Below are 102,504 nucleotides of genomic sequence, written 5' to 3'. Positions count from 1 at the left end.
TGGAGAGAAGGTGGAGTACCTCAAGACATGAGGGATGCAAACATCATCACGCTGTACAAGAACAAAGGCGACAGGGGTGACTGCAACAACTACCGTGGCATCTCTCTCCTTAGCGTTGTAGGAAAGTTGTTTGCCCGAGTTGCACTAAAGAGGCTCCAGGTACTTGCAGAGAGCGTTTATCCAGAATCACAGTGCGGATTCCGAGCCAACAGGTCCACCACTGATATGGTATTCTCCCTTAGACAACTGCAGGAGAAATGCAGGGAACGACGACAGCCACTCTTTATAGCCTTCATAGATCTCACGAAGGCTTTCGACCTGGTCAGCAGGGATGGCCTCTTTAAGATTCTCCCCAAGATTGGATGTCCACCCAGGCTCCTCAGCATCATCAGATCCTTCCACAAGGACATGAAGGGCACTGTTGTCTTTGATCGCTCCACATCAGACCCCTTTGACATCCGAAGCGGCGTGAAGCAGGGCTGTGTTCTTGCACCAACCTTGTTTGGGATCTTCTTCGCTGTCCTGCTGAAGCAGGCCTTTGGAACTACAACAGAAGTCATCTATCTCCGGACCAGATCAGATGGAAAGCTCTTCAACCTCTCCAGACTGAGAGCAAAGTCCAAAGTCCAGCTGAAATGTCTGTGTGACTTCCTCTTTGCCGACGATGCAGCTATCACTACCCACTCTGCCAAAGATCTCCAGCAGCTCATGGATCGTTTTAGCAAGGCCTGCCAAGATTTTGGACTGACAATCAGCCTGAAGAAAACACAGGTCATGGTTCAGGATGTGGACTCACCTCCCTGCATTACAATCTCTGCACATGAACTGGAGGTTGTCCATGACTTTGTGTACCTTGGCTCAACGATCTCCGACACTCTTTCTCTCGATACCGAGCTAAACAAATGCATCGGTAAAGCAGCTACCACATTTTCCAGACTCACAAAGAGAGTCTGGTCCAACAAGAAGCTGACGGAACATACCAAGATCCAGGTCTACAGAGCTTGCGTCCTGAGTACACTTCTGTACTGCAGCGAGTCATGGACTCTTCACTCACAACAGGAGAGGAAACTGAATGCTTTCCACATGCGCTGCCTCCGACGTATTCTCAGCATCACCTGGCAGGACAAAGTTCCAAACAACACAGTCCTGGAACGTGCTGGAATCCCTAGCATGTATGCACTACTGAAACAGAGACGCCTGCGTTGGCTCGGTCATGTCGTGAGAATGGATGATGGCCGGATCCCAAAGGATCTCCTCTATGGAGAACTCGTGCAAGGAAAGCGCCCTACAGGTAGACCACAGCTGCGATACAAGGACATCTGCAAGAGGGATCTGAAGGCCTTAGGAGTGGACCTCAACAAGTGGGAAACCCTGGCCTCTGAGCGGCCCGCTTGGAGGCAGGTTGTGCAACATGGCCTTTCCCAGTTTGAAGAGGCACTTGGCCAACAGTCTGAGGCTAAGAGGCAAAGAAGGAAGGCCCATAGCCAGGGAGACAGGCCAGGGACAGACTGCACTTGCTCCCAGTGTGGAAGGGATTGTCACTCCCGAATCGGCCTTTTCAGCCACACTAGACGCTGTGCCAGAACCACCTTTCAAAGCGTGATACCATAGTCTTTCGAGACTGAAGGTTGCCAACTAGATGTCATCCCCCCTCCCACCTTCTTAGACTAGGGGGTTGCACTCCTGATCGACTGCCTTAGCTCACCCTTTAGCTCCCAGGCTCTGCCTCCACTGCTCTGCCCTATTCAATGGCACACTGGTTCTATAAAGGATAAAACTGGCAGGACAAAGATGTCAGTGTTTGGGATCTGTTTTTTCTTTGTACAGTACCATCATCCCCAAGGGACATTTGTCCTGTTTTGAAAGCCAGCCTGGCTTCTCTCCTCTCCCAATCAGGGAACTGCACTTTGCAGCTACTATTTTAACCCTCAGCACATATAAATGTGAGCTCAAAAGCTCCATGTATCAATCAGAGATCCAGTTGGTTTAAACCGGGGCCTGCCCCAATCACATATAGTGCAGGGGCAATCATTAGAGCAAAAGAAGCAGGCAGAGGTGGGTAAAGGGAGCTAAATCCTTCATGCACCATCTGCTTCCCTCCCTGTAGCCTCTCCCCCAAAGTACTTTTCTCCCAGACAAGCTGCATTTTGGTATTGTGGCTCCAGCAAGATGCTGCAATGATATTAAAGAGCGCATTTTTACATGCCAATCCTGGTCACGCTTACACAGGGCCAAATCCTATCCAACTTTCCAGCACCAGTGCAGCTGCAGTGCAGCCTGGAGGTAAGGGAACAAATGTTCCCTTACTTTGAAGGGGCCTCCAAAACTACTCTCCAAGGATGCAGGATGCAGCACACACCCCATTGGCATGGCTACACTGGGGCTGGAAAGTTGGATAGGATTGGTTCCTTAGTCCCCAGAGTTCAATGGAACTGACTGACTGACTGACTGACTGACGGACACTTTGTCCCTTACATCTCAGTTCAAAATGCAACGTACTCTACCATAGAAAGCAGAAGAATGCCATATTAAAGCAACTTTACATTTTGGTCAACAAGGTTCTGTCTGTTTACAGATATGGGGCATTTGGATACTGGCTTTTAGCATCATTCACAAAAACTCCCTTTGAGTCAGTTTAGTGGAAAAGTTTCAGGCTGAAAAAAATTGCTCCCTCCCTCAATTAAGATAAGAAGAACTATTCTTTAATGTCTGAAGTGTGCAGGAAGCAGGGTACAAGGATGTGCTGAAATTAGATAGATGAAAGCAGAGAACCTTAGAGGGGAAGGCAATGTGAGGGAGAACTGCTGAATTTGTAGAAGAGAAGGAAGGGAGGTGCATGCCAGAAGCATGGAGTGACACACTTTTGTCATTACTTGTAAGACAGTCTCATGTCTTGAGACACAAAGACACACCACCAGCAACAGTCACTAGAAAAGACACCATACTGGGGTGAAGAGGGACAGTTGCTCTCTCTGTGTGAAATATGACACCACTTTAAAAACATATATCTATATATACATCTCTCTCTCTCTCTCTCTCTCTCTCTCTCTCTCTCTCTCTCTCTCTCTCTCTCTCAATGTTATTTCATTTGATATTTTTGAATAAGCCAATCTGGAATATTAGCATGGATTCATATTACTATTTTTCTTTTCTCATTTGGTGATGTTTTTAAAACTGATCCTGTGGTGAAAACTGTATATGGTACTGCTTGGCCCTGAAGCTCAATGGGCAGCCTTGGGCCAGTCACCATTTCTCAGCCTAATCTACCTCACAGGGTTGTTGTGAGGATAAAAGGGGAGCAGGAAGAATAATCTATACATTGCCCTAAGTTCCCTGAAGTGCAGGATATAAATGTGAATAATAATATATGAAGGATTAAATGGCACAGTGATGATGAGTCCTAGGCAGTGATTTCCACTCACATTGAATGTTTCACACATTGCTGTGAGGTACCTGAAGAAAAATTACCTCACAGTGAGAAAAACAATCAGTTGGTCACAACTCCATTTGATCTTTGACTCGGAACCACAATTCCCTTCTGAAGTGTAGAGGTGATTCTCAGTAGAAGAACTAACACAGTCTGCAATCCTACACACTTACCTGGGAGTAAGCCCCATTGACTACAATGGGATTTACTTCTGATAAGAATAGGATTGGGCTCACAGTTGTATTAATTTTTTCTCCCATTTGAAGCAGCACAGGTTCAAGAAAGTTGGGGGCAGCCATAAAACAGTGTGCAAGAAGTACACGGTGATGTGGACTCCATAAATAAATAGGCAAGATTTTATAACAGACAGGAGTTAAAACATGTCTTTCATCTTTTCTGTTTAATGTTGCCCACTGTCATTATGGAGGAGTGAGGTGGTGAAGTTACCTCAGGAAAATATTTTACCTTTTCCTAAAGATATTTTGAACATTTCTCCCCTACGCTATCATCTGTCATTTCAGTAGCATCTCATTGAATTGAAACTTGAGTGTTAGGGTGGCAGGTGTCATTCTTTTCCTTCAGTTGCAAGCATTTCACATATTTTTTTTCTTCGCTTATAGCAAAGAAAAAAATGGGGGGAAATATCATGATACATTGGTGTGCCGTGAACGATTCACAGGTGTGCCACAGGAGTTTGGAGGAGGGTCATATATTAGTAGGGCTACTGGGGGATGTACCCCCCCTTTCAGGCAGCAAAGTGTGCCTTGTCAGTTGTCAAAAAGCAGACGATGCACCTTTTTTAAGGTGTGTGCACTTTTTCATGTTGCTAGATATATTTTATTTATAATTTTAAAAAGAAAAACAATAAACAAACATCAATACAAAAATACATAAAAATACACAAAAAACAAAAATAGAAAAGAAAAAAGCTATATAGATGATCTCTAACAGTGTAGCAAGAGCAAAGCCAAAAATTCTAATTCCTTACTGCATTTATATTTATAATCTAAATTTCCACCCTTAAGAACATAAGAACAGCCCCGCTGGGTCAGGCCATAGGCCCATCTAGTCCAGCTTCCTGTATTTCACAGTGGCCTACCAAATGCCCCAGGGAGCACACAAGACAGCAAGAGACCTGCATCCTGGTGCCTTCCCTTGCATCTGGCATTCTGACATAACCCATTTCTAAAATGTAAGAACCCTTACAAAAGCTATATCTCCAACACTACCTCTTGTGACCAAATCCAAGGTGAGCCTCGACAATTTTAGCACCTTATCAGTGTGCTGTGAGGTGAAAAATTTTGAAAATTACTGGGATAATTCATACATTTATTTCTGAGGTGGTAAAGTTCACACATGGTGACTTTATGACCGTGTCATGTGGAGAAGTGTTTGACACAGATCCGTGTGAAAATGTCCAAAGTTGGCCACCCCCCATTTCAGTATTAAGAGTCTTCTTTGCCATAGTAGAACTAGTGGCATAGTGAGTAGCAACATTTGAACAATTTTGTGTTTGAATATTTTGATGTTTGCTAATTTTGGCACGAGGATTTCAAATAGGGGTAGTGATGGGGTGAGGATGAGGGCAGATCAGGCCCTCACATGTCGAATCCCAAGTTCTTTCCCAGGCCTGATCTGCCTGCACAAATCAAAGCAGACATTGAGCTGGTGCAGGTCTGAGTTGCCCCATAGCAGTTGCTGAGATCCTGGGCCAAGGGGACATTTGTGCCCTTACCCCAGGGAGACCTCCAGCAGCCAAAAATCCCCTGTGGGATGCAGCCAAAACCACACCAGTGCCTCTACATCACCATGCAGGAGTGTAGGTAGTATTGGGCTGTAAGAGTTTGCTTTCCTATATCACAAATATCTACAAAGACCATGAACCAAAAGGATATCACTGCAGCACTGAGGCACCAAGAATAAACCCTTAAGTTTAATTCCACCTTTCCTCTTCTAACCCTTCTTTTGAAAAGGACTTTCTGAACTATACCTTTCTTTCCACTTAGAAAGGACCCATATCAATATCAATCCTGAACTCCAACTACTCAATCAACAGGTGCAGTCTCTCTATGGATGACATGACTTTCAGCTCTGATAATTTACTTCAGCAGTGTACCTGGCCTATTCAGGCCGAGCTAGAGAGAATTAAAATTGCAATCTTATGATAGCATAATGAGATGTATACTTCAGGTCTACACCAAACAGCATTATGTTCCTGATTGCTTGGGGTGCTCTAACACTCTCTAATTGCTTTCTGCAGTTCTGATTGAAATCTTATTTCATCTTCTGTCATAATGAAGTGTATGGAGGATCAAGTTGTACAGGAAGAACCTGGGTACCAAGATGATGAGGTATGAATGAAAAATGTGTTTTTGAAGGAACACATCCAGCCATGTTGGATATATTCCTCAGAAAGATTACCAAAACTGGAATGAAGAAGCCATAAGATGGTTTGTCCTTGAGTAAACCTAGATTTGTAGATATACATGTATAAGTAATGATTATATACCTATTACACGTAAACTTAAAAATCAGTCTCTGTTCTGGGATAATATACTGTTAGATGGTTGATAGAAGTGAGATATGGATGGGTGCCTATCAAAATAACTAATATTCTGTTGTTGGTGTTTTTACATCCTTTTAGGAATCATTTTTCCAGGACATCGATCTGTTACAGAAGCATGGAATTGTAAGCATACATTGGTAGCAGGTGTTTTCAATATGGGATACCTTTCTCTTTTTCCTTTGGTAGCAAAAGCAGCTTGGGAAACCAATTTAAATTGGAGAAATGGTGCAGTAGAAAAGAGTTAACTCTGCTCCTTCCAAAGCCATGACCTTTTATTCAAACTGAAGGCTTGCATGGTCACTTTTTAGGAAAGAAAAAGACATCAAGAGCTTCTCTTTTATAGCTGTATGTCCCATATAGTTTGGTTCTTACAAATGTTGTGAATATCTTATGTTCTTGGCTAATTCCAGTCATATTGTCTGGTGGTGGACAGAAGCACCTTGGGACAAAAAAGAGTGAGCCCTGCTTCTGTATAGTTAATGCAAACCAGCAGAGCAAGTTTACGTTAATTCAGAGTTGAGACATGTATGAGGCCAACTGAGGCAGGCACCTCAGGCAGCAGATTGGTGGGAGGTACCCACTTCCAACCCCTCACTCATCACCACTGTACTATCTCCTTTTCCCATTTGCTGGATTGTAAAAGGAATGTGGGACAGAGGTGAAAAGACAAAGTAGAGGACTGGGGGTGGGGTGGGTAGAGCATCTCTAGCCCACCACTCTGCAACTGTTACCCCGCACATGTTACCCCGCACATCAGTCTCGTCTGATCTTGGAAGCTAAGCAGAGTCAGGCCTGGTTAGTACTTGGATGGGAGACTGCCTGGGAACACTGGGTGCCATAGGCTTATACCATAGTCTTTCGAGACTGAAGGTTGCCAACCATTACTCCCTTCTCTTCCACACTTCCACTCTGTCTCTGTCTGTTCCTTTCTTCCTTTTTCAATCCAGGGAGTATGAAGAGTAGAGGCTGGCACATCACCCAGGAAGGGAGGACAGCATTTGGCACACCAGCTGAGGTGCCAGGAGGTTTTGAACCAGCTCCTCCTCTGTTATATTACTCCTCTTTGAAAAGAAATCTGTATTCCTAATGTTAATTTCTTACTCAGAATAAATAATACTCAGAATAAATAAGGAATTGGAGAGCAATAGGGACATAAAGCGCATTTGTTGAAGCATTCATTAGTATTAGGCCGCAATCCTAACCTTTCCAGCGCTGGCATAGCTGTGCCAATGGGACATGTGCTGCATCCTGCAGTTGGGTGTCACTCATGAAGTCCTCCTCAAAGTAAGAGAATGTTTGTTCCCTTACCTCAGAGCTGCATTGCCCTTATGTCGGTGCTGGAAAGCACCAACATAAGGGGTTAGGATGGTGCCCTTATTCACATCAGTCTGTGTTAAAAACATTCTTGATCCTTCAAATTTTCCACTGACTGTTATCTGAAAACAATCCACTATCTTGGCACTGCATTTATTAACTTCATTGAGAAATAATGAAATGCCCATTCTCTTCAGGAAAACAAATAATGCCATCCTTGGGTAACTACAGCATTCTGAGACTATCGCTGTTTCAGTTTGGATATAATTAGAACATTCTTATTATGAGCCATGCTGCCCTGTTGTGTAAAGGCTTACCTGAACTTACTGTCCTATATTGATACGAATTACAGTGTGTGTTTCAGAAAAGAGTGTCAGAGAAGCTAAAAAAAATCTATAAAATAGAATTAACATACCAGAACACAATTAACATACCAGAATCAAAAATCCTTCAGAAACCTTCCTCATTATGAGGCACAAGGCTTTAGGGTTGATTACCCTTCCAGATACAGAATTTAATGAGCATCAAGTTCAGATTACATTCACTTCCTTCACAGAATGTGGCTGATATTAAAAAGTTGAAATCGGTGGGAATTTGTACAATTAAAGGAATTCAGATGACAACAAGGCGGGCACTATGCAATGTGAAGGGACTTTCAGAAGCCAAAGTGGAGAAGATTAAAGAAGCAGCCAACAAGCTTATAGTAAGCTAACACTACTGCTATACATTCAGCGATTCTTTGATCATTTCCCACTGCAGCATTAGTATATACTACAGCAATTTTGTAATATTATCAGCCATTGCTCCTTCAAAACACTCTTCTTAAATATTTTGTGACAGTGGATGTGCCTAGCATGCCTTCATTGTCACCCTGTTGACTGTCCTTTTAATTTTTTTGATGTCATGCTAGTGTCTTCATATGCTAAACCAAGGATGTCCAAACTTTTTGGCAGGAGGGCCACATCATCTCTCTGACACTGTGATGGGGGCTGGGAAAAAATAATTAATTTACTTTTAAAATTTGAATAAATTTACATAAATGAATATATTAGAGATGGAATTTATATGAATAAATGAAGCTTTTGTGAGCTATCTCACAATAGCTCAAGGCTTATAAAAGACCTTGTACAAAGCAAGGCTGGCCTTTCCTTTGTTGCTGCTGCTGCTTCAGCAAGCAGTGGAGGGCTCCCTTGGCCCGCAACTTGTGCGAGAGGTCAAAGAGTCGGCCCTCGCACTGACAGTAGTTGCATTGGGCCAGCATGGGCTCCAGCAAGTCTCTGGAGGGCCAGAGGCTCATTGGAGACTAGGGGTTCCCTGCAGGTCAGATTGGGGGTCCCCGAGGGCCACAAATGGCCCCCAGGCCAGAGTTTGGGCATCCTTGTGCTAAACCAGGGGTGCCCAAACCCTGGCCCTGGGGCCACATGCAGCCCTTGAGGCCTCTCAATGCGGCCCTCAGAGAGCCCCCAGTCTCCAATGAGCCTCTGGCCCTCAAGAGATTTGTTGCAGCCTGAACTGGCCCAATGCAACCGCTCGCAGCATGAAGGCGACTGTTTGACCTCTCGCATGAGCTGTGGGATGAGGCCCGGACACAGTGTCAGAGAGCTGATGTGGCCCTCCTGCCAAAAACTTTGGACACCCCTGTGCTAAACCAAGTGATTCTTTGCTGAAAGCAGAAACCTTTGGTCCAATTCCCTTATTATGGTTTGTGGAGCCCACCCACTATGTTTTCTCTGTGGTGAATTCCATACTGTGCCAGGCAGCTGCATGCATTTATTTCACTGCAGGTTAACTGTGAAAGCACACGCCAGGGAAACTGGCTCCCTGCGGTATATTCTTGTGGTAAACACAGGAAAGAAAATGTGTAGCTGCCCCACGTTATAGAGAGCGTTGTGACAACATGTGGCGAATGCATCATGAGTTCCCTATGTCAGTAATCTGAAGTGGACCTATGAATCAGGCAACAGTTATAAAGGTCTCGTACATGACTTCTTAAAAATAAGTAGCAGCCAAATTGTCAGGCTGTCATGATTTTTAGCAAATTCAAGCACAAAAGTGCGTGGCATGAAGGATATCAGAAGTTTTCGCAAAGGACGCTATATTGTCTCTGTTAACTTTCCATTGCACTTTTCAGTGTATCAAGAACTTTAACATACTTAAATCAAAATGTTCTTCACTTTGTACTTTCTCCAGGAACCAGGTTTTCTGACTGCTTTTGAGTACAGTGAGAAGCGGAAGATGGTATTTCATATCAGCACTGGGAGCCAGGAATTTGAGTTAGTAAACAGAAAACTTTATCTTTTGGTTGACTCTTTCTGTGTACGAAGTGTTTGGGTTTGGGCAGGGAGTTGATGAGGTAGGGGGAGTCACTTTGGACCAAATCCTATCCAACTTTCTAGCACTAAAGTACCCATGCCAATGGGGCATCCACTGTATTCTGTGGAGTGAGGCAGTCACAGAGACCTCCTCAAGGAAAGGGAACAAATGTTTGTTTGCTTACCTTGTGGCTGCATTGTTGCTGCATTGGCACTGGATGGTTGGATAGGATTGGGCCCTTAACCACTTTATTTCCAAACCAAATAGTAGTTAAGGATTCTGTTAGATTGGTTACATCTACAAGAATCACAGCATATTTGGAGATTATATTGTTTATTAGGCAAAAAGGAAAAAGAGAAACTCTAGATCAGGGATATCAAACTAGTTTCGTACTGAGGGCCGAAGTTAGCATTCATGGTGCCTCACTGAGGGCTGGAAGTGATATTAAGAAGAAAGTTACATCATAAAGCAGATGATGGCCAGAAATAAGCACTTTTGTTCCAACATAGAAACTGATTAGCTGCAAATGACAGGATATGTGCAGATCATATTTTCAAGATATGAGAGTGCCCAGCATATAACAGGGGGTGAATAAATTGCTTAAGGGGGCCACATTCAGCCTCTGGGCCTTATGTTTGGCACCCTTGCTCTATATACTGGACGTCTGAGCCTCAGAGAGGCCACAAGGTTCCAGTCACGTTTGGAGCAAAGGTGGGCTTCGAAAACCGCAGATTTTGTTATCCGTCATTTTCGGTATATGCAGGGGGTCCAAAACAGAACCCCCACAGATAAAGAGGCTCTACCTGTGTTTCTGAACTAGAAGTTGCTTGTGTCTGAGTGTGTAATTGCTCTAGATCAAAACCCCAGTGGGGGTTTCTGATTCCCCAACATATTTAACCATGAAATGCAATTTCCTGTATGCCAGGAGCCTGCTAATACCACCGACATGCTTTAAAAAAAAAAATCAGAGTCTTTCAACAGAGACATAATTAGAGCACAAATAACTCCTTCACATTATTTTCTTCCTGAGCCTGTTTTGTCTACCTCTTTCTCCCTCCCATCTATTCCTTTAGCAAACTCTTAGGTGGTGGAATTGAAAGCATGGCAATCACTGAAGCCTTTGGAGGTCAGTAACAAAGTGCACGGCAAGTTATGTTCATTTACAGATACAACATTGCATGGTGTGCATGTGGGAAAATGATATTTGCTGGAGTTTTTTATGGGTGGCTATTTGGGATATATGCCCATATTTGTGGGGGGTGTGTTAGGGGGAGGCTATGCCATATTTGTGTGTGGGGGGAGGGGGGTTGGGAACCATTCCTACATATTTAAATGAGTAAAAAGGGTTAAGGAATAATTTGAAGGTACTTTTTTTCCTGAGCACATTTTTTCCCCTTTTAAGTTCCCCATATACTCAAGTGAAAGTAGCTAATAGGTGGATATTTTTAAGATCACTCAAGCATCAGATCACAACCACTCTGCAGAGATGTGGTTCAGTGTGTATGAACGAACAAAGAGGAACTACAGTGAAGTAGCTATGCTGATTATAAATAAAAAATAATGTAATCCTACAGCACAGATGAGAAGTTGCCAAGTGGTAGCCTGCAGACCTGATCAGATTCAAGGACACTTTTATCTGGTCCCTGGCATCCCTCCAAATTTTAATCAATGTATAATTAAAAATACTTGCCCAGTGTAACATATAAGGAATTGGGGAAAAAAAAAGTTTTTGAGTTGTAAGAAATAAATATTTCACACTTAAATGTTAATTTTTAATATTGTGTGCAGCATGAGCATACAAATATTTACCTACATATGTAGGTGATCCATCAACAGGCAGCCCAATCCTGAGCTGCCCAGAGCGCCCAGGCTTGGCGGCACTGAAAAGGGCTCCTGCCAAATCCTGCGCCTCCCATGCTAAAGCACGAGGCTCCTCGGGAGAAGGGGACATTCATCCCCTTCCCCCGAGTAAGGTAAGCAGCCCTGCAATGCTAGAGTAAAGGCACTCGTGTAGGGCACGCAGCCCTGCACAAGCGCCCTGGATCCTGCGGAGCTCAGCTCCTCGGAGGATCCGAGGATCCCGCCCGCCCTTCAGCATGCATCCTCCCCGCCCCTGCCAGCCTCCCCCCTCCCCAGAATGCCTCCCCCATGCCCCCGTTCACACCCCTACCTCCCGTTCCGCAGCTCGGCAGTCCAGGAGACTGCCGAGCCACGGAACCTGGGTCACTGTCCAGCGCTAGCCCAGCACCGGCCGGTGCCGTGCCACCAACCACAGGATTGGGCTCTCAAACTCTTCAGGGTGCCAATACTGTTATAAGGCCCAACCATTTCTGAATCAGTTTGCAATGGAGCATACACTTAAAGTTAATCATCCCATGGAACATGGTCTGCAGAAAAGAGTGGTCCATGAGAATATAGAAATTTGCCATCCCTGATATTGAAGCAACACTGGGATATACAGTGGTTTTAAAGAGTCCTGTGAATGATGTTACAGCTTTCTTTATTCCTGAAAGATAAAATCACACACACAAACACACTTGGAAAAATGTCCTGAGCTGGAATCCTAGCTACATGTACTTGAAAGCTTCATACAAAATTATTGGGACCTTCTTCAAGAAAATTGATGCGGTCTGGCTCCTCTTCCTTTGTGTTCCAACATGCACCTGAATTTCCTGCAAGTGTGGCTTCCATGTTAATCTCAAAGGAGGAGACAGCTAAGACATGAATACATACATGGGGTTGATTATTTATGTAATTTAACAATTTCAATTTTTTTTTAATTAGAATTTCGAACAGGCAAAACTCAACTTGCCCATACTCTTTGTGGTATGTATATAACAGTCATACTGAGAACTGCATCTGTTTTCAAAGTCTTTTTTCAAACATTTGTATTTTCGTTTAAATACAAGTATTTGAAAAATACATGTATTAAATTAATATTTTAAAATTATTACAAGCTTTGAGCAGCTAATAATAAAAATTATCTCACTCATTCATCAAAACCTATTTTCTGAAAATTATTTAAACAAAATATTTAATTTTTAAGTGTTAAAATTTAATAATTTTAAATATTGTTTATTTAATATGTTAAATAAACAAAATTAAATATTTTGTTTAAATAATCTGTAATAAAATATTTCTGCATTAAGATTAGTCTGTATATAGAGTTGAAAATATTCTTATTTTAGCAATAAAAATGAACCAAACAAACTAATGCCATCAGGTATGTTGTTGTATGGTTTGAACATACACCTATATGTTTACATTTGCATTTGAACATATTTGTTTTGAATTTGTTTCTATTTGAACATATTTATTTGAATTTGTTTCTATTTGAACACCTATAGAAACTAGGTGCGATACAGAAAACAAAATCAAAGTTACAAATACTAGGATAGCAGCCAGAAGAGCTTTGCTTCTAATTTCCATTGTCTTTCATCACAGTGGGTTTTTGAGCTCTTTCTTTCAGAGCAGAGACTTTAAAATTAGAAAACTTCCATGTGACATAGTGGAGAATGATCTTTTTGTAACAGCAGGGTGTTATCCAACATCTGTGTTGATAATACTCATTTGGATTTTTATATTATATATATATATATATTTCAAAAGCAAATGGCAGCCCAATCCTAACAAGTGCAGGTGCAGCAGGACTGCAGGGCCTCCGCTGTATTCAGTGCTCTTCAGGAGTAGGCTGGAAGTCTCCTTGAGGTAAGGGGATATTTTCCCCTTACCAGAGTAACATCCCAACGTGCCCTATGTTTGGATCGTCAAACAACCCAGTGTAACACAGGCAGGCCCAGGAGCAGGTTAGGATCGGCAGAGGCCTGCTCCACTAATCCTGTTGCAAGGTCAAAAGCAAAGTTCAAAAGCAAACTCAGTAGGCAAGAGTGGTGATCGTCTGCAAGCTTTATTTCGTTGCCTTCTTTATTTCGTCCCTTCTCAGGGACTCCTTGTCCAAAGCGAAGAGAGCAATTTTCCAGTGTGAGTCTCTCACTTATATTCTATTTTGGCTCCTTTGTTTGAGGAGTCTCACACTTTTCATTGGCTGGGATTTTACATCAGAGATGGGGCTTTCTCAGGATTGGCTAGAGATAACTTTACAAGCATTTAATTGGTTGGTTTCAAGTTACAGGTTTCAAATAAGGCAAAAATGTACATTGAGACATATATAACTTAAAGATTTCAACAACCACTAGGTGGCATTCTTTACTCATTTATTACAGAACTGGCTTTTTGGTATGTCTTGTGCTTATCTGTGACCTTGGCAAGAGCCACCAGTGTTATCTCTAACATTCCTTCTTCCACACACCGTGGGACTCTGTGCCAACATTGTTTAAACCAAGTCCTCTCTAGTTGTGATCCCATATGTGTACCTTAAGGGATGTTTAGTGATGCATAGTGGTGTAATTATATTTATTTAATACAGGAAAACCCACTTCTTATTGTAAAAAGGATTTTAAGAGACCTTTCTCATTCATTTTAACTAAATCCAGCCCCTTCTGTCAGCTTTTAGCTCAGACAGAGGCTCTCATGATGTTTTGCTGATCAGGGGACTTTCCCATAGATTTTGTTTCTGTTATCTTCTGTCTAGCTGGTGTTTGCAGGTGTCTGTATCTCTGTTGTTAGAAATTCTATTTCTGTTTGCCAACAGATAAAAGTTGCATATGCTAAGACTTCCCCATTAAATGTTTCAAACTTGTGTATAACTTTTCAATTTTCCTACTTCTTGGTGCCTGCGGATTACATTGCTATCGCTTTTTGCCCGCATATTGTTGCAAGAGTCTATTTTGAGAAGTTACTTTTTCTTGCTTCCCCGTTTCCTGTTGCAAATTTCTCTGGGAGGCTTACTCCCTTGTTCACATTAAAAGTATCAAGTAGGACTTTGAGTCTACAGAGGAGATACAGAGTTAGGAATGCTTTTGCCCAAGATAAGAGTCTTATCTTTGAGGAGTAACTCTATACCACATTCCAGAGTCTCCCTGTCAGACCCTTTTGATTTTTGGCTGGGAACAGCTTTTCTGCTAAGGCTGCATTCTGAATCACTTTTGTGGCTTTTAATTTAATGGCTTCTACTATTCTGTGTATTTATCCTTCACTCAAACCATTATAACAGCTAAAATTCACTTTAAACTACTATATATTGCCACCAACATTAACTTACACTTTTAAGCAATAATTATTAAGTAAACAAGCATTGTGATTTCTTTGACATGTAACTTTGGTATATTAGCCCCTCCCAGTCTTTAATATATGCATTCAAGACTGTATTTTTGTTTAAAAGGGAACTAATAGAATAATAGGTTTAAATCTGGAAAAAAAGCCTTTTTCTTGCCATGGTTTTCATGGTTCTCTGTTTACAAGCAGGGCTGAAGGTGGAATTTCCCTCCCTATTCAGAGACAGTGGCTTATCCGATGCTTTGGCAGTCTGCCCAGCGACATTCCTTGAGACTATTTTTAACAGCCAGCTTGCAATTTGCAGACAGAGACCAGATAAATGCTTTTTGGTTCTAAACATGTAAGCATGCTAAGCATATAAACATTTTTCCCTATTTCTTAAACATATAAACTAATAATTTGTTTTAAACTAATTTAGCTATAAACACCCATAGCATAGCATAAACATTTGGTTCATTAAGCTAGTAAACATTTGGTTTGTTAGCATAAGTGGCTTTCATGGCCTTGTCTCAATCCCACCCCCTCCCAGGCCTGATCTGGCCCTATTCTGCCCCCCCACCCCAAAACACCCCTCCCAGCCTCTGAATCACCCTCCTGCCACCCCTCCGCTGCCCAGCACAACCTTACCTGCACTGTCTGACTGAAGGCCTGGATACAGCACCAGCAGGGCAGCACAGACCTCCCTGCCTGCACTGTTTATTCTCTAGGTCAGTGGTTCTCACACATTTAGCACTGAGACCCACTTTTTAGAATGAGAATCTCTCGGGACCCACCAGAAGTGATGTCATGACTGGAAGTGTTATCATCAAGCAGAATCATTTTTAACAATCCTAGGCTGCAATCCCGCACTTACACAGGAGTAAGTCCCATTTACTAGCATTGTTAAAGGAATATGTGTAGTAGCTTGTTAAAGTACAGGTCTATAACATTTCCCCAAATGAACTCAACATACCGTGGTAGCATCAAATCTAATATATTAAAAATAAAATATTGAAATAAATGGGAATCCACCTGAAATTGGTTCGCAACCCACCTAGTGGATCCTAACCCACAGTTTGAGAAACTCTGCTGTAGGTGTTGCGACATGCTTTATGGCACATTTGCTACACCCTCTGCAGGGACCACTTCGTTGGAAGATTTACAGTTTAGGATTGGGTTCTTAGTGTCATCAGCAGAGACTTCAGATGATCAGCTTTGACTTAACCCTGCAGGTCACATAGTAAAATTTTGATTAGCTAATAATAAAGATTATCTCACTCATTGATCAAAACTGTACCTGGGGCTTGCCAAAAAGAATCAAGAATAGAGTTGGAAGGGACCTAAAAGGTCATCTAGTCCAACTATTATTCTATTATTTGAGCAGATTACTTGAGATTCTTCTCAGTAATCTGGAAAATTTGCAACTCCTTTGACAGAAGCTGACAGAATGAGCAGGGTAATATGCCATTAGGGCAAATGCTTAAATGCTTAAAAGCCACACTATTTTCATGTAGGGGAAAGCTTAAAAATTAAAAACTGCTCTGCTGAATTGGCAGCTCTGCTAAATGTCAAGGTTGCTACTGGCAAGAGATTAATTTTAGAAGAACAACACATATTTTAGACAAGGATATTCCCTTTGAAAGTAAGGAGGAGGAGAAGATAAGAGGAAGAAATAGAAAATACTAGGGAAACTTCTGCCTTTGAAGGCTCTCTGTTTGAATGGCAAACTAAAACAGATAACAACGAGCAGATGGGTGTTATTTGGCAGAAGAACACCCATCTTAGCAAAGACAGTCTACAGTTTTAAAATTGTTATTCTTTCATGCTTTTTAGAGCAGCTAGAAGCCTTACATTAAAACACTGGAAGAATTGTTTTAGAAGCTGTTTGCTGTTTTCACAGAAGTCTCACAGAAGTGCCAAGGATATCACCATGTTTGCCTGCCAGTTATTCTTCCAAGCTTTAAAATAGTCTTTGTCCTTAAAGTGTAACCAACATATATAGAGATATGGTAGCCATTAGAGGTAAGTTTTAACTGCCTGATTTTATTAAAGCACAGAATAAACCACTATTACTAAACCACAGAAACACACAGAATAGTTAAGAGCTATTTGATTTTATTATTAAAGATGCTGGAGCCTCAGAGTCTGAAATGTAACTCAGATAAGCACAGTTTCCGGCAAACAACCTTGGCAGAGGCAGATGTCTTGGCAAAAGCATTCGCTAAGCCTGTATCTCTGTAGCTTGTAACTCAAAGATAGATAAACTCCTCTTGGCAGAAATATACGGCCAGCCAAACTGGGAAAACACACATATATGCAACATTGTAGTAAGAGAAGTTTTAGTATTATCAGTTGGCAGGCTGAAATAGGGTTTAGCTAGCTGGACACAGACACCTGCAGAGACAAGTTTAGAAAAAGAATACATTTAATTAGATAAGCAAGAACATTCTTGAGAAAGCCTTTGTTTGAGTTGCAACTGAAATGGAGAACATGTGATGTGTTTAAAGGTAAATGGGAGAAGGATTTCTTAAGAGAAATCCTATATGCAGTGAAAGTTTGGCTTGTTTTATGTTAAAATATATGAAAAATCACAAGAAGCTGGCTGAAGCCTTAGCCAGCCACTTCTAGCAAGGATATATACCACTATAGACCCCTTAATTGTACTCAAAGTACATAGAGTAACTGTTAAAAGGTAGTTAAAAGGACCTTGCTTAACAGCGGTTGGCAGAGAGCCCCACAGTGTTTTGCTGAGAACAGGAGAAGGAATGCAGGAGAGATAAGACAGGTGGCTCAAGCAAGGCCATCCTAATCAGGAAGGGAGATGTATGCCAAGAAATAGGTCTGAAGTTCTGCCAAATGGTCAATGCCAGGTCAGTCCTGAATAAAATAAGGTTATAGCACACTCTACTGGTTCTTGAAAACTTTGTATTCAATGTGTTTAATTGTATAATTTTACCTTATTTGGAAATCTGTAACTTGAAGCTCACCTATCAAGTGTCTCTAAGGCTATCTACAGCCTATTAAGCGATAGCCCCATCTATTATGTCAAACTTCAATCAATGGGAAGTTCAAATCTTCAAACAAAGGACCCAAAATGTTATAAAGGGTCTGGTTAAGATTGATACTCGCTCTCAATGCTTTGGACAGGAGTCCCATGAGATGCCCGTTGCTAGCAATGAAATAAAAGCTTGCAGATGATCACCCTTTACTACTGAGTCTTGCTTTTGCACCTTGCAACACCCTTACAGTGAAGTTGGTTCTTATTAGTAGTGAAATATTCCAGATGTATATATTCTGAATGTATGTAGGACATTAAAATATGGTAGGTTGATGGGGTTGCCCCTCTCTTAAATTGATTTTTTTCTTATTGCTCATTATAGTGACAGCCCAGCTGCCAGGAATGGATGGCTACACTGGTGGGAAGATTATCTTTATTGACACAGAAAACACCTTGTATCTTTTCAACAGAATGGGCTGGAATGTTTTCCTAATAATCACAATCCAAACATGTATTTTGTGGTATTAAACTTAAGAAAGGTTTGAGGTTAGGTTCATCCCTGACTTTATGGGGTGTGTGTGTGTGTGAATGAATACAGTCCAATTACTTTATTGTACTGCATGACAACTACTGGCAGGGTTGTCTGCTTGCTTTAGCTACCACATCTCTGAAACCAGATTAGCAAAAGAACTCCTTAACCACAAAACACTTCAGTCGTCCAGACCGCCTTCGTGGCATTGCTGATCACTTCCATGCAGATCACGAAGCAGTTCTTGACAATGTACTGTATGCACGGGCATATACTAGTAAGATTACAACCAAAGACAGCATAAAAACCCCTCTCACTTTTTTCCATCATTCTCAGCTTAGTACAAAGATCACCAGGAATTAGTACAAAGAATCACCAGGATATTTGCAGATTATTTTAAAAATTGCTTCCATTTTTTTATGTTGCATTTCCTGTTTTGCTTTCTTCCACTGCTGTGAAGATGCTCAGGGCAAATGGTCCTAATATATTCCATATAATGGTTTTAATATAAACCACTTTGATATTTTTTAGGAAAGTATCTAAAATGTAATGCATAAAATATATTGTTTTTTTATTGAGAACTCCATTAAGCAATGCATATGATAAAAGTAAATTTAGATTGAACCTTTTTTACCTAATAAGTTTAAGATTGAGGTGTTGTAAGGGCTTACTTACAGGTATACCTGAAAATGCTGAATGGTATAACTCTCCAGAGTGGTATGACCAGATGGCACTTTCTGCTGAAAAGCATATCTGAGCCCATAGTGACCTTTCTAGATTGTAGGCTTTGGGCCAAATCCTATCTAATTTTCCAGAGCTGGTGCAGCCGTGCCAACAGGGCATGCTCTGCGTCCTGCAATAGGGGGGCAGTCATGGAGGCATCCCCAAGGTAAGGGAATGTTTGTTCCCATTCCTTGGGGCTGCATTGTGGCTGCACTAGGGTTGGAAAGTTGAACAGAATTGGGCCCTTTGTTTGTACTAGAAAAAGTGGCATTCACTTTAGAGAAAAAGTAGAATTAAGACAAAGCAAGGCGATTTTGCCTTACGCCAACCATAGTTACACAGGTCTGGATGATTTGAGTTGTTTTCTTCAGGACTCAAATGCATAAAAAGCTGATTTTGGATGTAGGGAAGCCACTGAGAATGCCTATCAGCTGTGTGCTTGTCGGTTTGTGAGAAAACATACGCATGTCACTTTATATATTAAAGTTTGCACATAACTTTTACGTCAACTTTATGGGGAAAATGTACATTAGTTATAGGTAATTTTTGTAACAGGTTTTACAATGAAATGAAATGTAGCATAATATCCTTAGCATAATGTGACATTTCAACAAAGTATATGGCATCATTGACGGTATGCTGCAGAATTCTGAAGGGAGAATTTGGTTGTCCAGTGGGGACAGATAGAGATTATTTATCTTTTCTGATAATGATTAATTTTTTTCCCATCTGTCTAGAAGGACATCAGTGAGAATGATCTGAGAAAAAAGTTCATAGGGTCTTAGGAATATAGATACATACTTCCTAAAGGCTTCAACAAACAGTGTAAAGCAAATGGATGCCATTGCTTTATAATGGAACCTAAGGTCCTACATTCTAAGCAAACCATTTCTGCTCTTTCTTTCTCTTCCATGTTGATTTCAAATTGTGTTTCCTGTTTTGATTATTCTTCCATGGCACTCCCCCCTCACCAGGTGAGCATCAGATGGAGTTGCTTGACTACGTTGCTGCCAAATTCCATGAGGAACCTGGCATCTTCAAACTACTGGTAAATGTTTTCGTCATCTGTTCTGCACTTCTTGGTGTGTATCTTGAATGTTGGACCAGTAGTTTTTCTTCCTTTCTCTTTACCATTACCACACAGATAATAGATTCCATTATGGCGCTATTCCGTGTGGACTTCACTGGTCGCGGGGAGTTGGCTGAAAGACAACAGAAACTTGCTCAGATGCTGTCAAGGCTTCAGAAAATATCAGAAGGTAGGAGACACATTTGAGACCATGTAGAAGACAGACTATTTCAAATGACTTGTAACAATGGGAGTTTTGTTCTGGGCTAATGACAGATAGATCAGGACTATGGTGGTAGTGGGTAGGGTTAAAGTCCCCTGCCCTTACACCATGGTTCTGATTCATAGAAGGTGCACTCTGACTGCTATTCGTTAAAAACAAACACCTAAGCACATTTGGGCTAACTAATGCTTTACACATCAGAGTTTGGGAAAATTTAACCTTGTTAGAAGAAAAGGTGACTTTGGGGAAGCTTAATGGGAAATTTCTCTTATAACAATTTGATCCACTATCTACCAACCAATTGAAGGACCCCAGTTTATCAATTCTAAACCAATGACCTCATTATGTCAAATTTCCAATGTGTTGTTATGCAAATGAAGTTCAGAACATCTTACTGTCAAAATCCCAAGGGTTAAAGAGTCACCTCTATAGACCTGTGGGTGATTAGTTCACAAATCGAACTAGTAGAAACTTTAGGAGAGCACACAAACTAGACTTTAAAGGATAGAAAAAAATATTTTATTTCTAAACAGCAGGGTATTCATGTATTCACCAACTGCATTGCAAGCAAGGAATAATTGTTCTTACCACTAAGCAGTCATATTTACAGGTATGCACAACTGCCTGGCCAGGGCAATGGTAGCTTAGGTGATGGAAAGGTGAAAGATCACTTTTCATGATCTGCCACTTTCTAATGTCCTCTGACGATTTTTCAGATGTGATGAAGTTGGTTTATAACTTACATAGTATTTGGTTTTGTTGTCATGACCCCGCACAGTGTTAGCATAGGGAGGGATTGTGGAGTGATGGCAAAGATATTTATGATTCTGAAAAATTCAGTCTGGATCAGGCTGACAATATACTCTGCCTATTCACCCCCACATGGTGTGAAATGACAGTTTAATCAGCCCCACTTCCTGCTTGGGCCAAGCTTTGGTTCAGTTGAAATCCCAACTGCATCATGATACTTTGCTAACCCATTTTTGCCCAGCTCACAGGTGTACACATTTGAACCCTGTTGCATATATGCAATGTTGGGCAGAAACAGTACTGTTCAAACAGTTTTATGACCAGTGGTTTTCAGATAATGCCTGCTAAAATTCTTCATTGTGTAATTAATGTTCATTCCTCTGTGATAACCACCTCTTTTTTCAGCCTTATCCTCTGGTGCTAAATTCAATTACAGTAATACTTTTTTATATGCACCTTCTTTTAGAACTGTTCGGCTACAGAACTCTTTGTCATGGCTGTGATTCACAGCTAATGTAGCGAATGGAAGCAGTGCATTCTGTGTAGTACTTAGTTAATCAGTGCCAGTTTCTTGCTTAATTGTACAACAGGCAGCCCAATCCTAACCTGCCCTGGAGCAGGTAGGCCAGCAGGCCTGCCCCACATCCAGAGCAGGGTTGGGACCAAAAGCTGCTCAACCCGAGGCAAGAAGAATCACGTCCCTTTACCCTAGGTAAAGCTGCAGCAGCCCCAATGGGACTATTTGGATCTGCACCATCTCAAGTGGTGGTGCAGTTCTGAGCAGCCTAGAGCTGCCCTGGGCTACCTCAGGATAGGATTTGGCATCAGTGCTGGATCCTGGCCCCGCCCCCACTCACCCACCCATGGGCCCACACGTTGCTCTCCCTCCCCCACCACCCCAAAACACCTCTTCCCTGCCTTCCCCATGCCCACACAGAGCCCTGTGCTGACCTAACTCAGCTGGCACGAGCTTACCTGATTCACCGACACAACAGGGCTTGGGGTGGTGTCCAGAGGCTGGCTCATGTCTATGCACCAGCCTACCCCCTCCAGAGTTGGTGAAAAAGTGCTTTATGGTACTTTCGCAACAGTCATCAGCCAGCACAAGGGACTTGCGCCAGCCAAAGTGCGCTTTCCAGCACTGACTTAAGGACAATGCAGCTCCGAGGTAAGGGAACAAACATTCCCTTACTTTGGGGGGGCCTCCGTGAGTGATACCCAACTGCAGGATGCAGCACATGTCCCATTGGCACCGCTATGCCAGTGCTGGAAAGCACTGACATAAGGAGTTAGGATTGCGCCCTAAGTTTCCTTTAACACTGTTTCATGCAGTGCTTAACTGTTGGGGGACATATCCTCCATGCTAGCTGAGGTAAGACTATATAAACAAAAAACCCTTATCTATTCACTCAAACAGCACAATGATTATAATGGTCAAGCCTGTGGCATAGAAACATGATAATAATAAATGCTGCCTTTCAAATGGTGTCAACTGCTTATATTAGAAAAAAGGGAGGCAGGAAAAATTATTTCATGGAAAGATGGGATATATTTATTAGTATTGCAAAGAAAATTTCTGTAACAGTATAAATAATATGACTGATTTTTCATAATATGACAACAAGGGTATAATAAAGGTTTTTATTGTGGAAAGACACATCGTGCGTAGTTTGACCTTGAGAAGACAGGTGTTTGTATGACACTTTTGATAGCACCAGTATTTTCATCAAACATAACATGTTGCCAGGATAGCCAATATGTTAAACTGCCTTCAACTTCGGCTGTGGGAAACCTGTACACAGATCCCCAGTTAGTCACAAATCACTACCTCTCAGCCTAACTTATCCCATGGGAATTCTGTGAGCATAAAATGAGATAATACTATGCTGATTGCCCTGCTTGCCTTAGGAGGGGTATGTTGCATTCTTTAATGACTCAGAGAAAATCTAGAAACAAAAATATGGTTGTTAATTAATCATTAGAATTATTGGACACTGACTTTTGGAATTTTTCAGTCTTATGGAGCTTTTCATAAGCATAATTTCCCAGCTTTACTAGAAAAGTTGGAGAGGTTTCTTAGTTGATTTAACAGAGCAGATGTTCCCTCTATTTGTGCACTCCCTTCCTGTGTGGCTTGTTTCTCACTGCAGAATATAATGTGGCTGTGTTTATGACCAATCAGATGACTGCTGACCCAGGAGCAACTATGACGTAAGCTATTTTTTTCTCCTTATGAACTTCATTAATCATAGAAAAAGGAACTAAGCTAGTAAAGAGAAAGGATCAGGGTAGGTGAAAAGCCATAGGATCCACAGTCATTCTTTAGAATTGGCCAGGAACTTCTGCTTGACTTATTCAAGAAAATGGCTTTACAACTCTGATCTCACACATTGTTGAATTTTGCTGTTTCCCCCCCCTCCTGTTTTCCTGCCACGCTTCATTTCAACAGGAACATACTCTAGTTTTCTTTCAAATGTGTGGAGTAACTGGCATTACATAGATTACTGCTTCTCTCCTGTTACAGTTTTTATTTCTAATGTGCAATATGTGCTTACTGTCAATTTCTAAGCCTTCATATGTGTGATGCTGCACAAAACTGAATACTTATCAAAATACTTCTGGAGCAGAGAGGACTAACTATGCATTATGGGAAATGTACAATATGACTTGGAAGTTTTGGTACGTTTTCCCGGAGGAACCATAAACTGACTTTCAATGGAAGCATTTTTCCCAATCAAGAGATTGTGGGCTGTGTTTGTGATCAAGATTGCTATTGTGGCAGAAGTGTAGTAAAGAAGTGCTGTAAACTCCCTGCAACTGTTCCACCTTGTTTTGTAGTACCCTGGCTGCTCTTTTTCTTTTTAATACCAAAATCAAAATGTTATGCATTTCATCTAATATGTTACCTGCTACAGTAAGGAGAAAGGCAACTTATCATGATGACATAATGATGGAAGGAGGTCAGTGAGGAAAAAAAACAGGTAGGATAAATGATCAGTGGCAGGTTCTCAGATACTCCCAGTTGCCCCTTGCAGCAATCCATTACAGGATGGCTCAACTTACACAGTACAAGTTGTAACAGATCTATACTAAGACAAGAAAGGGCAAAAAGCAGTGGCATATGTAGCCACTATCGGCCATGTACACCATCTAATGCTAGGAGTATCTGTAGAGCCAACAGATCGGCGAGTCTGTGTCGGCTGTGTCTTTTCAAAACCAAAGAAAAAGGCAAGTGTGGAACTAACCACAGTTTACAAGGATGCATCAAGATGTGTTAAACAGGTTCTTTTATGAATTTTGTCCATTCTCTGAGAGGGTTCACTGCAGGTTGGGCCATCAGGACTCTTCAATTGGCAGTTAACCACTACATAGCTAACTCCCCCAAGCTCAAGCACCAAAGCAACTGGCATGATCAGCAGGATGTTGGCTCTACCGTACATGAGGGGGACAGGAGGTTGCTCATCTGTTGTTATTCCAATCATTTTGTCTTTTTGGTTCAGCTTTCAGGCAGACCCAAAGAAGCCCATTGGGGGCCACATCCTTGCACATGCTTCTACAACAAGGATTAGTTTGCGGAAAGGAAGGGGAGAGTTGCGTATTGCCAAGATATATGATAGGTAACATAGAAACTGCATGTTATGGTACATGACACAGATTGTATGACTATCACAGTTTAGTTACTGATTAACTCCGTGTCTACATCAATGTATAGGAAGGTAGAGAAAGTGAATAACTCAGGCATTCTTTGGTGACATTAATGGGAAAAGTTTCCCTGTTTCTTTCTATATCTTTGTATGTGTCTCCTCCTTAACTCCTTCTCCACAACAAATAGTTCACAGTACTTGATTAGGTAAGGCCCAACAATTATAGCAGCAGGAAGAATAGTGGGCCAAGTTTATTCTACCTGAGTGTTTGAAACTAAGGCTCTGAGAATACATATTAGCTCCATGATGATAAAGTGAGTCTGAAGTAAAGCAGAAAAAGATGAGAGATGTATGGAAAAAGGCTGCTTCTTAAATGTCAGTTGGTGTTTTTCAAAACATTCATTGAATGAGAATATCTAAACAAAGCCTCTGCAATGTTAGCGTGCCATTTACCTATGGCCCTATTTTGTGAAGTTGGGATGAAATATAAACATAGGACAACATGGCACGAATCCTTACTGGGCAATCCTGACAAATAAAAGATCTAAAGCAAGGGTGTCAAGCTCATTTCATACAGAGGGCCGAATAGCATTCATGATGCCTGCTGAGGGCCGGAGGTGATGTCATTACACAGGAAGTGACGTCATTAAACAGGTCAAAACCAGAAATAAACACTCTGTTCTCATGTAGGAACTCATTGGCTGCTAATGACAGGGGAGAAAATACAGAAATCTTGATCCTATTTCAAGATATGGGAGAGCCCAATTATCATGTTGGCCACCCTTTCAGCAGTGTCACCTCAGCATTGCTCTGGAGCTGAGAGTCCAAGGGCCAGATAAAAAGCTTCTGGGGGCCGCATCTGGCCCCCAGGCTTTATGTTTGACACCCCTGATCTAAGGTCTAAGAAGTTTGAGAATGACAGCTTTGTTGAACTCATGTATTCATAGGGGGAAGTATTAACTAAGAAAACTGAGGCATTTTTTGTATTCTCTTAGTCCTGAAATGCCTGAAAATGAAGCCACATTTGCAATAACTGCTGGAGGAATTGGAGATGCTAAAGAGTAGGCAGATCTTGGAAGAGAACAACCGAGGCACTCCCACAGTTCCAGTTAACTGTACTAATATGACAGAATTCCTAGTTACTTGATTGTACCAACTTCTGAATGTTCAGCATTAGGGTTTGTTAACATGACCATTAGGAATGTGGTGATGTTTTGAAATCACTAAGAGTGTTGGCCCTGAACAGGTGACAAGCCAGTCATGTGCAGTACTGAATGTTTTTGAAATATATTGGACATAAATATATCCAACGTTATTGGAATATATTAATAATTTACCATTTAAAAAATATATCTGTTACAGGATATTCCACATAAAACACAAACTGCTAAGTGGTGATGGAATTTGTTTGTACTGGAGGAATGGTAATAATTTAAAAAGGTTTTAACATTAAATGAGTTTTATTTGATGGAAGTTGAAATTTTGGTTTTTATTCTGTTTAAAACTGTTCCAGTTTGTCTTTGAAAAACATGAACTACAATACCTTTTTCCTCTGTTTATTACTAACAGTAAGTGGAAGCCCCAAAGGTTTATTCTAGTTGACCTCTTATTCTTCCCTTTCTCTCTGAACAGCTTCCCAACCAACACACAGAGGCACACATGTTTGGTTTCATCCTGCTAGTCAAGGCAATGTGAATGCAAAGAAAGTGTGTTTTATCTAACTGGCATCAGGATAAAGCTAGTTGTCTATCAGAGTTCAGAGTCCAGCTCTTGTCTTAGGGCCCAATCCTATCCAATTTTCCAGTGCCAGTGCAAATGTGTCAATGGGGAGTACACTGCATCCTGTGGTGGGGAGGCAGTCACAATGACCTCCTCAAGGTATGGGAACATTTGTTCCCTTACCTCAGGGCTGCATTGCAGCTGCACCAGTGCTGAAAAGTTGGATAGGATTGGGCCCTTACAGCCAAATCCTATCCACACTTTCCTGGGAGTAAGCCCCTATGACTCCAATGGGACTTACTTCTGAGTAGATATGCATAGGAATGGGCTGTTAATCACCTATGAAACTATGCTCCCTCCAACAGGTATTCAGTGGCACACTGCCTAGCTAATATCCACTGATAGAAAAAATTAATGGAGGATATCCGCCATGGGACTTTATGGCAGCGATTGCCAAACCACAGCTTACTAGCCACATGCAGCTCTTTGACAAGAAGAAGCTCAACCAACATATTTCTGAGCTCTTTCAGAAATATGTTGGTTAAGCTTCTTTTTGTATCAAAATTAATATAAAAGGTAAATGAAAAAATGTTCAGGCTTTATAATTATTTACTGGGTGTAAACCGAGAATCCACTGGATTAAAACAGAAGTTTAATGTTTATGGTGAGTAAATATTTAAGAATTTTAATGCTTCTTTAATACAGGTCGTATCTTGTTATCCACCAGGGTTCTGTTCCACAACCCCAATGGATTAAAAAACAACAACTGAGTGGACACCAAATCAGTGGAAAAATAGCTTTAAAGACCCACTTCCGGGTTTCTTGCTCCTCCATTGTTGCCCCAGAATGCCATCGTATATAGACGCTATACCTCATTCAGCCACTAGATGGGGAGAATGCTGTTGGCATCCTTCAGTCTCGAAAGACTATGGTGTCACGCTCTGAATGGTGGTTCTGGAACAGTGTCCTCTCCAGAGCGCGAAGCCTGGGTAAAGTAGGTATGGAGGATAAACTGTTACCCATGCAGCAAATCCACCCTCTCCACGTCGCTGAAATGGTCCAATGGAAAGGCAGAGGCCAATACGGTTGGTTCCAGCGGCGTCGCAGGAGTTGCCAGAACATGACTGTGTTCAGCCATGAACTGCCTCAGGGACTCCGGCTCCGGATTTTGCCTCGAGGTTGACTCCTGAAGCCTTTTCCATAATTGGATGTAGCCACAAGGCAGTGGAGGTTTGGGATCAGAGTTTTCCTTCTCTCAGATGAGCTGCCTTCCCAGGCTAATGAGTCCCATCTACCCGGGGAGAATAATGGACTGAAATTATTCCATTAGATTCTATTAATTTGATTCCATTATTCACCCCAACTAGTGCCTAGATGCTGTAGAGTGTATATACCAATGCATTCTGGGGCGACAATGGAAGAGCAAGAAACCCATAAGCGGGTCTTTACAGCTATCTTTAACAGCCAGTGTAGTTTAACTACGTGAATGTAGGAAATTGAATTTTGGTGCTTTTTTTTCCTTGATAGAAGGCATTTAAAGGTGGACCCCCCCCCCCAGTGGCGAGTCAAATCAGTGAATGCTGAGGTCCCACCTCTATTGCGGCTCTCAGACATCTGAAGTTTATCATATGTGACTCATTGGAGACTGAGGCTCCTCGTGGGCCAGACTGGAGGTCCCTGAGGGCTGCAAGTGGCCCCTGGGCAGGGGTTTGGGCACCCCTGCCCTAGGGTGAGGGAACAAATATTCCCTTGTGGAGGCCTCCATAACTACCCTCCTACCACAGAATGCGGCGCACATCCAATTGGCACGGCTACACCAGGGCTAGAAAGTTGGATAGGGTTTGGCCCTAAGTTCCCAAACCTATTCTATGTACAGTGATAATTTAATTTTATTTTTCACATTTTTATACTGCCCTTCCTCTAAAGAGCTCAGGACGGTGTACACAGCTGCTCTCCTCCTTTTGTCCTCAGAACAACCCTGTGAGGTAGGTGAGGCTGAGATAAAGTGACTGGCCCAAGGTCACCCAAGAAGCTTCATGGCTGGGGAGGGGGGATTCTAAGTCCACCTCCCAAACCACTACACCACCCTGGCTCTTTACCAGGATAACAAAAGGAGAGAGTTCCTCTGAGCATATGCAGAGGGCATTTACTCCATGATCAGATCACAACTACAGTAATGCCTACATCTCTAGACACCTTTAAAAGGGGATTGGACAAGTTTCTGGAGGAAAAATCCATTACGGGGTACAAGCCATGATGTGTATGCACAACCTCCTGATTTTAGAAATGGGTTATGTCAGAATGCCAGATGCAAAGGAGGGCACCAGGATGAGGTCTCTTGTTATCTGGTGTGCTCCCTGGGGCATTTGGTGGGCCGCTGTGAGATACAGGAAGCTGGACTAGATGGGCCTATGGCCTGATCCAGTGGGGCTGTTCTTATGTTCTCTGAGCTTTTGGAAGGGGTGCTTAGAGCCCAATCCTATCCACACTTTCCTGGGAGTAAGTCCCACTGACTATAATGGCACTTATTTCTGAGTAGGCATGTGCTCTCAACCTGGAGCCAGGCTCTAAGGGCTGACTTTTCATTGCAGAAATGGGGCCACCCGTTTCCAGAACTTCCTTATGAAGAGCCACACAAGAAAACAGCCTGCGGCTCATCAGCACTGCAGTGCCAGGAAGTGGAGAGCGAGACCTTCCCAGCACATGGGCAGAGCTTATTGTCTCCCCAGCCGAGTGCCACCTCCTCTGCTACAGCAGGCCCTATTCTTGACACACAGCTACGCTACGGAATTCCCTTATTCTGCTGCTTCCTCGCTGCCTCTATGCAAGATGGAACACCTTGGCTTCCCTACGCAAAAAACAGAACCAGCGACGTAGGGCGGCAGTGCTTTCGTATCTCATAGCGTAACGTCTCCTAAGCTTCGCGGGAGATACGCGTTTTGCGCAGAAGGCGAAAAGTTGGCTTCCCGCGCAAACAGCGAAGACAGGCCTACGCCAGCTGTGTACGGCACGGCATTTCCTTGCCACGGCGCATCCCCTCCGGAGCGGAAATAACGTATATAGCGTTTGAGAATAAGCGCAGGCGCTCTTCTCCCCTCGGCTATTCACAGACGTGACTTACGCAAGCGCGAAGCAGGCGGCTAGCGTAAGAAGCGGCGAGCTGGGGTGAAGGCGGCCATTTTGTGTGGAGACTCCGAAGAAGACGGACGGTTGGGCCGCTGCTGGTGCCGTCGCCGCCCGCCTTCTCCCTCCGCTCAGCCCGCGCGAGCCTCGCGGAACCGGCTCCAGCCGCCCCTCCGCCCAAGGAAGCTAGGCTGCCGAGGCCGCCCCTGCAGGGCTGTAGCAGCGGCAGAACCTGCCGGAGCTGCAGCCGGGCCTGGTCGGCGCGGCCCTCTCGCCTCCCGCTTCCCTTCGCCCGCGTCGCTCTGCGCCAGGGAGGGACTCTTGCGGCCTGCCAGGATGAGAGGCTTCGGGGACCGAGGCCGCGACCGCGATCGTGGCGGGTAAGGAAGGCGGGGGGGGGACGCGTGTCTGCTCGGAAGTAAGCGCCACTATAGTCAATGGGGCTCACTCCCAGGTAAGTGTGGAGAGGATGGCAGGTTCAGAGCCCAACCTATGCGCGTCTACTCAGAAGTAAGCTCCATTATAGTCAACAGGGCTTACTCCCAGGTAAGTGTGGATAGGCTTGGAGCTTTACAGCCGAATCCTAAGCACCTCTACTCAGAAGCAAGCACCACTATAGTCAATGGGGCTTACTTCCATGTAAGTGTGGATAGGATTGCAGCCTTAGAACCCAACCTTATGAATGTCTACTCAGAAGTAAGTCCCATTATGGTCAATGGGGCTTATTCTCAGGGAAGTGTGGATAGGATTGCAACCTTAGAGCCCTATCTTATGCATGTCTACTCAGAAGTAAGTCCCATCATAGTCATTGGGGTTACTCCCAGGAAACTGTGGATAGGAGTGCAGCCTTGGAGCCCAATCCTATGCATGTTTTCTCAGAAGAATAGGATTGCAGCCTGAGTCCTGCCTGGGAGAGGAGGAAGGAACATGGCTATCAACTGACAAGTTGGCCATAACTAGGCTCCTGCGCAGTGGCATCATGATATGGGGTCAAATGTATGGATGGGGAGCTGCCTCATGGGGGACTAGGGCCCCAGACCTATCCCATTTTCCCATGCTGATAGAGCCTTGCCAGTGGGTTTCACACTGCATTCTGTGGTGGTGGTGGGCAGTTCTGGAGGCCTCAAAGTAAGCGAACATTTGTTAACCCAGTGGTTTTCAACCTCTTTTTGTCACTGCACACTGACAAGGTGCTAAAATGGTCAATGCAAACCATCATTTTTTGACAATTGACAAGACACACATTGCTGCCCCTGAGGGGCTCACATCCCCCAGTGGCCCTGCTAATAAATGACCTTCTTCCAAATTCCTGCAGCACACCAACTGCCACGACACCATGGTTGAAAATGGTTGCCTTAATTTGTGAGCTGAATTGCAGCTGCATGATGCTGAAAAATTGGATAGGATTGGGCTCTAGGAGAGGTAGAAATTTGGGGAGGGAATCACAGAGGTAGTAGCGAAGTTTCATTGTGGTTCTTGTCTCTGTCATTAGCTAATTAGAGGACCTTCTGGTGCCTTGTGCTGATGCACCCTCAGTTGTGGACTCCAATCCTGACAGACATTGCAGGCATTTTCACTTTACACAAGAGTACATTTCCCTTCTATGGGTTCTAATGGGATGGCTTTTAGAAGCTTATTGCAGTGCTTCCTCTTGTGGCTGTCGATGTCAGCCATTAAAAGAGCTTCCCAATTGTGTTATGAAGCTGCAGTTTCACTCTTTACTTTAGCGCCTACGTATTTTTGCTCAGTTGTGAGAACAGGAAGAGGGATTGTCATTTATGATGTCTGTTATCTGCTCCTAATTAACATCTCCTGTCATTCCTATTACACATATGCACACACAAGGAGTTGATCCAGGGTGCCTGTAATAGGTCAAAGGTTCAATTAATTCATTTGTCATTTACTAATTTAGTCACTTGAGCTTGTCCTGCAATCCGAAGCATGCTCACTTGGACTTGTCCAGATCAGGGGAAATTGATTTCAGTGTGTGTAACTTGCACATGCTTTGAAACTGCTTTCACATAAAATGGAGATCACCTGGCATCTTAATGTGGTTCATATTGAAAAGAAACACTTTCAAGTGTTGCTTTTCTGCCCATTATAGCACCAAAATAAGAATTGCTGTGAACAGCATCTACCATGGCAGTGGCCCTGTGGTAGCTGCCCATACTGATTCTGCTAGTCTCTTTAAATTAGCAGCATTCAGCATGGAGATCAGCACAGTTCCTGTGGAGCTTATTAATTTAGTATAACTGATTTTCAGTGATGTGAGCGCCTCTTTTTGGATATACACCAAGTCAGCATTCCTATATATTTGGAATTAAATTTAATTAAACTCAGTGGGGTTTACTTCTGAGTAGACATGTTTATGATTGTACTGTAAGGTTAAACTTGGTGGGACTTTATACTAAATCTGTATAAGATTGTGTTATTAAAAGTATAACAAATCATCCAGTGCCGGAGGATGTTTTAGGGGAGTGTGCCAGAATTATTGTTATGCATTTAGCATTTGGGATAAATATCTCAGAAAAAATAGGGGTTTAGAGTGGCTGTAGCAGCATTTTTTTTTTTTTGCTGATGGACAGTAAGAGAAGGGGCACCCTTTTTGTCTTTGGAGTTTTGGAAGTGGTTCATTACAACTTGTGTGGTCACTTTGGAGTTGGGGCTTAACAGCCGATATTCTGTAGTAGGCTTGGGTTTTCTGTCTTGGTCTAATAGTGTTGCAGGGGGCATTCAATTTTTCTTAAAAGAAATCTTCCATATTCCCTATCTTTGCTTTCCAAACCTGGATTTAATTAATTGCTTGAGGTAGTTTTGATTCTCTTTTGCTGCACTAGATAGCTCTACCTTGAATAAACACCTTGTGATATTTCCTGAAAATGGGCTGTTTTGTTCTGTACTTCTGTTCCCCTAATGTTTCCTTTTGTTCATTAATTGTTGGCTGGTATATTGTCTAGTAAAGAATGAAAGAGGAAAAGTTGATCAACACTCCCTTTTGTGTAACTTTAGTCATGTATTTTGAAAGTAGTTGCCACAGTGTCTGATAGTGTTTTCCTAGATAACTGTGACTGGTAGTCCTTGGGCAATTTACAAAAAAACAGATACTTAATTTTTTTAATACTCTTTAAAAAGTTATCCTATAACTCCTCCAGGTTTGGTAGTCCTCTTGCTCCCAAGAAATTTGGGAATCCGGGAGAGCGTCTTCGTAAGAAGAAATGGGACTTGAATGAGTTGCCCAAGTTTGAGAAGAACTTCTATGTTGAGCATCCAGAAGTGGCCAGACTCACTCCAGTAAGTTTTCTTTATTCTTTTGTCCTTGGCAATTTGGCAGCTTTCTTAATTTTAATACTTCCTGTTGGGTGCTTTTAAGATTGCAAATGACTAGAATTTCTGCAGACTCCTTTGTCAACATAGACACTATAATCATATATCTTGTCAGTGTGCTGCATACAGTTTTTGTTGATCTTTTTCATAATTACACAATTCTTGGAAATAAACCTACAGAAATTTATAAACCACAAACATTTACTGAGCCCACCTGCTCAGACATACTTATGTTAGCAGTTTGTAGCATATCAGTGATCTGGACTGTAGAGATAAGACTTAAAAAAAATCATAAATTGCATTTTGTCAAAATAATTTAAAAAATATTTATGTACTGCTTTTCAGCAAAAAGTATTTCATAAAGCTGTTTACATAACTAAAGAAAAAATTGATTTTTGGAATAAATTTAGTTTTGAAAGGATGTTATCAAACTATTATTGCTTAAAGATGGTAGAACTAGGTGAGTAGAAAAAGTTGGTCTAATTGTCATAAAAGTTCTTGCTGTTTTTAAGATGCAACTTCTCAAATCAGTTTTGTCTCTAGAAATACATGCTCAGCTAATTGTCTGGTTCATCTTTTGCTAGAAATTGTTTGAAACTGATGTACAGATAATAGACACAGGAAACTAGAATGCTTTTAGATGTTGTTTTTTTCATAGGGTTATTGACGGCTTACTGTGGGATGATAAAGCCTTTGGCAAATCCATACCTGTCTTTTGAACATAACAAAACGGGTTCATTTTTTATTTTGTAATCAAGGTAGCATTTATTGAAACATTGCCATTATGTAGAAATCTTAGAAAAGAGAAAAGTCAGGACAAAAGCCTTCAGCTTGCCCAGTAGTTGTTGAAATTACTCACAAGTCTTTGGTTGACTTGAGTAGCATGCAGGAAGCCACCAGCTACAGTAGGGAAAACCATTTGCTAGATTTTCAATTGAAATACAGATGGGAATAAGTTCTTGATGTAGGCAGCTTGCTACACAACCCTATGTGTGTCTACTCAGAAGTAGTCTACTCCCATGATGTTCAATGGGGCTTACCCCCAGGGAAGCATGTATAGCATTGCAATCATAGTAGTGTTTCATATTTGTGATTTTTCTGTCTCTCTTCACCCCAGCATGGCTTCTTTTCCCATGGCTGTAGCTGGTGTCTCTAATGCATTTCTTTTTAGACTTTGAGCCCTTTAGAGGCTAGAAATTATTTATTTTTGTATTGTAAACCACTTTGTGCACTACTTTTTGTTGAAAAGCATTATATAAATATTCTTAATAATATTGTGAAGAATGTGTGGAGTACAGTGAGAAAGTGTATCTAGTATGTTGAAAGACTGCTTCTGGAAGCTGGTTTGATTTATACTCTGGATGGTAATTGTAGAGGTTGTAGTTTTTTTACTTCCTATTTGGAGCCAGTGTGGTGGCATTTTGGACATGAATTCCAGTCTTTACTGGAATTAAAGTACTTGTTAGAAAACAGGCCTAATGGGAAGAAGAATAAGTCCTTATTGCATGGTAACAACATTAAGCACTAATAATTAAACATTAAGTGTCTTGCAACATTAAGTGCTATTAATTGGAGAACATATTAAGTGCCATATGTAAGATTACGTGGGACATAAAGGGGTCATCTTAATTACTGCCAATAACTTTTCTCATAATGAAGGAAGGTTATGTAATTGCTCCTTCACAAGGTTTACTTGTATGTTTCGCTTCTCTAAATAGTATGAGATTGAAGAACTGAGAAGAAAGAAAGAGATCACAGTAAGAGGAGCAGATGTTTGTCCCAAGCCTGTATTTGCCTTCCATCAGTGTAACTTTCCACGTAAGTATTCTGGGGCCAGTGAAGTACAGTTTTTGGGAGAGGGGCCATAGTCTTGGTGACGATCTTCTAATCAGATATGCATGACTCCAGAAACCTTTAACACTTAGCTTTGGGGAAAACTGCACTCTGGACCTAACAGTGTGGCAGAAATTTATTTTAGTAGAACCTGATTCACAGAGCAAGTGTTATATAGATACCTTGTTACCCTTCATTTTTTGAGTGTTTTTTTCTGTGTGTTTAACTTTCAGAGTATGTAATGGATGTCTTGATGGACCAGCATTTCACAGAACCAACTCCAATTCAGTGCCAGGGTTTTCCATTGGCCCTTAGTGGCCGTGATATGGTGGGCATTGCACAGACTGGCTCTGGGAAAACATTGGCAGTATGTATCTTTCATTTTCTGTCAGATAACTGTCATCTGTGCATCCTGTTCATTTTAAAATTAACTCTTTTTATCTTATGTTCAGTCACAAAGTAGAGTTGTCCAAGATCCATTTGTACAAATTATAAAACACATATTTCATCTAGTATCCTATCTCCTCCTCCCCATGTCACTTAAGAGATATACTAGAGTTTATCCTGAATTAGTGTCTTGATACTTGTGTTATGAATTGCTTCTGCAGATAGGATAAATATGTATAACAAGCTGAGGGGATGCATTTGGCTAAGTTTTTTTGCATTCTGTATTGTACGATTTGATCCTGTGTATGTTTACTCAAAAATAAGTCATTTCATTCATTGGGACTTGCCTCCACATAACTATAACAATGAAACCTTAAACTGGTATCTTAGAGCCAAGCAATTACTTGGATCCATCTCTTTGCTGATAACAGCAACTGCTGCACACAAATATGTTTAGGTTTTGTGGCATTCAGAAGCACATAATAAGTATGAGGCGCATGGAATTGTGACTGGATTGGATATGATGACTGTAAGGCATTCTTCACAACCTGTAGTTGAGCAACATCAATGTGAGGGGATCTTTTAAGAGGTACTTCTTACATTTTGTAGGAGGGCAACTGTCCCTACTCAACCTAGGGTAGTGTTTCTCACACTGTGGGTCAGGACCCACTAGGTGGGTTGTGAGCCAATTTCAGGTGGGTCCCCATTCATTTCAATATTTTATTTTTAATATATTGATGCTACCACGGTATGTTGAGTTCATTTGGGGAAATGTTATAGACCTGTACTTTAACAAGCTACTACACATATTCCTTTAACAATGCTAGTAAATGGGACTTACTCCTGTGTAAGTGCAGGATTGCAGCCTAGGATTGTTAAAAATGATTCTGCTTGATGATAACACTTCCGGTCATGACATCACTTCTGGTGGGTCCTGACAGAGCTTCTCATTCTAAAAAGTGGGTCCTTGTGCTAAAGGAGTGAGAACCACTGGCCTAGGGTGTCTTGCAGTGGCTGAGTGCTGGTGTCTCTCTTTAGATTGTGATCCTCTTAGGGACAGAGACCCATCTTTTCATTTATTTAACTGTGTAAACAGCTTTATGGACTATTTTCTTGAAAAGCAGTGTACAGTACATCCCCTACTTAAGTACAGGTTAGATTTCAGGGCTTTGTATTTAAGTGAAAACACATGGTTCTTGCTGGCCCAGAGCTTTCACACCTGCACACCAGCACCACTGAAGAGTATCCTGCAATTGCCCATGCAGCCACCCGTAGCTTGGGGAGACTGTAACTTGGGGAGCCAGTGTATAAATATTTTCATTGTGTCAGATCAAATCAAGGAGATTTTTATTTCCTTATACCATAGAATAGCCATTTTCAACCACTGTGCCGTGGCACACTGGTGTGCCGGGAATGGTCCCCAGGTGTGCCGTGGGAGTTTGGTGGAGGGTATTTATTAATAGGACCATTGGGGATATGAGCCCCCCACCAATAGCAAGGTGTGCCTTGTCAATTGTCCAGAAACTGATGGTGTGCTTTGCAATTTTAGTACCTTATCAGTGTGCCATGAGACAAAAAAGTTGAAAATCACTGCCATAGAATACAAAGATGTGACAGCTTACAGCAGCATCCTCTGCTTATCAGATGAGCATGTCTGTCCTCCTTGACTGCTTGTAGGTTGAAGGAGCTGTTGCTTCCTTACTCTTTATACCACCATAAATATTTTGTGTGGTTTAATGGTTGGAATCCTGAAACCTGAAGAGTACAATGTGTCCAAAGATTTAAGGGTCATAAGAACTATGCTGATCTATTGGGGTGTCTCATGCATTGCTTTTCCCTTCAGCTGTTGCCTTGATATACACTGTAGTTCTTGTGTCTTCTGATAGATATATATATATTTTTTTCTTGGTTTCAGTATTTGCTGCCTGCAATTGTTCATATTAACCATCAACCATACTTAGAAAGAGGGGATGGTCCAATTGTGAGTATCATTTCGTTGTTTTCTGTGTACTGCTTTGACTGATTCCACTTGTGGCTCTTGAGTACTTGAGTGATGGCAGTTGTGTAAGCACAGATTAAGTTTGGAGTGGCAGCACTAAAAATGGTTTCTTTTGTAGTGCTTGGTTCTAGCTCCTACCCGAGAGCTGGCGCAGCAAGTCCAACAGGTAGCTGATGATTATGGTAAATGTTCAAGACTGAAGAGCACTTGTATATATGGCGGAGCACCGAAAGGTCCTCAGATCAGAGACTTGGAAAGAGGTAATTGATTGTGGGCTTGTGAAGCACAGGCTGGTTGTAGCAGACTAACTTGTGCAACTCTAATCTGTCCATTGTTCATTAAAATCATCATTTTCCTTACTAGAGAGTGAAGGATGAATAGTAGAAACATGGTTCTTTGGACTGAATCTTGCCTAGACAGCTAGTCATAAAAAGTGTGTAGACGTGTAATGCTGTTTGTGACTACATATGCATAATATAGGTAGCAGTAGTGAGGCTTTTCTTTAGAACTTGAATTCATCTTAAATACCTTCATGAAGGGGAAGATCATTGACAGTTTTCATTAAATAACAGTATTATGAAAAGACTATTGCATATGAAGTTCTATTTTTAAAAAATTCTCCAGTACTAACTCAAGTTGTATTGTACATCTAGTATCTCCACTAAAAGTTTTGGAGTTTTGAAGAGCATGGCTTCACTACAAGCACAGTATGAGTAGTGAGTGTGTGCTGCTTAGTTAACAGTTTGGGGTAGAGCTGTGGCTTGATGGTGGAACAGCACCCATCCCTTGCTCCACCAGGTGGGGCAGAGAAAAATTCCCATCAGAAACTGCCAGTCTGTGCTGTCTATAGTGATCCAGATGGATCTGATTATAGATACTGATCTGATTTGGTCAATATATGTATAAGTATAGGATGAATTATCCGTTATCTTAGATAACTGTAACACCTGTTGGATAACTAATATGGTGAAATCTTAGGAACAGGGTGTGGAAACTTGGGTGATTGAATATTTAAGTGACTTTAATGCTCTCTCCTATTCTTTGCTCCTGGTATTTCCTGAAGGTGTTGAGATTTGCATTGCTACACCTGGGCGTCTGATTGATTTCCTGGAAGCAGGGAAAACCAACCTCCGCCGATGTACATACCTTGTACTTGATGAAGCTGATAGAATGCTGGATATGGGCTTTGAACCACAAATTCGTAAAATTGTTGATCAAATTCGGGTAGGCCTTTACTATATTAGCTTCCTTCAAATTTCTATTTTTATGATTATCACCCAGATAACACATTCTTCCTCTCAGCCTGACAGGCAGACTCTAATGTGGAGTGCCACGTGGCCAAAGGAGGTTCGCCAACTTGCTGAGGACTTCTTGCATGACTATGTCCAGATAAACGTGGGGAACTTGGAACTCAGTGCCAACCATAATATTCTGCAAATAGTGGATGTGTGCATGGAGAGCGAAAAGGACCACAAGTAAAAATGCTTCTATACTGCCCTCAATTTCTTACATGCTGGAAACCTTATATAAGAGTTGTATTGTTTAAGATGAGGCTGGGTCTATTCAGTTGTTCAGTCAGAGCAGTTAACCATGTATTGAGTTTTGTTTATTTTGTTTTCTTCCTTCTCAATGAGTAATTCACAAAAAGAAATTCAGAATCTAGTTTCGTGCACTCTTATATTTCAGCTGTGGTTAAGATGGAAAATCTAAAACTAGTCTCTTTGTCCATAAATAATCACTGAACTAGAAAGCTTAGGATAGGTGTTGTACTATTTAGAATGGATTGAATGGTATCCAAAGAACCCTTTTTGCTCACCTTAAAAAAAAAAAAAATAGAATCAACTTTCTTGTGTATAATTCTCCCTTTATTATTTTATTTTTTGCTTGGTAAATAGATTGATACAACTGATGGAAGAAATCATGGCTGAAAAAGAGAACAAGACTATTATTTTTGTGGAGACAAAAAGGCGGTGTGATGACTTAACTCGAAGGATGCGCAGAGATGGGTAAGTCTTTCAGTTCTTATTTGAAACAGTGTATTGCAAATGAAAAGTGTGCTGAATTAAAGCAATATATTATGCTCTTATATAGAGTCCTTTTGGGAGAAGTTAAATGTGTTCACTGTTACAATATTTATATTGAAGCTGTTTTTTTTTATAAAAAGAAACAGCTTTACAAGAGAAGATCTTGGGGATGCAAACAGTACAGTGGCTGATTGAAACTTATTAAAGACCTTGAGTAGCTGAAGTGAAAGTGGTGCCTGAACAACAGTGCACAAAGTAACTAAAGTGTGGTATTTTAGTCATACTTTAATTTAAAAATAGTCTGTTTTGATTCGGCTGCAAATACAGTGAATGGTGTGAGTTGGAAGTACATTCTCAATAAGTTGATACCAGAGAAAGAGAGAGGGGAAAAATCCCAAGTGATGGCAGCAGGCTGAAGGTTTCAACAAATAGGCATATATCTGGTAGAGGAGATGCACAGAAGTGTTCAGAATCTTTGCAGACCTCTTCTGGTCTCTGTGGGCATTTTCTCTTTTTTCATTTGTAATTATGTCCTGGCTATAAAAGTAATGGCCTGGCTGCCTGCTTGAGAACATAATGAATGAAGAAACCAGGGTCTAATGATGGTAAAATGTAGTTAAATTGGTTCATTAAAACAGTTGTCAGTAGGAGAAAGGAAATTGTACATACCCAAAGTCTTATTCACATTTCCTTATTCCCTGCAGAGCAATATTGTCCCATGGGTATTTTTGTCATGTGTCCAAAAGGCTCTCATGATTTGGCTTCTGTTTCTTGTTCCATCCTAAAATCACTAAAACTTTGCTTTGTGGCCCAACCCTATCCAACTTTCCAGCCCTGAAGCAGCCATGCCAGCAGGGCATGCAGTGCTTCCTGCAGTCATGGAGGCCTTTTCATGGTAAGGGAATGTTTGTTCTTACCTCAGGGCTGCATTGCAGCTGCATCAGCACTGGGAAGTTGGATCAAATTTGGCCCTTGTTCACTTAAATCCATATGAATTTGTAGTTAAGCTGTATTGTAAATGTTTATGTTTCTGCAATTTATACATACACTGTCTAAAACTATTTGTATTTTTATTTTCGGTAGTTGGCCAGCTATGTGTATTCATGGGGACAAGAGTCAACCAGAAAGAGATTGGGTGCTTAATGGTAAGTGTTAGGGGAACTTGTCTGAATTACCAGAACACACTGCACAATCCTTTGCATGTTTACTTGGAAATGAACCCCATTAAATTCAGTGGAATTTACTCCTAAAGAAATGGGTACAGAATTGCAGGCTTGGTTTTACTCATGAGTGGTGTGATTCACAACCAGCACAATACTATAAACCTGTTAGCTTCCTGTATGAGTTGATCATGTTTAACTTTTGTAAATGTTAGTTTCTGAACTGAAACTTACATTTAACTACTTTCTTGAAGAGTGTCCAACAAAGGGGCATTATTCTTAGCTAGCCCCTGAAAATTAATTTCACACAATCCTAACATGGGTCAATGCTAAGATTTCAAGCTTGTTCTGGAACCATCAAACTTATTAACACAAGTTTTTGTAACTCATAATTGTCTGGTCGGTTCTGTTTCAGAATTCCGTTCTGGAAAGGCTCCTATTCTCATTGCTACGGATGTTGCATCTCGTGGGCTAGGTTTGTACACATGGGCTCTGCTGCCTGCTTTTCAGGTTGTTGCTTTAGTTTCAGACACCTTTTTTTTCCAAAGCATTTTAAAGCGTGACTTTCCCCCACATGTGTAATGCCTTTTTTAACATTGATCTTTTTTTTTCTTTCATATTCAAAATCTCTTCCTGATCCTAACGAACAGGCTTTGGTCTGCAGCAAGGCCTAGGCATGACTAATCGCTTGCCAGTGGGGAGAAGAGACATCCAATTACTCGACCCAATCATTCCACCACATCCACCTTCTTTCCTGCTCCAGCTTTGTGGCTGGATGGCTAGGCCTGGACTGCATCCAATAAGTTGTTGGTTGGAATAATTCCAGAGAAAAGCAAATGTCTAAAAATGCCATCTTCTGTCCAGATGCATTACTAATGTAAATACATTATTAATGTAATTGCTCGTTTAACCCTCTTAGGTAGACGTCCCCCTTCTTCCAGTCATAGCACAACTTCACACACATGAACTGTGTGTGAGTTTTCTTTCAACAGTGTAAAAAGAGTTTCTTGTGGATGCTTGAGTTAACAGCCTTATTCAAGAGGATCTATCTGTGTCATGATTGAACTCTGCATCTTGTACAATGTTACATTTTCCCATATCATCAGATCTTAAATATGGAAGAGGCCACTCCTGGGTGCCGTTCAGTAGTGGCTGACCCACTGTGGCAAATTTTATACCGAATCAATAAAAATAATCCCTCAAGTAGTTCAGAGGGAGTATCCTTAACGTGTTAATGTACTGTCACACTCGGTTCTTAAGTACTGAGAAAGTGGCTTGTGCTCAGTAGCTCTTATGCAACAACCATACTAAATTGGTAGCCTTTACTCACATAATCCTCATTCTCCCACCCCCAATCCCTAAATTGTCCAACACTTCTCTCAAGTGATGTTCCCATGGATTTCAGTCTCTGTCCTCTGGGGTCATGTCTGGATCTATGCAGGTAGAACTTGGGCCTGTTAGGAGAAGGGATGAGGCTAAAAACCTTCCCCCCCTTTTTTAAATAAAAGATAATGCTGCTTTCTCTAGCAGTGGTCTTTAAACAGGCTTGCTGTGTGCTGGTAGCTTCTTTGTTGTGCATCTTGCCTAGACACTTAAAAACAGTCCTTACAGATTTCCCCAAAACAACTCATTTGGATACTAGTTAAAGAAAACAGTCTCCCCGTTCTGCCTTCTCCACTTCACTGAGGCTGTGGGGAAAAGGTACCAGAGTCTGTTTCTTGTTACGAAATAACATCTTGGCTTGTTTTGGGGCCCAGAGTTTGCTGCTTTATCAAAGCATTATACCTAACCAGCAAACCTCTGGACGAATTCCTCCAAGTTCCTGGAAAGTGAAGGCTTCTACCTAAAACATAGAACAGGGGCACGCACTTTTTGGCCGAGTCACCAGGGTTTTTCCCTCTTCTCAAAGGAATATTGGTCTCAGAAAGCTTCTTCCAGGTAAGTTGAGTCCCCCGTAATGGCTTCTTTGTGAATTATCCCCAAGAGAGAAGACTTCCCTCTGCACTGTTCTTTCATTAAAAAATTTGGTTACACTTCACTCTGTTAAAGTCAAATCATTAAATTTCTTTTTGTTTGTTTTTCTTTAACAGAAACTTTGATATCAGCTGCAGATCACTTAGTGCAGGTCTGGGGACATATCTACATTGGTGGTCGAAGCAGCTCTAGATGATCGTGTTTGCTAGGTTCTGCCCCTCCCAGTTAATGTTCAGCCATTCAACCCTTTTCCGGGGGCATCTCACTGGGTATGCATCCCCAGATAGCCAGGTTTCATTTTAGAATGATTCAGAATCCCTCTAGTTCTTTGGAAGACAGATTTTAAGGAACATAGTTTACATCAGTGCAAGCTAGATTAGAAAGTTTTTTTCTCTCCTTTTTTACTGCATGTTTCTTCTGCTGCCCCTCCTCCCCTTTAGAGAATGAGGATCTGAAATACACCTTTCTAAGGTGGAAATTGTCCCCTGCCCATCTTTCCTCCTTTATCTTGTTGCTCTCCCCTGGATTTCTATTCATTGATACCTTTACTGTTAACTGACAGAGTCTCTGCTTTCTAACAAGAAAATGCTTCCTGGTATTCATTATGGCTACTTTGCTAATGGATGTACAGAATGGGATTGGCTGAAGCCACATAGCCTGCTGTCTGTCAGACTCGAATTAAACCCTAGCTGTGAAGATGTGAATGCACTCAGTCTACCCTTACCCAACACTTGCCCTTTGAGATCTTTGCACCAAGGACCCTAGCTGGAGACTCGCGCTGCCCCTGTGAAATCAGCCTTCTCACTTTTTGGTGTGATTCAGGACTTTGGAGTCTGGAAAGATTGAGGAGCCCCCCCTTGCTGTAATAAGAAACAGACATATCACCCCTTTGCCACTGCTACAACCCACTTGTATTTTTGCCCCCTCCCCAATCCTTCTATTTGAAATTGATGCAGTCTGGGCAATAGATGCAGCCTGACCCTTTGAATGTCATTTTTAGCACCTTCATTTTTGACAATTGTCCCCTATAAGCCCTGTGAGGGGACAGCAAGCGTTGGAGGACCTGAAACATTTGCGTGAGCCCAGGTTCTCAGGCGCTTGACAACCAAATGGGGCTACAGAGAAGCATCTATGCCAGTTCAGAGCGAGCGTGTGTGGGGACTTCTCGCTGCCATGGAACCTTGATGCATGCTCCCCGCGCTCCAGTGGTCCCGTGTCAGAAGGCGGAGTTTTCGAAAGGAGGCCGCCAAAAATAAAAGGCAAAGAGACGGGATCGGCTGCAGCGATTTCCCACAGGAGGAGGGAGTGTGCATCAGTCTGGTAACAACAGGGAATGTTTCTCATTTTTAAAAGGAAAGTCAATCTGTGTTTTATCTTGGATATATTTTGAATATTCTCCTTAAAATGCAGATTTTTTTAATTTTTGGGGGTAAATGATCTGTTAACTTTAAATGTAAAACTGTTTTTTCTTAATATTGTTTGGCAGGCCTTTATCATAGCATTATACAGTTTAGTTTCTGTCTTCTACACACCTCTGAAATATCAGGTGTGGTCAATGACTGGGAAAGTTTTCATCTGCTTTATTGCCTTTGTTCAGGATGAACTACAAATAGTCTTAAATCTAAAAACCTCAGCAAGGATGGACTTAGTGGTGCAATTAAATGTTGTTATGGTGCTCGTTTAAAGGAGGAGTATTGCAATAATCTAGCCACCTACTAACCCAAACTGACAGGTTTAATCTCTGCCGTCACTGGGATATCTTTGGATACTGGGAGGGGAACAATGTCAGCTTATGACTACAAATCATAAAACATGTTCAAAAAGCTTTGCTTTTGAGTTCATTATTGGCAGGTAAGTGGACTTGGTGTGGCTGGACTTTGTAGACTTCTCCTAACAGAGTTAAAGGCATTTGGCAGTGTGTTCTCTCTCCCTCTCTCATCCAGTTCGGTTTGCGGTGTCTGAAAAGACTGTCCCATTTGTTTCTTCCTTGGTTTACGATTGTGAAATAAAATGACCTGAATTCAACAAGTCAGTGTTCAGAGAGCAACGTTGTGTGAATGTGTGTTCATGACGTGCACACAGCAAAGGGTGGATGAATTTGAGAGGAATAGTGAACCACATTCTGAACAGCCACTAAATTATTCCTGATGGGCCCATCTCCCAATTCAGCCTTCTGTTCTGTTGGGAAGAGTCTGTACTGTCATTATTCCTTATGGTTACTAACTTATTTTTTTTCTCTTGTTACTGTCACTTGCATTTGTGCTCCCCACCTTCTGTCGGCATATCCTTCCTCCACTGCCCTCTCCTCAACCCCTCACTGTGCTTTGGTTGCCTCACAAGATGTGGAAGATGTAAAGTTTGTGATAAACTACGACTATCCAAACAGCTCAGAAGATTATGTGCACAGAATTGGCCGTACTGCCCGTAGCACCAACAAAGGCACTGCCTATACATTCTTCACACCCGGAAATCTGAAACAGGCTAGAGAGCTAATCAAAGTGCTAGAGGAAGCCAACCAGGCCATTAATCCGAAACTGATGCAACTTGTGGACCATAGAGGAGGTGGTGGGGGTGGAGGTAAGATTTTGATGCTCCTTTGTTTGTCTTTGGCAGTAGCTATTCTAAATGGGTAGTTGTCAAGGGCTGGAGTGATGCCAGTATCGGCTGGGTTCCAAGAAGGATTACAGTGGTAATTGGAACACTCCTAAGGCACTTGTGGTCATCTTTCCAGTTGCTGGGATAGGTCCAGTTCATCTGGAACCTTCTGTTCAGATGCTCGTTCCTGTGCAATGAATCTAATTTGGGGGGGGGGTGCTGTGTGTTTGGGTCGGTTCCCTTTCTCTTATTTGCCCTTTTATCTGCTGAGGAATATGTGTCTGTATCAGGCTTGCTTGAGCTGAGAATGTCATTGACAGTTCCAGCTGCAGTCATCTCTCTGTGGCTCATCACGTGTGGGTGGTGCTGTGTGATTTTAAACTTGTATGGATAACCATTGGGGAATTGCCCTGATCACATGTCATTACTCCCCATGAGGGGTAAAGCATGAAAGAGCAGGCAGTTAGGGATCCTTTCGGCAGCCACTTTATCCTAATAAAATTTGAAAGTGGACCTATACTGAACAGAGTTCCAAGGTTTTTAGGCTTTGACTGCCTAGCCACTCCGGTGCTGCTATTTGATACTCTTTGACGATTCTGCCATCTCAGGTATACTTGGCTGTTGGCTATCCATGATGGTTTCTGCTGTATTGTTTGAACTTTAGACAGTCGTATATGTTGGGATAGGAGTTGATAAAATGTATGTGAAAAGTATGGATAAAGACCAAGAATATCCTCATCCCTGTGTCTCGTCATTGAAAGCTTACTAAAGGATATCTTCAGCCTAGGTGACAAATCTTCAGAGGGAGAGGGATTGCCGTGGCAAAGAACAGTCGCCCAGAATGCTGTTGAAAAAATGTGACTTTCAGAGCACAACCTTGGTTGACTGTTGGAATTGAAATAATATGGAAGGCAAAAACTCTTCACTACACATTTGAAATGCATGTTGGTGCTCCCAGTATTTTGGTCCTTATTCACAGTAGTGTGCTTGGCATAGACTAGAAAACTAGGAGCTAGTAGGAGTTCAAAATGTGGCAGAAGGAAAGGTGGATGCTGAAGCACAGTATGTACCTTCAAAACTATCTTAGTTATTAGAATTTATATAGAAAATAACGTTTGTGTGTTCTTTTTTTTTAAGTGCATGTGAATGGTGTGTGGTTAAATCTATAAAGTATAGGCCAAATTCATAGTATTGAGAATAGTTATTTGCTGCTTTTCATTTAAAAAAGAAATTGCCAAGGAGTTCATAGCAAAAAAAGTGAAAACTGTTCCCAAAGCGTTTTTGTCCTTAAGGGTGAAGAAAGACACCAAGTAACTATCAGCAAACAGATCCAAAGACTAAGAAATGCTTCAAACATATAACTGTAAAAATCACATCCAATAAGGTTTTTTTTAGTAAACACCATTTTATATGAAGATTGCATTTTATAGAACTTACTATAGTTGAAATGTGCGTCTTATCTGTAGTAGCTTGCACAGGATTTACAGTCAGTTCTTGTTATCCACTGGGGTTAAGTTCCTGGGAAACCCAGCAGATACTGAATCAACAGATACCAGATTAATCATTTGAGGTCTGTGTAGTTAGGGCAGTGGTTCCCAAACCTGGACTGCTGGAAGTTGGTTCCCCTGGAACCAAGAAGTCAATGACAGTGACACGGAACATGTTGCACAGTGATGTCACCATTTTGCGTTTAGAGGCCTAGCATGAGCTTCCAGACAGTGGTAAGAAAGTCAGAGTAGGCAGGAGGGATTTTTGAAGCCCACGGTTTTTTCCATGCTCCATCTGTGCCCACCATGTTGAGAACACAGAACTTCAGAACCACTTCTATTCATAGCTTTCAATGTTTGAATATCTCCATAAAATCTAAAATCCCCATGAATCCCTTTCTTGATTAATACTTGCTCAGACATCTAGCACTTGCAATTTTCTACTAAGTGTTTATAGTTTTGTTGGTTTTTTTAAAAAAAAGAAAATTAGGTCTTGAAATACAGAGTTCAATCTTGGGGTTATAAGATGTGAAAAGAATTGTCATGTTATGCAAGCATCCTCAAGATGAGTTGGCAAACACTGTTGATTCTAGAGTTGCCTGCATGGACTTGGTAGAAGCCAACTTGATCTAGGAATGTTATATTTGAACTTGACACTGCATTAAACTTTTATCATATATCCCACCAGGTGGTCGTTCTCGTTATCGTACAAGCAATTCATCCAACAATCCTAATCTGATGTACCAGGAGGAGTGTGAACGGAGGCTTCGGGGTGTTAAAGATGGCAGAAGAGACACAAATAGTTTCCGAGACCGTGATCGTGGTGATGGCTTTGCCAATGGAGCCAGCAAAGCCTATGGTAGTGCATATGGGAGTCCAAATTCTGCTTTTGGGGCACAGCAAACCCAATATGGTTATGCCCAGGGAACCTATGGAGCTGCTGCTTATGGTGCAAGTGGCTATGGGGCAGAATATAGTGCTGCTGGCTATGCTGGAGCCAGCACTGCCACTGCTGGGAGAGCCTCACAGAGCACCACCCAACAGCAGTATGCAGGGATGGGCCGTTCGGGCCAGCAGCCACAGCCTCTCATGTCGCAACAATTTCCTCAGCCTCCAGGCACTAGCGTGATGGGCTATATGGGACAGACTGCTGGCTACCAGTATCCACCACCTCCTCCACCCCCGCCCCCTTCACGCAAGTGAGATCACTTTGGTTTACTGGTGACCAGTCCAAACTTACAATTAATAACCTTCTCTTCTTCCTTTTTCCTCGCTTCTCCATTGTGATATTCCCCCCCCCCCCAAATGCAGGTTAGATGTAGAGTTCACCATCCAAATTCTGCCCACAAACAGTGGTCTGCAGTCCACATTATGATTTTATTTTATTTTTTAAATTAGAATTGACTGGAAAGCTGATATCTTTTATGGACATACATATTTTGGCTTTGCATGTTAGGAAATCTGGAATGATTATTGTCTCTTTTTTATGAAAATTAGAGAGACTCTCCAGGGCAGATAGTCCCAGCCCAGTTGTCACTGTGTCTGAGGCTTGTGTATGAAAACTTGCTGCAGAGAGGGCAAGTACTCCATGCTGTAAACATCATGAAAGGTGGTGCTAAAGAGTGCTCCCTTCTTAGCAGAAAGTGATAGGTGGCATAGCTTTTGATTACTTGAGCTGAATTTTTTTCTTCTACAATGAAAATTAAACAAGTCCTTGGATTTTGGCATAGGTGAATTTTGGTAAGAGTCTAGATCGGCTCAGCTTATGGTTGTTCCAAACCCCCAACCTACTTAAACATAAAAATAAGCCTACCATTTTGGTTAATATTTCTGTTGCTCCTGGATGCCATATCAGCCCTTTGGGGAAGGGATGTAAAAACTGAGTGTTGGAGATTAGTGGGGTTTTTTTTGGCTGTAATGTATTTTCACCCCAGTTTATATTACTAGATAGTTAGGGTGTTTTTTTTTAAATAAAAATAAAAGACAATTAGATTCCCTGTGGCTCTTAAATTTCAGTCAACTAGATTTCATGCACTCATGTGATTGTGAATAACTTGCCCCCAATTTCCAAATGCTGAAGTGGAGCAGAAGGTACATAGTAATCAATCTCCATTAACTTGGTGTGCCTCTTTTAATATTGCGAACCTCTTACTGGGCAGGTTAAGAATCTCACTGTACCAACTGAATGATTCAATTTTTCTGTCTCCAGTCATAAAGGTTTGTTTGTTAGCCTAAAATTAATCCCAGCCTCTCTTTGAGGGGGAAAGTGAAGAGTTGGCTGATCTCTTGAAGTTGCATTCATACCTGAACTGATTAGGGTTTTCCTTGACTTTTGAGTGTCTTCAGCTGTCTCTTGCACTCAGCTTTTTGCAGGTAGGTAGCATCTTAGACAATTTTAGGAAAGGATGGAACTTCAGTAAATGCTTTTATTCAGTCTCGTTGATTTTTGCAGGCTGAGATAGGTTTTAGGTTGGAGGTGGGTGTGGAGATGGGATTCTTCAAGTACTGGCTTTTGTTTTGTGACTATTAGTAGAAGAGTTGGCAATAGTTGATTTTTTGGGGTAGCGTATTTGTCACGTTCAGATAACATGGCAGGAGATCACGTATGTATTGATTGAGAAGCCTAATGTATGTGCTTTAGTGTTGGTTGCCTTATTTTCTGTTTGGGAAAATGCATATTTCAACCAAATAAGACGGCCCAAGTTATTTTATAACAATGTGGGGCTGGCTTATTAAAAATGGATTTTATATTTATGTTCCTCAGTTGAGACAGGATGGGGAATGATGTATCATTTTTGTGTCTTCATGCAACATACAGGTAGGTTGTCAGCACAAACTGAGAGGGGGAAGATTGCCCACTTAAATTTTTCTTTCCTCATTTGACTTCCATCATCATAATTGGGATATTGGAAGTCTAGCAGAAAGCTTCAGTACTAAAAAGATTGGAAATCAACATTCATTTGCTGAACACTGACTGATCTGTGTGTGTATCCTGCCAAGCCATTTTGAGCTATCTGTTAATGCAGAAATAAATCTACAAGTGTAGGGAATGTGGGGAGAACACCTACTGCCCCACTATTAAAGAGATTTCAGGACAGTCAGGAATGCTGCATGGTCTTCATCTGTCTTCAGCAACTTCTGCAGACATAGAATAGTTGTGGATCTTGCTGTGCTTTCATAGTTGTTTGAAGACAGCTGCAGCTCAGAGTCTCTCATGTTTAGTCAAGAGTTTAACCAACCACTGAGTGCTCCATGGCATGTACTGCTACTCCTGTCCCACCTGGTGCTGCTTGGTTCCACGTACCAGCTAAAGAGCTTGTTGGCAAAGTGGTCATGTCCACTGTTTCCTAGTGAACATTGTGGAAATGCCAATCCCTCATATCTTCCCTTCCTAATAAGTTACTATGTGGGCTTTGTTCAGTTGAAAGATACAGACTCTGAACTTCAGAGGCTTTTGGGGTGGGATAAGTGCTCTGTTTGAACCCTTACTGGTATTTGAACACATTCCTGTTGTATTAATGAAGACTTGAATGGAGAGATTCATAGCTCTGTGGTGTTCAGGCACAGCATACTAAAAAGCTATGTTACTATTAGTTTGTAAATTGTCCTTTTGATACCATCTTGTTTTCTTTTGTAGGTATGAATAAAACACTGTTGTCAATAAAGTATGGATTTTTGTCTTTAATTTAAAAGGCACAACTATTTGGTCATAATATGTCTGATTTGCTCCCAGCTAAGATATTTGGAAAGAATATGCCTAACTTCCATATCCTGTGCAGCAAGGGCTGTGATTGCATAGGAGGGAATGCTTTTGAATGTCCATAGTAGGCCCACAGAGCACTGTGTTGCAGAGTTGGAATAAAAAGAAGCATGCCATAGAATATGTGTTAAAATACTTTTCCTGTAGGTTGTGAGTACAATTCTGAGGTTGAGCTGGGCCACCATAAGACCCTTATGCCAGCCCCTGCTGCCTCCCCCCTCCCGCCCACGCAAGAACTTAGTGGCTCTCAAACTCTCCCAGAGAGTTTTAGAACAGCTGCCTTACTCCAATTTGCACAGTATCCACCTCACCCTGTGCTGGATACAGTGCAGGCCAGCCAGCGTGCCTATTCCAGCACAAGTTAGGATTGGGCTGTGTATATCTTAATTGGGTTCTTGACACAGGTATCCATATTTCCCCAGTGGTTCTTTAATTCCCTAATAATAAACTGGGGGGAAACTTATAAAGATACAGATTGTTTGAAACTAACTCCAAGCTAGAACAGAACAAAGGTACTGGATTATCCATGTTTGACAGATATATCACTCACTAGGCACAGCTTAAGCAGAGAAAAACAGTTCAGAGTTGGTAAGACTTCTATACTCTCTCTTCATGGTATAGGAAGCAGCAGTTGCCAAGACCTACATTAAGGCTGCAATCCTGTGCATGCTTACTAGGAATAAGTTTGTCAGACTTTCCTCACTTACAAGAATTTACTTCTGTGTAAACACAGAATTGTTCTGTAAGAGTATAATCCATACTGGTAATGGAATACAGCCTAGTGAAAGAAAGGGGGGAACAGTGTTTCTGTGCCTCCCCGTGCCATATTGTTGTAACTGAATTTCAGTGTTGTTGAAATTAGCTGTTTTTGTGTTAATTAATCTTTTAAGAGTCTACACCCAATCCTATCCCATTTTTCCAGCACTGATGCTGCCCCAAGGTACGGTTAGAAAAGTTTCCTACTTTGAGGATACCTCTGTGACTCTTCTCCCACATGCCCCATTGCCATGGCTCCATCAGCACTGGAAAGCTGCATACAATTGGGCCCCTAGTTACTTACTAAGCAGGGAATTCCTTACAGGCTATACAGGCTCATTGCAGTAGTCTCCCAGTGTTTAGGTTATTAGTCAATTGCTACAGCTTGTAACTCAGCACTCCAAACACGGCCGAGGAAGGCATCAGACATCCTGTTGTGATGGGCTGTTAGTGGAATCACAGCAAAAATGGTGTTTGAGTCCCTTGTGGGTTACCATACATGGCTGGCGAATTGTATCCTGTTTGGCACCCAAGTTGAGAAAAGCCTGCTCATACTGTTATTAGTTAGGTGTCTTAATGGTGTTTATAGTTTTTTATCCAACTCATTTTGTTGCAGCTCAGACCTCTTACATTCTCTCACTGAAATGGCTGAGGTGTGCCGCATTAATTATTTGAACCCTGATTGGTTCTAATTCAGTCACAGCTTGAACTGAACCCAAAATATTTAACAGTATTCAGGGAGTCGAACCATTACTAGTCTGGACCAAGACTGAATGAAAATCTCATCACTGGAGCGATTTCATCTGTATTAATGTATACACTTGGCACTATTGTATCTGTTACAAGCAGAGTTCAGTCACTTAGGGAACACTCCAATACAAAAGAAAAAGCAAATATTTAAATGTCACATCAATGCCAAACAATTAAGCACTGTCAGGCAAAAGTTTTCTCGTTATGGTGTAGAACAACAGTAGGTTGTCTGAATACTAGTGGAGCCATCCGGCAGGCAGGCAGAAAACATCCTGAAATCTTGGGCCAGGTTGTTGAAGAATTGGTTTGCTTGTGTACATCTTCAGATGGGTACTGGGAGACTCAGCTTCTTTCCTTTCAAAACTAAAAGTAAAAAAGCAAAGACAGCTTCAAGGATATACTCAGCGAAGGGAAAAGACCATCCGATTGGGCCCTGCCACTTCAAGAAGCAAGGCATTCTTTAGCCATTCATTGGTGTCAATAATAATTTCATGTTGAAATTTCATGTGTTCTGCTATTTATAAAATGCTTACATAAAATACATCTCCATACAGGAGTTTGTAAGTGACTCTTGCAAATAGCCCAGCTTTGTCCTTGTGTACATGCTGAGCACAATCATGTGCGGTGGCTTCCCAAATCATTATTTTATGAGATATCCCAACAGTTCTCAAACTTGCCACCTTTGCAACCCACTCTAGCATCTGCGGTAAGTCCCAGGCCCGCCACAAGCAGGAAGCTGCTGGGCAATATAGGGTTCGAACTGGAAGCCACTTCCAGGTCACACCGGCCTGTGACCTCTGTTATTGGATGTACTGCCTATCCTAGCATTGGTCCAACTTCAGCCATTAACTGCTGTTCTATCTGTGATCTTCATCTTCAAGAGCCTTACCTTTTGTGACATAAAGATAAAAGAAATCACAGTAGAAAATGGTCTGTACGACTCCAGAAACCACTGCAATTTGATCATAAAAGTTCTCTGTGTGGTAGCGCCAGATCCAGTTGGCAAGGTAAAGAGCACGGTAGAGGCCCAAGAAGAAAAGGTAGTGTGTGGTAATGGTCTCAGCTTCTCCAGTTTTGCTAATCATGAAAAGCTGTGGCAGGATTGCTACTGACTCCAGGTAAATGGAGAAAGTCCAGAAGATCTGAGGAGCAAGGAAAGTAAATGCAGGGTAATTGTTAATCCTATCACAAAACAAACTGATGAGTAGAACCTGGGGTGATTGGGGGTTTGTGTACCATAAAGGCTTTGCTTTCAGCAACATGTCAAAGAACCATAGTGCGCTTTACCTTATCTCTTGCTAGTTTCCTTACCTCTAAAGGGGTGAAATTGTAGTTTTCCAAAAATGACAGGCCTGTGACAGGAACCAAAAGGAATTCAAGGCGGAAGGAGTCATTCTCGCTGTCAAAAGTCTTCCGGAATTTCCCGTAGATCAGGTACACGGTAACGTAGGCACAGATTAAGAAAACCACCTGCAATGGTAAAAAGTGCTTGCAAAAGCATTTGTGTCACACTCAGTTTTTCTGAGTGCAAAAATGAAAAGATTGATTTGCCATAACTAGCAAAGCTGGTTCTCCCTCCTAGAAAAGCTTTGTGGATGAATTTGCTAATCTTGGACATTATGGGTGATTCTCTGACTGATTAAAGGCCATACCACAGACTTGCTCTCTTCTTTTACCCCAGCACTGCTTATTAGGTATCCTAGTGCAACCTATGATTATATGTGGTCTTTTTGCATCTGTCCAACTGTAAAGCTTCTAATTTTACTTCCTTTTCTTCCTCCATCCTCCTCCTTCCTTAAATTGATGCAACTGTGATAGGAAAATTAACAGATCAGGGAGGGGATCTGTGCTCCATCAGGTCTGCTGCACTGTGTCAGTCTGCTCCTTGAGGCTTGGCTGCCCTGATTTAAAATTTCTCCTCTCCCTGACAGACCACGTTCCACTGCAATCAGGGCCTCTGAGAGGAATTGCATCAGGGGGTACAAAGTTTCTTTTGGGCCCCTTTGCAAAGGGTGAGGGGTGAAACAGTGGGGGAGGGTTGTTATGGGTGAGCAGAATAGGGGCAGGGATGGGTGAAGCAGGGTGAAGGGAAGGTAGAGACAGCTGGAAAAGTCTTTGGAGTCCAGGTCTACCCACCCTCAGTAGTGTCCCCAGCATCCCGTATGGGCAATGTCTGAGTAGATAGGGAAATGTCAGATCTTAGGAAATTTCTGGGCTTCCTCCTTTGGCTTCTGGGCCCCCTTTTTGACCCGGGGCCTGGGAACAAATTACCCCCCTCTCCTAGGCCCGGACTGGAATATGATAGTACTGCCAAATTTATAATGGAGCCCAAAGCAGTTCTACTTTCAATATTGCAAGTGTTCCGGGGTGGTAGCAATTGTTTGATCTGGTTTCCGTCGATGATGCTTCAGAAAGGGCAACCTGACCAAAACAACGTACCACAGCTGCTCCCCTTTCTCCACACTGAAATAGTCTTTGCAAGGAGCAGAGGAACAACGGTAGGTTAAAGAACAGAAGAGGGTGCACAAAGCAAGAGTGAGACCCAGAAGAGAAATCTAACTTAGTGACTTCTTGTATCCTACTATACGACTGCCTCTTGAAAAGGAAGGAGAGAAAATGATAGGTTCACCAGTGGATTGCTAGAGGGAGAGACTGACCCCCTTCATCCTTTACTCCTCACTCAAAATAGTTCACCTCTAAGAGTTGTTGAAAAGTGTTTTGAAATTTTGTTTTTCTCTCTATATTTCTGTTGATTAAAGTGAGAACACAAAATAGAATGTGACCTCGGTTCTTACCTTCATGATGGTATTATAGATGGAGATGAAGTTTGTGAATAGGTCAAGATAGCGGCTTGTGAAAACAACTGCAAAAAGGATCTGGCTCTTTCCTGAGATACCTGCAAGCCACGAGGGAACATTTTACACAAGTATGGGAATAACGTCAGGGAGATTCTGTCAATACTGAGTGAACAGAGGACGTCCACCCTAAACTAAATAACGTGGACACTACCTAGAAAACAGACTCTTGTTTATGAGTGACGAGAGAATGGCAAGATTAGTGTTTTCACAAATTGCCACACTTTTTGTCAGAAACTCAAGCGTGTGCTTCTGGTTCTGTACTGGACCAGATACAGCCTTGAAGACACATCTGTGGGAAGAAATCTGTACTTATTCTTCTTGGTGAGCTGTTCTGGTTGCTCCAAGATTAGACTAGACTAAAGCTCAACGCTTTTTCCTAAAGGTTAAATTAACTGTTTATGGATCAGCTATACATTTGGCATTTAGGATTTTAATTTTTAATGACTGATTGCTTGGAGACGAGCAGGCTAGCAGTTGAAAGGTGCTGTTAATGTGCTGCTAAAAGAGTAAGTATAGTCTTCCTTCAGGTTTGCAAATGTCATCCCAAATGCCTTGGTTTAGTGAGAAATGGCTCTGAAGCAGTCCCACTGCAGCTTCTACTCTTCCCCCCCCCCACACACACACACACCCGAAAAGACAATGGTATATTAAAGGAAACCAAACTTGACTGGTTGTGGTGGTTTTGCTTATTATCATACTTATTGTCTAAATATTTTTACCCTGTTTTGGAAGGATAAGACCTGCATCAGAATTGCTTAAAAGCCAGATTTCACCTAACTGATATTCCAGGAGAATTGGCAGGTTAATTGTAGGCCATTTTGCTGCCAAAGGCCCTCAAAACAGCATGCAACATAAGATTTGGTAATCTAGACTGAGTTATTTGTTTAAACATTAACAAATCACTCAGTTTGGCAGTACACTCTAGAACAGGGGTGTCAAAGGCCCATGGGCCGTATGCAGTCCATGGAAGCTCTTCTTTATACAGCCCATGTGATAATTGGGCTCTCCTGGCATCACCATTGGCTACTGAGCTGTAGGGCAGCACTAGAAAAGCCAAATTATCATGCGTGCCACCCCTTAAGCAGCACCACTTCTGCTGAGGCATCATTGTGATAATTGGGTTCCCCAGCACCGCCCTTCAGCAGTGTCACTTCTGACAAGACTCTGGGAGAGAGAGACAGAAGGAGACCTCAGAAGGCAAGGACCGCTAAGGCTATCCAAGCAGGATGAGAAAGAAGCTGTGAAGGCACTGGGAGAGACCAATTATCATGCAGGCTGCCATTTCAGAGCATTACTTCAACCAAGGCAGATCACTTTGCAGAGCATCTCTCAGTTGCTGAACTACGAAGGAACGCCTCGGCAGAAGTGGCATCGCTGAAAGGGCAGCCCATGTGATAATTGGACTCTCCCATATCTTTGAAATTAGGATAATTTCAAATTGGGAAATTAGGAAATAATTAGGGAATGGGCTTTGAGAAGAAGGTCAGTTAATTTATCTCAGGCTCTCGGCCAGGGAGAAAGGCAAAGTCAACCTAGGCGGGCAATTCTGGAACTGGCAGAGAAGGAGATAGGACGTGATTTTGGAGAGGCTGTGTTGGAAGCCAAGTGGAAGAGCTGGCAGCTAGCAGAGGTGGTGCCTCTGTATCCATGGGTTCCTGGACTCCCAACAGATACCGAAAACTGTAGAGAATGAATCCACAGTTTTCTGGACCACTGGGGCTCCAAATGCAATCAGAGCCATTCTGAGATCTATAGAGGCCGTGCGTGTCCTCTATGCGCCTTAGAAGAGCCTCCGGATGTGATCAGAGCTGTGAGCTCTGGTCACCTTTGGAGGCTTTAGGTTGGGCCAAATCTGGGGAACTGCATTGAGCCAGATTGGCGGATAAAAAATCAACAGATACAGTCTCCACCTGTACTTAGAATACGTAATCATAAGAACATAAGAACAGCCCCACTGGATCAGGCCATAGGCCCATCTAGTCCAGCTTCCTGTATCTCATAGCGGTCCACCAAATGCCCCAGGGAGCACACCAGATAACAAGAGACCTGCATCCTGGTTCCCTCCCTTGCATATGGCATTCTGACATCGCCCATTTCTAAAATCAGGAGGTTGCACATACACATCTTAGTTTCACCCAAAATTGTGAAGGCTATCAAAACTGGGGAGTGGTCTGATAAAACAGCAAGGTCAATATCAGTTTGCGTAATCTTGGATAGAAAGGACTTGGATACCAAAAAATAATTTCTAGAACAGGTATGATGGACCGGGGAAATAAATGTATATTCTCTATCTAAAGGATGCAGTGCACGCCATGGGTCAATCAGACCTAAATCTTCCATATATATTTTAAGTGTTGACCTAACCTTAGTATTTTTTCTAAAAGAGGCGGAGCTTCTGTCAAGATAAGGATCTGTGACCATTAAAATCCCCAGCACATATCACATGATGATAATCTATATTGATCAGTTGACTAAAACAATTATGAAACACCTGTGGTTTATCTTGATTACAACCATATACATTGATAATAGTGAATGTTACACCTTGCCACTTGACCACTAATATTATATATCTACTTTCTGCATCTGCTAAGACCTGAGAGACTTGAAGTGTTACACATCAATGAATCAAAATAGCCACACCTCTTGAGCTTGTAGAGTCACCTGCAAGATAAGCCTCACCCACCCATTTGTGAGTTAAGAGGTTTTCCTCTCCAGGCAAAAGATGTGTCTCTTGGAGTAACACAATCAACATTGCTTACAGGAGGGTCCTACTTAACTCCATCCAGTGCTCACACCTGGATATATGTAAATAAAGTAAATACAACAAAGGCACCACAAGTGAGTAGATATGCCTAGGCTTGTGCCGTGAGGGTCAGTTACAGCTATGATCATTTGAACTGTTTTGTGACTCTCACAACACAGAAGAGCCATCTATAATCACTTCCTTGGTGACAGTAAGATAAAATTATGTTGTTGGGTCAGTTTTGTGGGTAACTCCGAACATTTATTTAAGATATGTAAACTGTTCTGTGAACTTTTCTTAGTGAGTGGTAGTATATAAATTTTACTGTGGGGTTGTAGAGAACGTGCTGGTGTCATAGGTTCCTTTGGGTTGGAGACACAGAAGGCAATGCACCTTGTAGAACCACTCTGTAGAATCACAGTGAGGCTGAGAAAGAGTTAAACTTTATTGTTAAGCTTGCAAGGCCCCACAATGCACAAGTGATTAAACAATGAGACAGAATTATGTCTTATTGTTTGATCACCTGTGCATTGTAGGGCCTTGCAATAAAGCTTAACAATAAAGCTTAACTCTCTCTCAGCCTCACTGTGATTCTACAGAATGATAGGCCAACACAGAAATTATCCTATACACAGGGAGAAAAACTTGGTTTTGCAGGCTGTCTCCTCCCACCGCATACACACATATAGTTATCTCTATCCAAGTACGTATACAGTCCTGTACACATACCCATCAGGAATTGAGATATGCTTGTAACACTTTGACTGCCACATCACAATGCCACTCCACCCCTTCCTTGATTCCACCCACAATGGGGAGAAATTGATGGAGTAGAATGGGCTCACTGGAAAGAAACTCCAGTACCAAAAGGGAGCATTTAAGAAGAAGCCATCAAATGAACGAAATTTTTCCTGCAAAAAACAAATAAAACCAAGAAAGCAAAGAGGGAGAACTTCGTCTAGAACACTAATGGCCCAGTCCTATTCAGGCCTTGCACTGATGGACCTTACTTTCTGACAGTACAGGGTCCAGGCTGCTGGTGTGGCAGCTGAAACCCCAGGTGAGCACCAACGGAGCTCCCAGCCACCATAGAAGATGGTAAGTTGGTGGAGGGAGAGTTCTGGGAAGGATCAGGGCCAGCCAGGGGCACGTCGAGGGCAGATATCAGCGGTGGCAGATCCACAGATATCCTATGTCCCAGGTCAAGCCTCAACACACACTGCTGGATCCTCTTGGATTTACACCAGCCAAAGAGCAGGTGCAGATCCAAGTAAGCCCATTGGGGATCATGGTGCAGCAGAGTAGATAAAAATGTTTTCTACTTGCCTCTCTCACTGCCTGGTCCTGCAGCCGGCCCACAGCATGCGGCAGAGACTGCACCAGCACCTCACATGCTATGGATAGGCCCAGGGTAAGATTGGGCTACACTTCTCTCTTTTCTCAGGGGCACTGTTTCAGACTTTAGTAAGAGGGGAGAAGAGATTTTAGGGAGGTGATATAGTCAACATTGCTTAGAAGCAGCCTGTGTTAGGCAATTTATTTGTACTACTTTTAATTTGTACAAATCATCATGGTCCAAAGGGAGGATTACATGTCACCTCTCCAACAAGATGCCTGGCTTCCCCCATTTTATGCACAGTAACCCCCCACTGCGGGGCTGTGGCCCAGTTTCAGTTCCTTAGTGAAAGTGATGTGCGAGAGCGAGGGAAGAATGCTTCAGGTCAACCATGGGTCCACTAATTCTTCTTACTCAAAACACAAAACTCAAATAACAGAGCCCAGTTTGCTTGGGGTCATAATTTTGTACGCTAGGCAGGCAAGGATTCATTGCTTGCGTGTGTGTGTGATACTCGCTTTCTTGCATCTCAGGCAGAGAAGTTTCTGCTGTATTTTCCTTGCCCACTACTGCCTTCCTCCAGAGGAACCTTTACAGAAGAATTTCTGCCCTACGGAGATAGTAGGAAAAGCTCAGAAGGAATGCCAGGTCACCACAAATTCCTCAATTTACAGGAAACAATGGCGACCAAATCAAATTCCATGGATGATTGAATAGGCAGGCATGGAAATACATGAGCATGAGATTTACAGCATAATCCTGTCCATGGCTACTCAGAAGTAAGTCCCATTGTGTTCAGTGGGGCCCGCTCCCAGGAAAGTGTTTATAGATTGCAGCCTTACTTAATGAGTCAAGGTAGGAGCACCCCTACATAGGATAAGCATTAGGAGAAAGGATCTTATTAGGGCAATCTCTGTTGTCAGTGGGGAGAAATGTCTGTCTAGGATACAACAGGGAAAAGAGAAGTGTTGGCTTCAGTGGACTGTTGTTCATACAGCACTATTTGCCTCCATGGTGGATTATCACATTTCCCACCTACATTTCATGTTAATTCAGATATGTCTCACTACCTGGCTGGCAAAGAATTAAGACTCCTTTGGAGGTAGGCTGAGATAGCTGAGACCCAATTAGGCTGAACCCCAAATCTTGAGTCATTTGGACCCCAGTTTTATGTCCTGGTAGGCAGGTTCATTCATAACCTTGTCTTCTCCCTTCTTTTCTTTCTGTACTGTTTTCACACCAGTGCCTTGTCAGCAAGACAGAGAAGAAGAACAAAAACTTACCAGCACACGACTTTGATCTCCAGATCTTCACCAGCAAAATGATCATCGCTAATAGGTGAGAGACATCGCCGAGGATGCGAAATATATTCATGATAGTTTCGGAATATCCCAGAAGGGCCTGAAGGAAAGTAGTTAATTTCTTTGGAGTTGCTAGATGTCAATGACAGTTTTCTTTGGCCCTTGTAATAGATGCTGCCTGGCTTGTCACTCAAAGCTTGGGCACATCTCTCTTCCTCTTTCTGCAACAGCTAAATGATCCCTTTTCATTAGATTTACTTTGCTTGCATCCAAAAAAAGTCTTTTCCAGGCAGAATTGTATTCAGATGGCCTCTCCTAATCAGAAATCTTCCAACAATGTTCTGCAGTGAGTTTTCGTGTACTAGAAGTGCTCTCTACATAGGCCACAGAAACTTCTTTTATTCTCCTTGCGCACCCCACAGAGTAGTGGAAGCACATCACAGTCTAAACTTTTCCAAGGAGTTCTAGTGCAGGCAGTAGATGACGTGGCATGGATGCTGCTTCTATGAGGAGGGTGGAGAAGGAGAAGGCGGGCATAACAGTTAAACCTTCTCCTACATCCCTCTAGCAGCTTCTCAAGTTACAGCCTACAATGTTCTTAAAAGGGAAAAGACAGCAAAGGGCAGGCATCCCATTGGAAGTTCAAGGGGGAAAGTATCAGGATTGCTAGAGGTTTTGGAGATGAGAATGGCCCATTAAACAATATTTTCTTTCCTCTGAGGCTCAATGCAGGGCAGACTCTCTTCTCCCATCTCCCCAGTATGCTTCACAGACAAAAAATGCTTCATTGATTTTTCTTCATGTTCCAGTTTTCACCATCAGGAAATTTCTAGCTATTCACAGGGCATTTTATTCTTGCCTCAGTTGCTTCTGGGGAGAAAGTGTGCATTTGAAGAACATTCTTCTTCCTAAAGAGTAGTCTTGCAGACATTTTCTTATAGACAGCATGGCAATTTCGCTATAGCTGACACCATAGGCCAGTGTTTCTCAAACTGTGGATCGGGACCCACTAAGTGGGTCCCCATTCATTTCAATATTTTATTTTTAATACATTAGACTTGATGCTACCATGGCATGTGACTGCATTTGGGGAAATGTTACAGACCTGTACCTTAACAGGCTACTATGTATATGCTGTTAACAATGACAGTCAATGGGACTTACTCCTGGGTAAGTGTGGATAGGATTGCAGCCTAGGATTGTTAAAAATTTCCCTGCTTGATGATGTCACTTCGGTCATGACATCACTTCCATTGGGCCCTGACAGATTCTCATTCTAAAAGGTAGGTCCCAGTGCTAAAAGTTTGAGAACCACTGCCATAGGCAGTCTCGGAGTAGTGTTCCCTGGTGCAGCCCACACCCACCTGCTCATCACATATAGATTGACACCAATTCCAGCCTGGGCTGGAATCCTGGAGGGTTCCAGCCTGGCCGCTCCTGAAGCATAAGCAATGCTGTAGCTCACACGCCTTGGATTCCCAAACGGTCATCCATCTTTGCATGCATTACACTGTGTAACATAATCTTTGTTTATGCTGAATTTTTAATGTTTCTTATATAATTCACAGGTACTGAGTCCAATGATAAGCTAAGTTTTTTGTATCGTCAAAATGTTTCTAGTTATCTTGGTGTTCTTGTCTATCCTATTACCTAATGCAGGGATCGCCAAACCTGTGACCACTGTGTCAGGAAAAAGCCATCCCCTTTTGGAGCGGTGCTGACCATCCCACTGCACAGTTCACAAGCAGCCCACCCTACCTCTGCAGAGCGACACTCTGGGCATTTGTATCTGTAGCCCACTGCCCCAGCAGGTTTTGCACCCGGATTTCCAGGCAGACAGAACTGCACAGAGGGTTGCTCTACAGAGATTGGGTGGACTGCTTGTGAGTAGCATGGTGGAATGGTAAGCGCTGCTGATGGTGGAGAGGGCTACAGCATTGCGCCAGATCAGGCCCACTTACTGTAGTTTGGCAGGTGCTGACCTAATGCACTGTAATAGAAACATCAAAATATTCAGATAAACACAAAGTTGTTCAAACTTTGTTACACAGTGTCATTTACTTATTTATTAAATAATACTATGTAATACACAATTAAGGCTCTTTCCTCCCTGGAAGCATAAAACATGCATCCTTCTTTTCCCACCCATTTCATCCATACTAGCCAGGTGAGGGGTTTGTTTAAACTGTGATTGACTCGGGATCACTCAGTGCGTCCCATGTTGTCTGACGTTACTGGCCTGGGAAAACATGCAAGTCATCAGGTTCCAGAGCAAGATGCTGTTCTAAAGGGCAAGAGACAGGGTGCATGGCCTAAGATGAGCTAGAGGCCACGTTCCTGCATAGACAGTGATCCAAGGGCCAGCCATGTAAGGGGGTGGTCAAGGTCAAGTTGATGATCTGGTTCTAGAGCAGTCTGACCCAAAAGAGGAGACCAGACTTGACTAGCACTTTCTCTATCAGTCAAGAAGCTCGGACCAGAAAGGCAAGCCCACGTAAGTTCTTATATAGGGCCTGCAAAGATCCTATTGGCTCCCCAGGTTAACTGATTTCTTCTTAGTTGGGTATGGTTGGTGAGGGGGAGCACAGTGTAGGATCAAGCCTCTGATCAACCAATCACTCTAGGCAGCTGTCTTGGTGGTGTGCAGAGTACCTACCTGTTGTCTAGCATGCACATGTCTACATGTTACATTCATATACTTACATATACTTACTTTTAACAGGACCCTAGGTGGCTCTCTCTCTCTTTTCCATAGTATTCTGCTCTCCTGGGACTGTTTCTTTACCATCACCAAGGCAAAGGGAACTGTAATCTTGGTGAAAAAGTGCAGGGGATGATGATCAAAGCAGAGAGCTGAATACTCTCTATGAAAGAAATCCTGTGCTTTGGGTGCTGGTCTCGTGGCCCTTTCAGTGTGGGTTTTGACTTTGTGGTGTTGTTTTCAGCCATAAATCGCATTGTGGAAGTTACTTGTTGTGCTTAGCACTTTGGAAAAGTGGACACATGTTCAATGATGGCACCAAGTTGCTGGGAGTTCTGGGGCAAGTCCTGCACTTCCTAGGAGTTAGGCCACTGATGTCACTGCAACATAAATAGCGTGCATTTGACTCCGTGGCAGCCAAGACTCCCTTCTGAGCAATCTCCCAGGGTGAGTCCATTATGAGGACTCATGTACCTTCCCCTTGTTTCTCAGCCTGCGCATGTAGATCCTCCTCCCGCCTCCACAGCTTTTCAGGAGCACGAATGAGTGTGAAGGAGTATGACACAACCACGGATCCCTCTGAAGAAGCCATGTGGGCAGACAAAAACATACAAATGGAAGCTTCAAGGGCAATTTAAAAGAGTTTCCATCCTGAAATATGGGGGGGGGGGCCCTCAAGTGCCCATGAAATGAAATGGGCTTTAAAATAATAAACCTGTCAAAAGGAAAGCATGAAGTGCTTACAGAGTCATAACTAGGCACTGCTGCACGCTGGGCAGGCTGAAAAATCTGTGTGTCATCGTCATCGCCCCCTCCCACCCTGCTCCCTTTCCATTTTTGAGCAAATGGGGGGCATTTGCAAGTCCAGTTCCTCCAAAACCATGGAGATGGCAGGCAGCACCTAGCCCTTACCAAACAGAAAACAGAACAGGACAAACTTCTCTCCCAGCAAGCAAGGTCTTTTTTTTAACTGAGAGGGTCAACTTGGGCTTGGACTGTAATATTTGAACCTGCAAATGGGGGCTCATGAGCTGGACTGTGCAAAATGCCCTCCCTATATAAGACTACAGGCATGCACCATTTAACAACCTTCCGCTTAATGACAGACCACGTATATGATGGTGGTCAAAGCACAACAAAGAGGCTCTTAATGAGGCAATCGGGTCTCCCATAGCCTGCAGCAGAGTATACACAACACAGCAAAGAGGCTCCTAATGCAAAGAAAGGGCTATTATTATTATTATTATTATTATTATTATTATTATTATTATTATTATTATTATTATTATTAACAGTATTTATATACCGCTTTTCAACTAAAAGTTCACAAAGCGGTTTACAGAGAAATCAAATAACTAATGGCTCCCTGTCCCAAAAGGGCTCACAATCTGAAAAGATGCAAAAGAATACCAGCAGATAGCCACTAGAAAAGACACTGCTGGGGTGAGGTGGGCCAGTTACTCTCCCCCTGCTAAAAAAAGGAGCACCCACTTGAAAAAGTGCCTGCTAACCAATTAGCAGGGGTTAGCAATTAGCAATGGGTCTCCAATGGCCTGTGCAGCCAGCTAGTGTCTGGTAGGGAGTGTCCGTTTACACAACAAAGGTATTAGATTGGGCGGAATATTCACTTAACAATCTAATAACATAACAATGGAGAGCCATAATCAGTCCTTAAATGGTGCACACCTATAATTGTTAAAGAGAAGGCATGGAGGAGCATTCAGTGTCAGTCCCCTGCTTGCGGCCTGAAGTGGTAGAGATCAGATGTAGGCTTATACTGTATTACCTCACTAAGGCCTAGGCCTCAGGAATAAGACAAATTTCCTCCATTCCTATTCTATCCCTCTCCCAAGAGCTGTATCCTGGGCAGCTGCACCTCTTTCTCTATCCTAACCATGATCCTGAATGTTTATAGATAAAATAATTTCCAATATTATCAGAAAAAAAGTACAGTGACTGCATCCTCCATAATCCCATATTGTATAGCAATACCCCCAAATTAAATGCTTTGGAACTAGCATTGGTTTCTTTTCCATGGGCAACAAAAGATATGTTGATCTGAAGTATTGCCTCATACCACCTGATCACCATTGCCCTCCGTCAGTCAGGCAGAAATGCTCCAATAAGGGTGGTTTGTGACTATATATTGCTATGGGCACAAGGTATTTTGGGTTGACAAGTGGCTTCATTTGTTCCTGTTGTGACCAATTCACCCAAGCACCACAACAATTTGCCAACAAGAAGTCGAGTTAGGCCTTAGCAGCGGGCTGCAGTCAGTGGTCAAGACAAAACCATGGTCCAAATGGGCAAGGTCAAGGCCAGAATTAACAGATCATGATTCTAGGAGCCAGTGGCAGGGCCTAGTTTGGGCTGAGCCAATTTCCAAAACAGATAGTCCAGGTCAGGCCAGGCCAGGCCAGGTTGCTGCTACTTGTAGTGACACACTGTAGTGACACATTGTTCAGATTGATGGGCCAGCTCTGAGGCCAAGCCTTTATAGATGACACTTTCTGGCATCTAGGTGGCACCCTTGCACTGCAATGCTTTGTCAGTCAGATTTGCAGGAAAAGGCACTGGTAACATTGGGATAGAACAGCCATTTTCAACCACTGTGCCGTGACACACTAGTGTGCCACGGAGGGTCTGCAGGTGTGCCGTGAGAGTTTGGGGGAGGGACATTTCTTAGCAGGGACACTGGGGGTTGTGAGCCCCTGCTGTCAATGGGTGTGCCTTGTCAATTGTCAAAAAAACGGTGGTGTGCCTTGACAATTTTAGTGACTTGTCAGTGTACCATGAGATGAAAAAGGTTGAAAATTGCTGGGATAGAAGGTCAGGCATTGGGTCAAGATAATCCCACCCCAGCATCTTTCAAAGCCCAGATTGGACTTTTAGAGGGTCCTCATCATTAATTCCTGCATCTAGTTTTCATCACAATTTTCCATGTCTAACACTCACTTTCTGACTCTTAAATTATTTTATGTGGACTGGCTGATTCCGTATATATAAAAACAGATATAACACCAAGATAACAGGAGGGACTAGAAACCTAAAATCAAATACTGTAATTGGTTGGGTAACTTGAATTAATATGTTAATTTTAGTCCACAATCCTGCTTCTTGGATCTTGCTGTCTCCTTAGGCTTGCTAGTTTATAGTGCTTTCCATGACAGCCACACTGGCATGAATGGCCTTCTATGCAACTCTTAAAGGAACAGCAGCCCTGGCAGGTTCTAATCTCCAACCATCCTGTGCTCCTATGGCTCTCCAAACCTCCGAAGTTCCCTTGCCTGTCCACTTCTATACAAGAATGCGCATCTTCACCTGTCTCTAAGTGAGGCCAGGACCACTTGTGATCCACTAGATTCCTGCCTCTAGCAGGGGGTTGAAGGTCTTGAAGACTCTTTCCAACTCTATGATTCTAAAATGAACACAACTCACCAACCACAGAGCACATCAGGGGTTCAATAAATGGACTGTTTTTGCTACTTGCTCGAGACTGTGAGACAGAGGTGTCAAGCATCTGAAAAGTCATAGTACATGGCAAGTAGGCTTTCTAAGTCAGGTGTGCCGGCCTGCTCTAAGCTATATAGCTATATGTAAAGTTTGCTCCAGTCCCACTTTCTTGTTGACTCCTCCTCCTTTTGCCAACTCCATGTCTCCACTACCCATTATCTCTCAAGGTATTGCTTGTCATTCCACTGTCTATCTCACTCAGTCTCTTGGCCAAACTCCCAAACACCTGTCTCTCCCCATTCACCTCATCCATACCTTACAATCCATCCTGACTTTAGGTTTATGAGTTTCTTCAGTCTCCTTTTCATTAGCTCTGTCTTGCTGCAGGTCCTTATTCTCTTGACTTGTTTTCTGGCACTGCTCCCTGCCCCTCTCTCAGGTTCCTGTTTCAGCCAATGGTCTGCTTTGCACCCTTTCTTTAACTACTTTGCTCCTGGGATCCCTGCTGCTTGACTTGCCTGCTTTCTAGGGTTTCAAAAAACACTATTACTGCTCCTATGAATCCCAACCAAACTGACAACTTTCTCGTTCTTCACAGAAATTGCAAAGTTGGACTCCCAGCTTTGGGAGGCCGGTCCTAAATGACTGAGTGACAAGAATTTAGTCATCAGGTGTCACATTCTCCATCATGACATATAGATGCAGGCCAAAGCTTCACTGTGATCTTCTGCTAGACATGCAACAGAATCCCCTACCCTACCAAGTACAAAAGTTGGCAAATTCAAGTGAGCGGCACTACAGAGTCAAAGCTTGGACTGGCAAAATGAGATGAAAATGATGGGTCAAGTGCCAAAACGTGTAGCCAGATCCACCATGCAGACATGGCCTAAGAAGAGATTTCTCTCCACAGTCATTTTCACCAGTCTGGGGCCTTCTGCAAGAGGAGTAGCAGGGGAATGAGCAATGGAAAAATGCTCCGAATGTGAAATCCATGTGCCATCAAAATGGCTGAGGGAGGATGTGGGTGAGAAAAGGCTTGAAAGAAGGGGGAAGAGGCTTCCAAATTTGGAATAACTGAAAAAGAAAAAGTTGGCACATGAAGTGGGAACAATTAAAAATAAACCTTCTCTTTCCCCCACCTCCTTCTCTGCCGCAAAATAAAGCTTGAAAGCCTCACTCCAGGTGTCTCCCTGCCTCCTAAAATAATTCAAGATGCTGCTACTGTCTCTCTCTCTCTCTCTGTGATGCTCCCCCCACCCCACCAATGCCTTGGGTTGCCATGGTGACTGCAAGCAATGTCGCTAGGGTGATAAGGAAGATAAATATTTTAAAAATTAGAAGAGATTCTTGATTATCTGTTATTTGTTCTTGTGCTTTTCAGCTTGAAGGAGTTGTTTTATTCTCCTGCCCCCAAGTTGGGTAATTTTCATAAAACCGCCTCTCAGGGCCTCTTTTCCGCCACATCAACCTTGTCTTGATGAGCTAATGGTGGGGCAAGAAGGGGAGAGTGGTCCTTCTGTCTCTCTCTCCAGCAATGCTTCCTTTCCACATGTTGATGGCCGGGCTGTAAGGGGCACTCCAACAGCATATGAAATCTCACACTGGACTTTTGAAGTTTGCAATCGATTCTGTTATTTATTGGATACTCTTGAGCTTATTTCACACAAGCCACTCCAAGTGCTTTTGAGTCTCTTCTCACACAGTTGGTGTGTACGTGTGAAAGACAGAAAAGCAGCTTTAAATGTGCTTGTGACAGATTTTTAAAGGGATAGGTGGCTGTGCAGGAAGATGGATTGACAATAATAGCATTTCCATCTTCCCATGACTTTTGAGTTTCTGAGAGCTCAAAGTGTTGCTTTTTGTCTTCCACTCCTAATTCTCTTTCCCACTGAGTTCTGCACATTTAGGAGTAGCTTGTTCCATTTGGAGAGGGCCCATAGCTCAGTGACAGGTCACAGGTTTTGTAAACAGAGAGTCCTGGGTTCCATATCTGGCATCGTCAGGTAGGGCTCCATTTCTGACACCCTGAAGGACAGCTGTCAGGCGGTGTTGATAGTGCTGAGCTAAGATGACCAATTGTCGAACTCAATGTAGGGCAGCTGCTTATGTTCATAGAAAACAACCTCTCCTCCTTGTATGAAAGTGGCACAAGTCCTTCTATGACTACAGTAGTTTGGTCACTATTAACAGGCATCATTTTTTTTTGGAAAGTTTGAAAATTGTGATATTCCATCTTTGCCTCCCTAAACTGGATTCCATTGCAACAACAAGGCACATTGTATTTCTTCCTTGCCCATGATTATGCAGTTGGAATCCAACTCGTCCTTCACCCTCCTGCCTCCCTTCCAGCACAATCCTAAGTTGTGCCACTGCCGGTGCAGTGGTCCTGAAGGTGTCACAAACATGCTGTAAAGCACATTCACAACACCACGTGAGTAGGCAGAGTCAGTGGGGAGACCTGTGCCACCCCACCAGTGCGGTACCCAAATCCCTGGCCACTGGCCGAAGTAAGTATGCCGCCGAGCGGCACAGGGACTTGGAGAGGGTGGTGGAAGGTTGGCCCAGAGGCAGGGAGGTGGCGCTTCTGGGTGGGGAGCAGAATGTGGGGCGGATCAGACCCAGGAGGAGGCAGGGTCAGCAGAGGCCTCCTCCACCATATTTGAACCCCCTCCTGGGCAGCCAGCATTACACTGGGCTGCTCAGACTTCCACCAGCTATCTAGCTGGCAGAGATCTGAGTAGCCCCATAGGGCTGGCTGGGGCATTACTCGGGGTAAGAGGGGGGAAAATATCCCTACCCTGAGGAGACTTCCAGTGGGGTTGTGCAGTGCATTATGGGATTGCATCCAAATATTGTTGGAGAACATGATGAGCCAGGGTCTGGGGTAGTGCGTTCTCCCACACAAGTTGGAAGAGGGCATGATGACATTTAAACCAGGAAAAGCACAACTCATGAGTGGTGTAATGCTTATTAACTTGGGAAGACTCCCAAGTGATAATTAAAGTGACATGAATGCACATGTGCTTTCAGCCTGGAACTCTTCCTCCAAAGACTTGAATGTGCCTTAGGGCGCAATCCTAACCCACTTTCCAGCACTGACATATGGGCAATGCAGCTCCGAGGTAAGGGAGCAAACATTCCCTTGCCTTGAGGAGGCCTCCGTGACTGCCCCCCCAACCGCAGAATGCAGCACATGCCCCATTGACACAGCTGTGTCAGTGCTGGAAAGTTGGTTAGAATTTGGGCCTTATTTTTGGTTGTTCCCAGGTTGTCTTAGGGCCATCTCAGCAGTGTAGGGCTGCGTTATGGGCCTTCAGAGTGGGTCATTCTCTGGGCCTTTCCTATGGCATCTTCTCCAAGTAGAGCTTGCTCATTTGTCTCTAGATTGGAGCTTTTTCTTCTTCTCTGCATGCCATCTCTTTTTCTTTATATTATTATTTTATTATTTTTTGCAGTGCTCTCTTTCTGGCACGTTCCTGTTCCACTGCTTAACCTCTCCACACAAGAGGCTGTTGGTGTTTTGAGCCAGACATCACCGTAAATAAAGGAGAAAAGGCATTTAAATCAGTGACGTATCTAAAGGGGGTGCAAAAGCAGTACGTTTTGCAGGCACCTGAATGCACCATGCAGGCGGCCCCTCCCCCTCCTCTTCAGAGCCATTCCGAGCGGTGGGAGCAAAATGGAGGCATGCCTCCATTTTGCTCCCACTGCCCAGAATGGCTCCAAAGACGAGGGGCCGCTTGCATGGTGCATTCAGGCACCTGCAAAACTTACTGCTTTGCACCCCCTCTAGAGATGTCACTGGTTTGACCTAAGCACCAGAATATGGAAAGAAAGAAGTAATTCCACACCTGTTTGCATAGATTGGCTTTGGACATTTTAAGATGTGGTTGACAAGCGGTCAAGGAATATTTTCTGCACCTCCACTGGGAAACTTGCATTTAGAGATATGAGCCTTCTGTGCATCTAAGGGCACAATCCTGACCTGGGCAAAGCACATTTGTGCCTCCTTGTGAGTCAGCTGGGCCGGTGCAGGGACGCGTGCCAGCCCACGAAGGCTGAATCCTCCTCCGCACAGACTCTGCTGTGGCGCCTTGCATCGGCCAGGCTCGGCTGATGCAAGGCTCTGGGGTGGGCAGGGAGGAGGCAGGCGGGAAGCATTTCAGGAGGAGAGCAGCTGGAAGGTGGTCCCAGGGGCAGGCAGGTGGGGAGCAGGAGGCGGGACTGGGACCCGGCTCTTATGCTGGATCCCAACCCCTGTTCTCAAGCAGTGTGGAGCGACTTCAAGATGCTCTGCTCTCCTTGGACTTGTGCCACCTCAGGAGGTAGCACAAGTCTAAGGAAACCCATAGGGGCTACAGTGGCTTACTTGAGGGTAAGGGGAAGAGTTTCTCCTTGCCTCCAGGCGAGCCACTTTGGCACCCTATCTTGCGCTGGATACAGCGCAGGCCTCCTGACCTGCCTGTTCCAGCACAAGATAGGATTGCACTGCACATTGACTACATTCCTATGAAAGTTACCTTCAGACATTAAAAATATGCATAAATGGAAGGGCTAGACATTTTTGCATTGGCTTCATCCTGTGTTTTAACATCCAGATATCTTCTTAATTGATAACCATTCTTTGCAGTATGCATTTAGGGGCTGCTTCCTTTTCCCTGCCTGAGCCTATAGTAATTGGTGGACCCTCTGATGGACATGGGCTCAACCTGGCCAACTACAGATGCCATCCCTGACTAAGATGGACAAGGTAGCAAAACAAAACCCCTGAAACCAACAGGTGGCAAAGTCCTTGTTAATATCTTTCCATAGGTTTGTTTGCAGGAAAATACATGTTCCAAAAGATCCAACATGGTAATATTTATGTTGAATGTAACAATATCAAATGGACACCACTTCATTGTGTCATATCCTTATTAAAATAGTGGCTTCCGTTGGTTTGAGTCTGCATATCTTCACCCCAGAGCTGAGTATATCTTTAGTCTTGCTTATGAATATGAGAGAACCAAGTCATCTGAAATGGAGTTACGTCTCTAGTAATAATTCACAGTTTTGTGGGCTGGGTGGGGGATGTCCACAGGTGGCTCTTATGGTGACATGTGGTGGACGTATGCCAACAGATAATGTTTTAGGGAAACAATTTTTTAAAAATTCCAACTATAGGGGACACTGCAGCATAACCTGATATGATACTCTCCCTGCCTTCCATTTATGATGAAGCTCTCAAACCTTTGTTACATAAAGACCGAATGTTATATCTGCTGCTCGATTAGAAATAGCATTTCACTGAAGCGAAAAATGTGCACTTACACTAGATAAATGTTATGAGTCTAGCATATCATTCTGGCAAAATATTCACTTGTGAGACTTGGTTAGCTAAGATTGTGGATTCATTTTATTTCATTTGGTAGCCCTTCATTTCTCATATTAATAAGCTGTCTGTCCTTAGACCGCCTGCTCTATCTTCTTCTTACTGAAATGACTCACTTTGTTAATCAATGTCTTTTTTACTCATGTAAATAGCAGCTGTGGGGAGCCCAATTTGGATGAGAACCACAGTGGAGAACCACAGGTTCTACTGAACCATCAAGGAACTGTAGCAACTGTGCTTCTGCAAAAGCATCAGGCTTATCTATTAAAGAAGTCACACAGTTGTTTGAGCTTGTGGTAACTGCACTTTTTAGTGAGTGCATACTGAAGTGCACCTGCATTGTTATTAAGCTGGTTATATTACTGTCAACAAATGCTACTTCCCAGACATTTTGGTCTGGAATGGATCATCAGTTTCTTCCACTTGGTTATGAAAGGCACTCAACAGGTGATGGCTGCGATTGAGTTCCAAAAGCTGATCCAGACTCAGCATAATGTGTGGCAAGCAGAAGTGGCTGGGAGTCACATGGTTGGCTTAGCAGCCCTTAGCAGATTAATGTGGCAACCACATACTCAAATGAATTCCCAATACCATCACAAATATTACTACAACACCCAGAATTCATGGAGGATGATGAGACAGTCGAACCAGTTTGAAACTGTGGAAAGGAGAAGAAAGAGGGAGAAACACAAATAACTGAGCCACTTTCTAAATCAGGAGCTTACCAGTGGTGGCTGCTGCAAAGAGATTACCAAGGAAAAGAGCTAGGCTACAGCAGTTCAGCCCTTGCGTTTGGGTGCACTACTCAACGCTGGTTGAGATCAAAAGGTGATCTCTTTTTTTCATGGACACCGAGCACTTAAAACTGCCCTTAACATCCATGCACCTCCAAGGACTAGCTTCATGGTGTCTCAAGTTGGAGGTAACTGCCAACTCCAGCTTGGGCCAGTTTGGTGGAGAGATGATTTTCTCCAAGGAGCTACTAGTTCTCCATTCCTTCACCTCCCCCATCCCCACAACATTAGCAGCAGGAAAGGTTGGCGGAATGGGGCTATTTTTGGGACCGTCTCCCTAGCAACGGCTGCTGCCACCGTCTGTGGTGGTTTATCCATAGGTGCTAAAATATTCTATGATTCTTAATAAAGAAAGCAGCTGGTGAAGCAAGGTTGGAGGTGGGAAGGGATGTTCACCCAGCCTCCTTGCCCAGTGACTTGCAGTCTCAGTTTCAGTCAATTTGCCCATGACTAAAAGTGACGGAGAACATGAATGATGGAATGTGTTTTGACTGTAAAGTCTTCATCCAAAAGCCTACACACTGTCTTCTACTGGTGAAAAATCTCTGCCCTACATTAATAATATATAAGAGGTAACTAATGTGATTGGGGGGAGGGGCATATTTGCAAGGAAGCCACCTGAAACCGATTTCTTTGGTACGTCAGCACTAGTGAAGAACAAAAATGGTGAAATATTGACAAATCTCATTTCTTCCATCTTTTGATATCACATAGACATCAAGGTCTAGTTCTATCTTGTCTTTACTTTGTACACTATTATTGGTTAGCCCAAAACTCTCTATAGTGAGCTGAGAACAGCTATCTGGTCACACATTTTTGATAGGTAGAGGTCTTGTTTTTAGCTTCTGTTTTTTGACAAATAACCAGCTGAAATCCATTGATAATCTCTCCATGTAAGCTATGAGTTTTTTTGTTTGTTTTTTCCCATTTGTGTAATTTCAGGAAGAATGCTGTTCCCGTCTCCTTGCCACAGAAGTCCTATCCACCCTCGTCCTATGCAGAAGACAACATTTCCTTGACCTAAAGCCAAAAACTTTGCCTGAATCACAGAGGTGTACTGCACCATCAGAATCACTTAGGTTATCTGAATAATGAAAAGAACAGAAGGGCAGCTATTTCTTACTGTGTAGGTATTGATTATTTTCAAATCAATTACGCTTAGACATTGGTAGCCACCATTCCTATTTTATTTTTGTTTTTATGTGAATTTCTATATAAAAATTATATGACTGTTGAACATGGGCCAGCTCTGTTCTAGTGGCAAGTGCCTTGCTTTCTTTTCCCAGCAGTGACAGAAGTTGCCCACTGTCTTGGTATGCAAGTTTTGCACACCATAATAAATCCACATTGAGGGGTATCAAAACTGGAAGCTTCTCACCTTGTGATGAAATCTGATGGCCTGCGCACTATCAGTGGGACACTATCTTATCCCAGAGAAAAACACTGGCGGTGTTGAGCCTGATGGTTATGTTATTCAAATTTTAATCCGTTTGAGTTGTCTGTGAGCTCCAGAAAGTCTAGGAGCTCTGAGATGAAGCCAATTAGCATATCCTGGTTTGGTGTTCTTTCAGTTTCCTCTATAATTAAGCCATGAAATCAAATGTTTATGAGGTTTAGGGCACAATCCTAACCAGGCCTACACAGAAGTAAGTCCTATTTTGTTCAATGGGGCTTACTCTCAGGAAAGTGTGGTTAGGATTGCAGCCTAAGAGCCAAATCCTATCCAATCTTTCAGCACCAGTGCAGCCATGCCAATGGGGCATGAGCTACATCCTGCAGTGAGGGTGCAATCATGGAGGCCTTCTCTAGATAAGGGAGCATTTGTTCCCTTTCCTCAAGGCTGCATTGAGGCTGCACTGGCACTGGAAAATTGGATAGGATTGGGCCCTAAGGCATTAACCAACCCACCCACCCCCGTCTTGTTCACATGTGCATTTACCACTTGATAGACTTTGTCATCAAGTAGTTGCTTGCAAGTGTGAACAGGCCATCAGAAACCAAGCATCAGACTGAGAACTTTCATGTCAATTCTGTTATTTCACATGTTCTGTTGTGAATCAGCAAGTGTTAACGGAATAAAAGGAGAGTTTGGCCAAAGTAGAAATGGTGAAACTTTCAGCCTCAGTCTCCAGTTGAGAAAAGGATCTTTGAGGGTGTTTTCTCCTTTTAAACCACAACTGGAGCCACTCTGCCCAGCTGAGCTGAGGCAAGGGAAGGTGGGAGAATGTCTGAGGGCCACTTCATTCGACCCAAGATTAGTAGACACACCATGCATACGCATGACATTCTCTATAGCGTGTGAGAAAGATACATGTCTTTTGAGCATGTGTATATCATATGTCTATAGAGTGGGAGCTACCTGATTCTTGAAGGTTTGCACTTTTGATTACTCCCTTTTGAAGAAAATCCAAGATCTGGGACTACTTCTGTTTGTAGTAGAGGAGTTCCTGCAGCACCAAAGAACAAAGGCTTTCCAGTTGGCATCAAACAGTTTATTAATAAATGATTTACATGAGGCTAGAAGAGTCAGAGCTCAATCCTACTCTCTTCCCCCTCGCCGATGCAGTGGCACCCAAATGGCTGCTACTGCATCCTGGGAGGAGGGCAGTTGTGGATGTCTCCTTTGGGTAAAGGAACAATCATTCCCTTACCTGAGGGCAAGCCTCCACAGTGCAGGGGTATCTACTCAGATCTGCACTAGCTAAACAGCTGGCCCAGGCCTGTGTGGATGGACCCACACCCCGGGATTGGGTTCAGGATGGGGGTTAGGATTTGGTGGGAGCTTCTCCTGCCTTGCCATGCTACCCTTTCCAAAGGTCAGGAGTGGCCAACTGGGGCAAGGGGCAAAAATAGAGGTAAATGCAAGGTAGGCACTACCACCCATGGGGGGAGTGTGCATGCCACCTACTTTCCCAAGTGCTGTCTGGCTCCCTGGGTCAATTGGAGTGCCAACCCTGCATTAATATATACCAGCTACTCAAAGATGGCACAACTGTGCAATTTGGAGTGTGTTAGGCCAGTTCAAAAGGCATTATAAACGTGCAATTCGGATTGGACAACAGGTGATCACTTCCAATTGGTTGTTCAAAATTCCTTCCAAGAGTTTTCACTGGCTTTTAATTATGGACCAACAGTCAGTCAGAGTGAGAGAGCATTTCTTAATGATTGACCACAGAGGCTGGACAAAACACAGTGAGTAGCAGAGCCAGCGAGAGAGGCTGTCGGTTGGTCTTGGGATTCAAGAGGCAGTGTTGTCAGCAGGTGTGGCTCAACGCCTTCTAATGAGTGAGGCAGCATGATCCCACAGTACATTAGTCTCCCCCAAATGCTGCCTGTATGCGTGTATAACCCCTTGGATGTGGGGGAAAGGCAGGCACATGATCTCTTGTTTTGGGATTAAGCTTCTCCTTCATCCTAGAAGGTTTAGAATTACCCTCCCATGGAATCTGGCATATGTCCACTATCCAGATTGGCACCCTGTCCACCAGGTGAGTGTTGCATATATGGTCCCTCCTCTTGACCATGAAAGAGGTCTTATTGCACCTCCATAGCTGCAGTAATCAGGTGGTGTAATAAGGCTTGGCTTGCTGTTGGACTGATGTCTACAGATGATTGGCACACCCTGTTGTCAGAACTCCCAAAACATATTTGATTTGTTCTATCTGTCGCCAGAGACTTTAGGTGTAAGGGACAAGTTTTGCTTGGGCTCAGGCTTACCTGTAAGCATAGTTTTTGGAGCTGTGCAAGCTATTTGAAATGAAATAGTGAAATTATTTGCATGCTCAGAGCTGACCTCAGGAGTTTCCAGATCTTTGTCAAGCATTCTGCCCCTGCGCTTGAGTGGGGAAATTTGTGCACACCTGAGTGCCTCAAGTACAGGAAGAATTCCCAATCCCTCAGTTCCTTTGAGAACCACCCAAATGAGGCCTCAGCTCTCAATCATGTATTCAAGGCATAGTGCCTGATGAAGGCTGATGTTGTATAGAACATATTGCTGCTCTACAGTGCTCTGAAGCTTGTGCCACAGGCTTGTGGTGAAGGATAAAAATATTATGAATGCTTTCAAGAAGGCTGGAGACTCTTTTGGGGCCAACTGGTTAAACAAGGAGTTAATCTTACAGCTCAAGCCTATCCAGGGCTTACGGTGGTGGATCCTGTGATCCACCTGCCCCTCTCAACCAGAATTTCACAGCTGCAGGGAATCTTCCTTGATTAGTGCGTTCTTGCTGCAAGAAGAGCTCTGTTTTGCAACTGGCTACCTGCCTCCCCTGGCCACAGAGAAGCAAATAAGGCATTCTTTTCTCAAGCACTTTCCCCACCAGCTGCAAAGAAGCAGTTGCAATGGATTCAGATGTGGGCCCAGTGGCATAGCTAGAGGGGGTACAAAGCACGATGTTTTGCAGGGAGCCTCACCATGGTGTGCAGGTGGCCCCCCCTTCTTTCCCCTTTGGAGCCATTCCGGGCAGGGGAAGTAAAAAGGAGGTGAACAACTGGCTCTGAGGGGGAGGGGCTGCTTGCACAGTGCGTGAGACTCTCTGAAAAACTTAGTGCTTTGCACCCCCTCTAGCTAAGCCACTGCTGGGCCTAGATTTTACCTGTTCATGACAAGATATTAACAGGGTCAGAGTGAGGTCCAAATATTATAAGAGTTGCTTCTTGGATTCTGACACCATAAGCCAATCATTCAGGCATGGTAAAAGCATTATCCCTCAGTGCTGAAGGATTGGGGTGAAGGAATGTGGTGACCACAGCCATACACTTTGTGAACATCCTTGGTTCCATGCAGTTGCCAAAGGTGAGTGCCCAATATTAGAAGTGCTTGGTGTTGACTGCAAAGTATAAATACTGTACTTCCAATGTTGAGGATGTGTCCTTGGAGTTTATGGCTGTAAGCCAGGCGACTTTGTAGAGAAGCATCAGGATGTTTCGTATCAATATCATGCAGAATTTCTTAGTCCAAATAAAAGTTTTGGCATCTGTCTTTTTTCTTTCCTTCTCCCAAAGGGGCAGTTCCACTTCAAGGGGGTTCTGGAAAACCACAGAGTTGGACGCTACACCCAAGAAACAATCTGAGTCTACAGTCAGTTAATCTGCACTTGTAGAACACACAACAACAACGGCAGGGTGTTCCCTGCCAGGCTGTTTCATCCTTAATGCTGATGGGCAGTGTCCCTTCAGTCAAGTGGTTGCCCTCCTAAGGGGGACTATCCCTGGGGAGGGCCTGCAAGAACAGTGGAGTGCCCAAGCTACCTACTGCTTGATGGTCTTCTTCAGGTCAAAGTTTGGATGGGGTAGAGGGCACTGTTGGATTGCCACATCCTTGCCCACGCCTGGGGTGCAAGGGCTGCTGCTGTCCTACCTTTCACAGTTATAACGCTGGCGCAGGTTCAGGTTGACACGTTGCGGCTGGTGGAGCTTACCATGGGGCAAGGGGACAAATGTCCCCTTACCCTGAGGAGACCTCCAGCAGCCAAAATTCCCCTGCAGAATGCAGTGTAGCCTGTGCTGGTGCTGCTGCATTGCCATGTGGGAATTTAGTTAGGATTGGGCTGTAATGTGTATATGCACAACTGGAGCAATGCATTTGTAGGTGAAGGTAGCAAGAGATGTGTTGGGCAACTCAGGTGAAGAGCTGCATGTGTGGCTGCAGAGAGATGTGTGTGTACCTCTGTATGTCTGAGTTAGGACATGTATTCCTCTTAATGTATATGGAATGAGGAGTGTGTTTCATTGGAGGATTTGTGAATGAAATGCAGCACTATATAGTTGTGTGAGTGCACAGAGGAACAGGAACAAATACTTAGCTCAGAATTCATCAGGATAGGAGCCAATCCCTACTGCCCCTTCTGTGGTGTTTATCATTGATCATTACTTATACAGAAAGATTGGAAATAGGTAGACACATGGCACATAGGTAAGTGTATCTCTGTCACACAGTATCCATCACACAGGATTGGGGCAAAGTTATAGTAACTTGAGCTTCTTGAGAGCATGGGTGGGTGTGTCACCCAGGGACTTACCATGGGCAGCGATCCACAGCAGGGAAAAAGGAGGACCAAGGGGGGCGAGCTGAAGGAAGGGGGTGCCCAGCCCCGGGGACCCTCAGGGGAATGCCCTGGCAGAACAAGGAGCCAGCCAGAGAGGGCAAGGCTCCTGGGTCAGCACTACAGCCAGCCTCCTCACCCATTGGGCGGGGCAGAGGCCTCCTCAGAGACATGGCAGCCCAGGTGCAGCTACCCCTTTTAACAGGAAGGGCAGGGCCTGCAGGGAGAGGACTTGAGATCTCACAAGAACTCAGACCGAGGGGGGGCCAGGAAGAGGCAGGGCTGGAAGGACTGCCCAGGAGGATAAGAGGAGAGGAGGCAGCCAAAGGGGGAGGAAGTACCTTCCTCAGCTCCAGGGGGAAGGAGCTAGGGATGGCAGGAGAGGAAAGGAAGGCTGTGCCTCTGGGAGCCTGGAGGCAGACACAGCCGGGAGACCGGCCGAGACCAGCCGAGGTTGGGGGCTATGGCTCCATGAGGAGAGAGTTTCCCCAGGGCTTTGGGAGAACCCCAACAACGGAGGATACCAGGAGCACCTCTAGGCTGGCCCCACTTTCCTGGAAGAGCGAGAAGGAGGGGAGGACACAATCCCGACCCAGATCGTTCCTGCCCTGGCGCCTGAACCTCCCCGCCGGGAGCCCAGCGTGCCCGACACAATTCCTGGTGAGGATTGCTGGAGACAGGATCCTTGGGGTAACTGGCCTCCCTGTTTCGGGGAGTGGGAAGGACTGGAACTGAAACTGTATGAGGGAGGCCCCGGGGTCCTGTGAGGAAACAGGGCCCCGCAGATGAATGTAAAAACCGCGACCAAATTTAAAAAGGTCAACAAACCCCTTTTTCGGCTCCCCGTTCTTCGTGCCGGCCAGGGAGAGACTGGGCGGGCCTGGACTGCACAGCAGACCCAGCACCGCACGACTCTGCCCCCAAGATGGACATCACAATGGTGGAGAATGCGGGCAGCGGCCCTTTGGACCCCACAAGGGCCGGGGGAGCCGCGGTTCCCGAATGGCTGCATTGGTGGCTCAACCAACAACAGGTGCAGGCCAAAAGACAGCAGAGGCTGCTGACGGCACTAGCTGACCAACAAGCTACGATCTTACAGCAGATGGCCGCCATGACCATGACCCCAGCTAACCCCACTCCTCCTAACCCAGCCCCGAACCCCGTAGGCTCCACTGAGGTGGAACACCTACCACCTGTACGGATGACAAAGATGGGCTCTGAAGACAATCCGGAGGCCTTCTTGAATACTTTTGAATGGGTCGCCATCGCTGCTGCCTGGCCCCTGGCCCAGTGGGCTGCGCTATTGACACCATGCCTCATGGGGGTGACACAAGAAGCCGTAGATACCCTGACCCCGCTGGAGGCCGCTGATTATGCTACAGTAAAGACGACTATATTAGGCACACTAAATGTGTCTGAAGACGTGCAGATGTAGGCTCCGTGAAATTGACCTTCCACGAGGTGCCAGCATCCGCCTAGCGGGGAACTGGATCCGCAACAATGGACTCCGGTGGCTTAAGCCGGCAGTCCGCACGGCCCAAGAAGTCACGGAACTCGTTCTTCTAGAACATTTTTTTTCCATCCTACCACTGGCCGCACGCAACTGGGTGATGTGCAACCAGCCCATCACCCTAGAGGCAGCTATCAGTCTCATGGAAACATACGAAGCTGCCACAGGGACGCATTTCTCAGCAGGTCCCCCTGGGCCAGGGAGACGGACGGAGAACCAACCATCCTCAAACATGCATCAAGGTCCAGGAGGCGAGACACAGACATGAATTGGGGCCAGGGATGACTACGCCACTCACCGACCCAGACTACCACCGCTGCCCGGCAATACACGTTCCAGTGCCGGATCTGGACCTTGACCAGAGAGGAACACACCCAGCGGAACAACTCCTGCCTCCCAGCCGCAGGGGCCCAACCCCGTCGTCTGCTACACCTGTGGGCAACCGAAGGAACTGCCTGGTTATGGACTGTTCACATGCCAATGCCTGGATGGCGGCTCAGGTAAGGGGGGCCCGGGAGGAGACCCGTCCTCTGGTGAAGGCCTGGGTGGATGGACGACCCGTGACAGCCCTGTTGGACTCGGGCTGCACGAGGACGCTGGTCCAACAGGCAAAAGGAAGTCCCCTGGATGCAGTATTGATGGTCCGCTGCATCCACGGGGACATCCGCCCCTACCACCAGAGGTGGGCCAAGGTGGTAATTGAGGGAGACTTCCAGTTCCTACGGGTAGGCGTAGCTCCGCACCTACAGTATGGGGCAGTTTCTAAGTTAAAACCTTTACCTTGACTTTATTTTTGCTTTTTTTTCCTTTCTACCTTTATCCCCTTGCTGTGACCTTTTCTCTTGGCAACACAGCCATTGTGCCGGTTATTACTATTGTATTGTAATTTATTGTTTTATTTCAATTTTACTGTTTTTATGCCAATAAAGGTTTTGGAATTGGGTATGGGGCAGTGATTGGGAGAGACTGGCCCATCTTCTCCCGAGTCCTAGCACAAGGGGAGGCCCAGGAAGGGGCTCTGGGGGAGGAGGAACCCGAAAGGGGAACACACGCAGGAAGACCATAGGCCCCCCAGGACGATATCAGGGTACTCCAGCGGGAGGACCCAACGTTGAGGGCAGCTCTGGAACAGGCCACAAACCCCACGCCGAGGGGGGCTGGAGGGGTACATTTTTCGCTTTGGGAGGACATCCTGAATCAGGAAGGTGGAGACCCACATACAGGCCAGCAGATAGACCAATTAGTGGTCCCACAAGGCCTTAGAGCCAAAGCCTTCCACCTTGCCCATTGTGTCCCCACAGCCAGACACCTAGCAGCTGATGACACGTGGAACTGGATCAGTGGCCGATTCTATTAGCCGGGCATCCGAGAACACATGTGGCGGTACTGCGTCTCCTGCCCAAAGTGCCAGGTAACCCAACCCAGGGGCCCCCCAGGGGGGTTGCTCATACCGCTGCCTATCATCAGGACCCCTTTTGAGAGGATAGGCATAGACATTGTAGGGCCGTTACCAGTGGCACAGGGGGGTTTTATGCACAAATTGGTGGTAATTGATTATGCTACCAGATACCCCAAGGCCATCCCCTTAAGAAAGACAGGGGCAAAGGCAGTGGCTCGAGAATTACTATGATTCCTTGCACAGGTAGGATTCCCCAAGGAGGTTGTGACCGACCAGGGCACTAACTTCATGGGACGGATTCTACAGGACTTATGGTCCCTCTTGCAAGCCCAGCCACTATGAACCTCCGTATACCACCCCCAGACCAATGGTCTGGTGGAACGGTTCAACCAGACCCTTAGGGGGATGCTGCGCAGGTGCGTGAATGAGAAGTCCAGCCAACGGGCCGGTCAACAAACCCCTTTTTGCAGCTCCCCGTTCTTCACGCTGGCCAGGGAGAGACTGGGCGGGCCTGGACTGCACAGCAGACCCAGCACCCTGTGACTCCGCCCTCAAGATGGACATCACAGTGTTAGGAGACCCACAAAAGTTTGACCTGTAACAAAGGAACTGGTGCACCCAGTTTGTAATTCAATCCACGTTTGCTGTACCAATTGCTTAACCCGTTTTAATCAGTTTTTTAAAAAGTGGTAGTGAATAGAGCTGCAACCCAGCGTGTAGTTAAACACTCTCACACCGTTGTTTAATCATGTGCTGAAGTACTCAACCTGCATTCTCAACAAATCAATTTGGTTGTGTGAATGGGTCATCAGTATCCAAAGAACCCAAAGGGTTACAGAGGTGGCCCTACTGTGAGAGTGATTTGAGATGCCTGTCTAGGGTGGTGGATTTTTGTGTACTAATCAGGCACAATAGTGATTTTGAGCAGCTTCCCTTTGTTTTAGTTAAGCTTGCACAGGGGGACGCCCTGGTGTATTGTGCCCCATGTTCCTTACTGGGGGGGAGGGAGAGGTGCCACAAGTTGGTCCTGTGAGGTTCATGTGATAAAGATTCTGGAAGTGTGGTAGAACTGGGGGGAAATCTCACTACTTCCCTGGAACAGGTTCAGGGTGCAACACCTAAGGACAGAAACAAATTCTGGAACTGTGTTTGTACATTTTTCTGGAATGGGTGACAAACAACTACAGGCCACAGTGCTCTGTATAAAGCTGCCTGGGGCTGTGCATTGCCAGCCACACGTGCTCCTATTAATGTTTCCATTGCTTTGAGTTGCATTCCCGTCTTTCCCCATCACTGCTTTAGCAGCGTGTATCCATGGTTCTGAGATCACATGCGAGGATGGGTTAAACTAAGTAGTGGAAGGCTGTTGGATTCTAGTGGAGTTACTGACTTCTTAGCTACAGACTGCACAGTGATCAGAGAACGGGAAACAAGCAATTTGCGAGGAAGAAGGAGGGAGAGAGAGAAAAAGAGAAGCCCTGGAGGAAAAGAATGAAACAGCCAGAGTAAAAGGAGAAAAAGAAGACACAGAGGAGAAGCAGGAAAGGTCCTGTCCAGATCTAAGGATGGGAACTCCTCACAGAACAAAATGTTGAAATCCGGAAAGTACAGAAAGAGAGAGCGACTTGGAAAACAGTCAAGCGACGGACAAGGAGAGGGAACAATTTCAGGGGATGTAACCCAAAGTGGGTGGGATGCAAAAAAGTCCCTCTTTCCCTTCCTTTGAGAACTGGATTGGCAGGACTCAAATGGGAATAAACTAACCACAGACCAGGTAAGAGATTAGTAGTTGTTATGTATTGCATATTTGGTTAGAGCGAATTAATTTTCTATGCCGGACTACTGTATATGTGCAGGTAAACGGGGATACGTGTGTCTCTGTGTAAAATGTGGGCACATGCACAGTTTACTTTGGCTGCAATCTTGTGCACTGTTAGGCTGCTTATATCCCATCTGTTTGCATTACTCGAAGGAGACTCTTGAAGATTTGGCTTTAAGACCATGGTTGTCTCCAGCTTCATAAATGCCAGCCCTTGGTGTTTCTTATTGTCCAGGATGTCTGGGCAGTTCTTCAATGTAGCTTCCAGGCTGCAGTTTTCAAAATTAGTCTCTTCTGAGGTGTCATAAGAACATAAGAAAAGCCCTAATGGATAAGGCCACGGGCCCAGCTAGTCCAGCATCCTGTTCCCCACAGTGGCCCGCCAGTCGCTTGTAGGAAGCCCACAGGCAGGAGAGAAAGGCATCCTTCTCTCCCACCATTGCTCCCTTGCAAGTGGTAATTCAGAATCATACAGCCACAGAAACTGGAGGTGGTGCATAGCTGTCATGTCTAGTAGCCATTGAGAGACCCGTCCTCCATGAATTTGTCCAATTCCCTTTTAAAGTCATCAGAGCTAGTGTTCATCACTGCATCTTGTGACAACCAATTCCCTAGACTAATTATTCATTACATGAAGCCTCTTTTGCATTGCATTGCATGGACCTCTTTTTGTCCATCCTAAGTCTCCCACTAATCGGTTTCATTGGACAACCCCTGACTCTATTGTGTATTGTGAGAGGGGCAGGCAACTTCTATCCCCTCTCTCAGCATCGTGCATAATATTCTCAGCCATGGAGCACAATCCTATGCCTGTCTACCCAAATGGAAGTCCCGTTACATTCAGTGGGGTTTACTCCCAGGAAAATGTGTTTAGGATTGCAGCCTCAGTCATGTCACACCCCCCCCATCACCCTTTCTTCCAAGCTAAAAAGCCCCTGATGTTTTCCTCATAAGGAAAGTGTTCCAGCCTTTTAATCATTTCAGTTGGCTTCTTTTGCATCTTTTCCAGCTTTCTAATACCCTTTTTGTGATGTGGCAAACAGAACTATACTCAGTATTCCAAATGTGGATGGCCCATTGATTGTGCAGAGACATGATAATTACAGCAGCCATATTCTCAACTCCTTTCGTAATGACCCCTACCATGGAATTTGCTTTCTTCACAGCAGCTGCACACTGGGTTGACAGTTTCATTGACTTATCCACCACAACCCCAAGATCTTTTTCTTGGCTTGTCACCATCAGCTCAGACCCCATCCTTATATATACAAAGTTGGGATTTTTTTTTTTGCCCCATGTGCATCACTTTGCACTTACTGACTGATCTACGTATGCCATATGATTGCCCATTCACTCAGTTTGGAGATTCATTTCGGAGCACTTTGCAATCTGCTTGGATTTTTATCACCCTGAATAGTTTGGTGTCATCTGCAAACTTGGCCATCCCACTGTTTACCACTCAGATCATTTTTGAACAAGCTAAAAAGAACGGGACCCAAGACAGATCCTTGGGGGGCTCCACTTCTTCCCTCTTCTGTGAACATTGCCCATTTGTCCCCACTCTGTGCTTCCTGTTCATTTATCAGTTACCTACCAATCCACAAAAGGACCTCTATGTGACTCCTTTGCTTGCTCAAGAGCCTTTGGTGAAGGACTTTGTCAAGAGCTTTTTGAAAGACCAAGTATACAGTGTCAATGAGGCATTTGTTGATAATTTTGACATTAGACAACTATCCACATGACTGTTTACATTTTCTTGAAGTTTAGTGAAACAAGATTTTCCTTTGTACAAACCATGCTGATTCTCCTGCAGTAAGGCTTACTCTTCTATAATATATGCTTAATAATTTTATCTTTAATTATGGCTTCTACTGGTTTACCCAGAACAGACCTGTAAATTCCTGGATTCCCCCTCTGGATTTTCTTAAAATATCAGTATTATATTGACTTCTTTTCAGTCCTCTGGCTCAGAGGCTAATTTAAAGAAAAGGTGACATGTTGTTACTGGATTTGCAATTTCACATTTCTTAAGAACTCTTGTGTGAGTGCCATCTGGACCTAGTGATTTGTTAATGTTTAATTTGTCAGTATACTCTAGATCAGCCATTTTCAACCACTGTGCCGTGGCACACTGGTGTGCTGTGAATGGTTCCCAAGTGTGCTGCGGGAGTTTGGTGGAGGGTCATTTATTAATAGGACCATTGGGGGGTATAAGCCCCCGCCAACAGCATGGTGCGCCTTGTCAATTGTCCAAAAACTGCTGGTGTGCCTTGAGAATTTTAGTACCTTGTCAGTGTGCCATGAGATGAAAAAGGTTGAAAATCACTGCTCTAGACCCACTGCCACTTTGGTTTGACTCAGTTCTTCAATTCAGGTATGGTTATCTGCCCTATGCCTTCTGTAGTGAAGCCAAACTCAAATAATTCATTCAGTTTCTCTACAGTCTCCACTTTAAGCCTCACTTTTATTCCCTCATTATCTAATGATCCAACTGTCTCCGTGACAGGTTTCCTGCTTTTGATTAATTTAAAGAAGTTTTTTTATTGACTCCCTTGATGTTTTTAGCCATGCACTTCTCATATTCTTTTTTTTTTGCATCCCTGATTGTCAGCTCACATTTCTTTTGCCAGAGTTTGTGTACTCCTCAAAGAATGGTTGGCAACCTGCAGTCTCGAAAGACTATGGTATAAGCCTACAGCACCCAGTATTCCCAGGCAGTCTCCCATCCAAGTACTAACCAGGCCTGACCCTGCTTAGCTTCCGAGATCAAAGCTTGTCAAGTGATTTCATGGGATGAATTTAGAGTGAGGTCTTTGTGGGGTGGAGGTGGTTCACAGCCAGGATTCTGAAAGAGCGAGGAACAATTGTCAGTTTTCTCAAAATACATGGACCATACTGGGACCATAACAACTGTTTGAGCATCTCTCTCTCTCTCTCTCTCTCTCGCCCCCCCCCACGTCCAACCATGTGTAGCCAACCATATGTCCACTGTTTATATCGACTTCACTTATCTCTTTGTTCTACCCTGTTAAGGCCACTGTTTGATTGTCCATCAAAGCTCATCTTTGTGGTAGAAGTAGATCATCATGCGTATACAGACATATACAGCACACTTGTTCTAGAGTAGGGTGGGGAAGTAGAGCAGACATGTGGTATCAGGTTGTGTATCTGCACTGTGTGCTTAACACTCTCATGTGTTAAGAAGCAGGAAAGGAGGCATCTTGAGTAATTTGCACCTTGTCAAGCGGAAAGGGTGCAATGTGAGTTCCTGCCAACACTGCTTCTGACCCGACTCATCTTTCAGTAGAGTGATTACGAGTGACGGCTGCAGCATTTGGGTTCCTCCAGCAGATTTGATCAAAAGCTCAACCAAGCAGCTACTGTACCATAGGTCTTTTATAGGTTACTTCTGTCGCACTGGATTTGTGCCCCTGTGAAAATATATTTTGTGAACAGTCACTATCCAGATTTCACTTTTTGCAAATTCTAAGGATCAAAATCTCCATTATCAGCTAAATAGATGAGGGAGCTCCCTTTGCAAAGGACAGTGATATGCCATTTTATCACTGGACATAGACCCCTTCCACACAGAGTTCTTACACAAATATCACTCTTACTCAGGAAAAAGTATATATTCCATATGTGCGTCATAATGCATGTGCCTATTTTGCCCTGTGTATATGTAACGTCTCGACTGGTGATGGAATCTGCCCATGCTTTTGATTCATTGCTTTACCACTAATCTAGAAGCCCTGAAAGATAACTGAAGTTATGCTAAAAGAAGGTGCAAAGTGGCGTGGGGATTCCCTATGCCATCATTGCTGAGCCCCTGCTGCAGACTGCAGGGCACAGAGCTTGCTCCCTCACCACCCCTATATCCTGCATTACCAGGCAGAAATGTGATTACTTCAAACTTGTGAAGGAATGGTGTGCACTTCCATGTGGCTTGCTGGGATCATGATGGAAGCTCTACCTAAATATATACCTCTTTACAAGCGTAATTAATCTGACAGTCCTGTGTGAATCCAAGGCCTAGTTTAGTCTCATGCATTTCCCCAACACAATGGAAATATATGGGCCAGATTTCAATGGCATACATTTGAAAACGCTATATAATTTCATTTGCTTTTTGAAGTTCTAATTAGACATGATAGATTTGCATATATAGTGTTAGCCAAACTGCATGTTGCATTAAACACAGTGCTAGTATCAAGTTGTTGAGGAGGGGGTCCAAGGGCAACCTCCATTCCATGTACTGATGGTACATAACATGTACTGATGGATGCAGACACCACCACAGGTACTGAGGGTTCAGGAAGTGGCCTGGCCAGGTGGGCCATCTGATGGGTGTGGGTCTTTGGCCAGAGCTCCACACAGCCAACCCTTGATGCCACCTCCAATTAAATGTGCAATTGAGTCAATGTCTGTGGTTGAAAACCAGCTTCAGGACTGATTACCTCTTTCCTTCCACTGTAGCCCCAGTCAGAGTTAGGGCCTCTCATGGCTCCTGTTTCTCTTGGGAAAGCAGCTCTCAAAATAGCAACTGTGGGGAGGCCGAACCCAGAACCAAACCCAGGCAGAAAGACAGATTTAAAACCTTCCTCCAACAACCACTATGGTCCCAATCCATATCGGCCCTCTCTCCCATGTCTGATTTTTAACGAAAAAGAAGGGCAAACTATGTGTTTAATTGTGTAATCTGGCTGGAGAGAGAGCCTTATATAGACTGAAACTAATTACTATGGATAATGCAGGTCTAGTTGGGAGCTAACTATGCCCTCATCATAGTGGAAGGGCTTTTTATAGTGCCAAATGTTGTGTGTTTTAAAGTGTAATGATGACTCTTGGACTATTTATATAAGACAAGTGAAGATTTTGCCTTAAGAATAGTTGGGTTGGTGGCAAACTGTAAGCAGATTCATCTCCATGAAGGTCCGTTGTGTGCAAAATACACATGAGAAATATTGTATAGTGGAGAGAATGTTCATTAAGCCCACCAGAGAAAAATCTGGCCCATATTAAGATGAGATGGAGAATGAGACTTGGTGATAAAGATTGGCCAGGTTGAGCACGGGAGAAGGGTGTGTTGTAGTCTTCTGCATGCTGTTTAAAAATGCCCTAGAAAGCAAATGAAAGCTAGTGTGTTAACTTTTGAGAACCGCTCTTGAAATCTCATTGATTGACTTGTGGCCATGTGACTCCAAATGGATTGTGCTATTGCCCAGCCAAATTGGGCAGTGGTCCATGGAAAGAGGGTGGCAGCTTTTAGTGGATATCGATGCCGGCGTCTGATGTAGTCAGGTGCAGAACAGAACCGTTGCCAACAGCTGCCTGTATTGCAGAAAGATACCACAACTATCCCCCTTGTTCTTCATCACGCTCATATTCCATTCTTGGGCACAACTAGACATCATAGCAGCAGGACCCTGTCCAATGCCTGACAATTCCCCATAAAGCATGGGTGAAGGGCAAAATTTATAGTGCAGCAGGAATGGGAGCAGGCAACAAAATCAAAATTTTGAGCAATTTGTTATGCCCAGTTATGGAGCTCCACCAAAAGAAAAAGCTTTGGGGGGAGGGGGCAGTGGTGAGAGTATGAACCGCTTCTCTAAGATCAGAAATACTAGTAAGTGAGCTCCTGGGGAGGAGGGAGGTGTACATACCATCCTGGTTCTAAAAGCGATTTGAACTCAGGTCCCCCAGTCTAAATCTGCCACTTTTAACAGCTAGGCAACCCTGGATTTTCAGATCCCATATGAGCCTTCTTTAGGAGGCTATATTTCTGGACAATTCATATATTTCTGGACAATTCATTATACATTGAACGGTCATTATAAATAATTTAATAGGCAAGCATGCCAAAAGCACAAGCCTCCTTTTTTGTTCTTAAAAAAAAAAGTGTGACTCTTTGACCAGTGTTTATAGCAGTTGGCACAGTTATGATAGGTTTAAAAAAAAAAAAAAAAACCACAACAAATTTCTCTTAAAATTCCCTAGGGTGTTTTCCTTTTTCTTTTTGCAGTTCAGTCCGCAATGAATCCAAGAGTGTGCCTTAATTTAAGCCTGTATTGGCAACTAGTAGTGAAATGGCGCCCAATGGTGTAAGCTTCATTGACAGAGGGAGAATCTGCGCCCTCCCTTGTGATCTGCTAACGCAGGGAGTCCCATGTCTTTGATTTGAAAACCTGGCCTCTGTACAGCTTATGTAAGTGAAATTCAGGCAAGTCAGTAAAAACTGGTGCCAAATGAGTATTTGAAAGGTCCTCTCTGATGGAAATGGTGCCTCCAGAACGGGTGAGTCATCAGAGCATGAGACCTACTGTATATAGCTTCTGACAATGGTAATAATTACACAGCAGAGAACAAATATTTTAAAGAGTAATTGTGGTGGGGATGGGAGGCAAGTGAAGGGAAGGAGACGGGGTGAATGCAAGAGGAAAAGGGAGATGATGGAGAAGAGGGAAGGGAGATTGCTCTCTCCCTCTTGATTTCCCTTTTCTCCTGTTGCTGTCCATCTTTTTCCTTCTTTTTCCTACCATTTCTCTTCTCCCCTTTCCATGCCAGATTGGGTGTGTGCATTTTGCTGTTTCTGTTCTCAGACTGGCAGGCAGCAAAAGCCCGAAATCACATCCCTGTAATTTAAAGGGCAGCAACAATCCTTTCTTTCGCTAGCATAGGCATACCGCACGCTCCACAACTTGACCATGGGCTTTAGTTCCTCTGCTGCTGCTTTGTGTAGTCAGGCAGCCCCCTGCTCCAGTTCATTGATCAATCAATTCAATCAACTGAACAGAAAAGAATCTGCTTATGATAATGGGAGCATTGATCAATTCATTGATCAATGCTCCCATTATCAGAAGCAGATTCTTTTCTATTCAGTCTGGGGGGGTCTATCTGAGTCATTCTTTCATGTGGAAATTCTGATTTCAGGGATTCTCAGAACTTCTGAGTGTTCTCTTCTGTGAAATTTTGTGGTTCTTTTAGAGTTTGTAAAAGAAGGCCTGTCCTCATAAGATGAAGGTCTCCTGGCACCTCTTCTTTTAATCCAAATGTTGGCAACCTTCAGTCTCAAAAGACTATGGTATTGTGCTCTGAATGGTGGTTCTGGAACAGCATCTAGTGTGGCTGAAAAGGCCAATTCGGGAGTGACAATCCCTTCCACACTGGGAGCAAGTGCAGTCTGTCCCTGGTCTGTCTCCCTGGCTATGGGCCTTCCTTCTTTGCCTCTTTGCCTCAGACTGTTGGCCAAGTGTCTCTTCAAACTGGGAAAGGCCATGCTGCACAGCCTGCCTCCAAGCGGGCCGCTCAGAGGCCAGGGTTTCCCACTTGTTGAGGTCCACTCCTAAGGCCTTCAGATCCCTCTTGCAGATGTCCTTGTATCGCAGCTGTGGTCTACCTGTAGGGCGCTTTCCTTGCACCCTTCTTTTAATCCATAATGCTACAGATTATAGACTCAGGGCCCAATCTTATCTAACTTTCCAGCACCTGTGCAGCCGCAATGCAGGTAAGGGGGACAAACATTGTCATAATTTGAGCAGGCCTCTGTGACTGCCTTCCCACCACAGGATGCAGCACACGCCTCATTGGCATGGCTGCACCGGCACTGGAAAATTGGATAGGATTGGGCCGTCAGGCTTCCATGTATATCTGCCAGGGCACAGGCAATTCCACTCCTGTTTGATCCTAATTATATTGCAGTAAAGATTCGTTAGAATAGATAAATTTCTCTCCCATGATATGACATGGTGGGGCAGCATCTAGAATGTTTGCAGCTGACCATGCCCAATAGCAATGTTTTATTTCAATGAGAAATGGCCAAAAAAAGGCAAGGGAAAGAGAACTACTGATCATGTCCCTCTCTTCTGGCTCCTGTTCCTCTCCTACACCCAGTCTAATGTATTTTTCAATTTTCCCATGAGCTCAATTTTTACTATTCTTATTCCACAGACAATGATTGAAGCTGTGAGATAACCACTTGCTCAGAGCCCTCCAGTGAGCTCATACTTAGGCAACAATTTTGAATCTTAGTCCAGTAAGTGCTAAGCAATTCATGCAGCAGTGGCATAGTTAAGGCATCTGGTACCCAGAGGCACAACATTTTTTAACACTCCCCATACCCCCTTAACACCCCCCTGGATTTTTAACTCTCCCCCATAAGACAGAGGCCTCTGAAAGGCACTTCTTGTTTTCAGCAAAAACTGGACGTGCCTTTTGGAGGCCCCTAAGATACCCCTCAAGGCATGGTACCCCAGTGAATGTACCCCCCTGCCCCCCTTAGCTTGTTGGCAACCTTCAGTCTCGAAAGACTATGGTATCGCGCTCTGAATGGTGGTTCTGCAACGGTGTCTAGTGTGGCTGAAGCTACACCAATGAATTCATGCAAGCTTCTAACCAGTGGATATTACTTACGTTCTGAATTGTCAGTGTTTTGGCTTTATCTAATTATACTAGTTCAATCAAACAAAATAGTCTGTGACCACTTGCATCTTATAAATCAAGTCCTTAGTCATTTTGCAGAGTACTGCTAAAATTGGTTTGTTTTTTTTTAAACATGATAAAAATATGCCTGCCAGCGCACAGCACTGCAAAGAGTTTGCCAATAGGTTACACTAACACCACATGAACATATTGTTGCTTCTGAATGCCTGACAAGCAAAGACAAATAAATCAAAATAGCTTTAAATTGCAGGTGGGCAAAGGCAAGGTCAAAATCAGATGTGCTTCAGTACAGGTGTGTGGTTTTGAACAGCTTTTCAAAGCTTATGCCTGACTCTGAAAACCTTCACCCCAATGATAATTTCAGCACTGAGCCATCAGTTGCTATTTTGGTCCTTGCAAGTTTACCCAATAATTTATATAGCAATTAGGGAGTTATCAGAGGGACCTGCAACAGCATGTTGTGCCTCCCCACAATCTACTACCCATCTTCAGCTGATAAAGGCTCAAGCAGGCCAGATTCTTCCACCCTGCCTATGTTTTGTTGATACTTTTTCCCAACAACCACCTCCACGTTCTGTAGTTCTTAGGGGCCATTTAACATGCTCAGTTTGCTTTTGGGGGATTATCTTTATGTTTTAAAATGTTGGGTTGGCCCTGTTTTGTGTGCAGTCTGATAGGCAATCAACCAGCTGAGTTCCTCATTAGGGTCGATGGATGAATATACGTAGATGCCATTTGTCAGGTTGCCATCTTGCCACTCAGCTATTGAAAACGCAGGACACCGATTTGGGCTTGAGGGTAGGAATACTGGGTCAATCTCAGTCAAACCTAAGTGCTGTTGCTGTGTCACTTGTAGTTTTTTTTGGGTCATGCCGGGTGCCTGTTTGAAGGCTATGGTCTAGTTTGGTGCCACAAGAGTTGCTAGGCAGGATTTTAAGCCCCAGCAAAAGCTCCCATTTAGCAAGTGAAATTTTCCATATCACCATGCCAGAAAAATCTGTTGAATTTCTGCCTGCTGTGCAGTTGTTAGAAGCAAAGGAGGCCTACCAGAAAGAAAGATGACAATCTTAGTCAAGGGACTTTTTGTCTTCTTCTATAACTGGGAATGATGTGAGATGGGATGGTCCTGCCCTGTGCCTGGTATTTAGATAGTGTGCCGTCCCCAAGATTGCAGTGGCACTTGTTTATATGCTACTGTAAAGGATATGCTACTGAAGGCCCACAGAACGCTGAATTCTGCCTAGTTTAGCTGTACATCTGGTGTGTAACCCCCTCACACATTTTCACCAATACACACATAGCGTTATACCACATTTGTATCTGGATATCTTCTTCTCTGCACCCACTTCTAAAGCATGATTTATTTTCTTTGCATCCTCTAACACTGGGTTATGTGGGTTATCTTGCAGAGTGTGTGGGCGGCTTTTACTTATCTGTTACCCCCCTTCATCAAGTTATTATTATTCTCTTGCATTAGTTGTGCACTTAAGTAGAGCAGTGCAATGATGTAAAAAAGAAGAAGAGATGAGTAGATCATTTGGTGGTGTTGGTGGGGAGCCAAGCAAGACAAAGATGCAAAGAAACCTTGCAAAGTGAGGGTCTTAAGTGTTCAATGTGCAGAATTTCCATTTATACTGTTCCCCCCTCCCAAACAGTGTCGTTCTGAAATGAGGAAATTTGCCATACAGACCCAGCAGTTTGCATGGGGGAATGTTTGTCCCTTTTCCAATGGACACAATTTTAGGTGTGGTGATAGCCACATTGGTACTCGTGTATTTATGTGCAGATAATACAGATAAAATATAATCTAGCATTTATCTAGCATAATCTAGGTAAATAGCTAGTGTAGATAAGACCATCATGTCTTCTAAGGACAGTTAGGTGTTTAGCGTACAAGACAGTGTCACACATAAGGCCCACAGGCTGATGTGGCCCACAGAAACTCTATCTGGCCCCTGTGATACTTGGGCTCTCCCAGTACTGCTGTCAGCTGTTGAGTTGCAAAGTGCTAAAAGGACAGTCCACATAATAATTGGGCTGTCTTATACCTTGAAAATATGATCAAGGTTTGCATATTTTCTGTCATTCGCAGTAACTCAGAATGACAAATGCAAGGGAGGGCACCAGGATGCAAGTCTCTTGTTGTCTTGTGTGATCCCTAAAGCATTTGGTGGGCCACTGTGAGATACAGGAAACTGGATGGGCTTTTTGCCTGTTCCAGCGGGGCCCTTCTTATGTTCTTAACCAGGGGTGCCCAAACCCTGGCCCGGGGGCCACTTGCGGCCCTCAGGGGCTCCCAATCAGGCCCTCAGGGAGCCCCCAGTCTCCAATGAGCCTCTGGCCCTCCAGAGACTTGCTGGAGCCCAGAGATGATCTCTCACCTGAGCTGTGCGATGAGGGTTCCCTCCACTGCTTGCTGTTTCACATCTATCATGCAGCAGTGGTAGAGAAGGAAAGGCTGCCCTTTCTTTGTGCAAGGCCTTTTATAGGCCTTGAGCTACTGCAAGACCTTCATTCATTCATACAAGTTCCATTTCTAATAAATTCATTTATGTAAATTTATTCAAATTTGAAATGTAAATTAATTCTTTCCCCCCTCCCGGCCCCCGATACAGTGTCAGAGAGATTATGTGGCCCTCCTGCCAAAATGTTTGGACACCCCTGTTCTTAACTGTAATGTGTTCCTAAGTCAGACATAATTGCTTATTTCTGGTCATCACCTGTTAATGACATCACTTCTGGTCCTCATCAGGCATCATGAATGCTGTTCGGGCCCTCTGTATGGAACAGATTTTGACACCCTGCCATAAGCCATTAACAGAGATCTTCATTTTAAGTCACAGCAAAAAGAAAAGCAAAGTATACTTGCTAGTAAGGGCCAGACTGTCAGCGATGTTAATCAGCTGGACTTCACACCAGCAGAGCATCTGGCCATGTGTGCCTCAACTGTGGTTTTATTTCTGTATCTCTGACACATATGAAAGATTAAAAACAGGGTTTGTTATAAAACTGGGGGGGGGGGGGAAACCTGAAAGCTTCTACTTCTCTGTTGTTCCCAAGCATATTTTTTTTCCACACAGAGACAGTTGGGAAGGGACTGTTGCTTTGTGATAAACTTGCTTGTGACTTGCCTTGCATACTGGAGGTCCCAGGTGCAATTCTTGGCATATCCAGGAAGGGCTAGGAAAGACCCCAGCCTGAAACCCTGGACAGCAACTGCCAGTCAGTGTAGGCAACCCCGAGCTAGATGGACCATTAGTCTGACACAGCATAAGGCCACTTCCTGTGCTCACAGCCTCGTAATGCACAGCTTACTTAATGGATTCTGTGATGTTTCCGACTCTGGTGAAAAAGATCTCCCTGTGGGTACAGAGGGGAATGTGGGTCAGTCAGATGCTTTTGCTAGCAGGCTTTAGCCCACCTATAACTCTTTTAAGTTATCTTCTCTGTCTTTTTCACTGCCCACTCCCAGTAGACGCTGATGCTGACCCCTTATTTGATGAGACAAATTATCTGGGTATGCTCTTTTCTTCAGTACCAAAATGATGCTGTTTTATCGAAATAATTCTCTTTAACCTTAGGCCCATCATTTGAACCCCACAACATGAATTTTTAGTTGAGAAATATGGTTTATAGTGATTATTATATTTAAGTAGACCAACACAGTTTGTCTCCATGTGCTAAAACCAACTACCTGTACAACTAGACTCAACAGATGGCCCAGAAATAAAGATTTCCATACTTTTTTAGTTAGAGATTTTCAGTCTTTAAATATTTTTTTTGTTTAGAGATTTCCAATCTTTTCCATACTTTTTTGTTTAGAGAAAGCAATATGTATTTATAGGTAGTTAGGGGACATAACCTTTCTTTAAAGAAGTGGTGTATATATTGTAGCCGGGAAATAATTCTTACCCAGATTTATTATTATTATTATTATTATTATTATTATTATTATTATTATTATTATTATTATTATTATTATACCACTTTTCAACGAAAAGTTCACAAAACAGTTTACAGGGAAAAATCAAAATCAAATTAATAATGCATTTTTCACAGTCTTAGCAAATACTGTGTTGATTGTGGCTGCACGTTCACTAGTGCATAGTCTGTGATAGTTAGTGGCATATCATGACACAGTGCCTTTTCCTGCACTACCACGTGTTCAAACATGCCTTGCCTTTTTGTGAATTTTTAGGAAGTTGTTCAGAGGCTGTGAACACTCTCACCTCTACCCATTCATTCTTTCTAATGTACATTACACAAAGTTGACTCCTGGTGTGCTCAAATAGCCCATGATGCAGGCAGTGCTTGGCTATGTGGCTAACATCATTAGAATGTTAATGTGCAGAATACATTTTTTACATTTATTCGTTTTAAACCTTTCTACCCTATCCAGTGCACACCCTATCCAGTGGTGTAGCTAAGCCATTTGCTGCCCAGTGCAAAGAACATTTTGTAGCCCCGCCCCACAATGAAATCAAATTTAATTAATTAAATTGGGTCTGTTTTATTAATTAAAGTGAGTGAGAAATACTAACATTTTGAAAAAGCAAGTATTTGTTGAAAGTTAGGATTAAGCCATAAGTAGTATGAATTAAAACTAAGTTGAGTTATTTATTTATTTACCTATTTAATTTTTCATCTCACTCTCTTCTGAGGGGCATTCAATGGGGCTTACTCCCAGGAAAGTGTGCATACGGCTGCAGCCTTGGAGCACAAGCCTATGCTTGCCTACTTGGAAGTCAGTCCCATGAAAGTGTGGATAAGATTGCAACCCTGGTGAGCAACTTAGAATGGGCTGCAGTTGTCGGCACGCACTGGCTAAACTTTTGCCCCCCTGCCTCGCACTGGTCCCAGCACCGAGTGTCTAGTTTCCAGCTCTTCCCTCCCGCCTGACAATGTTTGGAGGGGAAGATCGTGGCACCCAAGCCCACCGCAACTGGCACGGGCGAGATCGCAGCCAGGCAGGCAGGGAGGAGGGAAGGCAAAGGGAGAATGGAAGAGGAGCAACATCAAGCAGTTCCCTCTTGGCTGCCAGTCCGGGCCTGCAGCCGAACCTAGGCTCCAGTCCTATGCAGTTTCCTGGGAGTAAGCCCCATTGACTATAATGGGATTTACTTCTGAGTAGACATGCATAGGGCTGGGCTTCTAAGTCTCCCCTCTCTCCTGTATGCCTCCCTCCTGTGTGACTGTCTGGAGCTAAATTGTTGCCCCCCCTCAAAACAGCAGAGATTCATCTTCTTGCTAGACATCACAGCAGTCGCAGAGGGCAAGCAGCAGCAGACCACACAGTCCCCAGCTGCTGCTGCTGCTGCCATCACCACCATCTCCACCCCTGCAGCCCAATCTAAGTCGCTGGGGGTGGGGAATGGCAGCGAGGAGCGAGTAAGTTGACTGTTGCCCCCCCCAATCTCCTCTCTCCTGCTGCATGCCTGCAGCAGCCTCTCTCCTCCTGTGTATGCCTTGCAGCAGCCCGATAAGTGTGCGGGCATTGTTGCCCGCGCATTGTAGCCCCCCCACCCTTCAGCCCGCATGCTGTAGCCCCTCCCACCCTGTAGCCTGGTGCATATGCTACCCCCTGCACCCCCTTAGCTACGCTACTGACCCTATCTTATCTCAAAAAAGTCACAAATGGTTCACAATTTATTAGAACAACAAAACTGATATATAAAAATGCTTTTAAATATGATGCTTTTAAATGATGATGATGTTAATCACAATTCATATGGTGGTGGCTGGTGTTTTCTAAATATTGAGTCCTTTCCAAGGACCTAGGATATTTAGAAGTATTTCCACACAATGTGTACGTTCCAAGTCGAGCTGCCTTTTGCAGTTCATATAGAGCACTGGTTCCCTACTGGTTGCATGGACCATAGGTGGTCTGCAAGACCCTGAGAAGTGGTCTGTGAGATCTCAGGAGAAAAGAATCACCTTTGATCACTTCTAGTGTCTCACCATGCAAGCAGTCTCCCACAGACCGCCAAAGACGGCAGAGAATGGACTGCCTACAGCCATAACCATTGAAGTGTCAGCTGTGGCTATGGGCAGGCCATTTTTTGTCCTCTCTGATAGTCCGTGGGGGAGCACTTGGAAGACATACCACCAGAGAGGGCGGAGACCAGACTCTCCATAACCACATGCGGTCCATGACAATCCCAAGTTTTGCTTCAGTGGTCCGCGGGCTCCTAAAGGTTAGGAACCACTGATATAGAGCAGGGGTGTCCAAAGTTTTTGGCAGGAGGGCCACATCATCTCTCTGACACTGTGTCGAGGGCCGGGGGGGGGGGGAAGAATAAATTTACATTTAAAATTTGAATAAATTTACATAAATGAATATATTAAAGATGAACTTATACGAATGAATGAAGGTCTTGCAATAGCTCAAGGCCTATAGAAGGCCTTGCACAAAGCAAGGCTGGCCTTTGCTGCCGCTACTGCATCACAAACATGAAACAGCAAGCAGTGGAGGGAGCCCTCATCCCACAGCTCCTGCGAGAGGTCAAACAGTCGCCCTCACGCTGAGAGCAGTTGTGTCGGGCCAGTGTGGGCTCCAGCAAAGCTCTGGAGGGCCAGAGGCTCATTGGAAACTGGTGGCTTCCTGAGGGCTGCACTGAGAGGCCTCGAGGGCTGCAAGTGGCCCCAGGGCCGGGGTTTCGGCACCCCTGATATAGAGTAATTTCGCTTACATGTACAGGTGTTTTTCTAAGCTTTTCAGTATATCTCCTATTATTATTGGCACAACGGAGCATATGAGCATTGTCAGAGTTTATAGGTATAGCGATGTAGCTTCCCCCACACAGGAAGTAATGCCATTATTTATCACCACCTGTTTCTAATTTGGTACTACATGGCTATAGATTTGTACGCTAACTTTTTCCTTTCCCAGGGTGAGGCACCGACTATCTGCTCACACCAGGATTGCCCCATCCATGAGGCCAACCGAAGCAGTCACCTTGGTCAGCAGATTGATGAGGGATGTTCACCTCCGTCCACCTACTTGCCTCCATTGTCCCTCCTTCTCCTTCTGCTGTCAGGATTGGAAAAGGAAGAGAGCAATAGAGAGGAAGAGGAACTGGGGAGGGGAGGGGAGTGCTGAGCTTGAATCTTGGAAAGTGGGAGGGGCAGAGGCTGGCACATCACCAGAGAAGGCAGATTTGGCATATTGCCTCAGACATCAGGAGATCTTGAGCTGGCCCGGATTCACACCCACCCACTGCTGGTGTTTGTCTTTTCCAGCATAGTTAGACAGCTATTAAAGTGGTTTGCCTTTGTGTGGAGCACTGGCCACATTGTGCCCCAAAAGCAGCTGCACTTTCAGAAGAGATCATTGTGGGTCCATGAACGTGACACTTTGTGGGAAGGAAAAGTGAATTTACAGTAATAATTGACCACAGTGAATTCCAGTCTCCTCAACACATCAAATAATCCAGAGCATCTGCTACTAAGTTGGTAGCAAAGCATCCACAAAACATCCTTGTTCTATATAGGCAGCTGCATTATTTAGGGCGCCAACCTAACCCCTTATGTCAGTGCTTTCCAGCACTGGCATAAGGACAATGCAGCTCTGAGGAAAGGGAACAAACATTCCCTTACTTTGAGGAGGCCTCCGTGAGTGTCACCCAACTGCAGGATGCTGCACAAGTCTCATTGGCTGGAAAGCAATGACATAAGGGGTTAGGATTGCACCCTAAATTATATAAATGTCAGTGAATCACTGGGGGGGCATGGTTGTGAGAAGATTTACTTGTCATTAGTAAATATTCTCACGTAAATGATCAAGTGTATAAATGAACACCTCTACAGCCTCCTAGTATACTGCTAGTGGCCTTTTGATGTGTGGTATAAACAGGCAGAAGGTGTTTTTAAGACCTGTGCAGATATGTAATGTTGATTTCACACATACACACACAAGTGGGAGTGTTACACTGGTAGAGTGTGGTGGTGAAATTATCCCTCCCAAGGTGCTATCTTGCACTACCATTTATATGTATAGCAGACTGCTCTCTTATTCCCCCCCACCCCATGTATGACATCTTGAATGATGATACATTGTGGATAGACTGTGGATACATTGCAGATTGTGTCCAGAATCACCACAAGACATATGGGTGTCTGAACTAGGAATGCCAATTGGCACCTACTCCCCATGGTGGTAAAATGTAATAATCAAGTTGACAGTTGGCTGCTCTTTAAGAATCCTTCAGAGATTCTTTCAGAATCTGCCACTTTGGAGAGCCCCCCCCCCCCAAGTAACAATGCAAGACTCTCTAAAAAGTCCAACAAGTGTCTCAGTCCTGTTCTCTATCCTGGGCTCCTTTAAGATTTCACGCAGTTCAGAAGTTGGCACCTGTTCTGTTCCCATATCACATGACAGACAGTCATGTTAGTGGATCACTGCCATTCACTTGTATGGGAGCAAGTAAAGGAATGCCCCTGAGAAAAATGGAATCCCTCTTGATGGAAGCTTAGCCAACCAAGGTCAGGTGAACTGAGATGGATTTTGCTCTCATTGCAGCATTGTCCCCAAGAGCAACACTTGTTCCCCATACCACTGAATGGCAGCCTGTCATATGGCAGAAACTACAAGGATGCCCATGGGGACACCAGTGATGGGAGAAGGCTAAACCTATCTCCCGACCTCTGTTAGAAGAGGAAGTTTGCCATCCCCCAATGATACAGAGCTGGCTCTGAGTCTGAAGGGCCTTTGGCAAAATGCCTTGTCCTATATGAGAAGCAGTCTGTGAAGAGATAGGAGTAGGAGAAGCTTCCTACCAATGGCTTCTAGCCTTGCAGAGAAATAGCAGGGCACTGATACAACCTTCTGTTCTGCTCTAGACTGGCCATGGTTGAGTCTATCCATCTCATGCACTTTTCTCTTTACCATTGGGAAATATTCCTGGCAGCAGAGGGTAGCAGCTCAAGGGCCACAGTGGAACTCTGCAGGCTTCCTGACTCTGGGCCAAGCCTGCAAAATTTTTATTTTGGTGACTCCAAGATCGTGGGTGGAAATTAACCCTTTCCTATCTTAGAGATTGTGTTGAATAAGCACCAGCAACTCCATATCTAAATGTGGCACTCTGAGGGCTTATGCCTGCTTGGCCCTCTCACTGCCATCTTAGATCCTAAAGAGGCAAGGAGAAAACATTCCCTGTGGCAACAAAACTTGCAGGTTGGGCAGCTGAGGGGGCAGGGTTGAGATGCCTTCCATCCTGCCTCCCTTCTAGAAGTGGCTCTCCTGGGGGGGACGGGACGGTACCAAGTTGTTTTCAGAGTGAAGGACCTATGCAAACATGAGCTGATATGTATGGCCTGTGCTTTATTCACAGTGGGAATGGATAGAAGCTGGAGGTGGCAAGGGTTTTGTAACCCTTTTCTATGTCTCATGCTGGCTGTGTCATCTTACAGGCCTTGGTGTACATCCCTTGCATTTCTGCACTTTCTCCCTCCTTCCCTCCACCATGTGGGCCGATCACGGCTCAAACTTTTAATTCAGATGGTAATTGAAATAATAATACGGGCAGAACCCTTCTGTCTCTGATGCTGCAGCTGGCTTTATGGAGCTATGAATAGCTCTGAGTCACGCTCTGAAGATGGTTTCATTTCCAACCGTTTGTTTGGTTTGGATTTGTTGTTTTTTTTTGCACTGCTCCTAGGGCTACTAAGAAAAAAGCACCACCCTCCCTATCCCAAAATGTGATCAATTAGAGACATGTTGATAAAATTTCTATATAAGCACCAGGGAATACGGTGATCTACAGAAATCAGTCAATTAACCATCACTGAGAGGACAGATGGGGACTATTAGCATATACTTGGTTTATTTATAATGATTATATTAAAAGACACATTTGTTTGCATTCCCCTCTTCATACCCTAAACATGTTGTTGGTTGAGCAAAGGGAGACCCTGGTTTAACTCATATGTTTGGCACTTTCTGTTGATCTGCTATTTCTCTTGAACATAAAAAATCAAATAGAACAATGAAGTTTGGAATGTATATCTCTAATTTTAGCTGCAGATTTATGCAATTGTACACTTGGGCTGGTGCCACCTGAGGGCACAGGACTGCAAAATGCCACCCTTGCCCCCAAAAAGGCATTTCCGGTTTTCTACAAAAACTGGAAGTGCTGTTTTTCAGCATTTTGAAGGTCTCAGAAGGCCTTCAGGGGACTAGGGAGAGCATGGGCAGCCTCCCAATCCCATAAAAGGCCTTCTAAGTCCTCCAAAATTGCCCCTAAAAGAAAACAGTGGTACTGAGGGAGGGTTGTGGTGCTGTCCCCCCCCACGGAGTGCCACCCAGGGCATTAGCCCCCCCCCAAGTTCGCCAGTGCACTGACCATATGTTCCAGTTAAGATGGTAGAATGCCTCTCAAAGATAAAATCTTAAAACACACAGACGAACAAGCCTTGCTGAGTGAGAATCATCATGGCTTCTGTAAGGGTAAGTCTTGCCTCACAAACCTTTTAGAATTCTTTGAAAAGGTCAACAGGCATGTGGATTCGGGAGAACCCGTGGACATTATATATCTGGACTTTCAGAAGGCGTTTGACACGGTCCCTCACCAAAGGCTGCTGAGAAAACTCCAAAGTCAGGGAATTAGAGGGCAGGTCCTCTCCTGGATTAGGAACTGGTTGAGGTCCAGGAAGCAGAGAGTGGGTGTCAACGGACAATTTTCACAGTGGAGAGAGGTGGATCTGTCCACCCAAGGATCTGTCAGGGACCTGTATTCAACCTGTTCATAAATGACCTGGAGGCAGGGTTAAGCAGTGAGGTGGCCAAGTTCGCAGATGACACCAAACTTTTCCAAGTGGTGAAGACCAGAAGAGATTGTGAAGAGCTCCAGAAGGATCTCTCCAAACTGGGAGACTGGGCAGGAAAATGGCAGATGCGTTTCAATGTGAGTTTCAAAGAATCAAAACTTTACATATAGGCTAATGGGTTCTGAGCTGTCTGTGACAAATCAGGAGAGAGATCATGGGGTCCTTGTGGACAGCTCGATGAAAGCGTCTACCCAATGTACAGCGGCAGTGAAGAGGGCTAATTCCATGCTTAGAATCATTAGGAAAGGCATTGAGAATAAGACAGCTAATACTGAAATGCCGCTGTACAAATCGATGGTAAGGCCACA

The 102,504-nt window shown here is 43.8% G+C and overlaps 3 protein-coding genes across 5 annotated transcripts; 2 read left to right on the top strand and 1 right to left on the bottom strand.

Moving 5' to 3' along the window:
* Positions 1–5,721: 5,721 nt before the first annotated feature.
* Positions 5,722–25,775, top strand: DMC1 (DNA meiotic recombinase 1). Its single transcript, XM_066634268.1, has 13 exons — positions 5,722–5,778; positions 6,072–6,116; positions 7,864–8,010; positions 9,498–9,580; positions 10,694–10,746; positions 12,405–12,446; positions 18,155–18,227; positions 18,487–18,578; positions 19,999–20,072; positions 20,169–20,283; positions 23,217–23,277; positions 24,567–24,683; positions 25,706–25,775. The coding sequence occupies exons 1-13, from the start codon at positions 5,722–5,724 to the stop codon at positions 25,773–25,775; spliced, it is 1,029 nt and encodes a 342-aa protein (XP_066490365.1).
* A 3,846-nt stretch (positions 25,776–29,621) lies between these two features.
* Positions 29,622–50,000, top strand: DDX17 (DEAD-box helicase 17). 3 transcript variants are annotated; one of them, XM_066633122.1, is made up of 13 exons: positions 29,622–29,932; positions 32,705–32,843; positions 34,595–34,694; positions 34,943–35,076; positions 37,012–37,077; positions 37,214–37,355; positions 38,159–38,319; positions 38,398–38,570; positions 38,991–39,101; positions 40,203–40,264; positions 40,695–40,754; positions 44,594–44,830; positions 47,024–50,000. In XM_066633122.1, the coding sequence occupies exons 1-13, from the start codon at positions 29,889–29,891 to the stop codon at positions 47,536–47,538; spliced, it is 1,944 nt and encodes a 647-aa protein (XP_066489219.1). In that variant the 5' UTR covers positions 29,622–29,888; the 3' UTR covers positions 47,539–50,000. The 3 variants fall into 3 exon arrangements, with proteins under 3 accessions (XP_066489219.1, XP_066489220.1, XP_066489221.1); XM_066633123.1 differs by lacking the exon at positions 44,594–44,830; XM_066633124.1 differs by lacking the exons at positions 44,594–44,830; positions 47,024–50,000 and adding an exon at positions 42,370–44,397.
* A 1,713-nt stretch (positions 50,001–51,713) lies between these two features.
* Positions 51,714–60,009, bottom strand: KDELR3 (KDEL endoplasmic reticulum protein retention receptor 3). Its single transcript, XM_066633979.1, has 5 exons — positions 59,825–60,009; positions 54,397–54,497; positions 52,913–53,071; positions 52,491–52,743; positions 51,714–51,964 (listed from the first exon to the last, which is right to left on the bottom strand). Exons 1-5 carry the CDS (start codon positions 59,913–59,915, stop codon positions 51,924–51,926), a joined length of 645 nt encoding a protein of 214 aa, XP_066490076.1. The 5' UTR covers positions 59,916–60,009; the 3' UTR covers positions 51,714–51,923.
* Between the last annotated feature and the right edge of the window lie 42,495 nt (positions 60,010–102,504).

This window comes from Tiliqua scincoides, chromosome 7 (genome assembly GCF_035046505.1).
Source record: "Tiliqua scincoides isolate rTilSci1 chromosome 7, rTilSci1.hap2, whole genome shotgun sequence".
NCBI classification, from domain to species: Eukaryota; Metazoa; Chordata; class Lepidosauria; order Squamata; family Scincidae; genus Tiliqua; species Tiliqua scincoides.
The sequence above is the reverse complement of the archived record's forward strand: the minus strand, read 5'-3'. Positions and strand labels throughout refer to the sequence as shown.

Excerpts from the sequence above, each read along its gene's own strand:
- DMC1 (XM_066634268.1), top strand. The coding sequence starts at position 5,722 with ATGAAGTGTATGGAGGATCAAGTTGTACAGGAAGAACCTGGGTACCAA. Across the intron at positions 6,117-7,863 it reads TGTTACAGAAGCATGGAATT|AATGTGGCTGATATTAAAAA; the intron begins GTAAGCATACAT and ends CTTCCTTCACAG. Across the intron at positions 23,278-24,566 it reads GACCCAGGAGCAACTATGAC|CTTTCAGGCAGACCCAAAGA; the intron begins GTAAGCTATTTT and ends TTTTTGGTTCAG.
- DDX17 (XM_066633122.1), top strand. The coding sequence starts at position 29,889 with ATGAGAGGCTTCGGGGACCGAGGCCGCGACCGCGATCGTGGCGG. Across the intron at positions 37,078-37,213 it reads AAAGAGGGGATGGTCCAATT|TGCTTGGTTCTAGCTCCTAC; the intron begins GTGAGTATCATT and ends TTTCTTTTGTAG. Across the intron at positions 40,755-44,593 it reads TGTTGCATCTCGTGGGCTAG|ATGTGGAAGATGTAAAGTTT; the intron begins GTTTGTACACAT and ends TTGCCTCACAAG.
- KDELR3 (XM_066633979.1), bottom strand. The coding sequence starts at position 59,915 with ATGAATATATTTCGCATCCTCGGCGATGTCTCTCACCTATTAGCGATG. Across the intron at positions 54,498-59,824 it reads GAGATCAAAGTCGTGTGCTG|GTATCTCAGGAAAGAGCCAG; the intron begins GTAAGTTTTTGT and ends CGTGGCTTGCAG. Across the intron at positions 53,072-54,396 it reads TCTATAATACCATCATGAAG|GTGGTTTTCTTAATCTGTGC; the intron begins GTAAGAACCGAG and ends TTACCATTGCAG.